Source organism: Aythya marila (genome assembly GCF_965140915.1).
Source record: "Aythya marila genome assembly, chromosome: 7".
NCBI lineage: Eukaryota > Metazoa > Chordata > Aves > Anseriformes > Anatidae > Aythya > Aythya marila.
In genome coordinates, this window is record NC_139048.1 from 32,392,208 (window position 1) to 32,532,160 (window position 139,953).

Below are 139,953 nucleotides of genomic sequence, written 5' to 3' on the forward strand. Positions count from 1 at the left end.
TTTTTTGGCTGTGGAGTTTCTTGGCCACCTATGGATGACTGTGGCCCTATTGACCTGAGTAAAATTGCGACGAGTGGCAATCTGAGCGGGGCTGAAGGCACACAGACCTGTTAGCTGGGGCAAGCAGCAGCCTGGCTGGGGTGAGGGCAGCAGTGCTGGTGTCCGTAAGGAGCCCAAAGAAGAGGCATGGGAGTCCCCTGGCCAAAAAAATAAATAGTTCTCAAGCAAAGCTGTCTTTTGACCATCTTCCTTGGCTTTTTTTGCTGGCATCTGTTGCTAGGAGATGGGAAGCACAGGCCCTTTTGAAGCATCTTCAGCTGCCCTCTACCTGGAGAGCGTCAGCTTTGTGCAAAGTCTCCCTGCTCCCTTCATCCCTTTCATCCTCCTCCTCTTACTTCTGCACACACGGGTCAGGAAGGACTCGGTGTCTCCTCCTGTGCTCGCCGTGGGGTGCTTGCTCCACTCACACCATGAACCCTCTCCCCTAACCACATTTATTTTTTATTAGCGTGGGGTTCAGCAGTGAGCCACCTGCTTGTGAATTTAACTCCTCCAGCAGATGCTTGTGTTCCTCCGCATGGATAGAGGAGCCAGGACACGGAGAAGCAGCAGCCGCCGGTGGCACGTGTAGGACTCCTGCATGTGAATAAGGACCACTCAGGGACCTCCTCAAGCATCTTCTTTTGGTTTTGGGGTGTGCAGTGGCTTCTGGGCCGTCAGCAGGTATTTCTCTGCACGGTGGGCTTTGCTGGGACAAATAAAAAAAAAAAAGAAGAGGGGGAGAACAGAGGTGGGTATGTTTGCCCCAGTTTTGGGCCCCTGCCCTAAATCATTGTGTGGCTTTAAAAAATCAAGTGAACATATGAGAAAAAAAAAAAAAAGAGAAATGTGTGCTCAGTGCTAGACACGTGCTTGGAACCTGCTCCTGCACACGCAGAGCAGGTGGTCACTTCGGGCAGCAAAATGTTTAGCGATTGCCTAGCGAGCAAGTGACATTTTCCAGCTTGCCTAAGGAGGCAAGAAAAATGCATCCGTGCCTGCACCAGCCCCGCGGGCCGGCACTGCCCTATATACATGCACAATTATTTACCCGTGCAGACGCCTGCTTCCCTACCCCAGAGCAAGGGGCTGAGCCCAGTGTGGCTGCATGCCAGGACGAAAAATAGCTGGTGTGGAGTTTCTCCCGAGAGAAGCCCTGGCTGGAGGGGTGTTTGAGGAGGGAGAGGGCTCGCTGGAGCTCTGTGGGGTCGAGCTGCTGGTTATTTGCCTTCAGAGCCAGGGATGAAGCTGAATTTTGGGGGTGCAATGAAAAATCAAAGCAGTCTGGAGCTCAAGCTGGCCGGTGACTTGCCCGGCGGGCAATCCGGGCTGGCAGCCCTCTGGTGCTCCCTCCTCCTCCTGTCCGTGCTGATTTACCAGTGCCCATATTTCATTGCTGTCGTGGCCCCCGGCTGTCACATTTGGCGACTGCTTCGCACATTCATCACGCTGCGGGTGTCCCAGCCTGATGGCTGGTGCCTTTGTCTGATTTCCAAAAAAAATCTCTCCCCCACCAAACCCCAAATGCGAGCCAGTTTGAACCTACCATCGGTGATGTCATTGCAGGAGAATTTTCTGTGGGAGGTGGAGAAGTTTTTAATCCTTTCTTGCTCTTTCCCCTTTGCAGCTTCCCCGTGGGTTTTGGTCCCAACAGGTAGGGTGTTGCAGGCACTGGGTTTCCAGGGGATGCTTTATTTTAGGGTGACAGCAGGATGGAAGCATCCCATGCTGCCGTGCAGCACGTAGCCCTGGCTGTATATATGGTAAGCGCCGTGCCACAAGCAGCAAGGACTTGCTGCTCCTGCTGCCACGCTTGGGATCACCCCGCTCACACCAAACCTCAGCAAGACAAACTGCTCTCCTCATCCCCAGGCCTCCGTTGGTGGCGTGGCCACCCTTCCGTCCCACTTAACCACCCCTGCTAACGAGGAGAATCAATCATGCTGCCGCGCCGCCCCGGGGCTGGCCATCCATCTCCGCCAGCCGTGTCCCCTCCTAGGGGCAGCTGCTCCCCAGTTCTGCCTTGGTGGCTTGGGGGACAGCCTGACCTTGGGGCCCCCCTCCCCGAGCATCTCGCAAGGGAACAGTGCAGGCTGTAGGGAAGCAGCCTTGCAATTAAAAGCTGATCCTTCGCTAGCATGAGATGCTTAGCATCAAGATGCTCTTGATATTAATAATCTTCCCTTAGCTGGGACGCTTTCCTTCTAGATCTACGTCTTTCTAGCTGGAAGGAAACCCACTGCAATATTGTCCTGAGTCCTCTGTAGCGGACACTTCTCCCTTCTGACAGCAATTGTTGGTTCAGAAAAGCCCCAGCAGCTTGGAAGTGAGGAATCACACACACACAAATAGTTGTCTTGGAGAATGCTGGCTCTTTGCTTTTTCTTTTCTTTTTTTTTTTTTTTTTTAACACCCAATTCCTGCAAATCCCCCATGGAGGTCCTTGGAAAGAACATATTTCCCCCTCTCTTCTCCTGCTAGTTTTGTCATCCTGACAAATTTTTGATGTATTGGTTGTGTTTCTAATGCTGTTGGAAGCTGGCGTGGCTTGTGTGTCTTTGAGGCAGCACCAGATGTGATTTCCACAAAGAAATGAGCGAGCGGCTGGAGATAACTGCTCCTCTGGCCCTACTGCACCCCGCTACAATTTGGTCTCGTGTGAGTAACGCCTTCCTATTTTACATCTCGACAACAGCTTTCCTTATTTATTGAAGGGCAAGGCATTCTTCGAGGGTATTTCCATTTCTCTCTGCTAGTTCTGGTAGCTGTGCTACAGCAAATGGGTCTCCAGCTGCACCTTTCCTCCTCCGTGCTGGCTGAAGGAGCCTGCCTTGCTCGCTGGGTGATCAAAATCTTCCTACAAAACACTCCCCAGGCCTGCAATGAGCCGATGGGGGATACAATATTGAAATAATGCTTTACTCAGCAGTGCTGTGATGGCAGGTGGGGACAAAATTGGGTCCCTGCTCAGTGCCTTGTAGAGTGCTGGCACCTCCTTGGGGTCAGTGGCCACCCAAACCTCCTACCAGCTGCAGACACAAGTTTTACTGCTCCTGCTTTTCTTAAGAGGTCCCATCCAGCGATTAGGCACCCCTCAGAAATAGTGAGGGGGGCGATTGCCTTGTACCCTGAGTCCTCAGGCAGTTGGCTGCATTTATAAATCCTTTTTCACTTGTATTGAAGGAAACCTGTGCTAAGTACCAGCATCTACTTTGACAGGAAATACTAGCGGCGTGACAAATCTGTTATTACTTTTGTTTAGCAGCCTTTAAAGAACATAGCAATAAGGCGAGTTTCCTCAAGCTCTGTGCATTTCGCTGCTGTACCCCCCTCTCTATGTATATTGATATATACATGAAGGCTCTTTCCTTTTTTTGACAGCTTTGCAGGCTCTTACTAAAGGGAATGTGAAATGGTCCAAATGGCTCCTGAGCTGGCTCTTTTCAAACTCTTCAATATAAGTTTCCTAGCCTCCATCACCTAGATGTGAGTAGCTCTTGTAGTGGCCATATTCTGCCACTTTTGCATAACCATTACTTGTGAGGAAATCCGTGGATTTGCCTTGGACAGGTAAAGCAGGAGTATTTACATCCCTCAGTCTGCTGTGAAGTTTTCCTTCAGTAAGACAAGTGGGAACGATGCTTCTTACTGCCCTCCCTTCTGCAGGATGTAGCTTTCTCCTCCTGCAATATGATCCACTTTTGAACCCCAAATAGGACAATATTTAACCTGTCATTCATCACATGGCCTCACGAAGTGGCAGAGCATAATTGGAAAAAGAAGAACAGTTCAGGATCGCAGCGAGTCAACGTCGCCAAACTGTAAGCTGAACGCATTACGAAGCAATGTGGGACCTGCCCGTGCTCCAGAACGCTGGTTGTGATCTTTAACTGATTCAGAATAGCTGACGGGATAAAACACGAGCCTGTCTCTATTAGTTTGCAATTAGGCACTCTGCTCATGAGCATCTGTTTTCTAGGAGAGAGCACCGCTGGCGATTTTATGGCTCGTGTTTTCCTCGAAGGGACACCGGAGCTGGGCCCAAGAGCTGGGGCTGGGAAGGGCTCCTGATATGATCGGAGAAGTGGAGCTCATGTTTGGAGGGAAAGCGAGGAAAGCCTGACTTAATTAAATTAGCAAAATGAAAGCTGAGGAAGAGGGCTGCGTGTAAATACATTGGTGGAAGATGGGGAGAGGGGAGAGCAGCAGCGAAGGAGAACTATTTATGCCTGAGGATAGTGCTGGCACAAGGACAAATGTACATAAACTAGCCCAGAATAAATTTAGCCTGGAAATTGGAAGATCGTTTCTGACAATTAGAGAGCAATCAGCCTATGGCCCAGCCTCCCCGTGGGACTAGAGGGGATAAAACCCTTCCTGCTTTTAGCGGGAGCTCGCAGGGGGGGCAGCCCTGATGGACCAGGAATGCTGTGTAGGCCAGTGCTCCTGCTCCTTCCCTTATTTTCCTTTGATTCCAGACTCAACCTTATCCTCGTGCCAGGTCTCATCGCTGCCCTCCTTCCTGCTTGTCCCTGGTGCATGTCTGGGTTGCTGGATTCACTCTCCTCCCCACTGCAGGTGACTTTTCTGCCTGGTGAGGAGCCTGCTCTGTTCTTGGCATTTTATTTTATTACTGCACACAGTTCTAGGCTTTCAGTCCTGTGATCCTGGCCCTTCTAGGAGGAAAAAAAATTAATCAGTTGTGTAAAATGGAGCTGTCTGGGATGTTTTCATAACCCCCTGGATCCAAGCGTTCTTCAGTTTTTATCTGAATCTCTTCATCAGTCCCTTTTTCCGTCTGTCCCCCTTGAATGGGGAAGGAGCCCAAAGGGGACAGACAGACAGCACCCCACAACCCAGGCGGCTCTGCCAAGCCCCATGCAGGTAAGAGCCTCCCTGGAGGGATTTCCACTGCTTTCTGCACGGCTTCAATAGGCACAAAATGGTGTTGGGAGCCCATTTCCTGCCCTTGCACAGTCTGGCCCTGAAAATAACACATCTCGCTGATGGAGGAGGACTTTTTGGGAAATCCTGCTTCCTCCTGTTTGCCTCCCTGCAAGCCACAGATGCTGAGCAGCCTCGGGAGCCCAGCGGGAGCAATTTGCAATCTGAGCTCTGGGAGATGCCCCACTTACGCAGCTCTTTCTAGGACTGGGAAATGAGAGATGCTCCGTAACACCCTAATCACGTTTTGGTGTGCCTTTGCTCACGTCTCCCTCAAACCGTTGTGAGGAGGACACAGGCAGGGAGATTGCTGAGCTCGCCTTGTCCTGGCTTGTAAGATTTATAAGGCTCGCTTGGCTATTTGTTTGTTTGGGGTGCAGCAGCACATCTTACATCTTTAAGCTGCCTTTTTACTAAAAATATGGGCAGTGGGTAGATGTGAGGAAGAAATGGGGTTTCTTTTCTTGCAGGTTGTAGCCATTGCACCAGGCTGGAGCCTTTCTTCATGTTATTACCATAATAACCAGCAAATGCACTCTGAAGCTTCCCAAAAGGCTGGAGGTCTTGCAAGGAGAAGCGTGGGACCAAATTTCGCTTGCAACCCAATCATAACACCGAATCCCAAGTGTCCATAAGGGGGGAAAAAATCTTTGTAGCATATCCTATTAGCTTTCTGGGTTATCTCAAGAAATCTCTTCAGCGAGGAAGTTGAAATACAGGGTTTTCACAGGAATTAGAGGCTTGCCTGTGTGTTTTGGGTACCTATTTCCTTCAGGGCCCTTAAAAATGCCGGCCTTCATTTGTATGCTCCGGGTGTCAGCGCTTAACTAGCCTTGGCCACACGCATGCTACACCAGATATTCAAACAATTCCTCTTGATGAAGAAGCAAGGCTTTGTGATAATGCTTCTATTTTGCAAGAGCCGTGTGCATGCAGAGGACTAGCGAGTGCATCTGGTTGAACTTTCCACTCCCTTCATTTCGTCTCCATTATATATTTAGTGAGCGTTATCAATCTTACCACGTGGGGAGGGGGGGAAGGAAGGAAGTTTTTGTGCAGCCAAAATAACCCCCCTTTGCTGTGCTGCTTCACCTCGTCTCCTAACCCAGAGCCTCGCCGCAGTGCTAGCCCCCTGAATGCCCATCTTTTCCAGAACTCTGTTCCCCTGCCCTGTCCTTCTGGCAGGTTTCCGATGAATTTTTATCAATTCCTTTTCATAAAGCCACATGGAGAAGATATCTGATCAGAATGCGTTAACAAAATCCTAAACAATACAGCTAACCAAACTCATTGAGTAAAGCAACAGTTGGCACACATCAAGGCTTTTTATTCCCTTAATGCATTCAGGTGAAGTGGAATAAATCAGCGGGGGGAGGACCGGAGACCTGGGCTTTCTCAGCAGAGCCGGAGGGCTCTGTGCAGCAGGTTCTGGTGGGTTTCCCTCTGTAGGGAAGGGTGATCGAGTGCCCAAACCTCATGGCTGGGACCGTAAGGAAGGGCTGTGGGGCTGAATGAGTGCCTTCCCCTAGCTGGGAAGAGCTGGCCCTGGAGAAGGCTGGGCTTGGGTGCTTCAAAAGAAGAGCTGGAGAAATGCAGATGCAAAAGGACCTTCCTCTACCTCAGGGGACTTCCATCGTTGAGGTGCTCAGCCTCCTGGGATAGCTTTATCTTTCTCAAAATCCTTCCTGCTGTCAGCCCAAGCAGGTCCAACCTTGCATGCTAAATCCGAGCTGGTAGCTCTGTGTCCTGGGCTCCCCCCAAATTAAGCCCCTTGTGTCGTGTCCCTGTAGGAGGACTTCAGAGCGCCGCGTATCCGCGTTTGTTCTCAGACTCTGCCTTTGGAGCTTTTTGGTCCTAAACTAGCAGAAAGCATATTGAAATTCCTGTCCCTTCTCTTTATTTATTTAGCGTTACCTCGGCTCTCCTTGATGAGGATGCCTTGGCATTAAGATTTTACCAGCTGAGCCCTGCTGTGCGGTGCAGGGGAGTGCTGCTGCTCGCAGCCCCCTGCGTGTGGCTGGAGAGCAAATCAGGAACTCTTTGGTAGCCCGCGGGCCGTGCTCGAGTCCAGCTGCTCCGCACAGCACAGCCGGTCCCTTTCTGATCCCCTCCTGCTGTCACTGCACTAACGTGCTGCCTCTGAGCTCTTTTGGGGGGGGAAATTGTTTGATGAAGTGGAAAAGCAGGCGCAACTCCTCGCTGGAGCTTGGAGCTGAGCTGTCTTCCTCCGTGCCTCTTTGGTGAGCCTTATCTCCTTGTGTAAAGGGAAGTGCCTTTAATTTGCAGCCTAATCCCTGCTGAAGCATTGAGCTCTTTCTCCTGATGGACAGCAGTGGTCTACGAGACGCCAAGAGAGCTGCTGTGCCCGTCAGCACTGCGCAAAGCCTGGGTGCCCGTGCCGCTGGGATTTGCTTGCGGGTACCATGGAGCAGCTGCTGAGGAACAGATCCACGAAGGGTTTTGCCCTGAGCTGGGGGCTGGCGTTGGCTAAACGGAGAGGGGAAAAGAGGAGGATGTGTTCAGTGGCTGTTTTGTGCTGCCCTGCACTCCGTGACCTGGGTTGCAAATATCAAGGTGCCCAATCTAGCTAGCAAAGCACGTTTGGTTCTTCCATGGGGTCCAGCAGCATCAGTAACTGCTTCAAACAGCCTTCCAAAACGAGCATGCATTAGTAGGTTTGGGGCTGGGAAAGAGGGCCCTGCTGGAGACCTCCTTGAGCTCTCTCCAGGGCAACACAGGGGTTGGAGATTCCCCACTCCCATCGGGTGGTGAATTTTTGGTGGTGACTCTTTCATCGGGGTGATACCTGGCATCCTCTTTCAGAGTCCTGTTCTGGACTTGTGAAGGATAATGCTTTATCAGGGTCAGTACCCGTGAGTCTCTGCCTTTGTTGTCTCCATTTGCTCTTTCAGCACACTTGTGTGGAGAAGCCCTTGGGTATTGATCAGCCCTCAGAAGGACGCTGCTTTGGAGAGGAGCTTGAGTCTGTCCTCCATGTGGTTTGGTACCGTGACCTTCCTGATCCCAAATAACCCTGAAAGCCCCATCAATGCCTGCGGATGCTAATTGGGGCTGTTCGTGGTGCATTCTGTAAGCAGGCATCTTCCAGATGCGCTCTCCTGAAACATCTAGGTCGGCGCAAAGCAAAACCCCATCACCAACACTGTCACTGGAGAAAAACGTATTCATTGTTATTATTATTTTAAGGAAAGATGCAATCTCACCTCATGCATAAAATTAGTTTAATGAAACAGCAGGGGCGGAAGGGATATTTGCTTTCCTCTGCTTGTTTGTGGAGTGAGTGAACAATTTTTTTTTTTGCTCCCTCTCAGGTCTTGGATGAATGATATGTCATGAAAGCTGCGTTTTTAGCTGAGGTGTGTCCGCAAAGGCAGCGGGGAGCCAAGAATTAGTTTAAAAAATTACTCTTTTTTTAGAAAAAGAAAGGATTTATGAGATTCTAAACATAGTCCTTGAGCAACCAGTAGGGCTGAGACCTGAGAACATCTTAGGGAGAACAAAAAGGAGTTGGCAGCAGGGGAGCAGACGGGTTTGTGCTCTGTCTTGTGAGCCCTCAAATTGCATTTTTTATAGGGGGGAGAGTGAGGGAGGTGCACGGCACTGGGGCTCTGGGGCTCAGACCTCAGTCTGGCACTGAGCTGAGGTTGCACCGTGCTTTTTGGGGTCATTGCTGTTGCTTTTAGGTGCAACAGTGCCTACAGGTGATGAACGTTGTGCTGGTAGCAGTGTGGAAGTGCCGTCTTGCTTGCCTGCCCCTCTAAAAACTTCTTTCACTTAGCTCTGGGGGTGTTGGGCAGGAGAGATGAGGATGAAGGTGCTGATGTCATGTCAGGGCAACCGCACGGCGGTGATGGCAGCACTCTGAGGGCTCTCGTCCCCTCCAGCAGTCCCACGTGGCTTTGTCCTCCCGCTCCTTTCCCTCGGGACTTTGGGTTGTCCTGGCTCTGGAGGAGAAAATCCCAGGGGGGCATTTTTAAAGAAAAGTGAACTTCAATGAACTTATCTCCCCCTGTGCTCGGAGGGACAGCTGGACCGAAAAACTGAGTTGGGTGCTGGCTGGTGGGCTCATGGCAGCTTTGGGCCCTGGTGTTTAGGTGAGCCCAGGCCCATCCTTTCACTGGAGAGGAGGGATGCCTCTCCTAGAGAGGGGAAGGAGGAAAAAGTGAGGTGGGAAGCGTGGGCAGGAGGCAATTAGAGGCAAGCTCATTTGAATTCCATCAGGAGATGTAAGTGAAGCTTGGCTTGTAAGCTGGGTTCTGTCACATATCTCCTGAATCCTTCCTTCCCTTGCGGTCTGGATGGGGTGTTCACACTTTTTTCCCTTCCTCTTCTCTTCCCTTTTCAGCTGCGGGAGATGGACACTTTTTGAAATGCGAGGTGAGTTGTTTTTTCAGCTCGTCAAATCCTCTCTAGTGGTGCCAGGGCTCTGAGAAACCCCAAAGAGCCTTTGAGGCTGGCTGCGCGCGGTCTCATTTCGCTGGGATGCCAACCCCCTGCACTCCCTCCTCCAGCAACCTTGCTTCGTTGTGATGGCTTCCCAGCAGCTCCTCGCCCTCGGGCTCCTGCAGCTCCCCCAGCACTGCTCCTGCTGCTCCCTGCAGTCCCCTTCCTCCCTCCAAATTATCTCGGGGATGGACGGGGACCAACACATCCTTAAAACTCTCCTCTCCACCTTCAGCAGTCTCCTTTCCGTGCCTCTACGCTCGTGATCCCCACCACCAGCCCTTCCCAGAGGGGAGCAGGGAAGCAGGCAGCATCTTTTTATAGCAGTTGGTCTCACGCAGCAGTGCCCAGGCTGCAGAAACGTGCTCTAATAAATGTCACGCTGCTGAACACCGCTGGCCTCGGTGACCAACACTTACCGTTCGCTCTGCTGCAATGACAGAGGACAAAATCTCCCTGAAGCCTTGAAGCAAGTGGAAACGCTGCTGTGAATGAGCATCCAGTGCTTTGGGCGTGGAAATAACTCTGTTGGTATACAAACAGGGATATATGTATTATTTTTTTTTAACCTGCTTTTCTTTTTTTCTCCTTCTGCCCTCACTTGGACTCATTGTAGGGAAGAGTTGCTTTGCTGCGAGTGCACATTTGTGGCTGCCGGTGCCGAGATGATGGAAGCATCGATCCAACCTGCTGCGTGACCCCGCTCAGCACGGCGCTGTGCTGTGTTGGCAGCATTGGGTTTGTCTCTAGAGCTGCTCTAAGCCAGGATCACAGGCCAGATTGAATCGCTGGAAAACCTTGTAGCTTCTTCCAGTGCTCCCGCGCTCCAGGGGGGATTCCCAGAGCAGACAGGGCCTTGTTAGTGACACGGGATCTTGAGCAGAGCAAGCCTTGTCGGGAGATTTTATCTATTTTTATAGCTAGTGCAGGTGGATTATTGTGTGATAAAAGCTGTAAACACTGAAGGAGCTGGACTGTCCCTCCCTGGCTTGTAATAATCAGCTTTTAGCTCTGACTCACCCCAAAGTCATAGGACTTGCTGTGCAACTATGGTAGAGGTCAGGCTGTGTTTGGAGGAGATAAGAGCCTATCCTTGATCCAGGCTCTCAAAGGTGAGGAGAGGGAGCTGGGCAAAGAGGAGGTGTGGTGCTGGTGCTCCCCTTGGGGGAAAAATTCAGAGTGACCCAGGCCCTTAGTACACATCAGAGAATCCACCCCATGCCATTCCCTGATTTACTGGACTCCTGCAAAGAAAGTGGGCACTGCTCTGGGGTATCAGCCACTGCCAGCTGCTGTTTTACCTGGCCATAGCACCATCTTTTTTGTCCTCTCTCCTATAAACTGGTTTTGAGCAGGAAAACGGTTCCTTTTCCAAAAAAAGTTCTGGCCAAATTGACAACAGCCACAGTGCTTCGGGTTGGTACAGCGACCTCATAACAAGCAGACCCCGTTTGAATCCTGCACCAGCTATAAACCTCAATTTGGGAAATCAATTTTGAGTTAAATTTTTTTAAAAAAGCAAATCAATTTCCTTGAGAGAAGGGCGGAAGGAAGAGTCTTTCCCTCTGTTGTGCTCCGCCAGGCAAAAGAGAGGGAGGAAGAAGACGTTTTTGGTTGCAGGGTGCCCTGTTGGCAACCTGGATCATAGAACAGGATTTTGGCCTTGATGCTACTCCCTGCCCCTTTTGGACTATGAAATCTCTTCCAGGAGCGAAAACTGCAACTTTTGGGGGTTCAGGCCTGGAGGAGAAGGTCTCTTTTAGTGATAAGCTTGCAATTTTTTGCCTTTCCGTGGGCTTAGAGGAGAGCCAGGGAGCGACGTTCTTGGCTCCTGGCTCGCCCTCAAACTGCGAAGACGCGACTTCACCAGCCACATCGAGTGAATTTATTTAGTTAAGGGAGGTGTTAATTAAGAGATCTCATTTATTGTGTCTCCGCAGACAGCTCTCCAGGGCCTTTTGAATTGTCAGCTCTGGTGACAGCGAAAGCGAGTGGTGTCACACGCTAATGGTGGTATGATTCATGTCGAGGAGCGCCGCGGCAGAGGTGGAGAAGGGAAGGAAGGAGACATGGCGGAGCTTGTCACGGGGGCTTGGGGAGTCGCCACAGCCTGCCTTGCCCTCCCCAAATCGATAAATCCTGGCAAAGATGGGGCTGAGCTGTCCACAGAAGGACCTGCCCGTGGGTTAATGCCATTGCTGGAGCTGCACGAAGTGCCGGGCTGCGCAGGGGGGAACATTTATTGCTCCTCTCCGTCCCGCCGTGCGGCGGCTCAGCAGGTCTGTGGGTAGCTGGGCACGTGCAGCCAGGGGTGTATCTGCATGGATCTCCTTAAAATCACCCGCTGCCCCCGTGAGCCGAGCTGGAAAAGGATCTCTGATTTTGTTTTTAAAATAATCAGCGCTTTCTGCTCGCTGGGAGGTTAATTCTCCTCGGTTAATCAGGACGTGTCAATCTGATAACCAAGGGTAGGCCGAACGCGCCCAACCTACGGCTTTGGATTTAAAGCCTCGTAGAAAATAACAAACGCTCCTTATCTGAGGGAATTACATGCTCCAGTACAGCTGTTCCTGGGCACCTCCTTCGGTAAAAGCTGCTCCAACACTTTTTTCCCCCTGCTTTTTTCTTCTCCTGGTCTCTGTCAGGTTGCTTTTGGAGGGAAATTGTAATTCTCTCGATGGAGAAAATAGGCCAAAAGGGGAAAAAAAAAATAGTCCGGGAGAAGTGCTAGACGCTGCGAGGAGGTGCTGCTGCCTTCTCACGTTCGGGTGTTTTGTGTTTGCAGCTACCAGGCTGTCAAACAAAGGCAGCAGTGCTTGCCTCTGGTAAATCAGACCCAGCTCTGCCGGGCTTGTCTGTGCTGTCCCCAAAGCTTGCAAACGGAGCTCTGTTGTGAGGCCAAACTTCCCGTTTCTGTACCCAAACCAGGGGAAGAGCAGAGGATGCTGTGGCCGTTCTCCAGCTGCTTTCTGAGCCGTGGAGGAGCCTCCTCCTGCAGGCTGGGCGGACAGGGCAGCATTCAGGGCACACAGAGCACACCTATAGAAAACGCACAGCAGCCAGAAGGCGATTTTAACCAGCTCCTCTTGCCAGCTAGGCATTTTCTCCAGCTCACTGATTCGGCTTTAAAACTCCACCAGCCAGCATGTGTTACCTTCTCCCTTTTTTAATTGACTTGAAGTAATTGAAACCAGGGTGAGCGCTGGCCTCGTATGGGCTCCTTTTGCTTTCATCTCGACTTTATTTCTTCGTTATTTTGAAGCACGCGGGGGATCGCTGCAGCCGCACATCTCAGACGTGTCCCTGCAGGGTTTGGGGGGAATTTTCTGCTGTAGTGAGTTGAGGGTTAGGGGGTTCGTTGCACTCAGTGTCCATCACCCAGCTGTGTGGATTCTCTGCTGTTTAGTACTGTGGTTGTGTCCTCAGGGCTGCCTTGTCCTGGCTCAGAACTGCTTGCACAGGAGAAGCAGCTTGAAGGAATGAGACCACAGGGAGAAAAAGGGGGCAGGAAGGCCTCGGATAGCCCAGGTAAGGCTCCCAACACGTCCTTGTGGCTCTCGAGTTGGGGGTGGTGACCACCCAGGGCAGCAGAGCAGCAGCCCAGGCCCTTGCACATCAGGACCCAGCACGAATGACAGGAGATTGGCAGGTTGGGAAGCGAAGGGCAGCGTGGATGTGGCCCCCAGCCCACCCGGGAAGGATTCCAGCTCCACACAGAGCAGCTGGAGCCCAGAGGACGGGGTGCTGCGGGTGGGGGCACGGGAGGGAGGCAGGATCATGGGGGATTCGCTTAAACCGCAGTGTCAGATCCTATAAATCGGAGGGCTTTTGCATATTTCCATATTTATGTATGAAAATTTCCTGAAGTGGCTCAGAGGCAATTGAAAGAAAAACAGGGCTGTCAGAGCTTGAAAAGTACCGGCAAATCTCTCCCAGACCATTTCAGACAAACGCAGGGGCTCGAGAGAGCTCCGAGCGGGCGGAGGATTGCTGCATGCAAATCCCTCGCCGGCCCCGCGGGCACTAGGGACCGTGTCCCTGGGGTGCTATCAGCACCTCGTGAGTGTGCTGGGATGGGTTTGGGGTAGATGGAACCCAGTCTTTGCAGGGCTGATGGATGCTGGTGGGAGCAGCGAGGTGTTTGCAGGGGATGGAGCAGCTAAAGAAGGCATCTTGTGCCCTGAGCTGGCTGTGTTTTGGCCCCGGCTGTGTCCTCTCCCATTTCAAGACCTCCTCCTCCACCTGAGTGTGCCCTTTCCTTTCTGATCTTCAGCTACTGGTCAAAACAAGAATTCTCCAAGCCACTGGTCTGCATCACCCTCGCTGACCTGCTGCTGCTCAGCGAGTCTCTTCCCATGGAATAACTTGAAGCAGCATTACAGAAATTCGTGTTTCATACCTGGTACAGGCCCAGAGGGGTACAGTGGCCCTCCAGGTTTGAAAGCTGGCTGCTCAGGTAACCCTGCGTATCCTTGTGGGGGTTTGGGGATGCTGTTAGGTGTTGCCTGGCTTGGGTACGTTGCTAGTGCCTTCAGGAGCTCACTGTGTTGGTCAGCCCCAAATCTCAGTGAGTGTCGTAGCTCTCAGCTCTGGCCTCTGGTTTTTATTTGCCCTAAACATCTCTAAAGAGACGCTCCTGCTTGTGTGATGCCGGGACAAGAAGGAGCCTCTCCATCCAGCCTCACTCGGGGCTTTTTCCCCCCTCTTGCTCCAGCCCCGCGTCGGATATCTGGAAGCCACCGTGGCATCTCTTCCTCTGAAGTCTCCAAATCAAAAGGAAATAATTAGCGGGGAGCTCGGATGAAAACAAACTGTCAACAAGGAGAAGGTGCTAATGTGCCTGTCATCCCCAGGGGAGGAAGGCTGGCTGCTCCATCTCCGACGGCGGCGAGGACGACCCCGCTCGCCCAGCAGCTACAGCTGTCTCCAGAGATCAGCTCTCGCCTCGTGAAGGCGCCGGCTCCTTCTGCAGCTCCCTGTCTTGTGCTTGGGAGGGAATTGCCTCCCCCAAAACCTTCTTTTTTTAAAATTTTTTTTCATTCTGCTCTGAAAAGCCTACAGCGATGGCCAGCCTGGACCTCGATGGCTGCAACTTCTCCAGCACGAGTGCTTTCAGCTCAGGTTTTATCCGCTAACACAGACACCTAAAATCGATTTGTATCCTAAAAGTGCCTATTTCTCTTCATTACGGAGAGACAGGCGTGCAGAATGAGTAGCTCAGACGTAGGTGTCTGCAGTTATTAAGTTAAGCAAGACGAATCCCGATGTCAGCATCTCCCTCGGTTTGGCTCGGGAGTCCTGCGGGGCTCCTGGTGGTGACTTTGGTGTGGGGTGACATTGGTGGCCGTGGGGATGCTCGCTGGGTGTTTGCTCTCCAAGGTGCTACACCACTTCCCGGGGGCAGGTGGGCTCTGAGACCGTGTTTCTTCCCATGTAGCTCCTTGCTACATTTTCTTTTACCATCTGATTCAAGTAGCAGGTAGGGGGTTGCCTGCCGTGAGTCTGGGAGAAGGCGGCTGGGACGAAACGTTGTCTGGCTGCGACAAAATGCACTCGAGTTACTTCATGCCCTGTTAAATCTGGGCTCGAGGAATGAGCTCTCACTCCTTGCAGGTGTTTCTTGCGTGCCCTTCCCTTGCTTTGACAAGCCACCATCACATGCAGCTGTGTCTCTAAGGGCCCTTAAGCGAGAGGCTGCTGGTTTATCTCTGATGTCGCTGTCGGCTCAGGCAGTCTGGGCTCATTTTCCTTTGTCAGGAGTGAGGATGAGACTCCGTGGAGGTCTCTGCTCTTTCCATCTCATCATCCTTCATCCCAGCTGTGGTGTTGCTAATCACGGTCCCCACGGGGCCACGTGCCCGTGTAGGAGGACACCCCAGTGCCCTTGTCCCCTGCATCCTCTGTGGTTACAGCCCCCGGTGGCTATCAGAAGTGCAGGGATTGTTGCCACCTGCCCAGGAGGGGAGCCTGGGGTTTGGGGGGAAGGAAGGACCTGGTGCTTGCAAACTTTTAAATGAATGCTTTGGTGTTGGTCGTCTTGCTGCCTGCAAGCAGAGGAGACTTTGCCTGGCCAAGGTGAGCACAAGCATGGGTGGAAGATGAGTGCCCCAGCCTCCAGCAGGACTTCTGCCCACCACTTCTCTGCAGGGCTAATAATTTGAGGGGAAAAAAGGGATGCCTGCCAGTAAATACCTAAAATACCCCATATGGGTGTGCAGTTGGGTGCTGCTGGTTTCTCCAAAGATGCAGTTTGGCTCTCGCTCTGTTGTTGGCAGCATCTCCCACCTGCTCATGGGGGTTGCTCTCGAGTTCTGCCACCTTGCCCTGGATTTCTGTGCCTGTGATTTCCTCCAGCACCCATCCCCTTTCCCTTTACCTGGCATTAGAGGGCAGTCAAAGGAAACCTTCCCTCTCCTCCCGCTCCCCGAGCTCTGCGAGCTGCCGGAGCCACCCCAGGAGCAGAGAGCTGACCCCAAAGCACGGCCCAGCCGCCAGCCTTTGCCTGCCCTCGCCCTCCTTATCTTGTTTCGGGTTGCTGGCCGTGCCTTCGCCGCTCGGAGCTGCTCTCAGGGTTTTGTTTTTGACATTTGGGAAATGGCATCTGCAGCGCTGATAAACACTGCGTGCTACTTCGCCCCCCTCGCCCTCCGTCTCCTCCTAATTGACATCTTTGAGTCTGTCTCCGTTTGACAAATCAGGCTACTTATTATAAGTGATGACATGTATAAATATTGCAGGCATTCGTTTTACATCTGGATACCCTGATAATAAAAGCTATCAGGATCTCTCCCCACCCTTGCATAGCAATTACGACCAAAGGGTTTTCTCCTCCAACACCAGAGCAGGATTTGGAGAGTGAACTGTGCCTGTGACAGCAAGATTTCCCTCTTACGGTGGGGGAGCATGGTTTTGGACAGTGAAAATGCTTTAAAAAATAAATTAAAAAACATTTTTTTGCTGTTGTTTTTTAGATGAATGCAGCAGCAGCACTGTGAAGCCATGTAGGCTGTCACATGTAGCTAAGAGGTCTCACAGGAGCCCTTTTGCTCACAAAAACCTGGATTTTTTTTTTTTTTTCTTTTTTTTCCTGGGATTTGCGTGGATTTGCATGCGAAGGTGAACACCAGGAGCAGGTGATGCAGCGGAGGAGGTCTGCAAAGCCGCAGCACCCAAAGGCTCACCCTGAGCACCCATCCCCGTGTGCCGAGGCTCGGGGTGACCCTGGTAGGTCCCATGGGTGCTGTTGGTGCTGGTGGGTGCTGTCAACATGCTCTCCATCCCCACCAGCAGCCCTGGAGCCCACAGCCCGGCCAGGCTGTGCTCCAGCATCCTCCCTGGCACGGGCTGAGGCTGTCAAACTGCAGGGTATTATTTTTAGCCTGGTTTCCCGAGGAAAAGAGGCTTACGCGATTGTACTGTCTGTCAGTGCTTTTCCTCCCACCACCCTCCTCTTAACAAGTTTTGAGCCCCTTGTCAAATGTACGGGGAGGGCTGGAGAGCTCCAAGATGTGAAGCTCCGGCACGTTTTCACGCGAATTAGCAGCAACCTCGCCGCGCCGCTACCTGGGGCGGGAGGGGAGGAGATGCTGGGGAAGGGGAGAGAGGAAAGGCTGGTGAGAGGGAGGGCACGTTGCCTCTTCCTGAAATAAGGAGAGGCAGCCCTGTGCTGCTTTGTCTTGGCAGGAGGTGAAAGGATGCTCTCCCCAGCAGCCAGCCTTCATTTGGATGCAGTGCCTGGAAAAAAGGGATGGAGAAGGAAGACGCGAGGTGAGAGGCTGCGAGTGGCCTCTCTGAAGGCATGTTCTCAGATACAGATATTAAGTGCTCATGCCTTAATTGAAGTTAATTTCTGGGAGAGGCGTTTTATTAGAGAAGACTTCTCCAGCTCAGGCGTGTCCGCGCCATCTGCTCGGAGCTGCAGAAGCGCTCGACCCGCGGAAGCGGACGCTCAGCAAAAGGAGGCACCGGGCAGCAAAGCCTCTTCCTCCTCTCTTTTAGCGGTGCTGATTGTTATTGACAGGGATTTATTTATTTTTTCCCAAAGTTTAATGATTCTGCATGCAGTGGGAGGTGCAGAGCTGTGGCTTTCCCCAGTGGGGCTACGCTGATGTCCTTGGCAGGGCTGTCGCCTCTCTCATCTGTCCAGCCACTTCTTTTCACAAAGCTTGCAGGAGTTCAAGATTTCTACCCTATGTCAAGACTGGATGAAAGCTATTAAACGGTGGCTTAGCTGAGATGGGCATGCATGCACATCCCTAGGAGCTCTTGTTCCTTAGCGAAGCGATCTTAATGAGAGACAGCTCCTGTTAATGACTGCTTACTCTTTCGGTTGGGGTGTTTGCTGGGAATGGAATTTTTATGGGAAAACTTATGTGAGACGATGATAGTAATTAGCTGTAATCAGAAACAGGGAGGGAAGGGACCTGGTGCTTTCCGATCCCATAACCCTCCCTGAGATTTTGAAAGAAGTTCATTTTCGACATTAAGATGAAACCAAGATTGGTTTATTATTATTTTTTATTATTATTAAACCATAAGACGAGTGTGAAACTCTGGGGCTGGATTGTGGCCGGGGCCTCACTGGGAATGTTGCAGGCAGAGAGGTACAAATCCCTGCTTTGAAGGGCTTGAATCTGAGCCATCTGCATCCCTGGCCAGTGCCCAACATACCACGGTATTTGTGCTTTGTGAGACTCTTTGCTTTTTTCTTTCTCTCTTTCTCTCTCTTTTTTTTCCACATTTTAAAAATTATAATTTTTTTAACTGCTGACAACTCCACGATGACTGAAAAATCTGTGGCCCGGGTAAATAAATTTGCTATTTGAAGTGGCCTTTCTTCCTCCTCCCTGCGAAATCTTGTGTTTGGCAAGTTGACACTCTCTGATTAAAAACCATTTTGTCTCAATTTCTGACAGTCCTTACTCACAGTGAGTGGGTTTTGCCCATAAACAGAGAACTTACTGGGTAGACCTGAGTAATTCTCCTTTTAGAGACAGCTTTTGCTCCTGTCTTCTCTCCTCTAGAATAACCTTCTGAATTTTGAGGCCGATTGTCATGTATTTTGATGTAAAACCTGAATCTGCCTCCCGATTTACTCAGGAGGGATCCAAATTTACTTAGAACAAGCCAAGGATTCCTAATGAAATGTTCACCTGCTTAAGGAAGGCTTTAAAAACACCCTTTATTAAGAAGAAAAAAAGAAAAAAAAGGAAAGTCCTTTTTATCACTTAATGCAGTGATGGATTTTTTTTGTGCAAATTTTAGATAAAAGGGGCAGAACTTCTAATTACATTCCGTGGGGAAGCTTAATAATGTTTACCCAAAGAATCTTGTCTTGAAAATTCACCAGGGTGAATTCTGTTTAACTTCTGCTAAAATCCCTCAGCTTCATTCCTGCTGCTCTTTCCGAAGACCTTGCGCGTAGACCTGCCTGAGGAAGGAGAAACCAGGGGATTGAGCTCCCTGTTGCGTTTGGAGAGGGCTGGCGAAGTTTGGAGCTGCTGCGTTGCGTGACCTCTCATCTTTCTTGGAGTTTTGGGTTTTCAGACAGCTATTGACATCTGTATTCTTGTGAAAAGTCTTCATAGAGCGAGTGAGAAGGAAAACCTTGCTCTTCCTTTTCCCAGGAAGGCTGACTCGGGCCCTTGCTTGTGGATTATGGGCAGTAAGTAGGCAGGATATGATCTCCCTGAGATGCTCTTCATTAGAGGGGAATAGTTCTGGAATTATTTGGAGCTGCAGATGCCTTTTTATACTTGCGTTGTGTCAGTGCCCCCCTGTCTGTTGTTGGACAGCTGAGCCACGCAGGTGGCTCTCCTCATCCCTCATCTCCAACAACTTCCCATCCAGCACGGGAAGCCGGTGCCACGGGTCATTTAAGCCTGGTTTTTGATTTCTGCACCACTGAGGGTCATCAGGTCCGGTCCTCACAGCCGTCACTTCCTTCTGAAGTCCACCTGCACTCATTATTTGGGGTTGTTTTGCCTCCTGAGCAGCGAGTTTGATGAGAGTTGGCTCCCGGTGGTTGCGGAAGCGTTGAACGCGAGCAGTCACTGAACGGCCTGCTCAGCAAAAGCCCTCCAGACTGCCTCCTTTTTTGGTATTATCTATTGTAATCTTATTTTCTTTACGCAGAGCTTTTCTTTGATTCATAATTCTTATTGTAATGTTCCCCTCCTACAGTTGAACAAATCACTCGCCCATGTGGCGCGGTATCAAATGTTTTTCTGAAGTCCAGATGGTCAAGCTCTCCCACAAAAGACAAAGATTGGCTTTTGTTTAAAAAAAGCCGTTATCTCCCGGAAAAAATATATTTACCAGGCCTGCCTGGCAGAATCCATCTGTGTGAAATCCATTCTGCACTCTATCATTATTTTTTTTAATTTATCCGTTTTCTTAATTTTTTGCCTTTGAGTTGGTTCTGAAGCCGGTGGGCTGTTAAGATCAGCCCGAGTGACCCATAACTGCCTCACCCGCATCCCCCAGCCCCCCTTGAATATTCTCCTGTAATCTTAATAATCTTAATGCCGTACCCTTGCTCCACCCTGTTAGATGAGTTTAAAATAATCTGCGGAGGGAGAAGTCTCTGGGAAGCAAGGCGGTGCTGCTGAACTGATGATTTCCACCGCAGTGAAGGTTGCAAACCAGTTACAATGACGGCTCCCCCTTCTACCTGTTCAGGGATTTACCTTTGGGGATTAAGCAGGTGAGCGTTGTGGTTTGCTCCCCTCAGCCATCGGTTTCGGGACTGTCACCGAGTTTGCAGAGGAAGATAGAGGAGACCACCAAGACGATTGAGGTCTGACACCCAGCAAGGGCACGCAGCGCCTGTCGGTGGGGAAGATTCATCCCCCCTCGCCTTCAGGGGGAAAGTTGAAAATAAAGGTGGTGCGGGTTGATGAAGCATCATTTGTGAGCGTGATCTGTGGGCTCGGGCTGAGATTTGCTGTTTGTTCTCCCCTCGCCCGGGCTGGCTTTGACCTTGAGAGTGCGCACGGATGCTCTGCGGGTGTGCTAATGGATTAACCAGGCCATAGAGGAAAATAAACCCGGGTGTTTCAAGCAAAAGGAACGAAGGAGGCTCGGTTGAGCCTCTTGGTGCGGCACAAGGAAGATGAAGCTTCCAGCCTGGATTCCCAGGCTGAGGGCGAAGAGTCAATCTAGGAGGGAATTTTCCAATTATTTTTTCTTTTTGATGGAAAATGTCAGTGTATTTGACTTTTTTTTTTTTTTTTTTTTTTTTTTTTTTTTTGACAGGCCTGTGCTCAAACCACTTCAGAGAGCTCTCAGGGCTCCTTGTAGATGCGGCGAGTTCCTGCAGCTTCAGCTCCTGCACTGCCCACGTCCAAATCTGGGCCTTTGAACGGACAGCATGGCCTTGTGCCAGAGACCTGGGGGACAGAGTTACTGCCTCCTGGTGAAGGAGAAGAGCCAGGAGACCTACTGGAGCAGTAGACCACTGTAGAGATCAGGTGGGTACAGCCAGCAAGCAGAGCAGCACGTTGAACATCAGCACATCAAACATCAGGCTTTGTTACAGGGGCTAGTCCTGTACCACAACCCCCAGGTCCCTTTCACGCCAGCGTTAGGGGATTTGGTTTCTGCATAACGCACAAATCTAGGTTTCTTTGAGAAGATGAAGACCTTTTTCCCCTATGGGGTCGCCTTCTGCAAACATCCACCCTTACAAGTACAAAATGTCCTTTCTGTTGTTCCTCTCTGATCAGGATCACCTCGAACATCCCAGAGTAAGCAGCCCTGTTACCCCCTTACTGTTGGTGTCGGAGGAAAGCTGGACCAGAAATAGTTTTCTGTGGGGAGGCTGCAGCTTTTGGAGATGATTGGAATGAAACAAATCCCCTGTGAATTAATTGAAAGGGTCAATGTCTGTAGTTAATCAGTTGAAATTGCCTATCGTTATCCAGCTGTGTCTTTCGTGTCAGCTAGAAGATGTCTGGGAGGCAGCAGCCATCAGATCTATGGGCCGAGGGAATTTGGTGTTTTTTTTTTTTTTTTCTCCCCTGTGGCAGGTGGTCCCTCAGTGGGCACATGAACCAGTCTGTTTTTGACGTGTATCTGGATTTATCGGCGATCTAGTTTTGCCTCTATTCCTCCTCGCTGTTTTCTCTCAATTAGGCGGTGGCTGGAATAACTTGTCTTAATGACACATCCTCAGCACCGATTTCGGTGGTGACAGTTATTAACGGTTTCACGATAAGAAACAGGTGTTTCAGCATGGTCCATCAGGCAGAAGAAGAACAATGCCTCCCCAATGTCATTGTTCACGATGTATTCAACGACTGCTAGCTTCTTTTATGAAGGTTTTATTCAACCTCAAAGGTAGCGCTGACTATTTAGTATGCAGGCTTTGGGCAAGCTAGTGGAGTGGAAAACCTTTTAATTTCTTTTTAATGCAAACATGGATCTTGCAAGACCTTGTCAAGCGATGGGAATAGGTATGGACTCTCGCTTACAGCTCTCAGCATCGCTCAGTGTTTGCCTGCAAAAAAAACCCTGGGTACTTCTAATGGGAGCTCTGTGGTCCAAGGGACAGGTCCGAGCACGAAGGGATTGGGCAGAGAAGGTTGTTAGGATAATGGAGGTGTTGCAACAGCTCCTGGGCTCTGCTGCTGCTGCTTCCCATGCTTTCCCCTGGTGGGGTGGGAAGGGAGCAAGGTTTGCGAGCACAAGGCTGTCAAATACCCTGGGTAGTTTTTTTGGACAAGGTGTGGTCATTGATCACTTGCCTGCGTTGTGAGGGTGCGTTTCCTGGTTGTTTTGTGTGGCCAGGACTCACACAGTGCATTTTTCTAGCCTCCTGCTCCCCTTTTGCTGCTGTTTGCACTTCTGTGATGCACACTTGTCTCTGTTCTCCATCTGATCTTGCAGCAAACGTGAGAGGCCTTGGGCTCAGCGTGTGTGCTCCGCAGAGCTCAGCTGCACCTTGAGAAGGTGAGGGGACAAAATTTGATCTCCACCACTTGCATCACGTGCTGAGATTGACTGGAGGGCAGCTGCCGCAGCCACTAATAACTGCATCCCACCGGTGTGCTGCGTAGGTCTCGCTTTCTCTGGCTCTGCTCCCAGTGCTGAGAGGTGAGGAGGAGGTAGAGAAACCACACTGGCCCTTTTCCATGTCCTGTGCAGGAGATATTCCCAGAGAGAACTGCTTGTCTGTGATGCAGTGGGGCTGGCCATCTGATAGATGCCAGAGGGGATATTGGGCATTACTTAAGGGACACATTTCTACATCCTTCATCTTGGCAGGAGGAAACCCCTCAGGGCTGGGAAGAGACAGAGCCCTCGGTGCTTGGGCATTGGGCATCTTCACTTCTTGCTCATCCTCTGGTCTGTGCTGGGGTCCGGTGCTGGCTGCAGTGTGGGGCCATGCCTGCCTGGCCTGCTGGGGCTGCTCTGTGAGCCTTCAGAGCAACCTCTCCTGCTTTTATTTTGTGCCACCAGCAGCCCTGCAACCTATTTATTTCCCCTTGGCATTGGGGTGTCACTAAGGGCAGATCAGAGCAAGGTTCACCAAAGGTGCCCCACGGGTCCCCTTGGTCTTCAGCAAGGCACCGCTCTCTCCCGCCCCAGTCTGACTGCTTGGGCTCCCTACTGAACAAGGAGGGGGGAAAAAAAAGATTAATTGGTGATAAATAATGCATTTTGTTCTCACCTAAAGGTTGTTTGATCTCTGTAGTCTTCATTCCTCTGGTGACAGGGAGCTCAGTGTTAATAGCTATTTGTCACCCGGTGCAGTGCTTAAACAGCCCGAGCAGCGCCGCGTTCAGCTCATACGTCCCTGCCACAGGCAGGGCTTCCCATTATTACTTTCTTTACATTTTTTTTTCCAATTCAGCTCTCCTGTGGTGGCTTTTCACAGCAATTTCCAGAAGTGAAACAATTAGCAAACATTAAACATCCTTTTTCTGGGAAAGCAGCAATCAGGAGGGAAGATATAGTATCCGTCTAAAGTCTCCCCGTACGTAGATACATGCACACAGAGCCCCTTCAAGGCTGAGCAGAATTGGAAGTGATAGTTACCAGTATAATATTTAAATGAGCATTAATTACCATAAACCATTCGGGTTTTAATGTCTCCTTCTGTACAGTATGTAAATCAGGGCTGGAATGGGCTTGTGAGCGTGCACGGGGCCTCTGGTGGTGTGGATAAAAGGGCTGGGTTTTAGTACTGGGATTCAGCCGCGCCATTCCCATTAACGTTAATGGGAGCTACGGGGCCAAACCCTGGCCACGGAAGGGAAGGTTTCCCTCTCATCCTCGGAGACAGCCCTGCCCCGAGGACACCTTGGGCTTGCTTTTCCCATCCCAGCATACGTGGAGAGGCTTCCCGAGGAGGAGGAGGATGCCTAGATGCCAAAATGACTCAGCTTTGGGCTCCCAGCCGGGAAGGGCACCACAAGGTGTAGGTTTCAGCTCCCCCCCTATGCACAGATAACACGGATTTACTGAAACGTTCCATTTTTCGTGGTGCCTATGGCTGGGTGGGAATTTCTATCCCTCTGGAGCTGTGGCTCCGTGCTGCTGCTCTGCTGCCAGCAGCTTGGGTTGAGGAGCTTTGCTCCCCATCCCCTTTCACTCCGGCTCTGCTGCCCCATGCTGCTGGATCTGCAAACCCGTTTGGGTTTCAGCTAACAGATGTCCCCTTTTTACATTTTATTTATTTTTTTAGCATCCAGACCATGAGAGAGGTAATTCCTGGGCTCATGGAGGTGTTTGGGACTGACGTGGCCTCGCTGGGCAGCACCAAACCCCATCCATCTCCCATCTAGGCTGCCCTGCCACCCCGAGCAGAGGGAGCAGGACTCCACGCGAAGCCGCTGGAGATGGGCAGGTCTTCAGGAACTTTGCAGCTCCTCCCCAAGCCCCTGTGTCCTTCCTCTTCGCCCCCCTCTCCCTCGGTGGGGACCTAGTTTGCCTTGCAAAGTGGTCTCATTATAAATGCATCAGCCTCTGCCGGTCTCACGCGCGCTGCCTTCATTTAGCCCTCCGAGCTCGATTACATCTGAGGATGTCTTGGGGTAATTAAGTAATATTAGAACATTTTCTTTTCTATTTTTTTCCCCTTCCCTAATGCAGCTTTCAAAGCACAAGCCTCGGTTCTCACCCACCGGAGCCCACTTCGCCGAGCCTCTGAATTCTCCCTAATGTACCTTGCCATGAATGAAGGCTAATTACATTTCTGAAAGATGTCATTAGTGTCATATTTATGCTGGGTTTCAGAGAGCTAGCACGCGGCAGGGAACGCTCCCTTAGGTGTCTCTCAGCCTTACTGTACTGCGAGGAGCGGCCGGGCTCTCTGGCCCGTACGGGGATGCTCAGCCGGCAGCGGCTGAGCTTGGTTGAGAGCATCTCTTCCCATGGATGTTTTGCATCCTTCATCTCTGGAGCTCATCACGGTTTACAAATATTAACTAATTAAGCCTCTCAGAGCTCCTGTGAGATAAGTAATTGCTACTCTAATGATTGGCGTTGTAGCCACTCTCTTCTCCAGGCGTTGGACAGCGCTTTTTACTGTAGAGTAGCGAGGCGGCAATTCTGAAGCATACAATAAGATAAATGCTACTTGTGGATGATCCGGCCATCTGACCTGCAGGTTGGGGGCTAGAAACCCAGAGCCACCATAAGAGATACCTGTAACCTTGCTTTCGAAGCCTGCTGTCCATATTCTTCCCTCGTATGTTTGCACAAACCTACCTGAGCCCTACCGGCTTCAGCAGAGGCTCCTTGGAGACTTCCCCCGAGGGAAGAGGACCCAGAGTTTATCTACTTGGGTAGCTCATTGTTTGCATCACGGATGGGACGTTGGTTCCCAAGGAAACTAAAAGATGGTGGTCACCATTTTATTTTTCTCTCCCAAAACTGTCACAGGGATGATATTCTGGTTTTACACTCCCGTTGCTCTCCTGTTCAGCCTGTTGTGAGGTGGCCAGCAGGCTCCCCCAGGAGAGTACTGCTTTCAAGGGGTATTAGGTGCTTGTAACAAGAAGTCCCATGTGGCATTTTCATCGTAATTTGTCCTTAGATCAGTTAATGTTGTACTGTGTTGCATTTTGTTGTCCTGGAGAGATGCGTTAGCTCTGTTAGCAGGGATGGAGTTTGCTGCCTCTGAAAGAGGTCAACTCTCCCAGGCAGTCCTGACTCCTGACAAGTGCCAGATTTCCCCTCTTCTCCCTCCTCCAAGGCTTTTTGGAGCACTGCTGTAAGCAGGATACCGACAGGGATGCTGCTGCTGTGGCCACAAGCTTTTTTTTTTTCTTCTTTTCTGGTTTTGTTTGATTACCTTTTTCCCCTTCAATATTTGAAAGGGAAACACCTTCAGGCTTCACCCCCTGCACTTGGGTATGGGCTCTGCAGTTTTTTTAGGTCGAGCTTGGCTCTGTAGTGCTCTCTGATTCGGGGTGTTGGGTGGGCAGCTGCTTTTGGAGGCATTACATCCGAGGCCAGGGCTGCGGAGCCGGCTTTGCCCTTGGGTACCTCTGCAGGGACAGGCCGAGAGATTGGCTTCTCTGATTCATGCGTCGGTGTGAAATTAAAGGCATTTTGGAAAAAGGCTGCTCTAGCAAAGCTGAGCTGCCCTGGGAAATGGGAGGTGGAGAAGTTAATTGTCCGAGGTGTGGGAATCCCAGGCTTTCCCACGGGCTCTGCCTTTCCAGCCCTGGCCAAGCTGCCAGCTCACCCCGCTGCAGAGGGAGATGGGCAGTAATTACCAGGCTGGGTTTAATTTTGGGGGTGAAGGCAGGGTCTGGGCTGCGAGACGGCCGCAGGGCTGGGGAGAAACTTGGGCTTTTACCAGTCAGATAGGTAGGAGAATCCTAAAAGAGTTACTTGTGTGTGGTGTGCTGTGAGATAAGCCCAGAAACCTGCCCTGAGCCAGTCCCAGGTCAGGGAACCACAGCCTCTGGTAGCTGTCGAGGGTTGAGGCCGAGGAGAAAAAGCTGCAGAAAGTTTTCTGAGTGTATGGAAATCACGTGGGGCTGCCAGGACTCTGACGACACATTCTGTAGATTAGGGAACCTAGTAATTATAGCTAATAAGTCCAAAATGTGTAATTACCCTGCAAGCACTTGGAGCTGGAAGACAGAAATGAGCGTGGTTGTTACACCCTCGTTAGGTGATCTATCACTTCCCCCTTGCCATGGACAAAATCCAGGAGGGGCAGAAGGAGCAGCTGCTCTTTTCCCCAGCCTCCATCCTTGCTGGTGCTGGAGGGAGCCAGCTTCTTTTCCTGCACCTGTTGCCTGGCCAAAACGGTCCCAAAATCCAGCTTTCTTTCCTTAAATAACACTATTCCTGGTCAGATTTCTAGATCTGTGGTGGGTGGCTCTTTAGGAGAGGTTGTGTTTGTTTTTTTTTTCCCTGCTAGTTTGTTTTCCTTCCTAATTAAAGCAGCTCTTTCATCAGTCCCTGTATTTCTTTCCACCTTCCAGTTTTCCCAAAGAGGCTTAGTAACATTTCCTGCCTCTAATCAATACACCATTTATATGCAATAACTTTGTCAGGAGAACAGGGAAGCAGCTCGCCGAGTTCCTCCTGTAATTTCAGCGTGCCGTAGCCGTCGGCTGAAGGTCAATGCAAGCCTGACTGTGACTGATTTTTACTGTCTTTGGGCAACCCATCAGCAAAATGCAAGCTTTGTAAAACCTCGGCTATGTGCGGGCTGTAACAGATAGTGCTGTGCAGCCTGCCAGGCACCCCGTGAAGCTGGCTTCCTTGGCAGCACCACGCACGGTAAGGCTTCGCCTCGTGCCTGCACTGCCCTCCTTGCTGGAAGGAGGGGACCCCATGCCTCCACGGGGTGTGATAGATGTTCTGACATGTGCTGTTTTCCCCAGTAATAGGGGTGGTGGGTGCTTTGGTAGGAAGTGAAGCCGGTTCCTGCTCAGTGAGGGTGAGGAGCAGCTCCATCAGGTGCCCCTGGGGAGCGCGAGACAATTTTGGGGAGAGGACCGTGCGCTGGAGGAGCGGGCACTTCACTTAACCTGCCTCCTCGTGCTCATCTGTCTCCTGTCACTTGTCATCCCGCTGGTATCTCTTCATCATCCCTCCAGCTGCAGCCGTGCCGGAGCAGCTCCTGCTGGGAGGAAGCTTCCATCCTCAGAAATGAAGCATCCTCCGTGCTTGTGCATACCCTAGCCCTCCTGCGGATGTTCCTTGGGATGAGTGCCTCGTGGTACGATGACATTCATCCCGTGGGCATGGCCAGCAGGGATGACCAAGGCCACTCGACGCCACTTCCACGTGTCCCGTGAAGCCTGGCTGTGGTGGGATCAGCCTGGGACACTCGGCTCTGACATGCTTAACGAGCAGGGAGGTGCAGGCTTGTGGCCATGTGGCGTCTTATTAATCACATTTAATGCGTAGGTTGCTTCAGCGTTGATCATTTTAAAATTCCCTGTCGGAAAGGTTACCTGTATAATTATAGGTATAAATCTCGGGGACGTTCTTGCCAAAACAAATGGAGCGTCTCGCGCTCAGACCAGGGATAAACCCCAAGAAGCCGTAAAAAGGGTTTGTGATGATGGAGCGCGAAATCTGCACCCACTGCAGGGCTGAGAGGAGCGAGGCACCGCCAGAGATAAATTAGGCATTCGTGCAGGTAGTTCTTGCAGTCGTCTTGAAGTTCTTGCAGTTTCCCTGGCGCGTACAGAAGTAAGAGCTGGTGATCTCTGGGCACTAAGCTGCGTCATGATGTGCTGGTGCTGGCAAAACCCAGGGTTTGAAGGGGCTCGGGTGGGGGTGAGGATAACCTGCTTGTGAAACAGGTCTGGGAAGTGCTGACAAATACCCCAGTTAGCAGCAGAAAGCTTCGGTCTCTTTAGTCACTGGCGGAGAAGTGTGAGATATATATAATATAAACAATCAGAATATATATATATAATCACAACATAACCTATCTGTATAAATTCATTTTAACATTTGAGGTGGGTTAGGTGTCTATCAGAACATTTTTAAGTTCACACGTGCCCTTAAAAACCTGGCTCTTGGGATTTGCCTCTCCCCTGCTGCAATCCCATGGGAAAACTAACCTCGTTCCCTATCCCCTCCTCACATTCCAGGTGTCTCCTGACCAGAGCAGAGCTTGGATGGAGAAATCCACCCTGCTTCATGCGTGTCGTCTCCCGAGGGCTGTGTTTGTCCACCTCCTGTCTTGCTGGAGAGGATGCCAAGGAGGTAGCTGGAAGGAGAGATGCTGATCTGAGTTTTTTGGTCTGCGCCTGTGCTCAGCACACAGGAGGGAGGATTAGTCACAGTTCACGCTGTCATAATAAATTAAGGTGTAAGGACAACAATATAATAGAAGTAAAGCACGTGCAAAAGATTCTGCATTAGTGGTAAGAAGAAATATTAGACTCGAGTGTTTTGGATTGCTAATTGCAGGATGTGTTAATTGCAAGGCAAGCAGTACAGCCCCTTATATAAGCTCCAATGCACATAGCTTGCATTATGAATAGGAAGAGGAGGACGTGGGAAGTTGTCTCGATGAAACCAAGACAAACATCTAAAAACACTTAAAACACTCATCTGAAGCCCTCCTCCTGTCTCTGTGGTATCCCTGTTAATCACAGCCCGCTGTAAAAGCACTGCCTGCGTTTTGTCTCTTAGGCTCACGTTAGTTGCTTCCAACTTTCTCATCAGCCCCATCTATAAATTCAGGCCGTTCTTAAATAAGACTGGTGCCACACAAAACCACTTCTCCCATCCTCGTGCGCTGTCTAACGATTATTCCCTTATCCCTTTATATAACTGAATCAAGCCTGACACTTAAAGCGCTCCCTTAGGGAAGTTATTGAATTTAACAGGGCTGAAACCAACAGGGTTCTAGAGAAATGCTCTGAAAACCTGGGCAAGATAATGGAAAACAATATCTTTGCTGTAAGTTGCTGAACCGCCCTATAAAACTCTATAGGAAGAATGAAATTCTTGAGGACTTTTTTTTTGCCCATAAAAGCTGATTATGAGTAAATTGGCCCCATTGCTTTTATTGTTGAGCCCCAAAACTCAGTGGATACTTTCATCCTGCTTTCTCTCTCCTCTGCAGAAGGATGTTTTGGCTCTGCTCCTTAGCAGTTTGTTCTCATTTCACTCCCAGATGGGCTGCTGTTTAATCCAGCCCCGTGGTACTGAGTTCTGCCATGACTTGCTCCTCGAATAGCTTTTCCCTGCGAGTCCCTCACCTTCCCGTGTCTCTGACAGTGTTGGATGCTTGGTTGTTTTCTTATTTTTCCCTCTTTTTATTCTGACTTTGGAAGAAAGCTTAACTTCTGCTTTCCATTTGTGCTCAGGGGAGAGATGCTGACTGGAAGAGGAGAGGCGCTCTGAAACAGAAACAGGACAACGAGCGCTGCCTGCCAGCGGTGAGGGCTTCTCCAACCTTTTCCAACCCTTCTCCAAGCTTCCCGAGCCAGAAAATAACAGCCGAGGCCCTCAGCTCCCAGGAAAAGATGTTTTTTCAGTGGACAAGGAGGATTACAGAGTGTCCGAAGCTCTGATGCTGCCAGGGATTTTGCATTACCGCGCCTGATAATTCTCCCAGGAGCCTGTGCAAATATTCTCATGAATGAAAACTACTGAGCTACTTCACTAGTATTTGCAATTCCTTTTATTCACGCCGACTTTTTCTTGCTGATGCTGCTCGTACAAAGGGCGAATAAATATTCGGAGTGCTCCTGCCTGAAACGTGCCTGCCGATGTTAGGAAATGTTCTTCTTATTTTCCCAGTGCATTCAAACAGTTTCAATTGAGGAACCTTTTAAAGAAACTCCTGCTTGTAAAGGGAAGGTGACTGAATAGGGGAGCAGAAAGAAGATCACACGATCACCTCCTCACCCAAGTGAAGAAACCTAGCAGTGACTTGGGGACACACAGATATTTATTGAGAAGCCGAAATGAGTCCATTTAATGCTCTTTGCCCAGATAGTAGATGTTTCTCCCATTGACTTGTTTGCATGAACATTTTGTTTTGTGCTCTTTAACGAGAGGAAGGAAAAAAAAAAGTTGCAGCCAAAATACTTGGTGTGATTCCACTTGCTCTGCTCTTTTCTTAAGCACGGTGGATGCAGTGCCTGTGTTTGAAGACATGCTTCAGACTGTGCCCCTTTCTCTTCAGGACATGCCTTAAAGCTGGCATTCAGCTCAGCGTGATGCGATCGGAGGTGACATCGCATTGTTCGTGGGACAGGGTAGGTAAAAAAGAAAAGAGCTGAAAAGGAACTGTGAAATTTGGAGCTGCTGAAAGCTCCCAGTGGGAGGGATGAGACTTTCTGGGAGGATGGGGGCAGCCGTGGCTCTTCTCATCGCAGGTACTAATGCATCCCTAGCCTAGCCTCAAGCTTTCTCTCCCAGTACCTTGCTCTTTGTCAGTGTACAGCAGAAGTGGCTAAAGAGACCCAGAGATTTCTCCCCAAATCCTAGCATCCCTCTGCTCAAATCCTGCTGCCCAACCCGTGTCAAGTGGGGACCATTTCTCACTGACAGCTGCAGGCAAATGGGGACAGCTGCCTAAAGCCAACTGTGCAGGATGGCCAGGGAAACATTCACCGCGTGGAAAAATCTGTGTGCTTTCTTCTGTAAGCAATAGAAAGGAAGTTGTGCTTCAGGAATTGTTTTTACATGGTTCAAAATGCACAGCAAGGCTGTCAAAGCAGCCTCACGTAAAGGCTGCAGGGCTGGGAGAGGGACCAGACAAGTTTTGTCCAGCCCAAGTGATGTTGCTAATGTTTGGGGAGAAACCCCTTGCTTTGGGGCACCCAGTGTAAAACTCCTCTCTCCTAGGTTGTGCCTTCTCCCCTGGAGAGGATGCTGAGCCCACCATTGTGATCTCCTGCACCAAGGCTGAGCGCATTGAGGACCATTCACCGCATCCCTGAGCTTGGAAAGGAGGACGTGACACCTCAGGTACAACAGGATCCCAGCCATAGTTGGCAGAGACCCCACACCATCCATAAATCTCCAGCAGAGCTCCAGCAGGAGGGCGGCAGAGATGCTGGGAGCTGTTTTTGGGGCTGAAATGCAGAATGGGGCCACGTGGCGGTGCGCAGAGCAGGGGCTGCAGCTCCTCGCACATCCTCATCGCTTCTGGGGGCCTTATCACCCAGCCTGTTTGCTGTTCCTGACCCCATAAAAATAACGAGTTGTGGCAGGTGGTGGGAGGAACAGGAGGACCAGGAGAGTGCCAATACTGAGGAGCCCATCTCGATATCTGGGGGTTATCTTCCTGGTGTGACCGCTCTGGCCGGGGCCGTGCCGTTCCCTCATTACTGCGCCGCAGAGAACTCGGGTGTCCAACCCCAACTATCAGTATTTTGTGTTTCCAAGGCAACCCCGGCTTTAACAGCCTCCGTAATGACATCATTTGGTTGAAATGAGCATGCATGGTCTTTTGATTACCACAGGAAGTATAAATTAGGTTACTTTCCCCACCCCCAGCCACTTGAAAAATAAATGCATTGGAGTGGGGGGGGGGGGCACGTTTTTAAAAAAAAAATAAAAGGAGCTCGGAAGAGGGTAAATGGAAAAATCAATTTTTACATTAATGGAGTCCTCATTCAGCATTTCTTCTCTTTATAGATTTAGATAACAGTGATATCTTAGTTTCACAGAGCAAAGAAATTAATTACTTACTAATGGTGCAATTCAGAAATTAATTTATGTTATCCATTTAAATGTGTCATTATTAATCAATTTAAGCGAAGGGACCTGTAAGCCAGCACCATCTAGGCTGACTTATGATGCTGGAAGACTCATCTTGCCCCCTCCTCGCTGGCAAACACGCTGTGCCTGCTACCTGCAAGCTGTTGCACCTCCAAGTGCTCTGGCATCCCCAAAACAAGACCTAAAGGGTTTCCGGGCTGTTATTCAAGATTTTAGAGCTCTTTTCATATTTAAGTTACTCGAATTTCTGATCTGAGGTTCGATCTTCCAGTTTTTGTTTCTTTTTTGGCTGATTTTTCTTTTGAAGTGGTGTACAGAAGGAGGATGCTGCCTTGCAGAGATGCTTCTGGCTTCCCAGTAGGTCTTGGCCATGCTGTGGGGTCTTAGCTCATCATGAACCATGGGTTCCCGGGTAGGGTTGGAAAGGGGCAGCCACGTTAGGAAGGTAATAATTAAATTGTCACAGATCTGTTTATTCATTTTACTGCTGTATTTAGAAGAAAAGAGGCAACACAGACCGCGGGACTCTTCTTTTTCGGAATAAACTTGGTCTCAGGCTGAAAAGGGGGACCCCATACCATGCAATAAATCAGGATTAAACTAAACAGTGCTGCTCAGAAGCCCTCAGCTGCTTTCTCCTTGAAACAGCCAGGATTTCAGTGTGTTGCAGCTTTTCTGTGCCCAGCTGTCTGGGCCTTTTTGTGGTAGGCAAGGGTCTGATTTATCGTTTTACGCTGTTTATGTTATTAATGCCTCTGAAAATGTTGGATCTGCCACATATTTCTTGGCGTGCTCCTCGGAGTAAATGGCAACTCTGATGGCTTTGGAAGACGATTTGCTGAAGGATACTGTATTAAAATTCTGTTTGGACATTTGGGCTGCTGGTATAAGGATGTGATAGCCATTCCCTTCCCGTAATGATATATTGTCATGTTAATTTTGATGATATCTCACTGTAAAATAGAGGGATTTGAAAGCCTGCAATTTGAGAGCCTGGAGTTGTACCTATCTGTTTGTATCTATATTTATATACAGGTTATTTCTTTTTTCTTTTTTTTTTTTTTTTTTTCCCTCTTTCAAAGTAATGCTTGCACTTAACATCTGCTGTACCGATGATGATTCTTTATTAGGTCTGGAGAAATTTAGACGTGTGCTGATGGTAAACCAGCTTTTTTCAAACTAAAAGCGTTTCAGATGAGTTTCGTGTTCTTTCTCAGTGTTTTGTTTCTCAAACCAATTACTGCCCTGCTGCCCACATCAGGCAGGTTTCAGCCTGAAAGTTCCCTTTGTTGAGCTAAAATATGGTCTCTGCTAAATGCTGAGCAGTGATGGCTGGAGATGAGTAAGCAGCAGGTTGCAGAATTAATCAAGAAATCATTTAGCACCTGCAAATAAATACTTGTAGCTGAAGTCTTTATCTTTTTCTCTGTTCCTGCTTTGTTTTGTCTGGGTCCCTGGCCTCAGAGCAGAGGTGGGAGAGAAGCAGCTGGGATTTAAGTCTTCCTCTCTTTTCTGCCCTTCTTTGACCTGTGCCCATGTGCTGCCACCTCCTCTTTAAGGGATCATCTCTGGGCCAGGACAGGACCTCTGTCCCCACAGATATTTGTTCCCTGTCTTATTTTCCCAGCTGGTTCCATGTCCCAGCTCCTCCAGGGCTTGGGCAGGGGGTGGGAGCGCTCCCCATCTGCTGCAGCAGCCCCCTGGGCAGTTGGATTTGGTGCTGGAACAGGTTTTGGAGCATCCTCGCCCTCCCTTCTGGGATCCCTTTTTGGTGATCTCTGCCGTGCACCAACCCATTTCTCCCGCAGCCGTAAGTCACGGGGTAACCTTGGCAGTGGCTTTACTCACGGGGCTCTGGGAGGTTTGATGTTGGAGTCCAGCCTTTATTCATTGCCAAGCCAAAAAAAAAAAAAAAAAAAAAAAGTTAGTATATAAAACATTCAAAAGCTTTCTTGCTTTCTCAGATGAAGAAATTGAGAAGGAAAGATAAACCCAGGCTAAAGACCTGGACTTTCAGATGCTTGCTGCTGATTATGAATTTTGTTCCTTTTGAGGATGAGAGGAGAGCAGGCTGGGCCATTAGCAGTCAGATATGTATTCATTTCCCTCCTCTTTCCTTCCATCCATGTCCAATAGCCACAGAATATTTCGGTCACATCCTTTTCTAATGCCTTAGACTTTCATGGGGCTGTGCTCTGATCTTTTTTCTTTGAATCCTGGAGCTTTACTGCGCAACGAGAATCGGTCTTGGGGCCTCGAAGGGTGCCGAGCTGCTGGTGACCGTGCCCTTAACCCCGCAGCCCAGGGATCAGAGGTGGGGGTCTGGTTATTTCCATCGCTGCCTCGTGTCCCCATGCAGGAGGACAGCTTCGTTTCTGCCCTATTGCTGCTCGCTGGGCTCTTGACAGAGCTGCGTCTCCCTAATCCTGCGCCGCGTTCCCGCTGACAGCTGCAGCGGTGCGGAGCAGAGCCCCGCGGCAGGAAGGCTTAGGGCAATTTGCTCCCGAGCTGAAGCTAATCCCTAAGGATGGTAACTGGCTTAGGAGCAGAAAATGGGGCCTTTTTGTGCCTTCCTTTACCCTTTCTTCTCTCCTAGCCTTAACAGTGGGATCCACGGGGTCTTCACACCTGCTGCCGCAGCCTTCCCCGCTCCCCAGGTGCAGTGTTTAACCTCGCGGGTGTTATCCGGGGTGATTGCCTGGGGGCATAGCTTGGAAATAAGAGCTGAGAGCCATAGGTCTGGCTGCTCAAATGTAGGAGGAGATCCTGAGTAAGGGAATAAAATGCCTCAGCCTGGAAATGGGCTGACATGTGGAAGGAGAGGCAGGGAGCAGCGCCCTGCTGTGATGGAGTCCCCTCACTCATCTTCAGGCTGGGCGAGCCTAACACGTAACAAAACTCCACAGAAGCAATAATCACAGTAAAAAAAAAGATATATTACAGTCAGAAATGTTAGGGGAAGAGGAGACTGAGGTGCATCCTGGCAGGCCATCACCTTTTCCCATTCTGTGACATATTCGGGCAACTTTGGGTCCTTGCAGGCGGTGTAGGCAGCTGAAGCCCAGTGAGCACCTCCCAGGGACAGCTCCACGGGGCTGGGAATGCAACTCTTCTTCCTCTGGGTGGGCAGCGAGGGGAACGGGGAGAGGAAGGCTGAAGGAGGAAGAAATTTGGAGGATGTTCAGCTGGAACCCAGCCCCTTCAAGTGGCAGTGATGAATGCTGCGCGCTCTGCCACCGAGCGGGCTGAGCACGTGGTGGGTGTCTCTGAAGGCTTCCTCTGAAGGCATTTATCTCGTAAAAAGGAGTTCTCTGGGGTGTTTGACAGATCTTGACTGATTTGCATCCTGCCTACCTCCCTGGTGCCTGCCTCTTGCACACCACAGTGTACGTGGGAGCTTTCCCCAGACACGGCCAGCCCCAGAGCAGCGCTGTGGTGCAGCTGGGGCCAGCTCTGGCTGACGTCCACCTCCTTGCCCAGCCTGTACCCCCCTCTGCCTCCAAAAACTATGCTTTCCCCTTATTAAGAAGCACAAAAATCGAGGGGCAGGGGCTGAGCAAGCCAGGCTGGGCAGGGAAAAGTCAGGCAAAGTGTGGCTGAAGAAGTTACCAGGCTCCTTGCCATCCCAGAAGAGACCAGGGCACGGAGCATCAGCAGCCTAGAGCTAGGAAGAAGTGCTTGTATTTACAGCAGGGGCTGATTTTGCATTTATAAACCTGACAGTTTATCCATAAGAGAGTCCCGGGATGGACTCAGATTATCCACATGAAGATGCAATAGGAGTAAAAGCTTCCTGGTATTTCTTTCCCCTGTTTTACCCAAACCTCACCTAGCTCCAAGACATCAGGCAACACCAGCGAACACAAATTTCCCTTTTACACCCTGCTTCCTTCACATGGGTTGTGTAGCCTCTGAGGGATGGGTTAGGGGCAGGAAAATGCACTGTTTGTAAAGCAGTCCTCAACTGATAAGCAATTTAGCAGCAGAGTGCCCTGCCTGGAAAGATGCTGCCGAGGAAGCACCTTAAGAAATTGAAAGGCGCACCTGGATCCACTGAAATGAAGGGACCTTGGTAGGGAGGCCTTGGCTATTGGGCTGCAATAGTTGGCCCACCTGTGAGCTGGGGCTGCAGGAGTGCACAAAAGCAGGAGCAAGCTGCTCTTGCCTGGGAGCTTTTTTGCGTCAAGTTTTCTCCTTTATTTTGGGAGCTGAACTCAGAGGAAGCTCAAGAATTTGGGACAAGCAGGTAAGAAATGTTCTGTGATTGTGGGAGCAGGTCGGAGCTAATTGATTTCTCGGAGGGCTGTGGCTCTGTTAAGAAACTCCTCATCTCCTCTTCTGTTTTGACATGAGATGCTGCATTTTTGGAGTCCTTTAGGGCTGTTTCTCTGCTCACAAACAAATGCTTTTGGGACCGGCTCAGATCTGGGGTGCTGTGTCGCAGGATGCGGATGAAACGATGTTTATCGCTGTATTCCTAGCGGGGTGAAGTGAAGCGTTGAGTATGATATGCTTACCTGAAGAGCCGAGGCTTTGAAAGTGGCACAGCTCTTGTGAAATCTCTCTTTCTAAAGGGCTGTGCAGCACGAGCAGGGCTCCGTGGCTGGGAGAGCAAGCGTTGCGCCTACTGCAGAGACCGAAATTAGCTCGGTTCAGAGCTCCCTGACTCCCTTATAACCTCTGCTGCATGGTCCCAAGATGGGGCATGTAAATAAGTTAATCCCTGTTTTTTCAGACTGTTGCTCAACCTCCTGGGCTCCCCTTTTCCCCTACATCTCCCTCCCCCTTTCCCCTATATCTGTCTCCATCCCATCCCAGTGCTGCGGGTAGGATCAGGGGGTGATCTGCAAAATACTGCCTGGCTCCAGCTTCTGTGCAAATGGCTGCAAGGACGAGGGTGACTTCTTTATTCCTCCTCGTTAGGCTCTTTTGATTTATACCCCAAAATGCATTAGTCTAGTTAAACACCTTTGGTGTAAGGGCAGAAATGTTGGCTAATGCAGCGAGCAATGCTTGACCCATTCAGGGTCTTTTGCACTCAGGGATTGAAGCAGAGAATTTTATGTCTGGTTTTCAAGATGACTGACCCTTTTATTTTTTTATTTTTCATTGGAAGTGAGCACTCTGTTGCGTTAAACAGCCCCACGTTGCAGGAAACCAAATAGCAAAGGGTCTGCTGAGATGAATGCACCTGGGTAGCTCACCACGCACGGTGGCTTCTGCTTGTCCCCTGTGGGCACCCTGCTCCAGGACCTTCCTCTCTATCTGGGTAGAAGCCTCCTCTTCCTCCCTGCTGTTGTCTTACCTGGATGGGAACGCTCTGCCTGGCTTAGCAATCTGCTCAAAACCTTGGCTGGACAGTAGGAACCAGCACGATGGGGATATATGGCCACCGCTGCCAGATGGGTTTTGGGGAAATGGCTGTGGATGCTGAGCAAGTGGCTGGAGTTCTCGTGTTCATATCTGGCAGGCGTTACGATATTTGGGTATTTCTGCCTCTCTGGGGTCCCGGGTGGGCTCCCATACCCTTTAATTGCTGGCTTTTTGACCGATGCTTGAGGTCTTTGTTGAGCTCGCTTTATCGGATCTCCCATCCCTGCCCTGATAATATGCAGGTAACAGGATAATATTTCTGAGGTCACCACAGCCCTGCTGTGAGGGGGTCTGGCCATCTCTAGCTGCAAGTTTTGTGTTTAAAAAACTACAACAACAATAACAAAAAAACACTGACCCTATTTAGTGTGGCACTGTGCTCCTGCTGCAGAGCCCAGCGCATCGTGCTGTCGGTGCCGGACCAGCAGCAGGGATACCCGTGTGATCCCAGCCGTGAGAAGCGACGTTCAGAATGAAGGATGATGAAATCTTTTCATTAAAAAATAAAACGAAATGGGACCGACTGTCGCCGTTTCTCCTCCGTTCCTCCCCGAAAGTGCTCCGTGAATTCCCCCCTGAGCAGATCTGTCAGTCTGCGGCGCGTGGGGCCGCCTGCGCCATCATTTATCTCCAGTTATTTTATTTCTCCTGGTTTCTAAGCTAATAACGAGTGATGAGGGCTCATCTCCTGCTCTGGGCACCTTCCCATTACTTAACTAACAATTAATAAAGCAGATAATGGAGTGTTTCTCCCACATAGGAATAAACACTCAGCCTGTTTAGCGGTGGCACTGCAGCATCCTCAGTCTGCTCCAAAACTGCTGCCCGTGCATGATGCACGGGCCTGAGTCTGAAGAGGCATTTCCCTCAGCTTGCAATAGGAAAACTGCTCGGTTTAGAGATTTTCAGGCTGATTCAGGTAAAATTTCCCCCCTGCTGAGCTCCAGCAACATTGTGGCCCTGCTGCCCTGGGGGTCTGCGCCCCTCAGGCGGTTCCCCGGTGGCTGTCACCCCAGGAAACCTCTGCCACCTCCAAGTCCCTCAGCATGCACTTGTCCTTTTAAATATCCTTTTTTTTTTTTTTTTCCTCCCTTCCCCTCCTCCTCCTGCCCCTGAATCTTTTGATTGTTTCACCTCAATCTGTCCTTTCAAAGCCCAGCCCCTGCAGGATGTTGCTGGTGGCGGCGCATACTTTTTTGACATCCAGAAGTGTGCTAGACCACTGAGCTGCCATTTGGAGAGATCAAATGATTCCCGGGGCTTTAAAATTATGACACTAGCCTTGAGGGCTGGAGGAAGTGGATAGTCAGGAGCTGAAAGCTGCCCCTTTGAAGTTTGGGATTTCTGGAGATGTCATCTTTTATATATATCGCCAGCCAGGTTGCTTTTCATTTCATCCCAGGGTTATTCTTGTCTGGATTCTTAGAGAGCGAGACCTCACTTCAAGGCAGAAGGGATGAGGAGAAAGATGGATGAGCCCGGCCGTTTATGCATTTCATATCCCTTTGAAATATAATAGTTCAAGTTTTGTCAGAAATCACAACACGCCAACACCTCATGCCTTTGTACGGACTGCGTCTCCCCTGGTTGGATGGAAATTGAAGCCCTGTGTCCCTGTCCTCATGCAGAAGCACCTCCAGCCCCTAACCCCGGGGCTGAGCACCACTTTTTCACCTGCGTGGCGAGAGGAAAGCTTGCTCTGAGGCTGCAGGATGGGCTGAGCTGTGCCATCAGCTGGGACCAAAGGGACAGGGACAGGACAGCCAGGATGTGCCTTCCCCCTCCTTAGAAGGAAAAGGGGGAAAAAGGTCTGCCTAGGTTCAAAAAATAAAAATCAATGCGTCCTGTGAAATCTACTGCCAAAAATAAATAAAATAAAATAAATAAATTATGGGGTGTATCTCCTGCTTCTCAAGATCCGTGTCTGGCCAAGTTCTCCTGACCAGACTTCAAGCAGTAGTCTCTGCCTGCACAGGTACTGGCTTGAAAATATGCTATGGCCAAGGAGGGCTAACTTAAACTGAATTTTTGCCCGTGGTCTGTGACCTAGATATTGTGCCCAGGGAGAGCCCGTGGGCACGGTCCTCGCTTGGTGGAGGCAGAGGTTGCAGCAGCGAGGGCTCCCCCATCCAGCAGTGTCTTGTGCCTGGGAGGAGCTGCTGGCCAAAAAAAAAATAAAAATAAGTCCCCGTGTGCACAGAGCGGTGACGGATCTGGAGTGTCTGGAGAAGATGAAATAATTTATAAGCTTGGGTTTTAATGTTCCTGTGTTGTGTTTTTTTTTTTTTTTTTTTTTTTTTTTTTTTTTTTTTTTTTTTCCTGCAGCTGCCACCTCCCCACCTTCTGTCATTGTCGTCGAAATGAATTTACAAGGGAAAGAAAATAGTTCTCGCTAATGTTCTCACACAAACGAAACATTAGCTAGAGAGACAAAAAGAAAATAATTGATTGTGAAAGCAAACCCCCTCTGAGACAGCCTGAGCATTATCAGGAGCAGCCTGGGAGGGGAAGAGGGGGGACAGGGAGAGGGGAAGGGAGGAGAACAGGCCGGCCTGGAACAACAAACGTAGCGTTTATGATAATTATCCACGTTTTAATCCCCGTTTCCAACCAAGCATTCACATCCTTTAATTAGTTCTTGATTAGAAAGAGATTATCTAATAAATTGCACGAGTACGGAGCGGGTTATCTTCGCCGTGTTCCTGCACGCGAAGTTGGGAGCGGATGGGCTTTGAGAGGGGTGAGGACACGCAAAAGCTCCCTTTGCTTTTCCCTCGTTCCCTTGGCTGCAAATATTGTCCGTCGCTGGCATTAGCGGCACGGCCAGTGAAGTAAATCCGTAATTAAGCTGAATTAGCATGTCCTCAAAAGTTTTACATGTGCGGACACAAAGGAGGCTCCTGCCTGGAGCCTTTCCAGCGCGATTTGCGGGGAGGGGAGAGCGTGGTTTATTGAAAGAGCACGCTGCTGATGTTCTGGGTGCTGGTTGTAGTGTGTGCCGAGAATATTATTTGGGGTTTGCTGCCTGGATGGGGCTTTTCTTCGTCCGCCAGCAAGCGCTGGGAGTGGCGTGCCAAAATCACCTCTCCGTTGCCCCGTGCGACACCTCGGTGATGCTTGGGTGGTGTCCTCCAGCTCCAAGTTGAGTCTGGCATTGCCAGACCAAGTTTCTCCAAACTGGGGCTCCGTAAGAAGGGAAAGGGAGGTGGAGGAAGCGGTCTTGAGGCTGGGCAGGGTCTGGCTGGGTTTCTCGGGGCGGTTGTTTCAGCCCAAAGTGACCTCGCTATCGATCGAGGCAGTCGATAGGCAGCTACTTAAGAATAAAGTTCCGTTTCCCCATTTCTTCTTCTTCTTTGCTTTAATTATCTAAGATAGATAAGCAGCTGCAGGCCAATTAGAAAACAATTACCTGCCGTAATCAATGCTGGCTTGGAAAAAGGGGGAGGGCAAAAGAGTAAATGCTGAAGAAATGCCTTAAAATGCAGTGCCCAGGTAACCCTGTCCGTGTCTGTACCCTGAGGGCTTGGGGCAGGAATGGGACACGGCAGAGTGACACCAGTGACGAGCGTGGTGGCCTCTGAAGGCTGTGTTGTGGACTTGGGATGGCACAGGAAGGGACACAGCCGTGCTCTGGTCTTGAGTAAGTCCCTCAGTTTCCCTAATAATCCGAATTTTATATGGATGGTAATGGTTCTGCACTGAGTATTGCCAATGGGGTCTTGTGGTTATAATGGGCAGCCGGATGAAAATACAAACTCGGTTCTCAGTGGCAGACAAAGGGAGCGAATCAAACGATAGGAATTAGCAGGAAAGCAGAGAAAAACAGAAAATAGTATTATGCTGCCCCAGGGGGTGCATCCGTGTCGGGAGCACCGCTGGCCTGCCACCAGCGGGGTGGGAAGGATGGGGAGAGGCAGTATGGGTGGTGGGGTGGGGAAACGCTTCTCACAGGAGCTGAATAACCAGGGCAGGGTGATGGAGCCCTGCTTTTTGTGGCAGTCGGTAAGGAAGTTAGGCTTTTTTCACAAAAAAAGGGGCTTTTCTGCCTTTTTCGCAGCCTAAATCCATCAAAACCCTCTCAGGTGTTTCTCTGATGTTGCTGTGATGGTGGCTGGAGTGTCACCATCACACGTTGAGTGCTCAAGGAGGGCAATTGGGTGAAGCAGGACGGGGTAAGCCTTGGATTAAACGGCGATGTATTTTATTCCATTAGTGCTCAATTACCAAAATCCCCGTGGCAGGAAATGTGCGCACCGGTGCCCTTTGGAAGTGTCGGTGTTTAACCCTCTGCACTGCAATTAGGGGGGGAAAAAAAAAGGTAATTTTCAACCAGATATTGGTTTTCATTAAGCCACAATGGGCATTTAGAGAGGAAGCTGTGGGCGCCTGCGAGCACACCTGATTTCACCACAAGCTGGAAAATCAAGGTGCCAGGAGCGAATGGACTGCAGACAGCCCCGCTGGGGCTCACACGGGCTCTGCTTTCCCGTTCTGCAATGAACCCGAGCAATACTTCAGGTGAGACCTGTGAGAGGGACAGCCTGGCCATGTGTCTGCTTATCTGGGGGCATCCCAGCCCCAAAAGAAACTCTGGATTTGGGCCTCAGCCTGCTGGCACAAATGGGGCGTTTACACGAGTCCTTGCAAAGCAGAACAAATGTTTTCACTCCTCTTAGCGACTCCGTTGCCTTACTCTTTTTTATCTGCACTTCTCAGCCTTCCTCTGATAAAACTGCTTTTTTTTTTTTTTTTTTTTTTTTTTTTCCCTTTGCTGCCAAAGCTTTCTTCATCACGTTTTTGCCAGCCCAGCTCCAGGTTGTGCTTGCATGGATGTTTTCTGCCCTGAACCGTGCCCGCCTCCCGTGACAGATGGCCGGCTGAAAGGGCTTGGCGTTAAATCTACTGCCCGTGTCCATGAAACGCAGCAACTGAGACAGAGCATGGGGTGACCGGTTCCTACAGATAAAACAGCCCTTGCGGTCCCACAGCCCATGTCTTGTGGGATGAAATCCTACAGAGATGCAGGAATGACCCCGGTGCCCCTTTGGTCATCCCATATCCTGCTCACATCGTGGACACTGACTGTGAGGTGCTGAGTTTATATTTGTAATATAAACAGGGACCATAAATGTTGGACTGGGAAAAATCTGACACCTCTGAGCCATGGGTGATGAGCTTGGAGAGCCCACGGGACACAGCAGAAGCTGTCCTGGGCTGGGATGTGCTCATGGGGCTGCATGCAAGGACCCCATCCTGCTTTGGAGGTGATGCTGGGGTCTATGTTCTGCCCCAAAGGGCTGCTTCAGAGCTGCTGAGGGATGGCATCCTCTTGCCTCCCGTGGTCGCCAGCGTTTCTGTTTCATCAGATGCAACAGGCAATCACCAAAGTTGGGCGAAGTGTTCACGAAACAAGTGTTCCTCCCTCGTGCGGAGCCGTCTGCGCGGCGATGGCTAACTGCAGCGTAATTATCAGGCCGCGGTGAATAATTCATAGCGAGTAATTTAATCATCTCAGCCCTTTCTGCCTAAATCAGGTAGTGACTCACGGTTTCTCTGAATTATTCTTAGAGCAGTTTAATGGCACCAATTTTACGTGAGGAGGTCAATCAGCAGCGTTTGAAGCCTGGCGGTGGCAGGTGGCTCTGTTCCTTGACCTGGCAGGGACAGGTTTTTTTGGCAGGAGCTTGAAAGAGGTGAAATAAAAACGATTCCTTCTGTCTGGACTGACTGCTCCGAGACCTGTTAGTCCTGACTGTCTTTGCTGGTGGAGCTAGGGTGCTGAAATATTCACAGCAAAAGCAAACGCTGGCACAGTGAGGTTGGGTTTTTATCGCCATGGATCCGCGCGTGGAGACCCTGGCCTCGAGGAGCTGCAGGGACGGGAGGAAGAGGAGGCTTTCTGCCCGCAGAAAGGATGCCAGCAGGAGAAGCATCATGTGCGTTTCCCTGCCAGCTCTTCTGCCTGGGGAGCTTTCTGATCTATCTCCCCAATTGGCTTTCCCCAGGAGCGTGCGCGCTGCCTTCGCCTCCCAAAACACACACGATCCGTCACAATTTGCAGCCTCCGCTTCAGCGAGGAGGGGGCAGACAAATTCATCTCTATAAACGCTTCCTTTTTTATTACAGTTAATGCGCACCTTTTGCCTTGTGTAATGGACCTTACATTTTTTGGGGGAAAAAAATAAGCTTGACATCTTCCTATTTTGTCTTTTTTTTTTTTTTTTTTCTTTTGCTGCGCGCAGCATCCCGCTCCATCTGCCTGAGCCAGGCAGAGTAATGGGGCAGGATGCGTACAGCTTTTCTTTCTCCACATCCCCCTTTGAAATTTTGGGGTGCGGTGCTCTCGGGGTGGATGCACGACCCTTTTGTTCCACAAGGGCTGCCTGCGGCCGGGCTCCCGTGGCGAGGGACCGTCTCCTTTGGCTTTGGCGTGTTGGAGTGTAAAAGAGCTGACCCTGCCGGGATCAGGCTTGACCCCAAACTGTTAAGGAAAAATGTCGAGACAGATTGGAGGCCCTGACCGCTTTGGTTTTTCCCCTCTCCTGTCCTCGAGCTGTTTGCTGCAGCTGCAGGGAAAGGTGAAGAGTGCGGTGCGGCATCCCCACCTGCTTGCTGTGCTGCTGGGTGGCTGTAGGGTGGCAGTGCATCCCAGGAGAGCATCACCCAGCTCCCTGAACTGGTGGTGCCCTGTTGGTGAGATGGGGCAAGTCCTGGCTTTGGGCTCATCCCCCTCTTCGTGTCCCCCACTGCCATCAGGGGACGGGAAGGCTGAAACCAAAGGGAGTCTGGCTTCTGTTTTCCAGGAAGCCTTGGGAATCTGTCTTTAAAAGAAGAAAAGAAATCTATTTTTTTTTTTTAAGGCAACCTGCCCTGTAGGCTTGCTACAATGCTTTTTAAACTAAGACTGTAGCTTGCACGGTGCCCACTTAAGAGCTCAGCTGGAGGGAAGATGATCCGGCTTTAGAAAAGTGCATGTGTTGGGAAAACACTAAAACGAGATTTTTTTTTTTTATTATTATATTTTGCATCATTTGATAAGGAAAAAAGCCCCCACAAAACAAGTGCTTTAGCACCTCCTGAGGTTCCTCTTACCTGTTTTGAAAGCAGCTGGGTGGGAGCTGAAGGGAGGAGGCTCTGAGCTGTGCAGGGCTGGTGTCTGAGGGGACACAAAGGGGTTAAGGTAACGTTTGTCTCTCTGTGTACAGAAACATCCCTGAGAGGGTGCTGCTCTCTGGAAATGAGTGTCTTTGTCCCCTTCTTTTGGGCCCTGGAGGAGCAGAAACCTCTGGCGAGGGGGAGTGAGGTGCCCTGGAAAATATCAGGGTGCGATGCTTGGGTGATCAGAGTATGTGGCTGGCCTCCCCCAAAGCTGCCCTCTGGGGAAATCCCATCCCTGGGTAAAAAATTGAGTTTCTAGAGGAAAAACACTGCCAGGAATTGCTTGTTTAGGAAAGCAACCTAGCACAAGGTCTGTCTGTGTGCACCAGGAAGACCAAACTCGTGTAACTTGGGCATTTTCTTTCTGTCTGAAAGAAGCAACCCCCAAACCGTTTTCCACGTTGTGGAGTAATGCACGCGTCTTTCCTTTCCTCTTCTTGACAAACAGATGTGAAATCTCATCAAAAAGTGAGAAATTTGATGTCAGCTCCATGTTCGCATGGAGGCCTGGGCAAGAACTCAAATTACCAACCCTATACGGAGGATGACAACATGGGAAAAAAAAATAAATCCTATTTTCTGCGTGTGGGGCGAAAAAAATGGGCCGCGTGCCTTCATCCGTGGTCCAGATTTGGGTTCTGTGGGAGGGGTACGAGGTGCAGGCGCTGCTTTGCTACGGGCAGAGCCTTTCCGTGCCAAAGCGCGGTGGGAAGCCGTGGGCCGTGCCTCCTCATTATCTCATGCATCCCCCCGGCTGCACTCGGGGCCTTTCACAGACCCCCATTATTTCCCATCCCCTTGGCTTGTCAAAAGCAATTTGGCCCCTCGTTACCAGCCGGACAAAACGGCTCTCGGCTCCGCCGCCCCTCTGGGGGGCCCGGGTGCTTTCCAACTTTCATCCCTCCCGCTCCGTGCGGGCTCCCGGCTCTCTGGGCAGGTCCCAGCCCCAATTAGCAGCCTTTTTTTGCAAAAGGGCCCGGAATTTTAATTAGTCGAGCAGTCAATTATCTCCATGGCCACCCTGTGCCCTCCTGGCCGCCCCACAGCTGTCCCTGTCTGCGCCCTGTGCGGGGACCAAGAGGGGACCCCCTTGTCCCAGATCCTGGTGCTGGCTGCCAGGGTTGATCTGCTGGCTCCGAGCCTCTTCTGTGAGAGGGGTAGCATCTGGTGGGTGGGTGGCAAAGCGGGATTATGGTGAAAAAGGGATGGGGGGGCCAACGTCCTGCCCTAATCCCCTTCCTTTCCTGCAGTATCAGGTGTCCCCACGTTGCGATTCAGAGTTTTATCAGGGCATCGAGTGTAAGTGTCTTAATTGTGGGAAGCACAGGGTTGTTCCCATCTAAAATGGGGAAGAAGAGAGGGTGGAAAAAAGGTTGGCAGAGAAGCAAGAGGCCACAAACTAATTTCTCGTTGGTCATTCTGTAGTAGGTGGCCGAGAGGGACATTGGCGGTCCTGCAAGGTGCTGGTACACATAGGATGCACGCTTGGCAGGGTGCTGGAAGAGCCTCCCCGCTTCCAGCCGACGTGATGTGGGGTGGATAAAATGCTCTGCAGAAACTAGGGTGACGTTTCCTACCAGGAAAAAAAAAGAAAAAAAAAGATGAAGAGGAGAAGACCTGGAGCCAGGCTAGGAGAAGACAGCTGCTCCTGGTGCCAGTCCCTCGGAGCGTGGTGAGCTGGAGATGCGAGATGACCGTGCGTGGCTGGGCGCGCTGCTGCCTTCCTGCTGCCTCCACCACCCGTAAACATCGCAGAACGAGCCCAAAACCGGCAGTTCTGTGAGTGATGCATGAGCCAGATAGAGTGACTCTGAAGGGCTGCTAACAGCGAGTTCTCAGGGCCCTAAATAACAGCCAAATTTTTTCATAAGGACACCACATCCAGCAGCTCTTGCTATTGCTGGGCTCACTTGAAAATACTGGCTGTAATGGCTGCAATTATGAGTTGATGGCCTTAAATTCACCATCAGACCTAATGCCTGTTTTTTCTGTCCATTTCTTGTTTCCATTCTGCCTTTTTGTTGGCATTCCACAGCCACAATTATTTGTCATTAGTGATTAATCTTGAAAGCATCAGCCTTTTTTTTTTTTTTTTTTTTTTTTTTTTTTGTCCCCAGGAGCTGTGTTGCTTGCTCCCTGGTTTTATTGTTCGCCACTTTCCATCACTCTTTCTCATGCCTCGCTCTAATCAGTTTTGCGCTGCTCGAAAAAGTTGTTTCTTTTTTTTTTTTCTCCTTTTTTTTTTTTTTTCCGACGGGGGAATAAGCAGTGCAGAGAACATGCCCGAGAGATGCGCTCGCAGCTGAGGCTGCCTGCAGCGACGTGATGTTTATGCCCTGCTTGCAGCCATGCCCCTTGGGAGGAGGACAGCACTGGGGCATTTTTCACAGGAGCTGGGAGGATGCTGGGTTTGCTGGGGCAGGGAGGAGGTGCGAGAGGCATCAGGTCTCTGTCTCCAAAGCAAAGCAGCAGCGTTGACTTTTCTCTGATTTGTGTGAATCCTTGGGTTAGAGGTTAAAAAAAAAATAAAATCGTCTTGGCTCTTGTTTATTTTCTTATTATTTTTAATGCTTTTCTAGCACTGGATGTGTAGGGAAAGCTGTTGTGTTTAACGTGCAAGGTTTTTTGGCTTATTGATTGTGCCCGTTTGTAAGGCAGTGATGGATGGTGAGCTGGTTGTCGAAGCAGGATGGATCCTCGGCTTCCTGAGCAGCAAAGCATTACACGGCTTAGTTTGTACCCATGGGGATGATTCTGTGCAGGAGGGTGAGGTCGTCAGTGGGGAACCCACGGTGTTAGGTTGTGTCTCATCTGACTTTGGTCATCCAGACAGTGCCTCGGTGCCTCATTATAAGGAGATGCTCCTTAGGATTGTGTCCTGCTCTGAGATCTCCATCATCTCCCTTTGCCTGCTCTGTGACTGACCCTGATGGTGTTTTATCTCCATTTCTGAAGCTTTTCCCAGCCATTGCCAGCTTTATCTTCCTTCCTCTGATCCTGAATCCAAAGGTGCAGAAATGGGAGCAATTGGGACGTCTGGGAGAAGGGTTAAGGGAACGTGAAGAAGCAGCCCCAAAACTATTGAGGGGCTGGTGAGTCTTTCAGGAAGAGAATATCCAATAAAATGAGAGAGTTACAGGAGTAGAGAACTTGTGAGATTTAGTGGCTATCCCCCAGATTCAGGCAGATGCGTGACCAACGCTATAATATTGCAGTGTCTGGGGACTGGAGCCATTAGGAACAGCATTGCTGAACCATGCCCAAACCACCCGTACGGCCTCCTCTTCTCCATTATTAAACCTAGGGAAACGGTGGTTGGGAGGAAGAGGGGAGAGAAGGGTTATTTTTGTTTAAATATTGCGGGACTAGAAAGGATCAAAAGCTGTGCCGAGTCTTCCCTGAAGCACTAAACACTCCTCGTGCCAGCCAAGTGCCCAGAGCTTGGCAAGCTTTCATCAGCTTGAGCGCTGTCCAGTAGTCAAATGCTGCTATGGAAAGCTTCCAGATGGCTGATGCCTGATCATTAGTGTTGTTTAAAAGCACGTTGAGCTCTCGGTGTTGGGTTAAAATGTGTAAGGAGCGTGGAGACGCCTTCACTTCTCGAAGCTGACTTCACGCTTCCCAAGGCGTTCGAGCTGCCTCAACCCCGTGTCTGCCTTTTGTATGGAAAGGGGTGAGGACGGTGAGATTTGGGCCATGTTGTTGGAGCTGGTGAGGTGTTTTAACTTGGTGGCAGCTGTGAGGTGGGTCTGTGTCCTCACCTGGTGGGCTCTGTGGTCACCAGAGCTTCAAGACCTTGGTTTTGTTCCCCCAACAGCAGTGCCATGTCGTGGTTTGGTTTTGCGTCTGGTGAGAAGATGGCTGGTCCAAGAAGGAAAGCAGAGGATGAAGCACGTCTGAAGGAGGCACAAAATCTCTGATTAATTTCCCTTTTTGACTCTCCTTCCCCCTGGGAGATCCCACCAAGGGTTTCCTTGCACCTCTGGGTGAGGAGCGCTGGGGACATCACAGCCTGTTTCTTTCCTTCTCTCCTCTAGCTTCTACCAAAAGAGAGCCATGGGCTGATGCCAAAATCTTCTCCCCTTGCCTTTTCTTTGCTTCATGCACTTCTAGCTCTTGGCAGCAAGATCTTGGCTTGGAGATGTCAGCCCTCAAACCAGGCACCACCTCCTGCTGCTGCCGACCAGGGGGCCTCCGTGTCCCCCCTGGGTGGTGGGATGGCAGGAGCGGGGTGGCGTGAGGTCTGGGGGCTCCTGTGGTCCTTGGAGGGATGGGGAAGGCAAGGAGGGAGCTGTTTTTGACACGGATTGTCCAACAGAGCTTAAATGATGCTTGTGTGCTCGCAGCCCTGGAATTAGCCAAATGTTGTGGTGGGACTGAAGGGAAGGAAATCAGCCAAACACCATTTTTCATCGACAACTAGCTGAGGCAGATCTGGGAGGGATTGGGAAGGCACAAAGGCGAGGTGCACCTGTAATGACAAGGCACCGAAGGCGAGTTGTGGGTTTCAGAGCAGAGCGCCTGCCCTTTCTCGCTGCGTAGCAGAAATCAAAACAAAACGGAGCTGGAAAGCCTTTTTCAGCCTCATTTTCAAAGCCATCTCCGTCCTGGAAATAGCCCTGAAATGAGCCTGGGAAGTTAAGAGCCACGCAGGGAGGCTTAGGGAGGGCCCTGCTGGTGTGCTAGGAAGGGTTTGTTTGTGTGCTCGCTGTATTATTACATATCTCGGGGAGCAGATGACATTATATTGCTTTACATTTGTGCTATTTTTGCTTCAAGGCTCTGCCGTGATTTGTGGTGGTGGGGCCAAGGGAAGATAACAAATGGGTGTCGCGAGCCTATGAAGAATGGGATTTTTCCCCATTCTGTTAGAGTATTAAATAGCTATTTGTATTACAGCCTTTTTTTTTTTTGTGGTGTGCCGAGATTCAAAAACACAACTTTATTTGCTAGTGCCACGTTGTTTAATTTAATCAGGCTGAAGTACGCCTTTTAATAAATTTGCTTTATTGCAACAAGGTCTTCTCCATGAACCCATGGCGCTCCCGGCCCCGTGCTGCAGCAGCCAGCAGGATTTACGCTGCCTGTGCCATGGTGTTGGCCTCACGGGATCGGGCTGAGGTTAATCCAGCTGAAAGGGACAGCGTGGAGATGGACTTCGGGGGGACCTGGTGAGAAAGAGTAGCCAGAGGTGGAAATGTCCTGGGGGAAGAGTGGTGAGCCGTCCTACCCACCGGCCCCTTTATACCTGCTGCTACTTGATAAAATGCGGGGAATTAATGAGGTTACAGAGCTGTGAGCCCCAAAACAGACGTGTTTTCTTCAAGATCTGCCTCCCCCTTCTTGCTAACTTCTGGTGGGTGTCCTCTGGATCCCCCGGTGGCTCCCCTGCATGGGGCAGACCTTTGGGGTGGCCTCGTGCCATCTCCCAAGCACGCTCCATCAGCCACGGCAGGAAAAGCTCTTCGTACAAATATACCCTTCCCCAAAGGGTGAGCTGTGTTTTTTCCAGGTTTGCTCGCGATCCTTTTACTAGTTTCCATGAAAACAAATTGCCGTTTTCGTAAACATAAACTGCCATCTGGCCCTCAGACGGCGGTGGGTGTTTTCAGCTCCCGTCGGCGGGATTTGCAAACTGCCGGGAAAATCCCAGCAAGGTGAAAGTGGGCAGCTCTGGCTCGGCTCCACGGGGCCCCTGCCCAAAACCCTGATGGCTGTCTGTATGGCAGGGCTTGCTGCTAGGTTTTTTGCTCAGGCAGGCTCGTCAGGAGCACTCAGACCCCGTCGTGAGCCTGGCATTTTCTGCCTCTATCTCTCGTATCGATGTCCCAGGAGCGCGGCACGAGGACAAAGCCACCTGGGAACTGGCACAGCCAGGCTGCCCATTAGCACAAACCCTTTTCCGTCATCCTAAACCGAGGAGACGCTCCCCCAGCTTCGCTTAACAGAGCCATTAGCACTCCCATTAAATATTTAGCCCGGCGTGGTGTTATCCTACCTGCGAGGAGCTGAGGGCAGCGAGCGGAGCAGATGGGACGGGGATGATTCAGAGCATGGTGTTATGTCCCAGAGCGCCAGCCAAGGAGCTGCTTAAATCAAATCAGGCTTAGGAATGGGAAGTACGTAATTAGATGCTTTAACGATCCCGGGTGCCCTGCGTGAGGTTTTTGCATGATCTCTACAGGCCAGTTTTGGAGTGACTCGGGTCTTGGATGAGTCCTCGAAGGGTTTTTGTGGTCAATCTGAGCTGGGGGAGCGGAGGGGGTGTCTCTGGGAGGATGGGTTTGTGTGCACGGCAGGGGAAACAACAGAAACAAAAAGGACAAGACCTTACTGAAGGTGAGTATCCAGGCAGGGGCCCGCCAGCTTCATGGGTGCTGGGGAATTAAGGTCGGCAGGCGTGCAGGTGCCATCAGGTCCTGTCTGCGTCCACCAGAGTTAATCCAAGGGTGGGAGTCTGAAAATGGGGGAAAACATCCATGCCCAAAGCTTCCTGGCACTGGGGAGTCTTTATGTTCTCTTTGGCTTTTGCAAATACCGTCCTGGCACTGCTGTGGTTTGGGTGAGTGCTGGTTGCAGCACTCGAGGTTGGGGCTCGACTTTTGGAGATCTTGCCCATTTTTTTGGCATTTGTGGTGAAGAAGAGACTTCTCGTTTGGTTGTCTCTTTCCATGCAGGTGGAATTTAAGGGATGGATTTGATGCACGGGCTCTTGGCAGGCTGCTGACAAAGGTCACATTACAAATGCCTCCCCAAACCAATGTCACTTCTAAAATGTCTTCTCCCTGGGTTTACATCAGCAAGCAGATTCAGCCTCTTGACGAGACATTTTCTGAGGTGAAGCCACCAGAAAAATAACAAACCCTGGCATTGCCCAGTGGCTTGGGAAAATATTGGGATGCCTAAGGGGCTCCAGCAGGAGAATTTCAAGAGGTCTTTCATCTCTGCTGAGGCTTCAGTCCCTCACCAGGGTGAAAAGTTGACTTATAGCTAAGGAAGGGAGGGTGCTGGCCGGGCACGTTTTATAGAGCTTTTTGCAGGCAGAAAATGCTTATTCATAGGGCATTCATCCGGGCTCTGGGAGATCATGTTCAAGACCTCTGCCTGATGGAAAGCTGGGGTTAATTAAACGTGCACGGGGCCAGGGAGAATCAGGCAGAGCAAACGTGAAATCCTTCGTCTTCTCGGGGAGCGCTCACAACACGCATCTGGTGTTTCGTTAGCTGGCGTGTGTTTCCCCTGCCTCTCCGTGGAATCAAATGCTAAATTAAAAGGCTTTGGAAGAGAAATCCCCAGATCTCACACCTTGCATGATTCTTGTTTTCAGGCTACTTCTAGTTCCTGGCACAGGGCACTGGCATACTCTAATAGGGGGCAATTTGGGGGATTTTGAGGTCTTTCTTGGACTCTGGACTCAGAAACCACATTTAGATGTGGCTCAGAGCCCACCAGCATTTCAAAATGGATCAGAAAGGAGAGTTTGGTGGGCAGAAGGGATGAATTCCTCTTTGTGCTTGAATTTCTTCCATCGCTCCCATGTCCCTTAAGGTGTTCCCCGTCAGCATCTGCCCTCTTACCTCAAATACAGCAACCAGCACGTGGCTCCTCTCCACCACCCCAAGCCTTGGCTGCTCGCTGTGCCCGCAGCACCCCATTAAGCCTTTAAATGCAGCCTGATTTGGTGCTTGCCAAAGAGGAGTTTCACGTGGGCACGGTCTCAAATTGCTGCAGATGAGAGAGAGGAAAAGGGGAAAGGTATCAGTACGAGTCCCTCCTCCTCAGGCATTTCCACACTTGACGCCTTTTTCCTTTACAGCTTTTTTTTGCCACATCTCTGAGACAAACCAGGAGCACTCTTCTATTTAACAACAGGGGAAATTGGAGTGATTTCAATCACTCAGCCCTACTCAGGGGCTCTGGATGACTGCAGCTCCAGCTCCCCATCCCTTCCACATTATACTCAAAAATCACCCAAGAATATCACGTTTGTAGGCTGGCAGCTGAAAGAAATCCCAGCGCTCAGAAAACATGTAAATTCTGTTAGGCTACGGGCTTGGCTAATGGTTAGCAATAAAGAAAGTTGTCTGGGGCTGTATTTTACCCTGTTTGGCAATTGTAAATGAAACGGTGTCCATCTCTTTCAACTGCTTTTGGCTGGAAACAGAGAAATAAATGTTTTCCAGGGCCTGGGCTGGAGCAGCTCCTCATCTTGGCTCTGAATGGGAAGAGGCTGCGGTTACCTGGGGAAGGATGTGATTGTGCCTGGGCAGATCTCTATATATTTATATATCTTTTTTCTTCTTATGAAGTCCATCAAACTCCCCGAAAGTGATTTAGGTAGCCCTCATCTTTTCTGGGGGCTGGTTCTTGGTGGTACCCATCTCTGTTGCAGGGTGGGTGTTGCTGGGAGGGGAAATAAGTTGCTGATGGGGAGTTGGTGCAGGGGGGATGAGGAAGAAAAAAAAAAATGAAAAAAACCAGCATCTCTTCCGTGCTCTGCTCCAGATGAAGGAGGGAAACACTCTTTTCTCTTTAGAGAAAGCCATTAAAGAGAGAGGGAAAGAGGAAGGAAAGAAAGAGAGGGGGAAGCCAGTGCAAGGCTTTGAACCTGGAGGTCTTTTAAGTCTCCCAAGCTGAGTGTGGGCTGTCAGCAGAGAAGCAAAGCAGCCGCTTTGCTGATACTGCAGGTACCAGTAAAACCTGCTGTGCTTCTACTGCATCCTGACGAAGCAGTTTCGGAGGGGAGGGAAAGCAAAACCCACCGGCTTCTGGAGCTCGCCCTGTGGTCTGCACCTGCCGCAGGCTGCGTGCTCCTCCTAGGGAGGACCCGGTGGCTTCTCGCCCACCTGGGGAGCACAGCACGTCCGTGTCCTTGTCCTGGGGAAACTGGTGGGGACTGGGAGCTGGCGGGAGCACGCAGCACCCACCGGGGACCTCGGGAGGGCAGCAGGGGTGCCCTGGGGACCAAGAGGAGGCTGGGGCTGAGGCCAGCATCTCCAAAGTGCTCTTCGGGTCTAAGGAGGCACAGGAGGCAGGGAGGAGGAGGCCCTGCAGGTCTTTTGAATATTTGCATGCCCTGAGGGTTTCTGTAGGGCCTCTCTGAGCTCAGCCCAGCAGGGTCTGTGCTGTGTGGTTTAGCATTATGCTTGCAGCCAGGAGCTGCTCTCCGAAGGCTGTACCCGTCGCTGCAATCCTGCTCATGTTACCTCCGTGGCTTCCAAAGTTACCTTCAGCACCCGCTGAGCAAACTTTCCCTTTGATGGCAATGGCAAGAAAGAGTAAAGATGGCCAAGGAAGGCTGACAACAGCGCGAATTAGCGGTCCGTGCAGCCCGGAGATGTGTGTAGTAACCTCTTTCATGTCGTATTCTCGCCCAGGGATCCCTTTGTCTTCTGCAGCAAGGAAGGATTTTTAATCTTCTTCACAAAGCCAATCTTTGCAGGAGGGGGAAACAATCAGCTTTTATGGGGCTGTTCGCTCCTTTATTTATTTGCAAATTCCCAGCAACAGTCAAACTTGAGCGAGGGATTAAAAAAAAAGAGAGAGAGTCAATCCAGGAAAGGTGAACAGGCGGGATGGGTATTTTTCTTCTTACCGTATCCCACGGAATAAGAAACGGATGTCTTACACGTATATAAATAATAGCCATCCATAACCTACCGGTATTGAGATGGAAATGAGGTAACAGTGGGAATTTTATCTCATTCCGCATGAAAAACGAGTCTCCTGTTGCAGGGAGTTTAAAGGCACGCCTTTGAAGCTGCAGCGTGCACTTCCCCGGGGCAGGGGGCAGCAGGGGCAGGGGGCACCCAGCTGAGACCCCCTTGGTCCCCCCTGTGCCTGGGGTCTCCAGCAGGTGCCAGTGAGGGGCTGGGGGTCACGGTCCTCCCGGTGATGTTTTTATCACCGTGCCCAAGGTGCAGGAGGGTCCCTCTCCATCTCCCACCCCCTGCCTTGTCCCCACAAAGCAGCACCCCTGGCCTCCAGGCACCCAAATTCTTCGCCTCTCGAGGCAGGGAGTATCAGGGGGCATTTCGTACCCACCCAATTCTCCAATTTCCTATTAAAAAGTGAGCATACAAAGGTCTCCCAGAGCATGCAAGAGTTGTTCCTCTCCGTAAATGTTTTCAGTCCTGGCATACCAATCACTCAAGGAGGCTTTGGAGATCCTATTAACAATTCCAGGGGAGGTCCTGTTAAAATGGCACTGTCAGGTTGGTTAGGACCGGCCTGTCTTCATCAGTCAAGGAGTTACTCTCGATGCTAACCACTTAAATAAAAAAATCAGCACCTCCAATTGATGGCATCTGCTGGCAAAACAGTCGTATCACGCGGTTAAACCCACAGAGTTGAGAATTAGGAAATCAGGGTCACAAAGAAAAATCATGTAACGCTGTTGGAGTTATGCTGTTCCTGAACGTCTCTGAGATTTCCACTCCTGGAAACTACATATATGTGCATGTGTGTGTGTATATATATATGTATATGGCATTTCATTCGTTTAAGCAGAGAACTAATTAGATCTCGCAGCTCAGACTGCGACCAATTATCCTGCAAACAGCATATGGGCACGGAGGAAAGGAATAGTTCCTGAAACACATGGTCTTGTATCCAAGGGTTTGTCAGCCAGCGAGCAAAAAGGAAGGTCTGTGGAAACAGCTGCCTGATCCTGCACGTGCCCCAGCCGTCCTGGCTGAGTTCATCCCATGTGTTCTTAGCCCTAAAACCTGGCCTTGTCTGCAGAGCACGGGCTCGGGAGTGGGTAGATAAATGCTCTAATCTCAGCGCATCGTAAACTTGGAGTGCATAGATCCATCACGCTGCTCCTCGGCTGTAGGAAGGGGAATAACAGCGCTGCTTTCATCCTGCTGCCTCTCTGCTTCACCTCCCCAGGCTGCTGACCCTTCTTTGGCGACGTCCTCCTCCGATGTGAGTGGTTTGCTTACCACCGAGGCTCCTGGCTTTTTTTTTTTTGTACATATATTTAAGTGCTACTGCACTAAATGGTCATTATAAAGCTATAAATAGCTCCCAACACTCCAATTAGGAAGCTGTACTTAATTGCACAAGCGAGCAGGGGGAAAAGTTGGCTGCTGCTGCTGCGGTTCCTGATGAGGAGACTCTTGAACTTGGCGAAAGGCATCCTGAGGTCGTCTGAGCACCTGGACAGCAAGCAGCGTGTGAAATGGCTTCTCCCTCGGCCAGGAGCATGAGAGGGGTGGCTGGAGCCACAGTCAGTGGTTTATTTGGCACCCGTGGGTGGGATGCTGGGTGCAAAGAGGAACCACCATGAATTTGGGGCAGCAGAGCATCCCCTGCTTGTCCCCAGAGCCTTGCAGAAACCACTGATGCTGCCGGTGCCTGCTGCAGGAGGGAAACGAAGTGGGGACCATTTTACCTCGGGGCTTTTTCAAATAGTTTGAGAGGGTTTCCGTGGATGTGGAGCCCGGTGTGAATCGCTTGGTGAAGGCCCTTCCCCTGCCTGCGCCCACAGCAGCCTTGTGGAGAGCAGAGCACAAAAACTGGAAAAAAGGAGCGCTTGGCGGTGTCCTTTTCACATTGCTCAGACAGCGGCCTTCCTCTGCGCTGCCTTTGGAGCAATTTGCATGCTATTACCCACAGTGCCTCCAGCTTTAATGCTATTACCTCTTGGCAGTCTCTCTAACCTAATGAAGAGCAGCACTGCAGTGTGCCCGGCCTCCTCTTGGCCACCCCCACCCTCCCCAGTTATTTTTGGGGGAAAAAACTGATTTGTCTGCTTTTTTTTTTTTTTTTTTTTGGTTGCTGTAGAATGGGGAATGTTCTGGAGGAAGAAAATGGGAGCATGATAAACTTTTTAGGACAGGACTGGCCACGATGCCAAGTACCACATTGCTCGCCCAGTGCCTACACCATCCCTTCCCTTTATTTTATTGCCCACCCCACAGCCCGTTCCCTTTCCCCTTTGCAGCACTTCCACCACCTACTGCTCCTGCCACCTTCCCCGATTCATTTATTGCAAAATATCATTTATTTTCTTCTGCTTCTTGTTGCTTTTACAGGGGAGTAACGCTGCAGGCTTCCAGGAGATGGTTTAAGTGTGGTCCTCTTCTAGGTCTACACTGCTCTTCGGGCTTCCTTGCTCCTCTTGCACGAGGAAATATTTGCCAAGTGATGTAATGAGATATTCTGAGTTGTGAACGTCATTTCTGGAGATGCAGACATCGTTGCAGGCTGTGAGAGCATGCCAGCCCGCTGCCTGCTCCCTGGCAAGGAGCCTGGGGCAGGGATGCTGCAGACCTGGCTTGCTAATGTGGCCTTCAGGAGGCTCCTGCCTCCACCAGGACGGAGGCTTTGGCCCCAGGGGAGGGCAGTGCTGTAGGAAAAGGACACCCTCTGGAAGGTCAGGGGGATGTGTGCTTTGGCAGGGAGGCATCGCGGCGCTCTTCCCCGTTCCCTGGCACAAGCCCAGCTTTTCATTAGCTTCTTAAAGCAAAGGGCTGGGAGGCTGAGCTCTGCCTGTCTACCCAGTGAGGTTAGCTCCCCACACGTGGCTCTTCTGGAGGGCTGGGAGGTCCCCAAGGTGGGCTTGGGTGGCACCAAGGGCTTTGTGTTGGGGCTGGTGCATGGCTTCCTCCAGCCTGGCCCATGGGGAAGGGAGAAATGTCCTCCCAGAGGGAGGATGGATGTGAGACTGGGAAGAATAGGGCTGGCAAAGCATCCGTAACATCTCTTTGGGCTTCTGGTTTTGGCCAAAAAAAGGGATCTGCTGCTTTCTCCTCTGGCTTGAATGTCCCGTGTGCTCCCGGAGGGCACCTGAAAAGCGTGTCGGGGTAGGGTTTTGGTGGCTGTACGCGCACACCCTGTCCTTTATTCTGCACCGTGCAGCTCTCTGAGGAAACAGGACGAGATCCAGGGGTAGAGCTCAGCAGGAGGAGCAGGATTTGGCTGTAAAGCTGCCCCAAAGCAGAGCCCCAGCAGCAGGCTGGGCGCGGGCTGAAGCACTGGAGAAGTAACCAGGCTCTCCTGGAAAGCTGCCCCTCCCTCCTCCTCCTCCCACTCCCCGGCTTATTAATTAACCTCTGTTAATTAAGCCACAGCTCTCGTTGCTAGAAGGTAGGAGCATGTTCAGGAGCTTAGCAGGATTAAATATTATTAGATGTTCTCGGATAATAGCAGTGGCTCCGTGTGCAGAGCTGCGGTTGGTGGCGAGCCCACAGACCGGGGGCTAGAAAGAGTCGGGGAGAAAGTTTTTATTCACTGAGTCGTGCCTGAACTGGAGGATCTGGCTCAGCAGAGAGAAAAAAATAGTAATAAAAAAGCTGCTTTTAGTAGCCAAGCTCTCCTTAGCCTCGCCTGTGCAGCCAGAGGCTGGGAGCAGCCACTCCAGCAGGGGTGGTGAAAGGTGAGATGCTACAAATCAAGCTCGGGCGCTTCGTTTGGTGGAGTTTAGCCCCAAGTAGTGAGTTTTGGGCAGTAATTTTTTTCCTTCTCGGTACCCTGCGGTGGTCCTTCCCCCCAGCTCCTGCTGGGGGTGGGATGGGGGGACAAGGCCGGGTGATCCTGGAGCAGAGAGAGAGGCAGCCGCGGAGTGTGCCGGATTATAAAGTGAGCAAACATAATATTTACATCCACTGGGCTCCCGTGTTTGACTAGAAGCTAAACAATTTAAGGCAAGATTGATTTGCGCGTCAAAGGGTAAACCGGGTCAGGGTTATGAAAAGAAGCTTTAAATACCATTCACAAAAGCAGCAGAGCAAATCCCCCCGGTGCTCTTTAAGCGCTGGAAATGTCACGCGGAGATGGCTGGGGCCGGGGCGGTGCTGCTGCGCGCAAGCAGTGCTGTGAAGTTGTCTGCTGCTGAGGTCTTCATCTGCCCTGGTCCTTGCAGTCAAGCAGGAGGTGGAGTTTGCATCGTGTCAAAAAATCCAGGCCCTTTGCAGGCTGTGGTGATTTATTCATTTATTTATTTTTTATCTTAGGAATAGGAAGCAGCAAATTCCCCGTAAAACAATAAAAAAGTCAAGGCAGATTCACAGAGGCAGTTTATTCAGGTAACAACACAGCATCCCAAAAACGTGGCGAAGAGCTTAAACAAAGCGAGCGTGAGAGAAATTCAGATGCTTCCCTGCTTCCCTCCCCCCCTCCGGTCAAACTTTTAATTGCTGGAATTCAAAGCAGCTGCGTTTTCTTGCTGGAAAACTGCTCCCTTGCATTTCTGAAGCAGCTCCCTTTCCTCTAGGAGCCTCGGGAGCAGGATGGTACCTTGGTCCCGTGGGTCGTAGGGGCTGTGCGTGAAGCAGAGGACTTCTGGAGGGGCAGAAAGGCTGTGGACACCATGTGCACGGGGTTGGGGTGACGCTGGAGAGGGGAAGGTGGGCTAATAATCACTGACTGCAAAAATAAAACAAGAAAGGGCCCTGAGTCATGCGGCGAATGGCCTCAAGCACATTTAGCCCTTTTTCCCATGAGCAGGCTGTGACTTTTCCCTCCCCAAATGAACTCTGACAAGCTCCTATCCAAACAGTAATAATAGTAGTAATAACAGTAATTATCCCAGCAGCAATATTAATCATAATTTTTTTTTTAATTTTTTTTTTTTTTAAATTCGCTGTTCACAAGAGCACGAAGCAGCCTTGCAGAGCTCGTCCGGCCACTCGATGCTCACGAGCAGGGTGCACCGGGCTCTTTGGCTGCAGGATTTGGCCACCCTGCTGCTGCTGACCCCCTTTGCACAGCACTCAGGGATGCTCAGCGGGTTTGCTACATGGGTTCTGGCTCCCACGTGCGTTATCAGGAGCGAGTTAGTTCCTCCTCGGTGTTCTCAGGTCTGGCTCTGTGCTAGAGTCATTTCTAGCCCCGGGTCCTCTTCTGCCTGGCTTGCCCTTTTCTCTCCCCAAACCTGCTCTGTGCATGGGGTACGAGGCTCATCCAGCAGAAAAGGGCAGCTGGGCGAGCAGCCTCCTGGCTTGACATTCTGCTGCTTCGGAGGGATTTTCCTTGGTTTTCCCTTTTCTTAGGGAAGAGCAAAGCGGGAGAGAGAGGCCTAGGGGACGGATGCAGGGAATTGGAGAATTCCTCTTTTGGCTGATGTTTTTTCCCCTCTGATTCAGCGCTGGCAGCCTCTCCAAAAGCAACGTGCTCGGGGGTCTGCAGCTCTGCTGGTGTTCAGCCAGGCGAGCGGATTCGGGTGGCTGCGTCTCAGCGCGCGGCTGGAGGTGATGCTCCTCCGAGGGCAGCACGTGGACGGGTCTCCGGTGACGGAGCTCAAAATGCCAAGGAAATGCCAGCGCAGAACCGAGGAGGCTGTGGTGCTGAGTTTGGGGGAGAAAAAATGCGTTCTGGGGTCTTCACAGTCCCCATCCCTGCGCCGCGCCGGCTACTTGGCGCTGCGGCAATTAATCACTTCGTAAATATCTTCTGGTTTATTACATAAGCAATAAGCACTTTGTCGGAAATTACATAAGTTATAATCCAATTAAACAATAATTACATTGTAATGGCTTTGTAACTATGGCATTAATTAACTTTTATTACCCTGTAAATTAACCACGGTATCGATACGGCGTGGAGAGCAGGCAGCTGTCTCTGGCGACGGGAGGGGAGCCCCAAAAGCTGGGGGGGGACCACCGAAGCCTGTGGTCAGCCTGGGCAAGAGGGGGTTTTGTTGGAGCTGGGGTCTTGCCCATGTGCATCCTCTTCCTCCAGGCTCTTTCCCTGGGAAAGGGAAGGGTTCTGGTGGGCAGGGGTCCCTGGGGACCGGGGTTGAAGCAGTGGGAAGGCTGCAAGTTGGGCGAGCTGCATGCCTACGCCTCGGTGCTCATCCCCACCACGGCTCGCCCGTATATCCCAGGTGCTGGAGGGGCTGGAGCCACGGCCAAGGTCCTCCCAGGTAGCCCGATACCTATCGCCCCTTTGGATGGGAGGATCCGTGCTCGGTGTTGGGAAATCTCCTTCCTACAGGGGGTTTCTTGGCTGATGGCAGCACTTCAAAGTGCCCACTGTTGACGGCGCTCGCCGCCTTCCCCAGGGGACCAGCGAGCAGGGCTGGGATGGGGCTCGATGTGAAATTAAGACGCCAGCCTCTGACCAGGAAATCAGCCCTGAGCTGATGCTCCTTGGCACACGGGTAGCGGGGGAAGCGGTTGCAGACTGAACCTCTGGGTCTCACAAACCAAACCTCCGGGTCTCGCGGGCGTTGCTCTCCGTGCTCCTGAATACACACGTCGTGAGCAGCTCTGCTGAAAGCCCAGCATTTATTGCCCAGGTTTAGCAGAGCTGTCTTTACACCAGGCATGCTCAGGATCTAGAAAACCTGTGCAGCCACTCGTGTTCTCGTATAACCGGTCCAGTGATGCAGATAGGGAAATACAACAAAATAATTATCCTTTGATCTGGCGTAATCTCTAAATCTCCTCCCCGGCTTCTGAACCCTGTTGAACTACCTCTCCGCTCCCTCCCGGTTTTGTAGCTCTCTGGCATGCTCCTGCTTTGCCACGTGGCTGCTCTGAACGCTGCCATAGCCCCGGATGTGTAAGGAGCCATTACTTGGCCATGCGTTGTCCTACTTTTGTTGCTTTATTTGTTTATTTTTTGCTTTGCACAGATGTGTTGATCTTGGAAAGAATGCAGTTTGCGTGCGTGTATTGGAGAAATGGGGCTCAGCATCCCTCTTGGCAGAGCCTTGGGGGATGACTGGTGTGTTTCTGTGGATTGGATGGCAGCAGATAAAACAATTATGGAGACCTGCCACCTTGTGGGAGCTCGGGGATGTGGCAGGACCCCCGTCCCAAGCCCCTCGCTCCACGCACGGGCTGGTTTTGGGGGCTTCTGTACGCTGGGTTTTGGAGGATGCGCCTGGGGATAGGGATGGGCACTGCTTCACCTTGGCTTGATGGGGTGTTGACCTTCTGGTCTCCTTTTGGGGCAGGTTTCAGCACCAAGTCAGAAGTTTTTATTCACTGAAAGAAGAGTTAAGACCCCCCCTCCTCTTCTTGTAAAAAATAGACGGGGAGATAGAAATTAGCTAGAAGAGGCGGTTGGAGGTGAAAGCCGGTGATGGAAGAGCCATCCATCATGTTGGCTTGGGTCTGATGGGAATTTCCATGTTCTCCAGCCCGTGTGTATGTGCTGTGACCGCTCGGCCGTGCGTTTCCTTGGGGCCCCCTCCTGCCCTCCTGGGCCAGCAGCCCCGCTCCTCCACTGCTGTCGCTTGGAGGGCGAAGGGCATCGCAGAGAAAAAACAAGACTGTGGCGGTGGCAGCTTGCTGTTTCTCTCCCCGAGCTACTGCTTCTGCAAGAGAAGTGGATGTGGTGATGTGTGGTGGTCGTTCTCCCCAATTTCCCCAGGGTTCCCCAAATTTCCCCCCTTTTCAGGGCATCCTCAGCTGCAGGGGCAGACCTCGCCATTTCGCTGGGCTGCGTCACGCGTGGCTGTGCTTTTAAGAGATGGGGAGGAAAGAGGGGTAATTAATCACCAAAGATACTTTGCTCTTTAACAACTGGAGTTTAAATTATTGATGCCCAAGCTTCGTAATGCACCAGGAAATGCGACAGATGTCATCAAAAGAGCGGAGCCTGGGTAATGCGAGACCGCGCTCCAGCCCTATTGCGCTCGTGTTGCAGTGGGAAGAGGACAGCTCTTTTGCAGCAAATTAATAATGCGTGCTGATTAGCACAAAACAGATTAGCGAGGTTCCTCTCTATGCGCTTTGTTTCGTCAATAGGAAGTTAATTAACAGTCCTCTGCCTTCTGACACCCAGCTCTAAGACAACATGTCAGCGTCGCGCAGACCTTAATCTTCGATTATGAGTTTGTTCATTTGCTTTAATTTTAGCTACTGTTGCCTACCCCATGCGAGCTGGCTGGGAGGTATGTTTTCATAGCAGACGGTCTCATTTTGATAATACCCCAAGTTTCCTTATTTCGAGGAAATATTGTATTGGTTAGAGCGTTGGGGCTCTCTCTTCTGGCATGAAATTATGACCTGGTTTAAGAAAAAAATAGAAAAAGCACCAAAAAGATATTAAAATGGTATGCAGAGTATTTGGCATGTGCTAGAGGTGGGAGAGCATGACAAGGATAGAAAATGCATTTTTCCCTATAAATTAGAATTATGGCCCTGGGGCACGGACACCCCTGGACTTGTTTCCCCTCTCCAAAAGATGCACCACTCGGTGCAGGACTCCTGCACGTAAAAGGTGCCTCTATATATATTCACTCCAACCTTGAGCTCAGGCTGCTCTTCCTTAAATCACCACGTGGTTAATTTTCCCATTTTTGCCTCTCTTTTCCCATAATTAGTGTGCTCACTCCATGAAAGCCTTGCCCTATCCCCACAAAACCTGGCTGCTCAGCGGTGAGCATCGGGGCCCTCAGGTTGGACATGCAGCGGACCTGCCCGAAATGCCCGTGCTGGGAGCCGGGACAACACCCAAATTCCTTGTCAAGTCTTGACGGGAGAGGAGTGAAAGTCCTGCTCGGGGCTCGCCCTCCCCTCGGAGCCCAGCCGTGGCACCCCGTGGCCGTCCCAGGAGAAACCGCAAGGAAAATAGCCCAAAGACGCTGCCCGAATTAAGAACAAGCCCGGAGCTCCCAGCCTTTGATCTTCATCTCCCTTCTCCTGCCCCCGCCCTGTGTAATTAAAGGGAGCAGAGAATGGGTTGCTAATTAACAGGAGGGAGGGTTCCAAAGCACAAATCAGATCTGTTTCCATATAACCTCCAAGTACCTGCTCTTTGTGCCGAATTCCCCCGTTTGGGTAGACGTGCCCAGCCCCATAGACGTCCCCCTCCCACTGGGACCATTCCTGCCTCTGCCGCTGTAGATCTGAATCCTGACATCTAGAAGGGTCAAAAAAAATTAAAAAGAACCAAACTTAACAATAAAAATAAGCAGTTGGGGTAGCAAAAGGAGAAGAGGAGAATGTGAGAGGGGATCTGAGGGGCTGCCAGCGCGCAGAGGAGCTGGGGATGAGCAGCTGGGTGCAAAGAGAGGTGGCGCAGGATGGAGATGGGGAAAAGCCTCATGAAAGCCAAGGAGAAAGGAGGACAAGACGAGCTGTCCTGCTGGCTCTGAGCTCTACCCAAATCACCCCTGGCCTCGGGGGAGACACTGCTCGCACCTATTCGTTTTGAAAAATGGGTCCTGTTCCACCTGTCGTGCCATTACAAATCGAGGAGCGACGGGAGTCAAGGGGAATGGTGACTTCCACCCAGGAGCGATGGGCGAAGAGCGGTGGCAAGGATGGGGGAACAGCCCACCTACCTGCCTCCTTTGCCGTAATTAACCCCGGTGCTAATGAAGTGCAACCAGACAGCTACCTTCATATGATGGAGAGCTTGCGAGGAGCAGCACTAGCTAATGAGGACATTACAGGCTGATCTCTCCCTTGTCCTCCTCCTATTGTTTTAATATTTGGCTAATTTCAGTGTAATGTAGATTAATTGACACCTTTCGGACTACAGATTCCTTGGACAGACAAAAAGTCTTATTATTTATTTATTTGTTTATTTATTTAATTTGGTTTCCCACCCCAAAAATAGTTTGATTTGGAGGAGAGGCGGGGAAAGGGGGAGCATCTCCTCCAAAAAAAAAACAGAAATAACACCCAGGTGGAGACTGAGCAGGAGGAAAAATGTGTTTTGTTGTTCAGTGAGCAGATTTGTCTCAACTGTTCTCTTGCTGGGCAAATGCCATTCCCTCCTTGCTCAGTGCAGTGGTGAGGTGGAGTGGAAGAGGGCTAAATATGGCAAATAACAGGAAGAAGGAGCAGGAGGGAGCATTGCTGAGCATCTAGCCTGGCAGACTGATGGAGCCCAAACCCTGCTCTTTGCGGAAATGCCTTTGCTCATTTTCCTCCTGGGGTGAATTTGGCAATTATTCCATTTCCAGGCAGCGAGCAGCCAAAACAGGCTGGGTTCAGCTGGTGAGGGCCTTACCACTTTATCCAGGACTGATGGATCAAACATTCTCTGGGCAAAGGTTCCCCTGAAAGCTCTACTTTCCACCCCAAGCACGCCATTTCTAGGTGACATTTTGCTTTAATAAGTAGGTATCTGCAACCTTGGAAGTTCTTCATATTTCTCATTACTAGTACCCTAATCATCTCCCCGAAAAAAAAAAAAAAAAAGTGAGATCCTTTTACACCTGACTAATTCTGCCGCTGTTATTCAGTGCTGCTTTCACACCACTTCCCGAGTCTGCCAAGACACCCTTGAACCTGTTTAGAAAAGGTTAGGATGCTAATTAAGAAAAGCTATTTTTTCCCCCCTAACCTGAGGGAGAAATGTAAAAAGGTGCATGAGCCGGGGTTGGATCTATTATTATTCTTGTTGTTTTTTTTTTTTCTTTTTCTTTTTTTTTCCTGCTCTGCAATGTATGTCCCGCTTTTCCCCAGGGGAGCGTGCTGCTCCTGCAGGTCCTGTGTGCCGGAGTGGATACGGGACAGGAGGTTAATTTGTAGCCCTGCGATGCACGAGCTTTCCCTTTGCACAAATATTGATCTAAGGCTGTTCGAATATCCGTCCTGACCGTGACAGCAGCAGGGTGATATTGCTGCGGGAGACGGGCAAGGACGTCGGAGGGGAGGAGAATGGGGAAAGGCAGGAGAGGTTGGGAGGAGAGCTGCGGGTGGGGAATCTACGTTCCCTGCCTCTTTTCCTTAAATATCTTCTTAAATATCTTCGTCTTGGCATCTCCCTCACCGGGCTGGGCAATATTTCAAAGAAGGGGAAAGCTCCCACTGCCTCTGCTCCTCAGCAAAGCTCTCCAGAATTCCTTCTCCGTGAACAATAATGAAAAACCTTTGTAGATTAGCTGATTAGTCAGCTCCCCTAATTAGCTAATTGCTCCGCTCTGCTTTCACTTGTGCTTTCCTGTCCTTCTCCAAACCTTGGGCTGAAGGAACGGTGCCCCTGCCTGCTGTGCCTGGGCTCCAGCGCTGCCTTACGCAGCCGTCCCCTCGCCTGTCCCTCGGAGCTGCCAGCATCCATCCCCATTAGACTCCAGTCCCTCCCTGTGCTTCGTGGGACGTCTTGCTGTTGCCTGAAATCCCGTGTTTTTTTCCCAAAGCTGCAGAAGGGATGTGCTGTCTCTTGGGCAATGGGTGAAGGCAGCTGGCTGCGGCTCTTGGGGCATGGTGATAGTCGTGGCAGGGCAGACCTGATATTTTCCAAATACAAGGTCTTGTCTCTGATAGAGGCAATCCTGTGTGACCAGAAAACTGTGTAAGTAGAGGGCAAACAGCGGTGATATTTCTCCAGAACACTTGTCCAGCAGACCAAGGGCCTCCTCACCCATAAGCGCTGTGTTTGTACATTAGAGGCTCAGCAGACACGCTTTCAGCAGAAAAAAAATCCATTTTTTGTCTTTTTAATGAACCTTTATGAGCTCTCAGCAGCCACAGATTGCCTGTTGAAGAGGCTCATGGCTTGGAGACGCTCTGGGTAAAGAGCAGGCAAGCTCATTTTGTTTGTTTTGAACCTGCGAGCTTCTTCTGGGGCTCCTAGTCCTTGCTCCAGGAGAGGTGAAAACAGCTTTTCTTGTGCTCCTCAGATCTCTGTTGTATTCCTTTCAAAGGCTGAGGAGCCCTGACCTAGTGTTCCTTGTTCCTTTGATCATGGGATTGCCAGCTTCCGAAGCTTGTATTGTCTGGATTCGTGGTAGTTGCCCTATAGCCTCCAGTTGGGGAGAGGAGGGGCAGACCTTTCTGGAGAAGTCAAGGCTGGGCTTTCTGCCTTGTTTTTTGCTGCTCCTCCCTTGCAAGTCCTTCCCTTGTTCCTCCACGGGAGCGGGAGAAACCTTAGAGAGGAGAGGAGAGGAGGATGTCTTGATCGGGGGGATGAAGGAGGGAGGCAGCAGAGGAAGGTGATGGGAAGAGAGGGGCATCAGTGAAAGCCAAATCCAAGGGATTTGCCAGAAGGGGTGATGTCCAGGAGCTGGTTAAGGAGGGAACTCAAGCCAATAAGTTGACTTTCCCCTTTTGCAGCTGCAGCAGCGTCCTGATGAAGGGCCCAGCAAGAGTCTGGGAGATGATCCCGTCTGTGGCCAGGGGCAGGAGCCCCCCTGCCCCCTGCCTTTCCCATTTACTCATAGAAATGAAGTCTGCAGTGCAAGACCCTTAAGCTGGTTAGACACTTGAGGCTCCAAAGTCCTTAAGCACATTAGCAGCTGGAGGTCCATTATTATTCATTGAATCTCTCCGGGGCCGATTGGAATCCTCCTTTTAATTGTCTGCATCCCCCTCTCTCCTTTTATCAGGCGAGAAGGAAAGAAAGAGGGCGAGAGTCGAGTTATCTCATTACCCATCCGGACCCTGGAACGGGACACGCGCCTGAATCTGCTCTTCCCCAGCAGTTCAAGGAGGGAGGGTCGCCCGTTTTCCATATTAATGGCAAAATTACAGCCCTCCCCTCCCCACACACACCTCCTGCATATCTCCCTCAGCACGCTGCGGTTAATAACTCACACTTCATTAGCATGTCTGTGCGGCCTCGCGGTGCTTCCCTTCTGCCGATGAAGAGATACTGGGGAGGCTTAGAGGGCTGGGAATTGGGGCAGGACAAGCTGAAACAGCTGCTGAGATCAATTGGGCCGGATGGGAAGCTAATGAGCTTTTGGCGCGTGGGACTTCTCAGTGCTCCCGTGCATATTTGCTGTGGCAGCCAGTGCAGAGCAAAGGCACCAGGGGCCACAGCTCCTCAAGAGCTGGGAGGGAACCAGAGAAGACCCCACCAGCAGCAGAGATGGTTGTATCATCCCACTGCCCAAGGAGCTGGACCAGGGCAGGAAGCCTTTGGTGGCCATCACAGCCCTCTGCCTGGCTGGAGCAAGGTTCGTGGGGACACCAAAGCCCATCTGAGCATGAGTTGTTGGCACAAGGAGCTGCTCCTCCTCGCACAACCCCAGTGGCCATCATCAGTGCCCTGCATTTGTAGGAGAAGCACCGAACTGGCACGTTGTGAAGCTCCAAGCCACCAGCAGGAGCAGCTTTGAAGAAGGGGGTTAAATGAAGCCCACCCTGGGAGGAGCTGGCCGTACAAGTCCTCCTGCCTGCGTAAAGAATTTTACATTGGGAAACTCGTCTCTCGAGCTCGGTTCTCCACACACTGAAACATTAATCAACTTTTGAACCATGTACCGTATGAAATATTCATCTTTCCTCCTTGTGAAAAACAAACCAGAACCCCCAGCTATCTTCAAAGCTGTCTTGTGGCGCTCCAAGCTCTGATCCTTTAGGAATTGCTGTGTCATTTCCACCTAGGTTTATTCTGTGACTGCTGGAGAGAGAGCTAAAAATCACTTCCAGAGTGACTTAGCTGGTGTGTCTGGCTTTGCGAGACAAATGCTTTTTGGCTTAGAATTTGCTGGCCAGGCCCCGGCCAGTTATATTTCCATTAAGGAGAGAAAAGGGGTTTAATGCCATTTTCAAACCTAATTTCATGGGTAGCCAATTCACGCTGTGATCCAGTGGCAGGTGATTTCTTTATTAAAACGTCTGAAACGAAGGCGGCTTAGATCAGCCATCCCTGAAAGGGGAAAGACCATCCTGCCAGCCCTTCAAAGGCCAGAAGTCTTTTTGGGAAGCACGGGAGCCGTGAGCCTCGCAGGGATGGTCCTGCCTTTCACGGAGACGTGCGAACACAGCCCCAGCATGGATCTTTCTCTGAAACTTACTCAGCTACGTGCCCTTGGATAACAGCCTTTTCCCTAACAAATAACTGCTAAAAAAAAAAAAAAGGCATAAGAAAAGGTAATAAAAGGGGAAAAGAAAAAATCCATTATAAAATGTAGCTTCCATTAGCAGACCTTAAGGCACTTTTAGAAACGTTGAGTGAATGGAGTCTTTTCCTTACCCTATCTGGGGTAAACAAATCCATCCTGTCCTTCAGCTTGATCTTGCAGTAATGTCATAATCCCACCTTTATTACATCACTGTTGTCATGGAAATAACTGTGATTTCATAAAGTCTCCATAATGACTTTACCACAAGATCCATTAGGATGGGAAGATGGATTGTGAAGGCTAGAAAAATGCTTTCTTTAAGCAAATGCATGCTGGATAATTAGCAAATGCAGCAAGGGGAAAGAATGGAAATTTGATGGAGATAAATAAATGGATCCATCCTTAACATGGGCTATTTATGAACGTTTTCCTTGATTCAGTTTCAGATGGCACAAAGGCACTATCGTAATATTCCTGGTCAAGTCTAAAAGTCCCGTACTTCAGGGCATAGCCAACACACGTTGAACAAGAAGCCAGTTCCTGCCCCAGCGAGTTATCCTCAGCCTTTCGAGGTCCCCCAGGTTTTGGAATAACTTTTGAACAACTGGAAGCTTTTAGGCTTCCACTGGTGTCCTGAGAGCCACCCAAAGTGTGGTGGGACCAGGTGCCTGGATGGTCCCAGGAGGCAGATAATGGAAGATGGCAGAGAAACCTCTTGGGCTTGCATCCCATGATCAGGTGTTGGAGGAGGAAGCCTGCCTTAACTCCCTCAGACAGTTCGGAGGAGCAATATTGAACACAATTTCTTGCTGGATATCAGGTCTGCAGCTGCCCATTTCCCTGCAAGGAACTGGAGCTGGGAGAGGAGGTGTTGGAGCACCAAAGGTTCTCACTTGAGGTCTGCTGGCCTCATGCTGAAGCACAGCTTCCCTGTGCCAGCCATGCCTGGCCTAGGAGCAGAGAGGTAGGAAGGCACTCCTGAGCTAATTGGAGTGGTCGAGGCCCAGACAGCGGCATTTCACGCATTAGCCAAATTTGAGCTAAAACTAATCTCCCAGTCAAGACAAATCTTTCCTCTGCAATCCTCTTACTGCATTTACATATGAAAATCCATGAACGCTCACTCAACGGGGCCGTGGTGGGACTTGAGGGGATTGCTCATGAAGTGGCTGGCGGTGCTGTCTGGAGAGGTGCAAGGCTCTGGCGGCATCCGTGTTCCCCAAATCCCCTTCCCCCAGGAGCTGGGCAGCTGGAGCCCAGCCCGGGTGTTTGTATCAGTCCTACCTGGTCCTCCTGGTAGGTGAGAAATATTGGCAAACGGGAGAAAGGAGCCTGGCAGGACCTGATGCAGGTACATGAGCATCAGTGAACGTTATCTTGTTAATCGGAGAGCCGTACCTAATTGTAATTGTGAGCCTTGTTACTGGCTGCTGTCAAACCTGCGATTTCGTGCTTCGGCTTTGAGGAATAACAACTTTTCGTGATTAATCATCGCTGCTGGTCACGCGCAGTCTCTTAACGATCTCCTGGGATGGCTTGCTGGAGTGGGAGGAGAAGGTTTTTAGCCACTCGTCCTGGCTGGGCTCCAGCTTTGACTGTGATGATGGGCCAGGCAAAATTCATCCCGCGCCTTCAGCCACCCGTAATGATGTTCCTCACTTCATCCTGGCAGCGACGGGGCCGGATAATGTGTGGTCTGAAACATCTGTTGCAGCTCGTAAAAACACCACGTTGCAGGGGGGATTGCTCCTCTGCCGCGGAGCCAGGGAGCCACAGGCACGGCGAAGCCATCAGCATCACTAACAGGGAGCTGAACAGCTTGGCACGGCCCAGGTGGGCACCACCGTGCCCCTTCCTGCCGAAAATACTGGAAATGTCTATAAACCAGCTCTGGAGCACGTCCTAGGTTGTCTCAAAGCAATCTGCAGGGAAGCAGGGCTGCCTCGGTGCTCACTCACCATCCCCGAACCAAGACACCGTGTCCCGGGGCACAACCCGGGGCTTCTGCATGTGTTTGGCAGCTCCCGTGGTCAAGAAAAGAGGCCAGGTGATTATTTTGGATCTGAATTTGGAACTAGGGTGCTCTCGAGGAAGTTTTCTTCTGATTTCATTTCTTCAGTTAAAAAAATATTCAGAGTTTAAAAAAAAAATAATCACCTGAAACCAAGAAACTGCATTTTGGGCAAAACGAAGTGTTTTCAGTCAAGCCGAAATGAATCTGTTGACCTCCGAAGCATTGTTTTTGGGGTGTGATTTTTCAGCTGGACCAGCGAGCCAGCAGATCTATTATTCACACTGCTCTGCTAATGAGGTCCTGTGGTCTGAAGAATACATACTGTATTGACACCTCACTCCTTTCCGTGTCTGATGCAAGCTCTGTGAAAGTCAGTGGAAAAAAAAAAAAAAAAAGCTTTTAATAGGAGCTGGGCCAAGCCTCTGATGCCGAGTTTTGTTTGGGCCTGCTTGAAGGACACGGGGATCCTTTCGGATGCATTATGAATGGAGTCCTGGTTTGATAAACAATGGCATCTTTTTGCTTCCCTGAAGTATACTCTCACACGGCTCTCGGATAACACCGATTTATTCTGTTAGGCTGTTAAGGGCTGCGAGTTCTGCCTGTTTATTACCGGGATGTTTTCATCTCAAAACACACACTGCTTTTGATGAGGTCTTCAAGGAATGCTACTTCTGCAAATGCAGCGATGTAGCATAAACACCCAAGCAGAGTGGTGTAAGACATTGCCTATCTCCTTGGCTACCCACGCCAGTCAGGAGGAGAAATCCTTCCACCATCAGAGGTGTCCCTGCACCATCAGATGCTCGTGTGGCTTTCTTTTGTGTCTGCCTCATTAGCAGTAATAAATAAACGCCCCCCAGAAAGAAGCAAAACAATCCCGTCCTGCACAGAGGAGGCTGTAGGTGGTGTGAAAAGGAGTGGGGATGGAGAGGGGAGGATGTGGACGCTGTTTGTTTCTGTGGGAAGAAGTTAGGAAGGGATGAAATTGCCTTTTTTAAAGCATCCAGCTCATTTATTTATTTATTTCTACTGAAGTATCCAGCTGCTGCCGTGGTTTTTGCTTTCAGGATAGGGATAAGTACACAGCCTCCTCCCCAAAAAGGATGGATAACCCTCGCAGCTCCTTGCCCTCTTCCTCTGCTCACCCAAAGGGCAGCGACAGTAACCCTCGTCGGTGGAAAGATTTGTGAACACACATGTGTGGCAGCCCTTCAGGATGCCAGGGCTGATTTGCCTTGATGTTGTGCTTGTTTTTGCCCTGTTCTTCGGCTTCCCGAGGACCACTTCTGCAATGCTGCATCTGCTCTGAGCAGATGCAATCAACCCCCTGTCTTGCCCCGTATGGTTACTGCAAATGGAAGGAGCGGCTCAGGGATGTTTCGAGTGCTGAGCCTGGCTTGTGCAACAAATACTCGGGGCTGGATATTGGCCCCATGGAGCTGAGCAGGTGAAACCAGCTGAGGCCCGTCCCTGTGGCACTGGATGTGCTCCAGCAGGGACGTCGGCTGCAAGAGCAGAGAGGAGCCCACTTTGTGCGTGGATCTGCTGAGCCTCCCACCACCCACTCATCAGGGATGTCTTGATTTAAGCCAGGAGAAGGACCAGGAGGGTTATTTTCCTGGCTCTGGGGCTGAACACCTCAAGAGCTTTCTTCGCAGCCAGGCTGCTCCAGCTTTGGAGGGCAATCTCTTTTCTGTTCTCATTTCAGCAGGTTGTTCAGGACCGGGTGGTGACAAACAGGTCCCTAAATAACCCTGCCTTCAGCAATGGCATTGCTGTTCCACGGAGAAGAAAAAGAAGTGGTTATAGCAGGGCTTTTTTGCAGCATGTTGCTTGCATACCCCCGCGGGAGCTGAGCTGGTTTGGAGGTCCTGAGGAGGGGAAATAAGGAGAGCAACCCCCTTGCCAACAGGTCTGAATTTGCCCCACTGCAAAACCTTTAAAGCTTCACAGATTAAAAGGTGAAAAAAACGCAGGCCTGGACTCCTAGCAAAGGCCGGGGGACGCAGAGCCCCCAGTCTGTGTGATGGGGGACTTCTCCACGAAATAAGGCTGCAGAAGGGGAAGCACGGTGTAACGGTGGAGCTGGGTTCATTTGTCAAACCCCTCTCTGCTTCTGCACTTAGGGAAGCAAAATAATAATTGGGAGCAAAGCTGAGGTTAATCTGCACTGAGAACATGATATTATTAAAAGAAGGGGCATGGGGGGGGGGAAGCATAGAGCTTTGGTGGCTCATTTTATTTTCAGCTTTATCTTTGACAGTCACTGGCACCGGAAAATAACGCTTGTCTTCATTGAATGAAGGGATGTGTAAGGAGAAGTCCTTGTCTGGGGAAGAGCTGCTGGTGGGACCTTCAACACCCCTTTCACACCAGTCTTCTCCTCGTGAGAGTTGTGGACCAAACTTCATAGGTGCCAAAGCCCCTGAAGAGGAAATGTGGTGTCAGCTAGCATCAGCAGTGTGAACTTGCCCTCTGTCCTCCTTCTGAGCCCAGTTCCGTGCCGAGACGTCCCCAAACACGTTGGGTTTCCTTCCCCGAGGAGCATGGCCAACATCATGGCCAACATCTCCCTCTTGGTGGCTCTTATGGACATCTGCCTGTTCTAGCACAGGTGTCTGCTGAACCTAATCACCCCCAAAATAATTCTGGCAAGGCTGGGATGTGGTGATGCTTGTGGTTTGGGCTGTGCTCGCACCGAGCTGACGAAGGGATTCCCAGGCACAGGTTAACGAGCCGTGATGCCACGGAACCCCCCGGCAGAATTATAGGGCCGTAACTCAGCTGCCACGATTGGGTTCTCCATACACAGGGGCACCTGTCAGGAATTTATTACTAATGTATTTTTATACCAGGCCTCATAATAAGTAAAGAAGGGCTCCAGCTGTCTCTAGTGACTTTTTAATCATCTAAGGATGCGTTCAGCTAAAAGCTCCACACCTGAGGTGACAAACACCAGGCCCGTTGGTGGGAGCCACTTTGCTTGATGTATTTATGGGAGCTGCATGGCTTATTCTGCTGCTTCTTGCATTTCTTTTTGAGGAAAAAAAAAAAAAAAAAAAAAAAAAAAGCTTTCTATTCTTTACAGCTGTAAAGAAAACCTTTCTGGAGCGCAGCAATGCCTTTCCTGAGTCAGCTGCTTGTCACTTTGCATTTAGTGCATCCCGGGTAGGTGCTCGGGTGCCACGAGCAATGATGGTGTTGGATACAGATGTTTTCTGCCTGGATGATGAGAATTCTTTGTATGTTATTTTTTTAACGTCAGTTAATTCTCTTATGAAAAGAACAGAGGCCCTGTGGTGCCCAGAGCTGGGGTAGCCTGAGTAAAGCTGCTTCATCAGACACCCAGGTCTTCCTACCCAAAAAAATGCCTTAGGAAGTCTTGGTTTGCTTTGGGCGTGTGCTGGTGTTGCTGGGGAGCAGCGTTGCTGAATTTTTTTTGGAGGCAAATTGCTGAAACGGCTCTTCTCAGTACGGATTTGAGCTGGTTTGGATTTGAGAGAGCTGTCGGCAAGCTGACAGCACAGGGAGGTCCTCTGCCGACCCCTTCTCCTGGCAACTCCAAAGTCCAGGCAAATTGTGCGTGTAGAGCCTGGCTGTAGGTTTTACCTCTCCAACAGGCATCGCAGCAGCTCCTGGGAGCTCTGAGAGCTTCCTGCTCAGCCCAGAGGCAGGTTAAGCTTGGTTTTCCTTGGGAACGTCTCTTGATACCTTTTACAGTTTAGTATTTGTCTATGGCGAAGCATCTTCCTTTCATGCTAAATGTGCGCCTATTATATGCATGGCTTATTTCCAGGTTCCTAGAGGAGGCTAGAGGCTTGCTTCATCTGTGGCAGGGAGGAATCTGTGTCTGCAGCCTCTCTCAAACCAGGAGGCTTCCAGCTTTCAGTGACTTCAATCCCAGCACCTTAAGACCTGTTTTTTTTTTCTTTTTTTTTTCCTGTGCCTCCTGGATGATGTGGCTAGAGGCGATGTGTGCAGGTTTCCCCGAGGTGTAGGCTACAGGCACGAGCAAATTCAAGGCCAGAGGAACATTTTGGAAGGGCATTGTAGGTTGTGTGTGTTTGCTTTTTGTTGGTGGTGGTGATGTTTGTTTGGCTTTCGCTAGGAAGGCATTTATCTCTGGGTTTTAGAAGCGACCTCCTGCAGTCACCCTGTGGATTCAGGAATCTTCTCCCACTGTCAGCAATTTCACTGTGTCGTAAGAGCTTAATTTCCCACTCTAGAGATTGGTTTATTAAACATGCTTGTCACCTCTGGGCATGAGCTTCGGGGGTCCTGCTGAAAGAAGACAAATGTGGAGGGAGAGGAAAATACAGAAGAACAAACCCAAACCCCAGTAGGTCCCCGATTTCCCCTATCCCCAAAACATCCTGGTTTATTTGATTTATTCTGAAGCCAGGGCACTCTGCATCTTTGCCAAGCCCGTCTGCACTCTTTGGGATGGAGGTGGGCAGCGCTGCCTTGGTCCGAGGTGCTGTCCTGCTCCTTGCAGCGTCCCTGATGGGTTTGCAGGACCGGAGCATGCTCGTGCCGCTGCGGCGGGCACACAGCAGGTGAGGCAGGCAGCACGTCGCCCTTCATCATCTTGATCAAACCTCCTGCCGGGAGCAGCACGGCCTTCAAACGCCAGGTTAAATGAAGCAGGAAGGTTGTTGTTTCAGGAAGGACCAGTGAGTAGTGCTGGGGGTCCCCGAGGAGCCGCTCAGCAGCCCCGGTGTGAGGGACCCGCTGGGAAGCACGGGGCTGGTTGCGCTCCCTCCTTGCTCATCCGAGGGCTTGGGAGATAAACGTCGGATGTGAATGACTAGACTGTGGGCAGCCAGTGGAGAAAATCAATTAAAATACCAAGCGGCTTAGAAACAGGAGCTTTAATTACTACATAGACAGGTCTTAAAAGGCAAAAGAAGGCATTGCCATTGAGCCAGACCTTGCCTACCCTTGGGGTTTTTATCCCAGTGGTCTCAGGACATCTCTGGGGCATGTTGTCTGCGTGCACGTGAAGAACAGCCAGCCAGACCTCCACTGCTCTGGACAAGAGCTTGCATCCCGTGCCATGCAGGGTGAGCCGTGGGCCTCTGTCCAGAGGTGAGCACATCCCCCTGTGTGCCTGCAGAGCGGGATGAAGGCTGCAGGAGCTGCAGGGGGCTCGGTGGGGCTCCGGTGGTGACCACGTCTCCTCCCCTGTCGCAGCACGCCAGCACCATTTGCAGTGCCGTTGCACAACCAAACCAGCATGCTAATAATACCTCGAGTGTGGAAAGCACAGAACAAAGCGTTGATGAAATCACTGCAGGCTTTCCAGAAGCCTGTCCACATCGGTGTCAGGCACAGGGTGAAAGAAGGCTTGGTGGGAGCCAGCCAGGGGATGCTCTTTCTTCTCCCACCCTGGTGGAAGAGGTTCAGGAGGCAATGATGCTCTGCAGGACGTGCTGCTGTCTGCCAAGGGAACAAACCAGGCTATTTTTAAGTTCTAATGTAACTTGGGGGGAAAGAGAAGGGAAAGATAAGCCCTGCTTTGTGCTCTGTATCAAAAGCTTGGATGCGCCGACTTCCAGCTCTACTTTCCAGGGGTTCCCAGCAAGCAATTCCAAATCTTCCTGTAAATCTCCACTCTGCTGCTGCCCCAAAAGAAGGTGGGAGGATTTGGGATTTAAGCCCCTGTTGTTCGGAGGAAAATTAAAAAAAGGGATCTGCCTGGAAAAAGTGGAGGAGGCGTCCCCTGCCCACAGGGAGGAAGAGATTTAAAAATATTCCCCGTTGACAACAAGATGAGTTATTGCAGTCCCTAAGCTGCCGGGATGGGGCCGAGCTAAAAGCCTGCGCCGTGCAGTGGGGGAGTTACTGGGGCTGTGGTGAAGCCAGACTGGGGGAGCTGGAAGGGATGAGTTCTTTTGTCTGCTAAATGCTGTGCTGTCAGCTCTTGCTGCTCTTGGGAGAGCCTTGCAGCATCTGGTGGTGCTTCCTGCGATGCTCCATGCTTTCGCTTTTCCTTTCTGAAGAAAGTTTCCAGGCTTGAGGCTGCCAAAAACGTCCCGGAGGCAACAAGCTGAGCTCACCCCAGGGCTTGGAAATGGGAAGGAGGAGCAGTGAGAACCCATTCTTTAAAGAAAATTTTAAATAAAGTGCTTTATTTTGGGGAGGGGGAAGATGTGTTGCTTCTGTAGAGCTGGTGCCACTGTGGAGCAGTGGGGGACAGGACAGGGCCCCCTCCTGGGTCTGTTATTGGGATTTTGGGGTGTGTAATGCTACAGGAGGCAGGAAGGATCCACTCGTGGCTGGGGGCTGTCTCTCTTGCATTTTGGTGCTCTCCTTTGGGGTCAAGCTGCCGTGGGATGGCTGTGGGGAACGGCCCGGGACGTGGGCGCAATGCACGAATGTCGGCTAATGGCACTTCCCCCATGCTGAAGCCAAGAGATGACATTGCAGAAACAGTCTAGGTCAAAATAAATTGCTTTCTGGCATTCTGAGATTATCTAAACCCTTCCTTTTCCCAGGATAAAAAGGAACAAAGACTCAGCTCTGCTCCGGAAAGAGCCTGGGATACCATTTCTGTGAGCCACGAGAGCTTATTAAGGGGAGAGGGTAAACAAAGAGATTTGGGGTTAATTTGCTCAGGAGGGGGAACGAGGGAAGAACAAGATGCTGTTTTTTTAAAGCCTGCCACTTCTCCTGTCAATAACAGCAGGCTGCTGGTTGGGGCTGTCGCAGGCAGCGGTGTCTTTTCAGCGTATTGACGGGCAGCCCTCGGTGGTTTCTCTAACTGCACATCGATTTCACATGGACTTGCTTCCAGCCCCCCTGATTGAAGCCGTGGTGGTGCTGCTGTGTCACCTCGAGCCCACCCTGGCCACCTCTTGAGGCTGTCCCCAGAGGTTTTATCCCCAACACAAGGAGCCCTGGGGCTTTTTCCCACCCTGAGGCTGTGCTGATGCTGCTGTTCCCCGCTCGCCCTCTTTCGCATCTGGTGCTGCTCCTGCCGTCTGCTCAGCAGCAGATGCCTCTGCACCTTCTGAGGCAGAGGATGCCGGGTGTTTTTTGGAGCTGGCAGGCTCCCAGCCCTCCCCAGACAACCTGTCCTGGGAGGATACATCTGTTTGCAGCACTTGAGCTGCTGGCAGCTGTCAGTACCACTGCTGGTGGGACCAGTCCCAGCTGCCGGTGCCGACCCCATCCTTGGCACCCAGTGCTCTTCTGTGGGGTGGCTGCTGCTTTTGGAAGGATGAAGGTGTGCCTGGGGGAAAAACAATGAGGAAACCTAGATTTAAGAAACAAAAAGCTCTATTTCTTTGCCTAAGTGACCATGTGCTTAAGCCCTTTTCACACAAGGGGTTAGGTTGGAAGGGACCTCTGGAGGTCGGCTGGTTGATGCTCCCTTCTTGCTGCACCGATGTCTCCTCTGTGTTAGGTGTGCATGGCCAAGGAAGGTCTGCTCCAGAGCTGTGTGCTGAGCCTCCACAGCTGGGGATTTTCCTCTAAAGTCCCCTAAAATCCTCATTTCCTCATTCCTCTTGCAGACAGGTATCCCTGAAGCTTCTCCAACTTTGCTCTAGCACAGAGAACTGCTCGGGAGGGCTCCAAAGCGAGAGGCACGTACAGGGAGAAAATCAAATATATATATATATATATATTTTTTTTTGAAATATTACGGGTTTCAAATGCTTGAAAGTGGGCTATAGTGGAAACTCTTCTTTTCAAAATGCATGGAGTTCCACGTTGATGCTGTCCACAGAGAGCCGTGGTGTGAGGGGAGAGTTTCGTGCTCTGAGCTTCCAGGGGATGGACAGAATAACGTGTCCCTTTTCTCCCTGAGCTCACTTTGGTGAGCTCTTCCTCCTGCTGGGGAAATAAAGATAGATCTGCAGCTGAAAGATAAATCCTAAGGCTTTTAGCGGAATTGTTTCCTGCTGGGGGCCTGGCAAGAGCAGCTCAGGGGGCTGCTGGAAACAAAACCCTGCTGGGGGACTAAATCTGGAAGGCACCTGGCTGGGCACTGAGAGCATCCCGGTCCTCACCCCGAGTAAGAGAGAGAACTGCTCTAGAAAACATTGGCGTGGGCCAAGAGCATTAAAGCAGAACTCTAAGCCAACTAACAGCCATGTAATTACAACCCCTCCCCTCCTCCTCGCTGCTGGCTTCCCCGTGTAATTTCCTTTTAATTTTTGCTTAATAGGCATGCGTGAGGGATGAGCGGCTTGGCGCGCCACTTGCCCTCGTGGTGTTGGTGGCTGGAAGCAAAGGAAACCCTGGCCGTGCTCCATCCATCCCTGGCTCCAGCAGGGTGCTGCAGCCCACCGGAGCTCTGGTGTGAAATCTTGCCCAGCCACGCTGTGCTTTCCCACTTCCAAGGTGTGTGTCAGAATGGGAGGCATTAAATTAAACTAGCACTCGGGCTCTGTTTCAGTTCCCAGGCATGCACGTCGTATCGCTGCGCTGCTCTGTGTGCTGTCTGATAACAGCAGCACCCGCTGGCTAGGCTTAGCCTGCGGGACAATATGCAAAAAAACTAAAAAAATAATAATAAAAAATAAAAATAAAAAGCAGGAGCCTGGTAAATGCAATTTCAGGTGTCTCAGCCTCTTTAGTCCCTCTGACGCCCTGGCTGCCATCCAATTAATTCTGCAGAGAGCCCCCCCCAAATTGTCTAATTGAGTTGTTTTCTCCTGGAAGTTGCAGGAAATGAGGACTGGGAGCTGCTCTAGCTGCATGCTCAGCAGCTTCACCCATGTTTTCTGATGGGCCCCACAGCTTGACTTACCTTGGAGCCGGCAGCAAGACCCAGAGCAGGGCTGTGGAGGTGCACAAGGGAACCAAGGAAAGGTGGAAGACCCTTCTGTAGACCTCCCTTTAGGGTGGACGGATGCAGGGTTGTGCAGGTGCTGTCCCCACCACATGGGGAGGCTCAATGGGTGCTCAGCTCTGTGCACAGCAGCTCCCAAGGAGAGCAGTGGAGCGCAGGGCTTGCGCACCAAGCATCTGAAGCATCCTCCCCACTGCAGCGCCCTTTGCAGAGCCTTTCCCCCAACATGCTTGCGAGGTAATTAGATAACTGCCACGAGCAGATACGTGCACTTAATAAGCATGCTAATTGGTATTGACCAACATGTGGCAGGCACTTCGTCAAGTGCCAATTAGAAGTGCCTAAGAAGTGCTCGAGAAACGAGTGGCCAGTGATTAGACCTCAGGGTGGGGATGCGCACGCTGCTGGATAACCAGGACAAGAGCCACCTGGCTCCAAAAAAAAATGCTTTTCCTACCCAAAACAGCACACGTGGACTGGGCACCGTGCCGCTGGGAGGCTGCTGCCCGCATCTGCAGGTGTTTGGCCGTGGGTGCCCAGCACCCCAAGGCTGATTCCTGCTGCACGTCTGCAGCAGCCTCCCTGGAGCGGCTCCGATGTTCTCACTGGCCTGGCTTGCTTTATTTATTGCCACCGTTAATTAATTTTTTTTGGATAGGAAGGACAAGTCCCCCGAGACCGTCTGCGTGCTGGAGACCATTACTGCATTGGTGTCTGAAAGCTTCAGCACACAAAAAGCCCTGGCTGCTGTCAGCTGGACGCAATTAATTAACCGGCCCCGCTCAGGAACTGCAGCCCTGTGTGGCTGTGTCATAGTGGCTCTGGTCCATGTGGCACCAGGACACCCAAAAAAGGGGCTCAGCTCAGAGGCATGGGGCTGCTGGGACCCCTGAGCTACACCAGGTACACCAATTCCTCCACAAAACAGGGTTAGGGTTAAGGTTATGTGTGACACCCCCATATGTGTCCTCCAGGAGTGGGGAGGTAGATCTGAGCCCAAATTCAGCCTCTGCATCCTTTTTTATCACAGCAGAGGAGAGCAACTCTTGCTTTCCCCAGTCTGTGCCACTGTTTTGGTGCACGCACTTGGTCCTGGAGTGAAAGGGCAACCCCAAGGAGCAGGGCAGTTTGGTTTTGTGTGCCACCAGGAGCCCATCGCTCAGTAGTACAGAGACATAATCTCACTCACATTGATTTTTGTGTGTGTATATATAAAATACATACACAAACATGTACCTGTAGACAGATGTGCTGCTAAAGGTGCAAAATCCTAACTCCTGGAAGGACAAACTCCCCTTTCCTCCAGGCTTCGTTTTAAGCCTGAACAAAGAAAAGAGCAAACAGGGATGCTGATGTGGTGCTGGCAGGTCTGTGACATGGGGATCCCATGCTCACACTGTGACAAAAGCAAGCCCCAGCAGTGATACAGGAGTGTGGGGCTTCAGCAGGTGGCTCCTGCGTTCCTGTGTCGAGTTCATGGTGCCAGGTGAGGGCTTCACAGCAGGACAAAGTGAAGGGGATTGGGACAAGGCAGTCTGTAACCTCTCTTATTCTCTCCCCAAGGCACTCTGGCAGGGTCCGAGGCTTCTCCCCCCAGTGATTATTAAGTCAAGCAGGCTCCCTGAGCCCACCTAGCAGGGCATCAGCCAAAAAATCCAGGCTCCAGGAGGAGCAGGAAGGGCTCCAGCCCTGTTAACCTTCAGGAGGTGAGTTGTGCCTCATCCCCACCCTGTTGCTCACAGTGCCCAGCCTCCCCAAAGCACCGTTCACTGTTATTGCTCCTTCCCTCCCTGGGATATACGGAGTGGGAAGAGAAAAACCCCAGCAAATTAGGCTGAGCAGTTTATCTGACAGGCCAGCGCTCTCCTGAATAAAGGAACAAACCGGGTTTGTCTTGTGGCCAGGGTGACACTGTGCCACAAAAGAAGAGCAGGGAGAAGTTAATTAAACTCTAAAGAAGCCATTTGTTAGAGGAGGAAAGTAAGACGTGGCTGTTCTTCAATACTGCAGGAAGGTTCATTATAGAGGGAAAACATTCTTCAGCAGTTAATAAACTATTTTCTGCGACCTAGCTTTGAGAAATGGTTAAGGGAGTGTCCATGGCTCATTTTAATGTGCAGTTTTGCAAGGTATCCATGGCCCGTTGGCTCCAACGGTTTAGAAAAGGGCTATCTCCAAAAACTGTGGAGCTTGGTGGGTGGGTAAATGAATGCAGAGCCCCTGCTGCCTCGTTTTTGCTTTGCCCAAGTGTACAACTGCCACAAGGTCTCGGTTGTGCTCCTGGCTGTGGGCTGGGAGCCCTTTTGAGGTGAGCTTTTTACCGGCTGGAGCACATCTGGAATGCTTCTTCCAGATGTGCTGGCAAGGACAGACTTGGCTTGCAGAGGGCTGACTCTTGAAAGCCTTCCTTGCCATGGGATGTGTATATATATAATTCAAAACCACAGCCAAACATGATTTGGGGTGATGCATTTTCCCATTTTTTGGGGGAGGATGCTGCCTTCAGAAAAAACTCGTGTGCTTGTTGGCACCCTGGAGCATCAAGCCGGCTGCAGCTCCCTGAGTCTGGAGAGCGGTGTGATGCTCCAGTGGGCTGGTGATTAAAATGCCTCTGCAGCTGCCGTGCTGCCCCAACATCACATTGCCCCAGTTCTCCTCTCTGACATAAATCATATTTTGGGAGATGTCACCAGCAGAGTCCCAAGGGAGCCCGTGCTGGCACCTTGCTTTCTGGTATCCTCAGAAAGGACCTGGCTGCAGGTCCGGGGAAAAAAAGAAATAACAGCCTGTGCTGGCAACGCTGAGTTAATACCAAAAAGATTAAAATACAGCCAACCTCCAAGAACGGGAAGAGGACCTTCTGATACTTAGTGACTGGGTAATAAAAGGGCGGATGAAATTCAAGGCTGCTAAATGAAAAACAATGCACAGGGGGAAAATCATTCTGACTTTGCACACGGAGCAGTGGGCTCTGAGCTGGCTGTTGCTGCTTGGGGAAGAGATCGTGGAGTTATGCTGGAAATATCTATCAAAGTGACAGCTCGTGCTCTGTGGTAGTCCAAAAAAACAAATATAATGATAGGAGTTACGGGGAGTTAAGAGAGAGTGAAATGGGGAATGCTACTCTGCTGCTTAACGAGTGTCTTAAGTAATTTGGGAGTGGGTCCTGCCTTCCCAGCCCCAAAAATGGATGGGGAGAAGCCTGGAAAATCATCCATGGGTGGCCGGGATTGACTTAAGTTAGGGATGGGCATGAAATCCCGTATATCGTGGAGCTGAAGAACTGGTGACGATCGCTCAGCTGAAGAAGCACACAGTGCTGGGAATCAGGATGAGCGAGAGAGGCTACCAAGAGGCGAGAGAAACAAAATCTTTCTTGGACGCAATATCCCTCAGCCCTGGGAGGTGACACGTCGGGCCTCGGCCCAGTCCGGCTGCCGGAAAGAATGGTCCCGGCGTCGCCCTTTGCAGCCAGCAGACAGCCTGAGATTCACTGCCACCACTTACCGAGGGATAATGAAACATTTCCGGAGACAGCAGTAAATCTCTCCTGCCACGGCGCTCACCAGCGCCTCTTCGATCTGGGAAAAAAGGTTTTTAAAACTCAGCAAAGAGGGAGTTAAGATGTCGCCGTGCCCATCGCAGCTGTTTTTGGGGTGAGCGGTGGGATGGGGCCCAAAAATGGGTGCTGGAGGTAAGACCAAGGTTTGGATGCAGACCTAGAGGGCATGGCTGTCCCCAGGGGCCATCAGATCTCCGGGCTCAAAGGGATGATGCTCATTTCTCCCATCCTTGGGGCTGCAATGAGCACGAGTCTTAAGTCTGAATAATATGGGGGATCCCAATAGTCGTGGTGAGAGAGGTCCTGGGGTTGAGAGGATGCTCAGGAGGGGAGAAGAGCTGGCTGAGAGCCTTGGGATGGCTACTCTGGGACAAAACACCCTTAGCATGTCCTGGTTGGAGGCATGGCAGAGGGCTGGTGATCATCACCGTGTTACATTGATGCCCAGCAGAGCCTGGACAATAAAATTTCAGTCCCCCAGCAGCACGAGAGGAGGGGGGGAACGCGCAGCAAGGAGCGGTGGGGGAGAAGGGGACATCAGATGGCAGCAATCAACAGAAAAGCTCAACTTAATGGGATCAGCCCTTGTTTTGTTCCTATTATCAGCACCTTGGGAGCGTGCCTTGTCTAATTAAATCCTCTGGTCTCCGAAGCACCCAGCTGAGGTCTGTGGCCCAGCAGCAACTGCTTGTGTTAGCCCTCGCAGGTCGGGGGCAGGTAGAGGAACGTGGGGTTCCCTGTGCAGCCACTTCTGGCTCGATAGCTTTCCCTAAGCCTTGTTTCAACTGGTTTGGCTCTCCTTTGGTGGAGAGGGAGGGCTCGGTGGATTTTGGAGTCTTAAGGCTGAGGACTTCTCCTCCAGATGTTGCTGTGCCATTATTTTTGTTTGCGTTGCGACGCATTTAATGCACAGTCTGCTCGAGCCGTAGAGGCTAGGAATGGTTATTTCTAGAAGAGGCCTTAATCCTGCTTTGGAAAGAGCAGCCTCTTCCACAAAGCACTCTCGTCTTCCCAAATCCTCGTGTATCCTGAACACATCCAAGCGTACCATGCAATTTTCCTACTGCTGTGCTGGAGCCAAGCCTGGGTCTCCCTGCTGCTGCGTGGCCATGAATTTGCTGGCTTGGGGGGGAAAACATTTCCTTCTGTCTCCATCCGTGGCTTGCTTGGCCTTTTGAACAAGGCAGGAAGAAAGGGAGAGCTCAATTTATGCTCTCAGTCTCACTCAGCAGTTTATATGCCTTTGGTAAAGTTGTGATTGTTATCAAGGCTATCGAAGCCTCCAGAGTCTGAAAATCAAGGTGAAAGCTTGCTTTCATGGATTATTTCCAGTCACTTTTCTTCTGGCTCTGCTAAAAATAACACAGGAATGGCTTTCTTAGAGCTTTCCTATTCCCTCCTGGCCAGAACGGAGAAGGTCAGGAGCCTGAAAGTGAAAAAAGAGCAGGGGGAAGGAGTCACGGCAAACTTCTCACGTGCACGGCTGCGGATGAAATTGCTCGCTGCTTTTGCTTTGATCTGAACCTGATTAACTTTCCCCTGCCTCCTCGCAGCTCGTTCGTGCTCCTAAGGCTCTTTGTTTTCCAGGCTTAGCACGAAGGAAATTTTTGGGCTTGTGGGGTGTCTGGAGCAGCAAACTCGCATTTTCATCCATTTTCCTTTGGAAAGCTACTTGGGAACTAATTGAGCTGGAGGCTGGGCTGACAACTCTGCATTTTAGAGCCCTGCTCCCAAACCTGAGGGCGACAGGGAAGTCACACCTTGGTGTCACAATATATCCCTGTTTGGTTTGCAGGTGAGACCTCCCGGCACTGGCCATGGCATAGGCGTGGGCCCAGCTTGCTCTGAATCCTCTGGCAATATAAAGCTCTTCAGCTGCATTTATGATGCCTGGCTTGCTAAGCTTAGACAGGCTTTATGTGAGAAAAAGCCTTTTTTTTTTTAGGTGCTACGTTGCATTTTCATTTGTTACAATAGCTTTGCCTTGCAGGAGCTCTGGGTTTTGTTAATTGCTGGCTTGGCGTCTAAATTTGACTCTGGTTTGTTGTATCTTTATTGTCTGAAGTGTTTCCACATGATCTAACACGAGATAGCTGTTCCACATGAGATAACAGTGTTATCTTGAAGTACATGCACAGCCAGGAGAGGAGAACTCTTTTAGGGCACGTGGAAATGGCAAAATAGTAGTTTCTTCCTGGAAAGAAAAAAATAAAAGGAAAAATAAGAAGCTAACCAGGAGTGGGAGGGCATTGAAGCTGAAAATACAGGTTTTTACCCTTTACAGAACTCAGTCAGCTTCAAGTCCTTGAATTGTGATGCCTTCAAACAAGGGGCTAATGGTGCTTTTTCTCAGCTGGTTCTTCCATGGGTGCAGCCCAGCCTCCTCCTCGTCTAGACAGCATATGATGGACCCAGGGCCCAGTTCAGGTGTGTGTGCCCACATCTCAGGAGCGTAAAGCAATCCAGAGATGTCAGTGGGATTGTCGTGGGCATGCATTTACCCATGGCCTCACGGTGGTTTTCAGCCTGGGCTCCATCCATCACCCCAAAGTGGTGCCTGAGCAGCTCCTATGAGCTGATGTTAACCCCCAGACCAGCTCAAGCGGTCACTGGGCTGCTTGTTATAAATAATAAAAAGAAATAATTGGGCTAATAAATAACAAAACCACGAGGAGCAAACCTCGAGTACCTCCATTTGTGCACAAGGGCCCTCTTTTGCGTGCAGAAATGGGGATCTGCCTCTCCCCAGCCCCAGAGTTTTATAGGTGTGATGGGTTTAGGAGCTTTTTTCCTTGCTCACATCTCCCTGGAGCTGTTTGCAACCTGCGTGTGCCGTAGCCAGGAGAGCTGGCAGCATTTGACCCACTCTAAATCCATTGACAAAGCTTTAAGAGAAAGGGGAAAAAAAATACGAAAACAACAAACTGATGCTTTTTGTTCCAGAAACTTTTCTGCCACCAATTAAGCCCAGAATTGAATATGACCAGCCAGGTAGAAAAATGAAATAAAGAAGGGGTTTGCTCGCTGTTGCTGCTTTCTTCTGCATTTTTCTCCTGGCGCAGGCGGGCTGCCAGCACTGATGTGTTGCTGGCTGTGTCAGCAAGGGTCAGGCACGCTTTTTTTTTTTTCCAGCTTCCTTCAGCCGCTTGGCCACAGTCACCTCCCTGTGTCACCTCTTCTCCCGTGTCCTTTGAAGGCCAGCAGCATCACCTTTTCGAAAGGAAACGTAAAGCTAACACCGTTCCCAGGCTTTGCTGGAGCAGGCAGGGGCACAGATCACCTGCACTACGCTGCACCAGCATTTGCAAGGGTGAGGCTGGAGGTACCAGCATTGCTCATGCTCTGCCAAAGCCAAAAAATCATCCCCAGTCCATTTCCTACCAGCAGGGAGTCCAACTGGCTGCAAAAGTGGCTGCTCACTCTCTGGCTTTGTGCTATAACAGCATCGTGGGCTCCTCTCCTTCCCCTCCCCAGTTTTCCAGGTGATCCACCTGGACCTACCCATGGAGCTGGAGCAGATGTGTGAATAATTTGGTGCTGTATCTTGGTGGATCTCCATTTAGGGCTCCAAATCTCAGCTCACTTCTGCTCCTCAGGCCCCCTTTCTGGTGCCTGCTGGCCCTGTTCTCCAAAGTTTTGCTCTGTGCTGGAGGAGAACACGAGGACACAAAACTCTGCTCCTGGGGAAGGGCTTCCTGGGAGTGCTGGGCTTTGTGCAAGGAGAAGAGACTGTTTTTTTCCCAGTAAATAAATCAATATTGAATGTGTCCTACCTTCCTTTTATTTTCTTGGTCCATGGCCAGGAAACAAGAGACAGATGTATTTTTTTGAGGGCAAAGCAGGCAGCAGTTAGCCATGGAAATAATATTGGCTGCTCCCTGCGTTGGAGATAACTCTCCGTGAGATGCTGGCTCAGATTCTTCCTTCCCCCCCATCCACAGGTGAGACCAACTTCAGAACTTAAATCCAATACATAAAGGCGGAGAGGGAAATGTTTAATTGTCCGGGCTCTGCTGCAGGCTGATAAGCCTGCATTGATTTTCTGTAGCGAAGTCTCCAGAGCGTACGTGTTGGTGTGTGTGCGGGACGTGCATGAATGTTCCCTGCTCCTTTGGTATTTCTGGTCTCCCGTTGCATGGTGAGAGCGTGATGCTTCCTCCAGAAAATGGCCATCTACAGGGCAATTAGGGTTTTTTCCTTGCTTGATTGTTTTTTCCTCCTTTCAGCTTGGCTTTCTACCATTTCCCTACCACATCTGGGAGGGAGGTGTCGGGGAAGGTGGCCCTTCACCAGCACGTGTCCCTCAACCTGGAGCTAGAAGGTGAGTGAGTATTTAGGAGGTTAAACAACCCTCCAGCCCAGGGATCTAATCCCTGCCTGTTTCTGCTCGTAAATACAAACATGCAATAACATACACACACACACACACAAAAAATCCCAACTGAGTTTTTATCAATAGCTTGAGCTGTTTTGCACTGGAGATCCACAGAAAAATGTTCAGCTGACTTTTTATCTATTTATTTTGAGGGCTTAGTGGAAGCAAACGCAGTAATAAGAGATGCTCCAGCAAGTTTTATAGCTCATTTCTGAAAATTACAAGCTCTGGAAATTTTGGATGTCTAGCCAGGACCTGGCTGTTTATCTCACCTGCGTCTCCAACCCCCACGAGGTGCTCCCAGTGTTAATTATAAAACGTTGGTCTGTACTCAGTGATGGAGAAACGTCCAGAGGAGCCCAAAAGGGGACAAGCAGCGCTCAGAGGGGATAAATAAATAAATAGATAAAAGAGAAAACTCCAACCTCCCTGGAGATGTAATAGGCTTAGCAGGCCTGCTTGACACATGTCGGATGAAATAAAATAAATAAATAACCGAAAACATCACCGTTGGTAAGAAGATTAGCTTGAACGTGGGGAAATTTCTCTAGGGACTGTCTGTGGCCAGAGCCAGCAGCTCCCAGGGCCTTATCAGAGCTGTGAATTCCCCCTCCCTGCCCGCAGGGGTGGCGATGGGGAGCTGGGGACACATCTGCGGGGGCACCTCGATTGTCACCGTCCCCATCCCCAGCTCGCCCGCTGGAAATAACACGATGTGACTGCCCAATTTGTGAGTGCCACCCCTCCGGGAAGAAGGCCGGTCCCTGGGCAGCAGATTATCCTCTGGTTTATTGCAGCATTGTCCCGAAACAAATCCTGTGAGTGCCTGCCTGTAATCACTTTTCCCTCCGTGCAGGCAGACCTCTCCGTGCGGACCCCGGGCTGAGCTTGAGGCAGTGGCGTGGAGCGGGGAGAAGCCCCCTCTTGGCCTTGCTGCTGGGGTTTCCACCCGCAGCACGGCTGAAAAAACAAAAGACCCGTGTGGTTTTCCTTGTTTTAAAGTGAAAAAATAGAGCTTTAAGTGTCTGAAGATGCGAGTGTAGGGGAGACAAGGGGCTGGCATGCGCTCCCCTTGTCGTACTGAGAGCAGGACGGCTGCTGCTGACATCAGGCTGGAACTGGGGTTATTTGGGGGATTTTGGTGATGTCCCCAGGGGTGCTTGTCCAGCAGCTCCTTTCCTCCCCCCCAGCCCATCTCCCTGAGTGGGCTCTACACCACAACCCTAATTTTTCCTTCCCTTTTCCCCATTTCACAGGAGCAAGCCCCACTAGGAATTGCTGCCTGGCCATCAATAACTGCTCCAACGAGGGCTGCCTGAGCTGGTGGCTGGGCTCCGTTCCTGCAGAGTGCACTTTTATTTAATAAAACGGCACTGCATACAAATGAAAAGGTGTGCTGGGCTCGCTTCTCCTACCTGATATTTATGGCTGGAAATAGGAGCGTTTATTTGGCCAACGTGTATTAAAGGGGCTGAGCAAACCTTATTTTCTTTGTTACAGACCTGGCTCGTGACTCGAAGCTCAAAGCTGCTCACCTGGGAGCTGATTTCTGGGCAGAAGTGACCTTTTTTAGGGAGAAAAGGACCTCCTCGCCTGGATGAAAGCCTCTCGCCATCATAGCCACCGTGTTCCTAAGGGGTTCAGATGAAGCTCACAGGCCACGAGGTAAGGCTGGAGATGGAAAAACCTTCTCATTTTGCTCCCTAGCTCTGGGCTGTCTGGGAAATCAGCTCAGAAGGCAGCGTGGTGGCGGGTTGTACCCATAAAACCACATGTCTTAAAAAGGTACGCATTATCTGTTTTAAAGGAATAAATGAGTAGAAAACCTCTGGGTCTTTTACGAAGCAGCCATCGGGAAGAAAGCTTTTAATCTCCTTGCTGGAAGAGAACTAGGAAATTAGCTGCTAACCAAGCGTTCCTCTCCCACTTTTTGGGAAAAAAAGGTATCTGAATGGTGTCTGAATGGTCCTGAGCTCCTGGCACCAAGGTGGGATGCTCCAGTTGGCGGGCTCTTCTCTACAGGTGGACCCTATCCCTGCGTTGAGGTGTTGGGATATGGACACGGTTGAGATCTGGGAGGTGCCCTAATGCTGCTGGCGGTGTGGTGGCAAACTGAGCTTGGCCAGGCAATTTGTTCTGAGGAAGGTTTGTGTTGGTTTTAATTAATACCAAGGAAAAAAAAAAAAAAAGAGTGAGAACATAACATCAGCTGGGACCCTGCTATGTCTGACACCTCCATCCTGACACTGCCTAGCCAGCCTGTCTGGTAAATGTATTTGATGTTTCTGTCTCTAAACATGATGGATAATTAAGGCTGGGCTCCTGCTGGGTGCTGGGTACCGCACCCGGGGGATGCGCCACGCCGGGCACGTCGTGGGATGCCCAGGGCTGCCTCAGCAGCACCCCCTGCTCGGGAAATAGGCCTCCCTTCTCCACTGATGCAATTTCTTTCTCTTTTTGGACCTGGTTATTCAGTCTTCTTCCTCAATATACCTCCTTCTGTTCCCTGACCTGTGCGTGCAGCTTGGCATCCTCCCCAGCTTCTCCTTCCCCACCTCGCGCCCTCCCCTCTGCTCCCCTCTCCCTGCCCTGCTCCCTCTCTCCTCCCTGCTCTTTGGGTCTCGCACATTTTGGAAATTCACATCCCATCTGGTCCCTGCCGATGTAGAGATATCGTATCGCAGGCAGGGCCCTCTCGGAGCCGCAGCGTTAATTAATGGTAATCCCTTAATCGCAGGGTTACGCCAAAGACCTCAGTGCCCAATTTGTCCCCTCCTGAGCAGCACCGGACCCGAAAGAGCAAAATTGCCTGCCTGACAACGGGCTGGGCACCCGAGGTTATTTTCCTTTTGATTACCTATATTTGAACAACGAGGTATTATCATATTCTATTTTTTTCTTCCTGCTGTTGGCTGCCATAATCTGGCAAAAACACCTTTGCCACAATGAAAAACAAAAAAGGAAAATGATTTCTTTCAAAATTTTTAAAGGGAATTAGTGTTTGTCAGGATGTCTCTTTTTCTACCTTTCTGCCCTTCCCCCTGGCATCAACATTTTTATTCAGAAAAGGGCTGAAAAGCGCCGTCTCACTCGGACAACTTATCTCGTTTGATCTGGAATTTTCCTGAGCACTTTCATCCAGTCGATCAAAACTGCTCAGCTCTCCACTACCTGACATAAAAATGCCTTTTTGTGTGTGTGTGTGTGAATTTTGTACACGTCAGTTCTTCAACAAGAAGTAACTGGAGAAAACATCACGATCATGTAATTCCCACAGAAAACTCCTCAGAGCACCTCGCAGCCTCCCTAAGGATGCTCGATGCTTCCTTTTGGGCTGTCCTCTCCAGGTGCTTTGGTGAAACCTCTTCCTCCAGTGCAGAAAATCACGGACTTCACCCCAAAACCCTCTCAGATAAAACCCTCTCTGCAGTACCCAGCACCAGGCAAGTGGCAAGCTGGGGCCTGCCCCTTCTCTTGCTGCCCAGCTGGGTGCAAGGAGGGACGGGCTGACAGGTGAGGCACATTGCACCCAGCTGCTGGGGGTAAAAGGGGAATTGGGGAGCAGCTCTGGGCTGATGAGGGGCTTTGGGGGAGGCTGGGGCTCTTCTGTGGTGTGTCTCTGTCCCTAGACTTGTGCTGGAGGAGCTCTGGGTCTGCTACGATTCAGGTTAGTGCTTACTAACTCCTTAAAATGTCTTTTTTTTTCCTTTCTTTACAAGAGTTAAAAGGCTCTCTGGTTTTGCTACAGTTTGCCTTTTGCACCTTTCCTTTCTTGGGGAGGCAGAGCCTGGCTTTGTGAGAGCTGTTAAACCCATATCAGCTTCTCCTTCTTCTTGAGGCTCGAATTTCCTTCTCTCCTAGTGCTTGGAGCAACCTTCTAGCTCATGATGGGGAAAATGCCAGGGAAGATGTTGGCTGAAAACATCTGGGTCTGCATGCACAACAGCAGCAATCCTTTGTATGGAAAGGGAAATAGCAGAGGGGCATGAGTGCTCCGAGACGTGCTGCTGGGTGTGTGTAGTGGTGGTGGTGTGGATAAAGCCTCAGCTGTGCTTAGCCTTGCTCCTATATTGCTTTGGATGGGTGAACCGGAAAAGGAAAGAAATGAAAAAGGAGTCGCACATGCATAAAAATTAGGGATGGAAAAGACCTGGGTCACCTACTCAATACTTTCCTGCCACAGGATGATTGTTCCTGGGCTGAGAGCTCCGCTCAGGCTTATGGCAGGGAATACATTAACCTTTAAAACAATGGCATTACAATGTTAGATATTTTCTTTAACCCAGATGCTACGGTCCTGGGAAATGCGAAGTGCAGGTTGTGCCTGAGCAACTGCTCCCCCAGGAAAGGTTTTGAGGGCTTTTTTAATTTTTATTTTTGCATGAAGGGGAGCTTGGCCTGCTGTAGTGCAGTTGCAAGCAGTATTAAAGTGGGGCACAGCTGGCCGGCTGTGCCACGTCCTGCCTTACCAGTCTGCCTTGGGAGCCCAGCTTTAGCTGCAGGAACAGCTCACGAGGGTACAAAAGAATTGCTCTTTTGCAGAGGTGCTGTTGGTTTTCCAACCCCTTGCATAGGGTGGCTAAATGGTACTCCAGAGCTGAGCTGCAGAGGTCCTGGGTAATTCCATCTCCTGCTTCTGGCTCTTTGCTGGAGGGGGAGAACAGGGAGATCTTTCTTCATCTCTTCCCATTTCAAAGCAGGACAGAAAACATCAAGGGGCTGCGTCTCGTTGAGTTTCATCAGTGCCCAGGAAAGCACTTGGATAGCAGTGATTTGCCTGTGGCTTTCAAAGGGGTGCCCTGAAATTTCCAGCAGCATTTCTGCCTGTGCTTCATAGGCAGGGAGAGGGGAACACCAAATTAGAGGAGCTCTGCCTGGTACCATCCTCGGTACAAGCAGAAGTAAATGAGATTTAAAGAAAAAAAAAGAACCCCCAAAATCCCACCCATATGTCTGGGAAAAGCCTGGTATGCTAACCCAGAGCGCTCTGTCTCACTACCTCATTTTGAAGCAGTCAGAAACCTTCCTAAAGGCACCAGGGTGGTCAGCCAGGCCTGATTTGGAAGCCACTCTTTAATTTTATTTTTTTTATCTTCCATTTGGGCTGTTGTCTGCTCCTTCTCCAAGTTGTTCAGCAAGATGCGACACAAAGGCACGGAGAGATGCATTGTTGTTATCGGTGGTTGTTGTTCCTAAGTCTCTATTGATTTTTATGAAAGAAATAATAACAACGTGCATGAGGGATCCGGCTAACAAAAGAGGTCCTGCAGTACACATCTCGAATTAAATATACAGAAGCAGGATCCAGCTGGGATATTGACGGGCAGGCACAAAGCGGCGTGAGTCAGCGCGGTGCTGGAGCGAAGGCAGGACTCTGCCTCCACACCTTGCTACCAGAACTGGTGCCCGGGATCCCAAATTGCCCCAGCACATTCCACCTTTTGGCAATAAAGAGAAAAAAAAGCCACAAGGAAGGAAAGGAAAGGGCAGATCTGGTCCTCGTGGCTGCTCTTCTCCTCCCATCGCGTTGACTTCACGGCTGATGCAGCCCACGTAGGGAAGGAGGTGAGGAACCAGCTCCAGTGTTGCAACCTCTCAACTTCATCTGCATTAAGCCAACGCCAACACAGGGCTCGATCTCCATTTTCCCCCTTCTACCCTTAATTTTGCACGCCCTCACTTGTGGATGTAGCCCACAAGCGAGACCTTTTTGCTGTGGTTCCCCTTTGGGAGCAGAAGCGACCTGACCTGACATGAAAAAGCACCGTGCTCTTCATGGGTCTGTGCCTGATGCCTCGTCCAAGAGGCCTGAGAAATACAGACAAGGCTCAGGTAATCCTGTAATGTCAGAATTTGTCTCTCCCCCGACTTTACAAGGAATTCCTGAGCATAATATTGAATCACAACCGTATCTCTGCTCTTAAATCATTTCCCCTAGCAAAACATCACCCTGTAGAGGAAGTCCTTTCAGCGAAGACAAAAATGAAAGCGTTTATCGGTTTGAAAAGATCCCTCTGTGTGCCAGAATCAGTGAGAGAGAGAGAATGGAAGTGTTAGTGCCTCCGGCGATGCCTTTGCAAGGCTGTTTGTCATCCCAGCCCGAGAAGCTGAGCACACACAAATATTAAACTAATATTTTTGGCGCTTGGTGAGTTTTGATCGGCGGTTCGCAGCGCCTGAGGCAGCGAGCAGGAATGAGATGCAGTATCCTGGAGCTTGGTATTCGTGGCTGACTCGACGCTCCTTTTATATTTATTTATAAGTATGTGTGACTCTTATTATTGCTATTTATCTCTACTGCGAGAGAGAGGGAGATGCTAATGATAGCCAGTAGCAGCACCCACCCAAGACTGCCAAGTCAGGAAGCAAAACGGCAAAATGAAGTGTTCTGGGGCCTGGAGACCCTGCCTGCACCAAATTGATGACACAGCAGGTTTGTGCTCCAACGTGAGCAGGGAGCCAGCTGAGGATGCGTAGGAATCCTCGTTTCCCAAATCTCCCTGGTTTGGGGTCAAAAATCCTCCTTACCTAGGTACGGGCTGAAAAACAGCAAAAAAGGAACCTGAGAGCTGGTTCATCTCCACAAAGTCGAGGTTGGTGCAGATGCTCCTGCACGCGTTGGGATGGAAGCCTGTCCTGAAGTCGTGCTACCTGATGTGACTTTGAGGAGCTGGGTTGGTTTATTTATTTTTTTTCTTTCTTTTTCTTTCTTTTTTTTTTTTTTTTTTCTTGTACAAATGCAGAGGGAAAATAAACACGGCTGTCAACCCGTGACCCTTCTGAGCAGCCGAGGCCACCCCTCGTGCTCCAAATAGCCGCTGTCGGATGAGATGTGCTTTGCGGGGAGCGTACAATTACGTGGGCTCTTTCAGCATCTGGGAGCGGTGTAAGCTGTTATTTTCTTGAGTGAGGAAGAGGTTGAGAGGTTCAGGAGACAACAGGCAGCTCTGCGAGGAAGCCACAGTTAACCCCGAGTTAAATTTAACTCCCTGGGAGCATCGGGAGCCTTGCGGCACACGAGGACGGGCACCCTCCTGCTTGTGGCCTCCTGCAGGGAGCTTCTTTGGCTCCAAGCTGCTTTGTACAAGGAGATTTTGGGGCAGGAAGGAGCTGAATGCTAAAGAGGAGAAAGGACGAGAGGTTCCCTTCCCAGCCGTCTGCAAGGGTGACTCACCCTTCCCAAATTCCTGGCAGTTTCTCTTGGTGACCAGCAGCTCTAGCTCGCGTTGCTGATTCATAACTGCTGGAAGCTTCTCTGCCTGGGTTCGGGGTAGGAAAATTGATGTGTTGGCTCTGATCTCACAAGAAGTTGTCGTAGAGAGGGCAAGGGGCAGCCTGAGAGAAAGGAGGGAGGGTAGCAAGAGAAGATGTAGGGAGGAAGAGGTAAGGGAAGAGGAGGCAGTACCCAAAACAGAAAATGCGTTTAGATTTCAAGTGATGGGGAAAAACACTTATCTGATCCCAAGCCAAGCAACTGAACAGCTTGATGTGGTGCATGATGCACAGCTCTGCTGCCGCTGATTTCTTGTTGCGGCAGGGATATTAGTAATAAAATCAATACCAATAGTTAGCGAGGCCTAATAACTACACAGATCAGGTCAGATTAGACTGATATCGCTTCTCCTAATAATCCACACTCGTTGCTGTCACGTGCTAGGTAGAGACAGATAGTGTCTTTAATTAAAAGCAGGGGCTCCAGCACTTCTATTCACTTCGTCATAACTGGAGATGGCCCGTCCTTACCCCAGCAATGCAATGTGTCCTGAAGGCTTTCTAAATGAGAAGAAGGACTCTGTTGTTTCCTTGGAGCTGTTTCTAAAATAATCAAATGTTGTAACTCAAAGGTCATAGCACAAGCACCGTCTTTGTCGGCGGGTGGGTTGGCTGCGTTGACCTCGGGTATTTTCAACTTGTGCGTGCTCCCCAGCCACCCAGCTGGAGGAACCAGCAGCTTGTAGTGTCCAGAAAGCTGGGTCTGTGGTGGGAGAGCAAGGAGAGGGGACCTGGCTGAGCTTTTGGGGACAAGCTGCCCCCATGGGTTAACCTTTAGGACATCCCCTGCAAGAAGACAAGGTGCCAGGGGGTGAGATGGGACCTGGGACCTTCATGGTGTCAGGCAGCAGAGCTTTGTCCTTGTCTGCCCTTGGATAAAAAGGGCTTTTTGCAGAGCTGTGCCTGGCTGCTGGGCTCAGCAGGCTGGGTTTGGCTGACTGAGGAGCACGAGCTGCTGGCCTGGGGAGGCAGCTGATGGAGCAGCACAAAGGTTTCCTGCCCCCAGAGCATCTGGAGACTGTGGCAGGGCAACTCATGCGGATGCTTCCCTTTGGATGATCATTTAAAAAAAAAAAAAAAAGAAAAAAGAAAATACAAAACACCACTGTGCCACCACCACCCATGCTCTGAAGCTGCTGGGAATTAAGCTCTGGACCATGCAAAAGCCCCCAGACTGACCTTGCAGCAACTCCTGGTGTTCAGACATCAGGTGTTGTGTCTACGCCTCGTGCTGGGGCACGACCAGAGCCCTTCAGGTGTTCGTGCCAAAAAAATACACGTGTTGGAGCCCCTGCTTGCAGATGAGCTGGGTCAGGCTGTGGTCACCACCCCCTGCCCTGGCTCGAGGTGATGGCTGTGCCCAGCAGCTCACCCCGGGGACCCGGCTGGTGGCCTCAATCAATGCGCTTCCACGAAAAACGCCAGCGTAGAGAAAACAGCATATTTAGAAGCAAAAGGCTCACCGGGTTTTATTGAATTTGTTCCAAGCCGTTCTGCGTTCAATCACCCAGAAACTGTCTCCCTGCAGGCAACGATAGCTTCTACTAACGAGTGTTTGCTGTACGAAATAGCCCGGCTTGTACTTCCCGAGGTCTGTGCTCGGCGCCTGCCCTGCGCTGGGGCTCCTGCCTCCTCTCCTCCTTGTGCCTCGGTCATGGGAACGAAACCTTATGCAAAAGGGGAAGAAAAAGGAGGAAGAGAGAAGGAGAAAGCATAAGAAAATGTACCTAATGGGTTCTGCTCTGGTCCCCAGGACGAAAAACTGCATCCTGCACTGGGGCAGCATCACCTGAGTGATTATCTGTATCTTCCTTGGGATGCAAAGGGAGGCTCTCCACCTGGATGGTCCACGGTTATCCATCCCAGCAGGCAGGGCTTCCTGCCCGTGCCCAAGCTGGGCTCTGTTTTGGGAAGCTTTGAACCCTGTGGTGGCCGGGCATTGAGTAGGCAGCGGGGATTTTTCTCTTGGCAGGAGCCAGGTCTAAATCCTTTCTCTTTGGGGAAAGGGAGCAAGAAAATGCACGTGCTGCTCCTGGGGAGGGGTGTCCGTGCTGTGCCTCTGATGCTGGAGCCAGGAAGCATCAAATTGCCTTTTTCTCCTCTGCCTAGCTCGGTGTTCCTCTCCGTGGGTCTCACTCCCCCTCGGTGCTCTTCTCGCTGGCTCACACATGCTGTTGGGTTTTGTGCACTCTTCAAAGCCTATCAGCGCTGTGTTTTCTGCATTTTTGGGGTCTAATCAGGACAAGCTTACCAGGCCTGGGCTTTATCTCACTTGCAGTGGTTAAAAACAGCTCTACGCTGATTTAGAAACATCAGGAGGCAGGAGCTGTTCCCCCCGGGCACCCTGGAGAGAGCACAGCCGGAGTTTCCCCAAAGCACATGGGAACACCACTTCCACCACAAGTTTTCTTTGGGCTGCTTTTACTGCCCGTATATAACAGATTTCCCTATGTCTCTGCTTCTCTGGAGCCATCAAATATCACGCTTCCCGCCCAGCTGCACCCTATTTGTGGAGCTAGGTTTGTATTTGTGCTTTTTTGGCGTGTTTCTCATTCGGCTTCTGTTTGATTTCTGTTTTTTCTCTGTGCTCAAGCACCCCTTTGGGCCCCAGGGACCATGTCCCCAGAGGGCTGGAGGGCAGCACCTGCCCTCCTCCCACTTGCTGGGGGTCCTCTTTGCCCTGTCTCTATCCAACCACAAGTCTGCTGGCTTCCACGTGCCTTTTTGCTGCTCCAGATGTGCCAGCCTGTGGTGAAATAGGGTGAAATCCTTTGTGAACCCCAGCAGCACATCCAGGTGCTCCCCCCTGCTAAAACGCTGGGTGAACGGGGACTGGGGTGGCTCAGAATCGACTGCTTTTCACTCGGAGCTTGGCTGGCTTTCTCGGGAGTTTGGGGAAATTTTTAATAGCGCTGACTATTGATAACCTGTCACTGGGAATTTGCTTAGCACTTCACGGCACGAGCGCTACAAACACAAGGTCCTGCTCCCTGGAGCCTTCGGGAACATCGAGAGAAAGCAAAACCTGAGAGGCAGGAGGGCTGTGGAGAGGAGTGGAGATGCCAGAGCATGGTCAACCAAAAGCATAGCTGCCAGATTAATGGCCCTTGAAGCTGGAAGCCTCTATTTATCCTCCAGACATGCATGGCACCACGTCTGCTGCAGCAAGCCTTGCTCTTCTCAGCCCGACGGTGGTGTTGTATCCAGAGGGATGGTTCTGAGGGCTTCTGTAGGCAAAACCCAGCCCCTGCACAAGGAAAAAGATAGGGAGAAACCTCCAAGTGTCAATCCCCTGCTGATGGCCTGGGAGCTCTCGTGCCTCGGCAGAGGAAGTCAAAGGGAATTTTTCCTTCTGCGTTAATGGAGGCAGGATCGGGCCATTTGTCTTTGATGAAATGCCAAGAAAAGGTTGATTGTGTTTGCAGGAGGCAAAAAGGTATAATAAATAGTGCTTCCTGCTGCCTTCGGCTCCTGCCCCGAGACAGGAGGAGAAGCGAGAGGCGGGAGAGCGGATCTGATAGCCCCGGCGTCTGTGCTCGTCCCTTCCTGCCCTGTAACTGCTGTGACTCCGGTGTCTGCCCCAGTCTCAGGACAACGCTTTGAGGTCTGGCAGCATCTCTAAGCCCCAGTCCCATAGCGTATTTTCCATGTTTTGCACCCATTATCAGCCCATCACAGTTAAACCCCATAAATCAGACTTTGAATTTTGGTTGCGAGCTCCTTGGGCCCGGAAACTGTCTTGTACCCTAGGATGTTTGCTTGTTTTTTTTTTTTTTTTTTTTTCTGTTTCTTTTTTTAGTGCCCCTGATCTGGGGGAAACAGATCTGTTTGGGAGACTTGAACAGAAGTGGCAACAGATGCACCGTGTAATAAAAACATAAAAAGCTGCGGTTGTGCTTTCAGGAGGGGGACAGAGAGGAGGAAAACCTGCAGGCATCGGAGACAAACCCAAGCAGAATTCAGGAAAGGCAATATTTAATAGCTCAGCAATCACGCTCTCCTTTCCAAGGTGTGTTACCCCTAGCCCTGAGTTAAATCTGGATTGTGTTGCATTTCATACCCATGCTTTTAGCCTACTTTCCTTACTTTCCTGTCATTAGATAGATTTGCCTTTAGAGAACTTTATTTTTCTCTCTGAGTGTCTGTGCTGGCTCAGAAGTGACTCAGGACTTGATCGATACCTCTGGTGGCTGCTGCCGCGGCCACTGATGGGAAGCTGGTGAGAATTATTCAGGTGAAAGCCCCGGAGAAACATCAGTCAGGGTAAGGTCAGGTAGTTTGCTTGTTTTAAATCTTCTTTGTTTTGGGAAATGGCAACAGTGAGAGAGTGCCAGAAAACAGATCTTGGGGAATATCAGGATGGCTTAAATGCGCAACGGAGGAAGGCAGGAATTTATGGCAAGGAAATATGTTATCAGTAAAAAAAAAAGTGCATTTCTAGTAAAATCAGGCTTTGTTTTGGCTTTTCAGAGGGGGAAAGACTGGTTTTGGGCCTTTTGAGGTTCAGATCAGGAGTGCTTCTGTACTCCCCACCAGGACTGTCCTACCCTCTGACTGTTCTGCTCCCCAGGGAGCCCCTGGGATCTCTCTGCCTGGTGGCACCCTGCAGCTTCTCCTCCTGCCTGAGTGATTTCTCCCGGGTCTGGATGGGGTTGGAAGCGATGTGAGCATCCCCTGTAAATACAGTCGTGCCTTGGGGTGGCCGGTTTGTTCTGGGAGCGCCGCTGGGTTTGCAATGTTTGGTTTCTCCACCCCGTGTGCGGATGGGGTGGAGCTTTATTTGGTGCCAATTGCTTGGATTTCCACCTCTCCTGGCAGCATTCCTGAGATGTGGGAAGGCTTGGTCCAAACCTCTCCATCCTGCTCAAGGGCCACATCTGCTTACCATTCACCCAAGGGAAAAAAGGACAACTCTTGCTGCACCCAGGATGAGTTTGGGCTGTGCAAATCAAACCCCGTTGCCAAACTTCATAGGGTAATGAGCAGAGCCCAGCGAACGACACCATGCAAACAACTTGTTAAGTGAATCTTCTCCCTGTTCAGATGGCTTGCATAAAATGAGATGGAGGAGAGGAATAGCTCTTCAACGTGCATACATCAGGCAGCATTTTCAACATTTGCCCAGAGGACGTTCATGCCTGGTAGTGCTATTTTTGTGGTGGCTCTTTGCAATGATTAATTTAAAGTGCCAGCATCAGAATCATGGGAACACACAAGAAACTCAGTTTTTCTTCTAAAATAGAAGTGAGTTTCCTTCCTGATGCTGCAGAAAAAAAAAGGAAAGGTCACCCTTAAAGGCATGTAAAACACCCCTCTGCTGCTCGTCTCATCTCATACTTTCCCTTTGGTTTCTTAATTTGGAGAGGAACCCTCTCGCTGGGAGCACACCATATGGTTGCGGCTCACCAGAACGGAGATGCCGATGTCATCCAACCTTTTGCAGCAGATGCCCTGATTTCCCCCAGCCAGGGTGCTTGATGAGAGCTTTCTGTAATGAAGCTGAGCCCTCCCTTTCTTTCCCCAAGCTCCTCGGGGGCCATCCTTCAGCATGCCTCCTGCCCCATCTTCACGTGGAGGCGATGGACCAAACTCCTTCTTGCGCTGGGTGCGTCCCATCCCTTAAAAATAACCTCAGCTCCTCTCCAACTAGTGGATACGGTGGTCTCCACTCTGTTCATTGCTTTGCCACCCATGGGGCATGCCTCGGGGCATCTTTCCTTTCACCAGCGTGGTGTTTGGGATGTGCATCCGTGGGTGGCACAGATCTCGTGCGGATAGCGAGCGGAGAGCTCGCGGTTATTTACCGGGAAAGGATAAGCCCCGGCATTTATATAAAACATATTAATAATTTCGCCCTTTCCCTCCGCGTTTACCAAATTGATTTTTGAACTGCTAGCAGTCGTATTGCAATAAATATAGTTGAAATCCATTGCACGTAATGGTTTATAAATTGTGAGTCATAATTCAGCGGGAGCCTTGGGTTTGGTTTGCTGGCTCCCGTCGGTGCATGCGCGGGTGCGTGTTTTCCTTTCTCCAGCCCCTAAGACTGCATAACTCTCCAGTGGAGTAATAAATTGGGAATAATAGAAGCTCGGCTAACTAAATTTCACTTGTCAGGTTGAAGATTTCATGTTGTGCATTAACTGCTTGCAAATAGCACGTGGCAAAAAATAAAAATAAGATAGAATAAACCCCTGGCTCTGCAGTACCAGGCTGTCTGGGTGGGAGGGGAGCCCCAATATTTTGCTCCCCATGGCAGCATCTCTTTATCCCTCTGCCAAAATGGGCCTGTGGGGCACCAGGAATAAGCTGTCCCCACCCCAAAGTTTGGTATTGGAGAAGAAGAGTGGCTTGGGTAGAAGGAGTATCCAAAAACTAAGATGCAGAAAGGCTTAGCTCAGGGTTGCTAATATGTGCAAGACACCTTCCTGGCAGCCCAGGACATGCATCCCTCCTCCATCCCTCCTTCCCCAAAAATGCAGCAGCAAAAGCTCAGAAAAATCCCCCCTGGGTAAAGAGAGGGAGCCGCAGCTCGGAGCAGCGGCCAGGCGGGAAAATCCATATCTGCTGCAGATTTATTGTCTGTCGCGTGAGATGTAGCACGGATATTTTTAAAACGTGGGCCCATTAAGCTCTCCAAACGGCTGGCTCACCTGCTATTTTAACAACGCGCTGTGACACCGGCTCCTTTATGAGTATTCCTCCTGGACTTGTTAGCTCTACGCTGTCGCATCCCATTCCGAGGGAGGAAAATGCCAGCAGGGTGACCATGCCGAAAGAGCTCGCTGGGTTTTTACGGGGGAACCGAGCCCAGAAATGCAGAGGGAGGTGGGGGAGGAATGGGTAAGTTTGGAATTACGTGTTTAGGTGTTTGTTTGTTTTTTATCAGATGCTGGATGGAGGGATGATGGGGCAGGAAGCAAGCAGGAGAAGCCTTCCCTGGGCGCGGGCAGGGCTTTGGAGCACGTCAGCGCTGGCACCCGCTGCTGGAGGAGCTGAGCCAAGGAGGGGAATGACACATCCCAGCACAAACAGCCAGGGGATGACTGCGTGGAGGCGAGGAACGGCAGTGCTTAACCCTTCGGAGACGGCACACGGCAGGGACCAGCTGTGGGCAGGTTGGGGAAGGTAGGGAGGAGAGCCAGGTACCAAAAAAAGGTGTGTCGGAGCCCAAATGCAATAATTTGGGCACCAATGCTGCCGTGGGGGGCTGATTTCCCGTGCTATTCCTATACCATGTGCCCCGGTGGTGCTGTGCAAGCACCTTCTGGCTTTCACCTTTGGGAAGGAAAAAGAAATTTTGGTCCAAATTCCTGGCAGAGCATTCTGCTCGCTCTCTGCCTCGCTCCCTTTTTATGTTACAGTCACGGTGGAGATTGGCTTGGAAAACTCACAAAAGTAGCCCAGAAGAATAAACACAACTGCCTGGCAGAGATAATCAGTTGCTAAAACATGCCTACTGCTCTGATTAGAAAGGAAATTGGGTTTAAGCTGGAATTAACCTGACGCCCCCCCTTATCCCATCCATCTATCGATCGCTCCTGGCCCTTCTGGACAAATGGGATGGGAAGAGGAAAGGAGACTCATCCTCACCTCAGGGCCCCAAAACCTCAATCCCCCTGCAAGGCAGCATGAGGTGCCCGTGCCAGCCTCCACTTGCCTGTGTCTGTCTAACTGAGGGTTCGTCTGTCATCTCGTTCACCTGCCCAGCTTGGGTCCTTTGGCTGATTTCTGCCTTTTCTTCCTCTTGTAACGGTGTTGTGGCTCTGCTCTCTGTAATTCAACACCAGGAAACCTCACCTTGTCCCTGCTGCCCTTCTCTGCTTGGTTACGAGATGGATTGGGACCACAGTCTTTGCTCAGAAGCATTTTTGGGGGTGTTTATTTCAGTTCAAGCCCAAGAGATGGCACTGCCAACGTGGGGCGTCCCAAGGAAGCCTTGTGCACTTGGAGGTTGTCTGCCCTCTCCAACCTTTGCAGACAGAGAAAATTTCACAATGGGGCAGCTGTGAGATGGGCAATCTTCAGAATTCTGTGTTTTACTTGTTACTGGGTGATTAATCTGCTGCAAATAATTGGCATCCTTGTTTTCTTTATGACCGCTGGCCGTGCTCATCGTTCACGCCTTTGGGCCTGAGCTGGGTGCCCGGAGCTGACACAAAGGTTATTTTATGGTGATTTATTCTGATTCGGAGCCCTGAGGAGGCGGAGGTTTGATCTTTATTTGTCTGGATCTTTATCTTTCCCCAGCCCTCGTGGGATTTCGGGGGTCCTGCTTGGGTGCCGGGGATGCTCGGGGTTGCTGCTGTGCACATCGCACGAGGCCAGCCGGGTTGTGCAGGTGCTGCTGGGTTGCAGGGAGATAATAATTCATGTCTCCGTTGCTGGGTCACAGCTGAAAGTAATGAATGGCTCCCAAAACTTGTGCAAGTTTCCTTTTATTAATATATCTGGGGCTCCTCCTTTGCCCGCGGGTGTCTGGGCACAATTAGGTCATGCTTTTCCAACCTAGAAAACGTGAGATTTTCTTTTTGCAAGGAGAAATGAGATTCTCTAAAAGCATCTCTTTCAGAGGGTAACTTTCTCTGCATGAGTCCAATCCTGAAGCCCGCTAGGGACCCTGGACCTCTCTCCATCACCGATCTCACCTTCCTCCTGCAAAGCTGCCCCAAAATAGGGCTGGAGGGGATGGCAGGAGCACCATGGTGCTCCCACCCACTGCTGGGCTGCATCCCCATCCCGCACGCACCCTGTAAACCAAGATTATTCTTTAAAAATAAAAAAAATAAAAAAAAAGAAAGCAACCACGTGCACAGGAGGGGAAAATAATCAAGCCGAGGGGAAGGAGGAAAAAAACAACTTGTCCTCGTCTAACATAAAAGCCCTCCTCCCCTCGAAAGAAATAAAAGCCAGAGTGAAATGAAGGTAAATGCCAGAGGTTTAAGTACCACGCTGCCGGGTGTGTTTTAAAGGTTACCTTTCAGGGGGTTGAGGAGAGGCAGAGAGGGAAGGAGCTGGAGCTCTTCCCGTGGCGAGGGCCACTCCAGCGCTTAATGGCTTTTTATATCCCCATCTGCTTTCCGTGACATTATTAAAATTGTTTATTTTTAATTTTTTTTTTCCTCCCCTGCATCTGGAGGAAGGGGTCGGGCTGGGGAGGGGAGGGCGAGCTGTTGCCGTGGCGATACCTGGTGTAAATCTGCATCGCGGATTGGGAGGAAAAAGGACGTTTTGGGGTGGGTTTTGGGGGAGCTGTGGGTGGGGGCACAGGCGGGCAGGGGTGCGATGCCACCTGGGAAAAATGGTGTTTTCCTCCCCTCCTGGGCACCCTGTCTGGGCCCTTGGGGATGTCAGATGGCCTCACGGGGACAAATTGTCACCAGGGCTGGGGAGGCTGTTGGTGCAACAGCCCTAGTGGGGTATTCAGAGGGGATGGAGAGCTCCCCCTGGGCTCTGGTACCCCGACGGATGCTGGGGAGAGGGAACTTGTTCAAACTCCTTAGCTCTCACGCCCCAACCCGGTGTTTTGTTGGCAAACAGGTATTATGGCTATTATGTCTAATAAAATAAACCTAGTCTTTACTCCAAAGCTGCTCCAGGGGCTCTGGTAACTGCTGCTTGTTTTTTTTTTTTTTTTTTTTTTTCTCTCCTATTTGATCTGAAAGCCCAGAATAAAAATACAGCAGAGACACTTGAAGAAAAGGAGCCATCGGGACAAATGGCCATGGGAAATCCTGGAAAGACACCAAAGTCCCGCAGGAGCGAGGCACCCAGGTGGGCTGAGGACAGATGCTGGCACCCCTGCTCCAAACTGGGAAGGTATTTCTGGGGGTTTTCCCAAATATTCAGGTGTGTGCAAGCAGGGTTCAGCATCCCTGCTTACGGACAGCACCGGTGCCTACTTCTGCTGTGCTCAGGGTTGTTTTTTCCCCCAGCTTGCAGCCACGGTTTTGCATGTGAGCACAGCCTGCGTCCCATCAGGAGAAGCAGGACGATTAAACCCAGCAATAATAGCACGAAGCTGGGTACTGGAAGCAAAGTGGAACAACCTAAAATGTCCAGCTTGTTTATTTTCCCCCCATCACTTATCCCAAATGACCCGAATGGATGGATTCCTCTCTGCCAAGGCCGGGCTGAGCTGAGCCCAGGCATTAAGCTGGGTGGGAAAGACCTGCCAGAGCACGGGTCAGGGACAAATGCTGAATATATTTATATATCGCTGGCAATTTCTGGAGTTCTTCCCATCCTAGACAACCTGACCTTCAGTTTGTTGAACTCCCTCCTGTGACTTGAACAGCCGCTGATGCAAAAGCAAGCTGCTCGTCCCTGGAAGCACCAAGACGTCCCCGAGGAGGTTTAGCCCCAAGTGCTTTATTTATCCCCCAACCCCGTGCTGTCCTCAGACTGGGAAGGGACTCGGAAAATCCCTCAGGTCCGTGATCCAGGTGTAATTTTTAGCCAGATTTCCTAAGGAAATGGAGCTGGTGGGGTCGTGGCTGTCAGTGTGTGAGCGCCTGGCTGCTGGCCAGTGCCCGTTTCAGCCCTTCTGACCCTGCGGCCTGGTTTGGGACAATTTGGAGAGGTTTGAGGTCTCAGAACAAGACAGATCCCACAAGATCTGTAAGCACAGCATTAGTTTAGCATCAGTAGGGAACTTGCTGGTCCCCCACACCCATTCCTGGTGACTGGTAGCTCCCCTTGGCAAACACAGCCACAAGGCTTTGTGCCATGTGTCCCTGCTCCTGGCCAGCCTTGTTTTAAGGTCTGAAGACTAAAAGGAAGTGGCCAGCACGCTCCTACACTTGCCAGCCTTACCCAGCACGAGGCTTTGGTTGCAGATGAAGACACGGAGCCCTGTTTCCGCAGGATAACAGCGGTCAGAGGCATGCCCTTGACTTCACTGCCACCTGGGCTTCTGCACACTGGAAAGAGCTGCCAGACATTTGCTCACTCATACAAAAATACTACAAGATGAGGGAAAACTGCAGCACATTGCCACCCGCTCAGAGCCTGGGGAGCACCCGCCGGAGCCCCAGGGCCACGCAGCGTCCCCAGGCTCCAGGTGGCTTCAGGCAGCAGCAAACACAACCTCACCAGGACGCCTGGTCCGAGACCCTGGCCCCACCATCCCACGCCCTTTCCAGGTCCGTGCTGGCTGCCCTGGTGCTGTTGGCAGGTATATTGCAGGAGGAAACTCGCCTTGGCCTCCGAGAGCACCGGGTGTTGCTCGCAGAGGATGCTCGGGCAGTGACACGCATTGTTAGCGAGGCCGGGCTGCATCAGGGAAAACAAGTGGAGTGACACTCAGCTGTCGGTGGTGCCTCCCCCTCGCTCGTAACTCTGTCAGCCCTTTCAGCTGGATTGTCAAAATACGTTTGTCACAGAACAATTCCTACCTTTTTTTCTTTTTTTCTCCCCCCTTTTCAGACTCTGGCTGAACTCATCCGTTTGGAACAAAACCCAATATTCATTTCCTCTCTGGGCAGTTTATTTTATTATTGGCTCACCTGCTCCCAAGCTTGAAAAGCTATAAGACTAGCTGGGTCTTCAAAATTAAATTCTGTTGGGTTTTTGGTGTGTTTTTTTTTTTTTCTTTTTTTCTTTTTTTTTTTTTCCCCCCCTAGTCTCACATATTCCATGGCTGCAGGTTACTGGCAGGGATTTGGAGATGTACTTGGCAAAGACGCTTTCTGTCTGGGTTGGGGATGAGCAAAACAGGAAGCCTGTTTCTCTCTGAACCAGCATCTTTCCAAGGGCTGGGGCTGTTTTGGAGCAGGACGGGCCTTAGCTCTGCTTTGGGTGATGGTGGGGTGGAGCTGGGGGCACTCAAATCACCCCAGCACCCAGAGTGAGTGCACCCAGCACCTCTCATGCTCGGCGCACCCTCCCTGGCTGCATAGGGCTGGTAGCAGTGGAGCAAGGAGAATTTGCTGGTGGGAAACCTTCTTCTGGCCAGTCCACATGTGCCACCCCAGTTTCCCTGCCTCCAACACCACAGCTGGCTCGCATTTAAGGGCTCAGGAGCTCTCCATTAGCTGCTTTGGGGTTAAACTCCCCACCTCTCCACCTGTAGGTGATGCCATCTTCCTTCTACAGCCAGACACATGAGGCCCAAAGGCAGGAAAAAAACCCTAAATCACAGCTTTCACTTTCAGGGCCCCGTTCCCTGCCTCCTTTGCCTGCACCCTCGGGTTTTGTGCGTGGCTTTTCCGTGGGAACCCTGCCCGAGATGCTCGCTCCCTGCAGACGCCGGCGGCGGTGCGGGAGCCAGGAGCTGACCTCACCATTTCTCAGCAGGAAACCAGTCGCCAGCAACTGCTGTTCCCACTGACCTCATGCCGTGGGAGACCTGTCCCGTCTCACCTGGAAATGCCAGCAGCCAGACAAAAGCTGCTTTTACCCAGAGAGCTATTTCCAGCCTGGATGCGCATCACACTGGGGAGCTTATTCCTTCATCCCATGGTGTGGCTGCGTGGGCTCCCCGGGACGGGAGCACCCCGAGCATCCCCAGCACCACGGGATGCATCCAGACCCGCCTGCCTGCCACGTGTTGGAACAAGAAAAGCAATCATGGCTGAAAATGAGAGGAAGGGGAGGTGTGAAGGAAAGGCTGGTGGGTGCCAGACAGGCTCCCCCTGCAGTGTCCCCCTCTCCAACCCCGCACAGGGCAGTGGGAGAAGCAGACGGGGCTTTTTATTCATTTTGGGGCAAGAGGAGGCGATTTCCTCCCTGTGAGCACCTGGAGGGCGCAGCTGATGAGCAGGGCTCTTCCAGCTGTGCAAAGCTCAGGAGGGTTTTTTTTATCCGGGGCTGCTCCATTAACGCAAACAGACAGCGACGCTGGCTGCTGACACCGGGGTTAATTAAATCCATCTCTCCATCAATTCTTATTCAACTATTATCGATGGTCATTAGATCAGCGACAAAGTGACAAGCAAACAGTAATAGACTCATCTTAACCCTTGTGGTGCTGGAGGAGGGCAGGGGAATGAGGAGTGGGGTGGCTGCTGGTAGTAGTTGATGGTTACAGGGCTGCTCGCCCCTCTCTGGGATGTGCTGCTGGTTTTTTGGTGGGGTTCGGGCTTCTTTCTTTGGGCAGCTCTTTACGTTGGCTGCTAACACCTGCAGGAGCCACAAGGTGCTTGAGAGCAGCTGAAGAGATGCTTGCAAGGTAGAGGAACCACTCATTTCTTGGGGAAAAGCATGCAGGAAACAAAGGGGCAGAGAAACTAAGGCAGGACACCCCAAGGCATGGTGCCGGAGAGGGACAGGCTGGGTGCTCTGGATCCGGCCTCGCTCTGTGTTTTGAACTGTGTGCGTCCCTCACTGCTTGCAAAATAATTGCCACCCTCGTTTGGGGAGGGAAATAATTACTTCCTTCGTGACATGAAGTCAATTTTGGTCCTGAACCGGAGGGACAGACTGACAGAGGGAATTTCAGAGCGAGCGAAAACAAGGCTGGCATTTGGAGGCTGCAATTAAAGACACTGGGGGGGTTCTTTCCCTTCTGCTTTTGCACATCAGATCAGAGAACTTGTAAGATGGGCTGGCTGCTCCTCTTCAGGCAAAGGCCTGCCTTAACTTTTCTACTTTTCTGCCCAAATATTCAAAGATGCCCAAAAGTTCAAAGATTTTTTCCCTCCTTTGCCACAGGAACAAGGTCATCGAACAGGGTCCCTCGGAGAGCTCCACAACAGGAGCACGGCCATGACATAAAAAATGCTCCCAGGAGCAGGGATCCTGCACCAGGGACACGAAAACCCAAATAAATCATCAGGAGGTGCCTTTGGAAGGGTTTCTTTGCCCCAGGACAGCCCCGGCTAAGCGTCAGCGGGTCCCCCCTGAGGGCTGCGCATGTCCCCGGAGCAAGGGGGAGGCCGAGATCCAGCCCGGCTAATTGATGCTGAATTTTGTGTATATATATATTTAAAAAAAAAAAAAAAAAGGAAAGCGAAGCGGGCGGTTCTGTAAACATATCTATTTTTCACAATCCGCACCAAACTGATTGAAGCCGGTGTCAGGGGTGATATATGGTAGCAAATTGATGAAACATTGATGCCGGGGGATGAATATTTCAGGAGGAGCTGTATACATCGTCCGGCGCTCTTCTTAAATCTTTAACCAGCGCTGGGTAACCTTGAGAGGGGTGTTTGTAAGTTTATTTGTGGCGAGGCGCCACAAATAAAGAGCAAGGGTGAAGGGACCTGAATTTGGCTTTTTGCTTTGCTTGTTTGGGGTGCTTGTTTGGTGCCAGGCATCTCCCCCGTGCCCAGAGCAGGCACCAAGCAGGGGACCAGCACTTCTTGGTGACATTCAGAAGGTGCCCTGGGCTCTCTGCATTCACATCTCTGAAACCTGCTTGTTTAGTTTGGAAATGAGCAGCACTTGAGGGTTTTTTTTAGTAAAACCTCTAAGAAAAAGTTTTATTTTTTTTTTGCGTGGAAGCAGCATCACTGGGAGGATGCGGTTTGGAGGGGGTTATTTGTTTTATTTCCAGGGTGGGGAGAGAGAGGAAAGGTTGTGCTGTGTTTTTTTTTTTTTTTTGCTTGTTTTGAGGAACTGTTTTGACTTTTTCTGAACAAAACCCGTGTTATTGTAGCACAGGGAGCGCCTTCCCGTGCGCAGGACCTCCTGCTGCGCCGGCTCCGTGCCTCCTGCCCAGGACAGCACACACCACGCACGGGGAAGCCTCTCCTACCACCGACACCATCTCGCAGCACTTCCCAGCCTTTGGGTGCTTTTCTTCCTCCCCTTCCACGCTGAAAGCTGCAGATCGAGCCCCCGAGGCACTCACGTAGCGCCGAGAAGTCCCTGCTCTGCGTCTTTTGGTAAGGCGCGTTTGCTGTTTTACAGTGCTCAAACACCATCTGCTGTTTTGTGCAGTGGCACTTTCACACCTAGGGGGGGCATTTTTAAGTTTAAATCACTCCTTAAAGAAGAAATTTACAGGACTGGGGGCAGCTGGGGAAATCCCACAGCGGATGCTGAAAGGACCACAGCCAGGACCTGAGGTGCCCATCCTCGTCCTGTGGGCACTGAATTTCTCATCCTCCCACCGGGCAGAGCATCTCCCACCCCTGCTCCCTGGCAGCCCCAGGGACTATGGGCAACCGAGGTCCTTCCACAGCACTTAACACAAAGCCCTGTTTAATGGGGCTGAAAAAAAACCCAAGCCCTGATGGATCACGGGCAGCATCGCGCCGCCGAGGCCACTTGTGCTGGTGACAACGCGGCGGTGCCGCCGCTGTGACATGTGTAATTTGTGGAGGAGCGTGGCAGAGCAAAGCGACAGCAAACACAGTGAAGAAAGTTCAGCCGTGACTTGTAGTGCTTAAACAAATACGATTGAAATAATTGGTGGCTGCTCTCCTGTTTCTAGTCCGGGAGCAACACTGGGATGTAATGGCTGCAGCAGCACGGCCCCGCGTGGGCGCAGCATTCATTTGGTGCCTCGTTTCCAGATATCGCCTTGTTTGGTCTAGAAACTTTAATTTTTGTGGGGCCAGGGGTGCCACTGTCCCAATTACAAGAAGGTTGGGGAGTGGGTGCTGCAAGCAGCGTGTGGGTGCCCTGTCCCCAGGGTCCCCCCTGTCACCCCAGGTGTCCGCACTCGGACACGCTCCTTGCACAGAGCATCTCCACGGATCATCTTCTGCCAAGCAAAGCAACCGATGGTCCATTCATTTATTTATTTTGATGTCTCTTGGCTTCTTTTTTCTCTCCCTTTTTTCCATTTTCTCCTTTTTTTTTTTTTTTTTTTTTTTTTTTTTTTTTTTTTTTTTGCTGTTCTAGCTTCTTGCTGGCAACAGCAGGCGCTGTATTTTGACGAGTTAATAAACATCTCCCCCGGGAGTTAGGGAGCTCCGGCGTGCTCCGCCTCACCACGCCGTACGTCTGCCGGGCAGAGTTTGCAGAGCACTGAGAGGCTTTTCTGCCCCCTAATCCAAAAACTCAGCCTCTCACCTCTCGGCCTTCCCCACCTGCTGGAGGTCTGCCTGGCCTCCGTGGTGCTGGGGATGCTCCTGTGTCATCACAACCTGCTTATCAGCCTTCCAGACCGAAAAAACAAGACTTCTTTATCATTTCAGAGAGCAGCAGCGATGCAGCCCTTGGGACAGAGGGCCACAGCCCCCAAACCTGCCATTTTTGGGGTGCCCCTTGCTGTTGAGTGCACCTAGAGCCAGCCACTGCCTTTTGGGAAGAAATGCCATTTGGGATGTGAAGATGGCGAGCAGTCCGGGGAGCCAAACTGCAGGTTTGAACTTGTAGAACATTACTGCTCGTGAATTATGGATAGTGATTGCACCTCCTGGACGATAAATTATTGAGCTGACATGCTGGATGGAGACCACACGCTGGTGCCCTGCAGACGGGGGGGGATGTTTGGCTCCCCCTGCTCCTCCTGAAGCTGCGGGAGCCCACCCGGTACCACCAAGTCCCCCACTAGGGCAGCCACGGGTGACAACCCCAGCTGACAGGGGAAATTTTGGCTCAGCCCTCAGTGCAGACCCATTGCATGTGGAGCTCCTGGCTCGCTGGGGCTGCTCGCACCTCTGCAATGCACGGAGCTGGGTGTCCCCCTGTCCACGCTGGTGCCCGCTGTGCCCCTCTCTGCCCATCCTGGGCATGTCTGAGGTCCAGCAACCTCCTTCTTGCCCTCAAGAGCATTTGGGAACGGTTTATTCCCATCCCTGGACGTGCTTGAGGCCGGGCTGGATGGGGTTTTGGACAACCTGACCTAGCGGGAGGGGGTTGGAATTAGGGGACCTTTAGGGTCCCTTCCAAAAAACCCCTCTCTGTGGTTATCTAGGTGATGATGGTGTATATTTCCCTCGCAGGCATCCAGCATCCCTGGCTGGGGATGGCAGGCTGGCCTGATGTCTGCCCCAGGCCTAGGGCTCCCTGGGGTGACCCCTCCATCACGTTTAACGCCCCGTGACAGCCCCGTGCCCCTCCAGGGTGCCTAAATGCTTTCTGGGGCCCGTTCAGGCTGGAGGTCTCCATAGCACCCCGTGGCAACGAGGTCCCTAATTCGATCACGGGCGGTGCGGGCGAAGCGCTGCCTTTTGTTTGTCCTTAAATCCGCGGCCCGCTAACGAGATTTGGGCACTCCTCGTTCCTGCGACGGGAGAAATGGGGAATTATCACCGCCTCTGCACCTGCTCCACGGTGCTGATGCTGTTACACGGGCCCGCTGCTCCTGAGACCCGAGCAGCTCGTCGCACCCCAGGACCTGCTGGGAGCGCTGGGGCTGGGGCTGAGGATTTCGAGGCAAAGCAGGGGCAGCAGGCAAACACCTGGGAGGGAAAACAGCCCTCGTGCCTTAATGATAAGTTTGCCTGGCCGTATTTTTTCCTACGGTTGCGAAAGAGCGGTCGGCTACCCATTAATTTGCGTCGCTTTAATTCATATTTTGAATACCAGACGATGACTTCAACGCCACCGAGTTTAACCCCGTGTGCGTCCCGGCCCCCGCCAGGCGAGCCAGATTCGGGGCTTTTATGGTGATAGCAGCTGGCAAAGGAGATTTTGGTGTCACTCCCCAGCCTTTTCCAGCACGTTGCCTGGCTCTGAATATAGGGGATGGAGGGCTGCGGGGCAGGGGATGCACCGCCGGGTGCCACCCTATGGGTGCCACCCCCCTAGGGTGCCAGCCTCCATCCTGGAGGGTGCCGGTGCCAAACCCCAGCCCTGGCCGCTGTAATTCCTCCCTGCCAGGGTCCCTTCTCCCCCCAGCCCCTAAACCTTGCGGCTGCCGGCAGTGAAACCCGCTCAGCAGCTCCCTCCCTCCCTCCCTCTCCCCGCGCAGCGCGGTTCCTGCTGCCCCCCTGCGCCTCGCACCCTCCTTGCAGCCCCCCCTGGTTCCGCCGCAGGGAAGGGCTCACATCCCCCAAATCCTCGCCCGGAGAAGTTTGCAAACCCATAAACTCGGGTTTGGCAAGAGGGGGGGCTCCCAGGTACCGAGGAGGGACTCGCAGGGCACCTCCCCTGTGCGTTTTTTTTTTAATTTTATATATATTTTTGGAGCGGTCGGGGTGCTGGGGGTGGCCACTTCGCGGGTCCCTTCCACCTGAATTCTTCTACCCTGCCTCCTCGTGGGTCTAGGAGCTGGGGGGGGGGCAAAAAAATAAAAAATAAATAAAAAATCAGGGCCCCGTGCAGCAAAATCTCTACTCAAAAATTAAAAAAAAAAAAAAATTTGGAGTGGGTTTCAGCACCCTTGGAGAGGGAAGGGGGGGCTGAGGCTGGGAGCAGCTCATCGCAGGCTGCTGGGGGGGGCAAAGAGGGGGTGGTGGGGGGGTGGTGGGGGGGTGGTGGCGGGGTTAAGCCCCTCCCGTGGCCCTCCCCCTCCCGCCCCCTCCCGCCCCCTGCCCGCCCCTCCCGGCTCCGGGCAGCCCGGCAGAGCGGCGAGGCGGGCGCGCAGGGCGGCTGTGCGCTGGGCGCTGCGCTCCGCCATGCAGCCCCCGGGACCCCCCCGCCGCATCTTCATCATCCTCCTCCTCCTCCTCTTCCTCCTGCACCGCCGCTGGGCGCTGGCCGCCGCAGGTAAGTTGTTTTTTTTAGGCTATTTTTTGGGGTGAGGGGAAGTTTTTTGGGGAGGGCGCATCCCCTTGGTGGAGCGCGGAGGGCTGCGCCTGCCCCCCCCCTCCTTTTTTGGGGTGAAAAGGATGAGAAACGGGGGGCACCGAGCATCCCTTCCTCGGACCCCCCCTTGCACCCCAGGGCTGGGGAGCCCCGGGAAGGGCTCGGGGCTGCTCCTCTGTCGTCCCCCCCCCCCCCCCCCCCCCCCCCCCCCTTGCCTCTCGGTTTTCTGCTTTTGGTTTTACTGCGCCGTTTTATTTCTTTACTTTTTTCTTTCTTTTTTTTTTTCCCTTGCCGTCTGGGAAGAGCAAAACAAACCCATCCCTGTTTATAACACCGTGGGCTGTAATTTCCCAGCGGGTCAAATAAGTAATTACTCGGGCTGGATATTTTCATTTTTATATTTTTTTATTTTTTTTTTATCTGCGTTCTTCTAAAAACCCAGCTCTGGGTGGCCGGGCAGCTCGGCGATCTTTTTTTTTTCTTATTTATTTATTTATTTATTTTCCGCTATGGCTCTTCAAAGTTTCCTGTGCGGCGCCGAATCTTGTGATTGAGATGCTCTTAAAATCCTGCCCTTCCGTCGTAATCCCTGCCACGGACGAGAAAATAAACAGAAGCACGGCCCTCCCGCTGCCCGCTCACGTTGGGGCTCCCACCATCATCCAGTTCAGCCTCGTGCTGTAAAAATATATCGGAATTATTTACGCCCCCCCCTTTTCCCCACAAACGACACCTCAGACACCGCTCCGTCCTGCGGCAGCGGGTTTCTCCTCCGTGTCCAGATGCAGAAAGTCATCCCCTGGTGCTCGGATGTGGCACCCCGAAAAGTTAGAGGCTGGGGAGGCTGTAGCCATACGTGCGGGACCCTCCTGCCCTGGGCACGGTCGTAATCCTGGGGGAAACTTACAGGGAGAGCATCCCGCTGGCTCCTGGCTGCTCGCTGAAAGCGTCCCCTGCCAAGCTGCTTTTCTAGGAAAATGAGCCCAGCCTTCCTTTCTGAAGCCTAATTAAGGCGACGAGGAATTTTGGGGAGGGAGTTTAATCAGATTATTATTTATTATTTTTTTTTTTTTTTCTTTGTCCGCCCCCGCCGTGCAAAGATCCTACCCGGTTCTGCCTCTGGCATCTCCGGGGGCCTGGACGTGGCGGTGCAGGGCAATCCTCTCCCTTGCGGACAGGCCGAGGGGTTGGGGGGGCTCGGTGGCTGCTGGGGGCACGGGGGGGACATCAGCACCCCCCTGCCTGGCTCCTTGCTCTTGGCTTTTGCATGCCTGTGAGATGAGAGGGAGGGAAGGAGGAAGGAAAAACGAGTTGAGCCTGACCAGGGGGATGCGGGGAGCTTCCCGGCGTGCCCGTACGGGATCGCAGAAAGTTGGCTCTCCTTTCCCTTCAGCTGCTCTGTGCCTGCTGCAGAGCCTGGGTTAAAACACCCAGGACAACGGGGGTGCTGTGGGGTGCAGTAGGGATGTCTGCATGGTGGGCAGACCGCCCTCCTGCCCCTCTTCTGTCCCAAATATCTGGGGAGATTGGGGTCTGCTTGGGATCTCCTTGGGGTTCCAACACCTGGGGAGACGGGGAGCGGGGGATTGGTGACAGTGCTGGTCCTGTGACCACAGAATCGTCCCCACGGGTGGCAGGGGAGCAGCCTGGGACCTGTTGCTCTCCATCCTGATGTCCCAGGAGCTGGAGGACAGCCGTGTCCTTGAGCTCCTGCAGGTCCTGCGGGTGCCCGGTGCCGGCAGGAAGCGCAGGGCGGCGAGGTGCGGGCGGAAGGGCTCGATGGAGTCTGGAGGAGTTCATTACAGCAGGCATCAGGGCCATAAAGCCCCAGGTCCCTGCTGGGCCTTATTCACTTGTATTCCCCGGGATTTAGCAATGCTAATAAGAGGGGAAGTGTTCCCCTGTGCTGTGCTCCCACCCGCGTCTCGCTTTCCTCGCCCTTTTGGACAGAGGTGGCTGCTCCTGCTGGTGCCACCGGCTGCCCCGTGGCCTTTCGAGGCCCGTCGCCTCTGCTTTTTGGTGTGCCTCGCCGTGCCGAGCTGTAATTTGCTGTAATCGCTCGTATTGTGCAAGCCAGCCCTGCTTGTGAGTCAGCGCTCGGGGTGGGCCCTTGCACTAGGGGTGCTGGGGATGTGGGGCTGGTGCCGTGAAAATCCTGTCCCTGCTGGTACGAAGGGACCTCGAGAGATGCTGTGTGGGATGCTTCACCCCAAACCCAGAGCCCTTTCCCCTTGTGGCACTGCAGCAGGGGTGAATGGAGCCCTTTGGGGTGATGTGGCTCCTCGGATCCAGCTGGAAAAAACAAATCCTGACCCGCTGAGGGCTCGCATTAATGCACAGCTTTGGGGAAGAAAACCCCAAAAATCCACCTCGCTGTCCCCAGGCTTGTATGGCACTTGGCATTTTACAACTGAGGCTGTTTCGGAGCTGGGCTTGGCTTCTACTCGTGTGCTGGAGCCCCAGCCCGGGGGGCGATGCTGTCCCCGAGGGTTTTGTCCAAATTTTGGTCCTGTGCAGGGAGCCGGGGCCGTGGTAGGAGGCGAGTGAAGCATCCCGGCCGCGCCAGGATTATTTTTGAAGCCTCCTGGTTTTTCGGAGCCCTGACTCACGGCACAGGAATGCGCTGGGCTGGCAGCCCCGGACCTGCTCCTTGGGAGCGCGGCGGGGAAGCGCGAGCAGCCCTCTCCTCCTCCGAAACCGCCGGGCTGGGAGCAGCCGCGGCTTTGCTGAGCTTGGGCTTTTCGGGGGATTTTTGTCTCTGCTCTTTGTTTTGAGCTTAAAAAGGAAAAGAAAAAAAAAATCTGGGGAGTTGGGAGCGGGAGGTTGGCAAGGCACCATCGGGGTGCCCTTGGAGGGGAGGGAAGGGCAGCGTGAACCCCGACATCGACCACGAGTTGGGCTGGGAAAGGCAGCGTGAAGCACTGCTTGGGAAGCAGGGATTATTTAGCACGGGGCTTGCTCTGGCGTGTCCTGCACGCTGGCTTTCATCTCCTGCGAGTCCCTCCCCACTCTGAGGGACCCCCCTGCTCCGGGCTGGGTCTTCTCCAAGACCCTCTGGGTTTTGGGGTGCTGTTGCCTTGCCGCGGGGAGGAGGAATTAGCAGCTCCCCAAGCCTGCTGGGGAGGCTCGGAGGGGTGTGATGGAGAGCTGCACATTAGGGCTGCCTCCTCCAGCAGCCCCAAACAGAGCCCAAAATCTCGGGACCAGGATTTGTGTGGATTGGAATATTGATGGGGAGGCGGAGCAGGGCTCGCCCCAGCTGGATGGGGCTGGGATAATCCCCCTGGGATTTGAGAAGCAAATGTTTGGAGCCACTTTGCTTCCTTGTAGCTTGGAGAGGTGCTTTAGCTTCTGTTATGGAGCAAGAAAAAGGGATTGCCCCCATTTTCTGCCCCAGCATGGCTGGGAAGAAGGGGCTAGGTTGCCTGCCCTGCCTCCAAGCACGGGCTGTCCCCAGGCGTTACCAAACCCTCACCCAACCGGACACAAAGCTGGGTCCTGGCACCTCTCCTGCTTGCTGGTGGTCCTGCTGGTATGGCTCTGTGTGGGTCCCTCAGGTCACCTCACCTCCCCTTCTTGCCAAGCCTGAAGCCGAGCAATTGTTTTCCTTTGAAAGAGCGTGGAAAATCTCATTTTGGGGTATTAAATGTGTGTGGAGCGAGCTGCAGCAGTTTGGAGGAGAGGTGAGGACCTCTGGGTGTGGATGAGCTTCGTGGTCCTTTGGGAGCGATGCTGTGGGCAGCATCCTTGAGCTTTATGTTTGTTTGTTTTTTTTTATGGGTTTATGTTGTTTGAAAGAGTAAAAATCCCCTTTTGGATAGCTGGAGAAATGTAGTTGGCGTTGATGTTACTGAAGACAGGTGGAGGACCACTTGGGGATGCTTTTGCTCGCCGGAGGGGTGGATCCAGCACCCCTCGATGTAGCTGCGCCTGAGTAGGATTTGCTTTGCTAAAATGAGGACCAGAGGGGGTTCTGAGCGGGCAGGGATGGCTCGTGGAAGTCACGGCGCTGCTTCCCATCGAGCATCCCTCCCCATTAAAGTTTTATGGGGACTGACACGGTGACTTGTTAAACGATGCGAGGGAGATCAGCGAGCTCTTCTCCACCCTGCTGGCACCTGGGGAGGCGTCTGCGGCGCATTTCTCCTCCCTGGAAGCTGCCAGCCTGGAAATTATCCCCAGTGACCCCCTTGTCGCTGCCTGGCAGCCTGCAAATGCTCGTCCTGCAACCCGGGTGGGAGGAGGAGGAGATGTTGTAGGACAAGAACCGGGCTTCCCAGCCGGGCGGCTGGCGGGGGTGGATGTGGGCGGCGATGAAAGGGGTTGCGATGCCTCGGGTGGCGTGGGAGCTTTCCTTGGGCAGGAGCTTAGGGAGCCCAGGGGCTCCTCGGGACGGATTTAAAACAGGAGGAGGGACACACCTGGGGTGCATTGGGGTGGTGCTGTCTGCTCCTGGCCTCAGCGCAGAGGTTTGGGGTTGGGTCATCGCCGGTGCCGTGTCTGCACCCCACAGCAGACGAAGCCCTCCGAGTGCCTCTCCCCCATCCCACGTGCTTTATGCCAAAGAGTGACTTCTGCAGGCGTGTTCAAAGGGTGTAGGGCCTTCCCCTGCCCTCCCCGTCGGTGAGGGGCAGGATGTATTTTCGTGGTCACTCGGGAGCAAAATGGATCCAACCCAACGCCGCGCAGAAGCCACAAGCCCCTGTGGAGACTTCGCCGTCGCCCTTCTGTGTGCTGCCACCCCGTGCTTGTGCTGGAATGGTATTTGGAAGGTTTCTCCTTTTGGAACAAAGCAAGGAAAGCTTGAAAACCCTGCATTTTGCTGCGTGCCACCAGAAAACGTGGTGGTGTGGAGGGATGGCTGAGCACCAGAGGCTGTGAAACTCCCCGTTTTTTTCCACGTGTGCCTGTGCTGGGTGAATTTCTGCTGGTGAACGGACAGTCTGCGCTCTGCTGGGGAGAAGCAAGAAAGGCTTTTTTGTGTAGGCTTTGAATGCTAAAAGTACCGTGTTGTGATAGCCTCGGGATGCCAGCTTTGGGTTGAAGGCGTTTTTTAATCCCTTCCCTGGGTGTTGGGTGCTCCAGCTACCGTGTTGTAACCTGCAGAGAGCGACTTCAAAAATAACCGGGGCAGCGGCCGCAACGGGTCTGTGTAAAACGAGGTACGGAGGCACATATTTCAGGCCCTAAAATTTATACAACAACATAAAAACCTTGGCTCTGCCCAGAGCTGGAAAAGCGAGCTCCAAAAGCTGGCGATAGGGCTGGGTCGGTTTGCTCTGAGCAGTGACTAACAGGAGCCGAAGTTTTTAAAACAAACACTGGGATAAACTGGTTATGCAAAGCGGGGCGAAATGGGCAGGTTCCTTTGGAGTTTGCAGCAAAAACACCGAGGCTGGGGCGTGCTGGGGCCGGTCCTGCCGGGGCTGGAAAATCCCACGCGCCGGCTCCACAGCCGGGGTCCCGGCCGATCCGCACGGATGCGGGGCGCCAAGCGGTCGGGGACACAGCGTGCTGAGCTGTCAGCCCGGCTCTGTAATACCCTCTAAGTGAAATCCATCGGTGCTTGGCTCTGAGAAAGCGTCAGGCTTCCTGATCCTGTGCTGCAGGGGGAAAAAAAATTATATATATAGAAAAGGAGCAGCCTTTGGGCACGCGGCGATGCGCCCATCCAACGGGATCACTGCTCTTCCTGGCTTTCCCCTGCTCATACGAGGGGACAGGGCTCAAGGTCTGCATCTGGGTGGCTTTTTGGTGGCTTGGAGCCTCTCCTTGCCCCGCACACCCTCTCTGCCTTCCCCCTTCTCTCCCCAAAGGACACATCTTTGCCTGTCCACCTCTTTGGGCGCACGGCGCATCCCTCGTGGCCACACGAGGCAGGCACAGCGCGGGGCTCTCGCCGCAGCCTCTCCATCTTCAGAGAGGTATGCCTGCGATTTCCTCCCCGCGAGAGGAAGGGCTCGTTGCTTCCAGAGGGGGAAGGCTGCGGAAAGTAGAGGGGAGAGAATGCAAACCACATGTTTTCTGCCAGGCTCGAGTTGCAGGGCTGCAAACGGCAGGGGAACAAAAGGAGCCGGAGCCGCGCAGCTCGGTGGCCTTCCGCGGCCCGGTGGGATGCAGCGAGGCTGGAGGGAGAATTAAAAGAGTCAGAAGCTGCTCAGAGAGGAGCTGGGTCCCTGCCGGGGCTCTGCGGTGTCACTGCTGGCCCCTGTGTTCAGGGCTGGTCCCAAATCCTGAAGATCCCATAAATGAGTGGTGCCAATGATGGGAAGAAGCTTCTCCAAGTTGTCCTGGGCTCGTGGCTTCTGTGCGTTGATGAGAAGGCAAGAGAGGAAGGTTCAGGGTCCAGCTGCCTCCTCTCCATCTCTGGGATGTCTTGCCACCTTCTGGGGGCACAGCTGGGAGCTGCTGTGAAATCCTACAGGGAAAAAACCTCATTCCACCTCCTTCCAGGTCCCTCCTCTCCATATCTGCCCTGCCGAAGGAGCAGTGCAGGTTTGAGAGTTCTCTTCAGGCTTTGAAACAATTTCCCCATCCCCTTCTCTCCTCCACCAAAGAAAACTTCCCGTGACCTCATCCTCCCTTCCCTGAAGACAGTGAAGGTTTGTCTTGAAGGGAGCTTCAGTCTCAGGGGAGAAATTGCAACCCCAAATCCTCAGATGTGCTAAAAATATCAAGGTTTTGACCTGAATGTGGTAATTTCTACCATGCCTCTGTGCCAGAATGATGTTTCTCAGAGCCTCTGCGAGAGGGCTGGTGCTCCTTGGCAGACTGGCCCCAAAAAGGGGGAGAAGGAGCTGGAAATCCCCTCAAAATGCGCGCAGGGAGAGTGCTGGAAAAGCAAACTTGGTGTTGTTTTTGTGTCCGAACGGCCTCGTTCCAGCTGCGTAAGGGGTGGGCACGTGTAGAGATTCGCTTTTCCCTCCGCAGGGTGGAAAAAGTGATGCGCAGGCACTCGGAGAGTTGTTGGAGCTCGGTGGAGGTGCTTTGAGGAAGGATGTGAGACCCGGGGGGGGCAGCAGCCGAGCTGTTAGCTGGGAGGGATCTTCCCTTCCAAAACCTAGAGGCACGGAGACAATATCCGATCCCCCGAGCGGCTCGCCGGAGCTGTTTGCAACCTGTCAGCTTGGAAACCATCTGCTCCAGCCCGTGGGGACCCCGCTCCCCATGGGGTGAGGGAGGAGATGGAGGCGAGGCGCTGCCGATGCTGCAGCCCTCCCCAAAGGGACCCCGGGGCACCGCGGCCCGAGAGGAGCTGCCGTGCCCGAGAAAGTATTTATTTTTCTGTCTGGGTTATTTTCTGTTTGTTGGCTTTGGGGGGGAGGTTTCTGTTTTTAGCCTGGCTTCCTAAAAGAATCCAGATTGGGAGGGAAGAGCTGTCAGGGTGCTGGGAGGCATTAGCGCGGGGTGCTGGGAGGGGGGCTTTTGGGGAAGCAAAGCGTGTTTTCCTCCAGAATCGGGGTGCTTGTTCCGGATAAAGTGCACGCAGAGGGATGGCATTGCTTCCGAATTAAAAAAAAAAAATAATCTCCATAAAATCTGTTTTGAAGCTGCCCCTTGTGATGTTTCGTGGCTGAGGTCACTGCTGGCTGCGGGACGTTTTGGTCTCTGTCTCTGTGTCGGTGAGCTCACGTTACTAAGTTTTGCAGGGAAGGAGGGGAAAACCTCAATAATTTTGGACTGAACAGTAAACCAAAGCTATGAAGAAGCATTGGCGAAGAGAAAATGTGCGGGTTTGTTAGCGAGTCCTGGTCTGGAGCTGCTCTGCTCCCCGTTTTGGGGGGGAATTGTGTTCACACACGGGCGAAGTGGAGCAAGAAATGCAGAGCATTCGCCAAAAGGACATCGGTGAGAGCTGCTCCTCTCGTCAGAAAGAGGCATTAGGCATTATTTTCGGGGCAGTTTAAATTTCCTGAGTGCCTATTTAGAAAGCAAGGTGGTCAGCTCGCCGTACTGCAGGCTTTTGGAAGGGAGATCAGGTCCGAGGCAAGCAGGCTGCCTCCGGGAGCGAGCGAGACTGCGAGCAGGGCTTTAATTTCGCCGCGGTGGCACTGCTTGGAAGCTGCCCTTGCCACATGAAAGCAGCCCTGCGGTGCCCTGGTTGCTGCCGAAAGCAGCACAGGAGCCAGCGGAGGGATGATTACAGAGCAGCCCTTTCTTCCCGTGGCTACAAAAGAAGAAACAACAGGGACCTGGATGTGGTTGGATGTGACGCGATGCCCTTTTGGGGCTCCAACCGCACGCCGCACGGGGAGGCGGTGGCTTTGGGGACGGAGTGGTGACCCTTGCACTCGTGCAAAGAAATGTTGGGTGGGTTTTTTTTGGTTTTTTTTGAAGGAGGGATGAACCAGACCTGCAGGGTGTAGCAGCGTCCATCTGGAGGTATCCCCTGGTGGCAGCGACGCCCAGCCCCAGCCCTGCCCCGTCTCCGTTCTCTGCCCCCTCTGTGCCTTCTCCACCTTTTTTTTCCCTCCCCTGCTAACCCAGCGTGCAGTTAGGAATACCCTTCATGCGCTCAAGACTTATGGTTCAGCCTGGACGTGCTATCAGCCCGCTGCCTGATAAGTTTGCTGCCTCGAAGCCCTGGGGAAGCGCCTGCTCAGGGTCGCTGCAGTAGATTTACCTGCGGCTTCCCGGTGTGATTTTACTTACCCCTTAACCGAAAGGAATTACTTTTCATCGCTGCGAAGAAAAATGCATGTCCCAGAGCCAGTGCTGTCCGTAAAATCTCGCGCCGTCTCTCCCCGTTGCCATGAATTTGTAAGTCGCTGGCTGGGTTTGCAGCTAGGAAAAGAGTGAAGCTGGTGATCGGGGTGAGCTCAGAGCGAGCGGGGAGGGTGGCAGGGGAAGGAAGGAAGGTCTGGCTTGCTGATAGCCTGGGCTTGGCCACAGAGGTGGCTGGGAGTGATGGATGGGGGATGCGGAGCCACCGTCTCCCTGCGGGCTGGTCCCCGTCCTTTTTTGGGGTGCTGGGGGTCTCCACCACGGGTCACCACGCTGGCTGTGGCACTCCTGGAGCAGCCTTTACCCAAAATCGTAGCACAGGAGGGCAAACGCCTGCATGGTGCTGCCATCCTCGTGCCCTTACCGGGAGGGGGATGCAGGGCACCCGGCAGCTGTTGAGGCAGGAGGAGGCTCCGGGTGGCTTTGGACGCCGAGGAGCAGCCTCGTGTTCATCAATCAAAGTGCCTGCAGCTCCCCTTTCAAGCTGCAATAACCAGAGCTGAGAGTCAATCCATATCTATTTAAAGCACTTGGAGAAATAAAGATGCTAAATAAAAGCACGGCGGCCCTCTGCTCCCTTCCTGTGGCCAGGAGGGCTTCGGGGACCAGCACCGGCAGCATCCCCGTCCCGTGGGCACCTGCAGGAGGGTGGCAGCGCCGGGGGGACGCTCTGAAGGACACTTTCTTAGCATGTGCTTGCATTTTTGCCTTGGTGAGGGGGTGACGAGCCGGCTCTGCAAGCCCTCTGCCATGCTAATGGGGGCTGCAGGCTGGCTCCACCTCGGGTGGTTTCTCCCTTCCCAAAGACAAGCCAGGGAACACTTGTGGAAGGGCGAAATTAAAAAGCCCGGGGCGGTTTATTTTGAGGACAGCGTGTTTGCTTTCACGTCGTGCTGGAGGGAATTGCTCTGCTACTGTCAGCAAATAAATAAAATAAGAGCTTTGTTTTAAATGAGGCTTTCTTCTGCTGGTTAATTAGGCGAGCTGGTACCTGCAGTTGCGCTGCCACGGCACCGACTGCATCGTGCGTGTCGGAGGCATATGGCTGGTGTCGGCAGCTCCCAAACTTCATCAGCCCCTTATTAGTGATTTTAAATATCCCTTTAATGGTGTACAACTCCTGTGGGGGTTCGGTGGCACTGGCAGAGGGTTTTTGAGCTGGCTGTATGTGAGCACAGCTGGGCTGCCTGTGGATGCACGTACCTATGGCACGGGGTGCTGAGCGTGCTTGTGCCATGTGGTGCTTTCTTGTGAGCGTGGGGCAAGGCTGGTGAGCAATATTTGCTTACAGGAACAACCCCTCGTGGCTTTTTCGGGGTGTTGGAGCATCACGCCCTGGTCGTGGAGGGCAGGGGCAGAGCTGAGAGCATTGGGATTTAGCGGTCGCTCGTCTCCTGGTGCTGCTCCAGGTCTTGCTTTTGGTGCCTCACGTCTGCACCCGGAGCTCTCCTCGTGCCCACGTGGGGCTTGCGCCGGCTTGCACCGCTGCCTCCGCCGCCTCTGCCCTGGCGGGCGTGGGGGAAAACCCCTTTTGGGGTTGTTTTCTGCCTGTTTTTTCGGGTCTCCCCTTCCCGAGAGGGTGCAGCGAGTGGGGTCTGCAGGTGCCACTAGGCTGGGACGTGGAAGAGCGCTGGCACCGGGATGGCCACCGTGGGCTGAGCGGGGCTTCCCGCAGAATTGGGGCACAGCAGGCAGGAACCCGATGCCTTGGCTTGTCTTTTTCCTCCTCTCCTTCCCTCCCTGCTCCAAATTCCTGCCCGGCCTGCTGGGAGCACACAGCAGCCTGCGGGCAGCTCCGGCGCACGTCCCCGGGGCTGGGCAGAGGGGAGGATTTGGGGGGGCTCATAATTTTTCCCCCCTTCCATCCTGCCATAAAGGCTGCTCTGACCTCAGGGGGTCCCCAAGCCATTTGAGATCTTTGAGTATTTCGGGCTGCTCGTGGCACGGGCGCCTTGGCTCGATGGGAAAGCCAAGCAGGGCCATTTTCCCCAGATAATTACAGGGCCTTTGCGCAAGGCCGGGTGACGGGGAGCTTCCTCCGCCTGCAGCCACGCTGGGGCTGGGAACTGGGCTCCGTGCAACCCGCCGGTCACCCACCCCATCCCTTCCTCCCTCCTCTGGTCCCTGCACGTGTGCTTGTGCACCCAGCAGACAAGGCAGGGGGGGTCTTCTTGCCTCCCCCCTTTCTCCCGAAGCTGTTGCAGGGGCTGCCCCCATCCCGCATTCCTGGAGATAAGGATCCTGTCTGGCGCCGGGGTTTCAAATGCGCTCCCTGATTATCAGCAGGCGCCGGGCTAGAGCCCCAGGCAGCAGATAAAGAGGGGAGGGAAGAGGAGAGGAGGCTCCCTGCATCCCTGCCCCGCTGCTCCTGCACCCCAGGATGCCACTCACTGCCCCCAGCGCGCTGAGAAAATTGTTAGCCCTGCTTGAAAGTCTTTTTTTTTATATATATATAAATATATATATTTTTATTAGTATTTTCTCTCTCTTGCCGACTGGCTGTACCAGACCTTCCGGCTCTCGCAGCCCAGCCGCGAATGGGAGTGGGGAAGGTGAAGCTGTAATGAGAGGCAGCTGTGGGGCACGGCCCCACGCCCGGGGCTGCGGCACAAACCCTTGCTCTGTGTGCTGCCTTTGGCATCCCACCCCCGGCCAGGGCAGGGAAAGGAGGGTTTTCACTCGCCTCTTAGCTGAGGGCCCTCGCTGCCCTGGCTCATGGGGCTTAAAAAAGCAGAGAGCACCCAGGATGGCACCTTGGTGTGCCCTGGGCGTTTTGGTGTGCCCGTGCCCCACCAGTTTTTGGCGATGCATTTTGGAAGCCCTTGACCCACTGGCCGAGCCAGCAGCCAGACAAAATACAGAAAAAAAAACAACAAAACAACCAACCTCTTATCACCACCGTGTCCTGGCTGTGGCACCTCCGGGTGCCGTTAAAACCAGGGCTGTCTCCTCCACCAAGGAATCTGGAGGTGAAGGAGGGCGCTTATCTTGCTGGGGGGCAAGCTGCTGGCTGGAACGCGTCCCAAAGGCATTTTTCTGCAGCCCCAATGCTGAGTTCTGGGGACTTTTGCCCTCTTTCCCCCACCAAGCTTATAAATAAGAGCTCAGCCCCCCTGCTCCTGCCTTTACTCTCGGTGTTCCCAGCCTGGCTCTGCTGGGAAGTGCCTCCATCCCCTGGTCATCGAGCAGAGGAACGTGGTCCCTGCCCCAAAGCCAGCTTCTGACCACCTTTTTCCATGTAAATACCCCAAACTGAGTGGGGTCTCGCCTTCACCGGGATGCTCCCCAGCACGTGGGGCCTCTTGTTTTTCCCCTGTGATTTCCCTGAAGCTTCCTGCATGAATTTTTGATGCTTTTCCTTGGGGGGTGGGGGGTGAGCATTAGAAAGAAATGACCACTGTGGGGAAAAAAAAAATAAAAAAATAAAAAAAGAAGAGGTGTTTTTAGTGAGGAGAGAGAAAGAAGGAGGGGGGAAGAGGCTGAAATGTGATCGCTTTTTATGGCTTCCTGGAACTGCCTGGCTGGGGGCAGGTCGGGAGCAGATAGCCCCACGACGCTCTGCCTGCTTGCATCTTTCCCTTTCAGGTCGTAAATATAAAACCACGACTTGAAAAACAAAAAGCTCGTGAAGCTGTCAGCGGGCTCCCCCCGTGGAAGGTCATAAACGGGGCTCGGAGCAGCAGCTTTTTGCTCTCGTCCCAGCTGGGGGCCAGGCACCAGGACCCCCATGGCGCTGGGGGTCCCCTATCTGCGGCAGGGTGGGCGCAGGATCGGGGCATCAGGGCTTGGTGCTGCGCCACTTGGCTTCTCTCATCGAGCTTTGATGCCTCTGGTAGGTTGGTAAAAGCCATCCCCAGCTCTCAGCACCTTCAGGATCAATCCCTCGTGCTCAGACCTGGCACGTGTTGGGTTTTTTTTTTGGTTCCACCATGTGCTGGGAATGAAACTGCTCCCGCATTAACATCTAATTAGCGGCAGCCAAAAAAAAAAAAAACTGTGCCTGAAATAAGAGCAGAAAGAAAAGGGTGAGAAATTAAAGATGCAAAAGACCTGTTAGATCATCTGGCCCTTCCTCTGGGATTGTTTCTGCCCTGTTTTTGTCCAGTCTTGCTCAAAAGTCTCCAGGGCCATTACCGCTTCCCTCGGAGGTGCTTCCATTGTGCATTGAGGGACCAGGCGAAACCTTTAAAAATGTAAAAAGCTTCATACAATGGAGGTAGGAGAAACAGATTGAGTCATTGTATTGTTCTTTGTAATCAGCTTTGCCTTTCATTAATTTCCTCCCGCCCTGCTCCCTAAAGCCTGATTGAGGCTGGCACTCTCAAAGAGAAGCCGCACGTGTGCCCAGCTCCGAGGCGCTGGGGCTGACCGTGCAGCAATGCTGGGGGGAATTAATTGACTTTTCTAATTATTTACCCTTGAAACGGAGCCGTGGTGTCGCTCGTGTAGCTGCTGGTCCTATATGGCAGTGTGCGTGTCTGGGATGGGGAACGGGGCGGTGGGTGCTGGGTGCTGCGCAGCCGCTTTTGTGGTGTTGGTGCTGCCTGGTTGCGGAGCTGTTTGGTGTTTGGGGTGGGAAAGGGAAAGGAGAAAATAAAATAGCTCCAGCTTGGGGGTCCTGCGATGCTCAGAGCCCTGCCCAAGGGCATCCTTTGATGCTCAGGGTGTCCTCCAGTGCTCAAAGCCCTGTACCAGGGTGTCCCGCAGTGTTTGGTTTATCCTTTAAGTCTTGGTGATATTGTGATATTTTGGGTGTCCTGTGATGTTCAGGGTGTCCTGCAATGCTCAGAGTCCTGCACCAAGGCATCTTGCAATGCTCTCGACATCTGCAATGCCCAAAACCCCGCACCAGGGCATCCTGAAATGCCCAAAACCCCGCACCAGGGCATCCTGAAATGCCCAAAACCCTGCACCAGGGCATCCTGAAATGCCCAAAACCCAGCACCAGGGCACCATGCAAAGCTTGGGGCATCCTAAAATGCCCCAAACCCTGCACCAGGGCATCCTGAAATGCCCAAAACCCTGCACCAGGGCATTCTCCAAATCGCTCCCCAGGCGAGAGGAGCGGGGTGACGGGCCCAGCTTTCCCCCAGGGGCTCCCTTTCGGGGCAGGGGATGGCATTTGGGGTACCAGGGCTCCCTCAGAAGCGTGTGAGCAGGTAGACGGAGCCGTGCCGGGGCTCAGCCTGCGGGGCAGCCAGGCCCAGATGTTTCCCAGATGTTGCTCACTTCCTGGCTGGCTCCTCGGCGTTGGGCTTTTTATGTACTTGTTTGTTTTGGACTACAAACAAAATAAAAAGGGTTTTTATAACCCCGTTCCCAGGAGGCCGCGAGTTCAGGATGTAATCTGAAATCTATTCACTATTGTCTCGCTGCGTCTCCCTGCCCTCGGTGCCGTCCCCGGGCACGCACCGCTTTTGTTAAAACGCCTTTTTTCCCACATGACGTCTTTTCTCGATGGGCCGCCGGGCATTTTCCTTCGTGACCCCCCCTCCAGGGCTCAGGGGAGCTGTGGGAATATCCCTGGCTGGCTCGGGATGGAGGCAGGAGGAGGAAATCCCATGGTTTTTTGGTCCCGTTCCACTCCTCGTTGTGCGTTTTTCTGAGGATGGGAAACTCATCGCACTGGTGGTGCTCATCCCAGTGCCCCTTCGTGTGTTTGGGGAGGGATGGAGACTGAAAAAAAAGCTTGAAATGTACGGATTCAAGGTGTTTGGATCAGGTGAATGCAAGGGTTAAAAGAAAACAACAAAAAATGGGGTTAGGGATGGCGTTATGTAAGGGAATGCTGTCGGCTCGTGGTTAGGCGGTGGGACAGAAATTTTAAAAATCCCTAAAAAAAATCCTGTCGGTTCTGGGAAGTCGCCACCACTTCCACGGGCAGAAATAGTTGAGGATGAGCAGCTGAAGCCGTCCTCTCCTGGAAAGAAACTGGGGCAGAACCGGGTCCCCCTGGGGCTGGGGCATCCTCGGGAAAGGCAGCCTGGCGAAAACCCGCAGCGAGGTGTGCTCGCGGCTGGCAGCCTCCCCCTGACGTGCGTGCTTGGCTCTCGCTGCTCTCTTCTCACTTCCATTTTTATTTTTTCTCCCCCCCCCTGCACCCACCTGCGGGGTTAAGGCCCCTTTTCCTCTTTCCTTTCCCTCGCTCTTAATTGCCTGTTAAATAATTTAAATATTTAGGACCAAAGGGCTTCAATTATCCATTAATTTACATTAGTAATTTCTCTATCAGGCTGGATGGACGCGCTGGTAGCCTGATGGGCCCCCCGGGATGGGCAGGAGCCCTGCTGCAGTGCATTTTCCTGGAACAGGGGCCGCTCCTCCTCGCTTTTAAGGGCACAGGATGGAGCCCACAGCACCTGCAGGGCCCCATAGGTCCCAGGTTTTATAAGCTGGATATTCGCTCGCAGTGGGTTTGTGGACCCGCTGCTCCCGTAGCACTGCCTGCTATTTTATTTGATTTTTTTTTTTTGATTTATGGCTGCTGACAGCAAATCCCAGCCCGGTGGCATCGGGGGGGGGCGTGCTGGGGAACATGCTGCCCCCAGCTTTAAAGCAATTAGTGCAAATCACTCGTGGGAATGAAGGCACCGAGGGAACCAGGGCACAAGAGGATGGGACCCTTGGCACAGGAGGGGGACCCTTGGCACAAGAGAACAGGACCCATAGCACAAGAGGACGAGGCTGGGAGGCTTTTTTCCCCTTTCCATCAATTTTTTTTTGCTCCTTGGCATACATCAGCCTTCAGACCCTGTCTCCCTGAGGACTTTTTTGGGTCACCTTTGGAGGAGGCTGGTGGCGGAGGCTGCAGGAGCCCGGAGCCCCGGTTGCAACTTGGGGCAGGACAAAGGGAGGAAAGAGGAATTCAGCATGGGAGAAGAAAAGGTGGAAGGATTGCCAGGGCTGGCTTTGTGCGGCCAGCCTCCGTGGACAAATTGGGGAAGAAACAGTCAAAAGGTGGAAATTGATGGCGGTGAGAAAGGAAGGAGCAGGCTCCAGGGTCCTGTTGGCTTTAAGCACCCCCCTGCTTGGTTCCCAAACATCGTCAGGGTTTTTTGCTCTACTTTGTAAAGCCTTGGTGCGAAATAACTGGAGGTAACCTCCAGGAGGAGCAGAGCTGGAGGCTGGGAGCTGCTCCCCTACCTGCGCCTTGCTGCAGGGATTCAAGTGCAGCAGCCAGGGGATGGGGAAGCCTCGGCCCTGAGCGAGCCCTGCCGAGGGCTTTCTTCTGGACCAGGGGCAGGGCTGGCATGGAGGGGGAGAGCAGAGTCTTAATATTTCATATTCTGCATCAGGGATTATTTCTTTTTATTTTTTTTTCCCCTCCAATCTCTTTCTATCCCTGCTCTCTCCCTCCACCCATTTTTCCTTCTGTTTGTCCCAGCAAAACGAGAAGGGAAGAAAAGGGCAGAGAAAGGACAAAAGCAGAATATTTCCATCCTCCGTTAATGCTTTTTTTTTTTTTTTTTCTTGATCAGGGCAACAAATCTGAAAGATTAAGGGCAACTTTAAAGGCCATTTAATAAAGGGGTCTTAACCAGCTGCTCTTTGACATTGCTCCCCTATTTGAATTTCTAGTTAATTTGGGGCATTGAATGTGCTGGTTTTCTCCTTTTATTTTGCAGTAGGTTTTGCGTTTTTCAACCAACAGCCTCACGCCAAGGGAGCAGCCTTCAAGGAGGCTTTGGCTTCCCGGGGCTTTTGGGGAGCTGCTGGGGAGGAGAGGGCGGGTGCCAAAAAAAAAAAAAAGGCACAACCAAGCAAAGTGAGCTCCTTCTTCTCCCTTTGCACCGCTCCTCCAGCTGCCGAAACTCCTTGCTGTGCCTTGCTGGGCTGCTGCCATCCCTTCCCAGCTGGGAATTGGGATGCTCCAAGGGCAAAGCCCTGTGCCCTGTGCGTTCCCATGCTGGCCCCAGGAGGGTTTATATGGAGCTGGGGTGTCCCGTGGTGAATAACCAGGCTGGCAGCAGAGCATCCTTCTCCTCCTGGAGGAACACCTCCTGTCCTGGGTAGTTTCACAGTGCTGATTTTTTAAATAGCTTTGTTGTTTTTGTGGTTTTTTTTTCTCTGTTTTTTAGTGTTGTTTTTTTTTTGTTTTTTTTTTTTTGCATGCCCTAAGCAAACGCGTTTGCCTCCGCATTTGCATGTCGAGAAACCCCATTGCAAAACGCCCGCCTCCGAATTGCCAGGCTCCAGTTGGAGCGCCGGGGAATTTACATTTTTAAATATGGATGTAATTTGTGTGAACAGGAAATCGCTTCCTGCCTGCGGCCCGGCTTCTCTGGGAGCTGGCATTTGGAAGCAGCCTGGAGAGGGGAGAGGGGACCTGTTGCGTGCGCGCCCACCGCGGTCCTGCCGAGGAGAGCTTTCATCCTCCCCTTGATTCACCACCTCTCCGATTGATAATTCGTAATTCTCTGGACTTTCTGGCATCAGCTGGGGCAACAAGTCCCTCTTCATTCCCCGTTTTCCTTTCCCCTCTCTCTTTCCTTGCTGGAATTGTTATTCTTTGCACAACGGGCAGGCAGCACATGCCGTAGATGTGAATAACCAGCGTACGGCCACCTTATCTGCTGCTGGCTCTTTTCCTTCTCCGAGCCAGAGCAAACAAATAAAGCCCGTATAATTATGATATCCATTAAAAATAACGTGGTGGCTGGGTAAACAGAGCAGCCTGCACGAGGGGAGCGCGGCAATGGCATTAAAACAGCACAAAGCCAAGTGGCTGGGCCCTGGTGAGAGCCGGCGTAGATGAAATTTGGTGATAGTTTTCCAACATGACCCTGAAGGAAATGTGTGAAGTAGCACAAAAGACTCAAGCACGATAGGGTGTAACGGGGATTTGCTACGTAATTCCTCCTTTTTTCCTTCTCCTTGGGTATTTTTGGGGAGGCGCGAGGCATGGCAGGGAGCTGTCTCCTCTGAGCTCGCAGCGAGGGATGTTTTGGGCACAGCCCCATTATCGGCATCTGGGGATGGAGGTTTGGGGATTCCCGTGCCTCGGGACCCTTGCAGCAGGGCTGTGTTTGGGTCCGGATGCTGCAGCAGCATGGGGATGCTCTCATGGGATTTCCCCTGAAGGGGACCCTTTGCCAGAGCATGACCCATGAATTTTGAAAAAAAAAAAAAAAAAAAAAAAAAAAAGAAGTGATGATTTTTGGTTTTGGTTCGGTAAGGCTGTTGCATGCAAAGCAGGCCTGGTGCTGCCTGGCTCCTCTGTCCCACCCTTTTTCAGCCCAGACTTTGCTTTCTCTGCCTTTTCCCTCCCCTCCCTGCCTCCACATCCAGCCCTGTTTAATAAAGGTGCACAGCGCGGGTGTCCGTCTGCAGGCTTTTAATTTCGCTGGGAGAGGAATCTGCTTATTTTCTCCAAGGGTGTAATTAGGGCTGGCTGGGAGCACCCCCTCATTACTGCGCCCTCTGTAATTACAACATTTGCCTGCTGCGGGGAGCCGGCCGGTCTGGGGAGCTGCACCGAAACGCTGGGGGCAGAGCTGTCCCATGTCCTGTGTCCCCTGGCTGAAATAGAGGAGGGGAGGTGACAGGATGAAGCTGCCAAGCCCTGCTGCTCCGTGCCGGGTGTGTTGCCCCTGCTGGGTCCCCAGGGCTTGGATCTGCTGGTTTTGGGGGCAGCAAATGTCAGCCAAAAGGTCCTGAACTGAGCACCCTGCTCATGGGTTGGGTGCAATCAAGTCTTGGGATTTCACAGGTCTGGGAGGCGTGTTGGACTCCACAGGGATGTGGAAAAGAGGTTGGATACCCATGTTCCTCGTTTTTTCCCTTCCCAAACCCTCCTTACCCACATCCCCCCCTCGTGCGCCCCCAGCCTTGTATCCCACTGGGGTCCCCCGCTCCGATTTGGGCTCCGTCATGCAGTGGAGAGGTTAACGAGGTTAACGCGGGCTGCTGAGCTAACGAGCTCAGAGCTTTGCATCAGCACCTTGCAGGCGAGGGCTGGGAGGTCCTCGTGGGACGTGGTGGCAGCCCCGCTGCGCCCTCCCCGCCTCGCTTGCCTCCGCTCGCTGCGGTTTGCGTCAGCCCCTGGTGATGCCGGAGGGTTTTTGGCGTTGCCCTCGGGACAATGTGGTGAGTGGGATGTTCAGGGGGAGAGGGTGCTTCTTGGAGCTCAGCCGCTTTTTGCTGAGCCCAGAATTGTCCCAGGAGGGCTTTCTGCAATGGGAAGCCCTTGGGAATGGGCACTGCCCACCAGGTAGCCAGCCCGTGGCTCTGCATCTACCACCATCACCCCTCGAAACCTTTTGCTCTTCCTTCATTTAAGCCTCGGGACACCCCCATGAGCTGGGCACCCCTGTTTAGCTGGAGAAACACAACAAAAACCCAGGCTCCCAGCTCCGTGCTTAATCTTTGTGTGGTGTCCACACATGGGGAGGGACGCCAGGCCCCGGCGATGGGCACCGGGCTTTGCCACCGCTAATGCTCCTGTAATCTCCCAAATATTTGCAGGGATAACAACTGCAGGAGAGAGGATTTTAACGCTGTCCTGCGGAGGTTCTCCCAGCTCGGGGGAATTGCTTTCCGGCCTCTCCATCCCTCGTGCCATGCGTTTGGGGTGGCGGGAGGGGGTTGGTGCTGGCTCGGTGCCTCACCGTGTGAGGTGCCGCCGCGGTCGGCGATCTTCTCGCATCGAGGGCGCAGGCTGCCAACATCTGCACCTAACTCCCCCGGGAGCAGATGCTGCGGATCATCCGGCTCAAGCCCGCGGGATTAAAAAGTGTGATGAGGGAACGGGGAAGAGGAGGCTGGAGAGAAGTCCGTGCTTGTTCTCCCCTCCTCCCTTTTCCAGCTCGCCGCTCCTCCTCCGCTTGGCATCAGGGCTTAGTCCCTTCTCCTCCTCCTCCTCAAATCCCTCGGTGCTCCTGGGTGTGACCTGAGCGATGCAGAGCCCTGATACCCAGGCTGTCCCTGAGCATCCTACAGCAGCGTTTGCATCCCAGGATTTCTCAGGATGCGACAGGTGTCAAACAACTCGGGGAATCGCGAGCGCAGCACTTAGGGGCCGGCATGGCTTTGTCTCACTCCTCACCTCCCTGGCTATCCCCAGGGACACAGGGAGTCCTTGTGGGTGTCCATCGAGCCCTTACAAGCCCTTTAGGGCCCCTTTTCACAGCGGGGTCAGGGAGGCACGAGGACCCTTTTTACAGAAGCCTCACGACTTTTTATTGCCCCCCAGAAAGCCTCTGGATTGCCCAATGTGGCAGAAAATGCCAAGCGGCGCCCGGGGGTGCGTGTCACATCCTGTGGGCTTTTCTTCTCCTCACCCTGGCTTTTCTCTCCTTTCTCTGTGATTTTTCTCCCCTTTCTGGGCTGTTTTCACCCTGTTTTTTTTTGCCGAGAGGAGGTTTGCAGCAGTGGGTGCAGGATTTAGCAGAAAATCCTCCCTGTGATGAAGGTGCCGGTGGGTACCGCTTCCTGGAACCGCTTCAAGACGCCGTCCCTTTGGGAAATACCGTGTGGCTTGGGGAAAAAAGCACCCCTTTTTCACCACTAAAGCTCATATCGCCTCAAGTGCCTGTGTCCTCATCCTCTGAGTGCGCATGGTTCACGATTGTTTGCTGCAAAGCAGGTCCTGATGTGCTGTGTAACCTTTAGGAAACGGGTATGGTGCTCAAGTGGCGGCTCGAGCATGCCATGTAGCCGAGCCATGGGTCCTGAGCTATATAGGATGTTGGGATGGTGATAATCTGGGAATTCCGCCCCAAAACAGGGAGGTGGGAGACAAGCGGCCACCTCCTGTGGAGCGAAGGGGAGGCGGTAGGTGGGAACCCCCAAAAACCCAGGCAGGAGCACTGGGGGCTGCCGGGGGAGCCACCCTGGCACCGCAGTGGTGATTTTTGGAGGATGCTCTGTACACATCCCCAGCCACCAAGCCCTGGATCCGGCTCTGCAGGAGCGCAGCGTGACTGGGGAGAGGTTTTCACACAAGCCCTTGAGTTGAGTTTTGTTGGCTGCCTCTCGTGCCAGCCCTGTGGATTATCTCCTGCCTGCCCCCTGTGCCAGGAAATTTAGGTTTATGGCACCAGAACGGTTTACAAGGGAAAAAAAAAAGTGCAAAGACGGCTTGGCAGATGCAAAATTGAGTTGTAAATGGGGGAAAAAGAGGTGGTGGTTGCTGCTCTGATACAGTGCCTCCTCGATGCCCTGTGTCCCGTGCAAGTGGTGGGGTGCCGAGAAAATCACAGCCCGGCGAGCGAAATTGGGGAGGGAATGGCCGGAGAGGTGGGGAAGAGCCAGGGAGACAGGAATTAGCCCCGAGTTTAATTCATTGTTTCCAAAAGAGCAGTTAATGGATTATGACGAATGTCCTACTGCTCTCCCGTAGCGCTGCGTTAAATGGAAATGGAAAGTCAATTTTCCTAAATGGATTTTAAACGACTGACCTCGCGTGGGTTTGTTATTTTTTTTCCCCTCGCTCGCTGTTTTTTTTGCTGGGGAGGCAGCTTGGGCACCTCGGTTCCTTGGCACGTGCGGCTTCCTCCTCCTCCTCCTCCTCCTGCTGCCATCTCAGGCGGTTTCCTTCCCAGTCTCTCCGAGCCCCCTTGCCAAAGGGTGACGGAGGGAGTGGGCTCTTTTCTGCCGCGCCAGCTCTTGGAGGTGTTTCTGCAGGCTGCTGATGTTTGCTGCAGTGCCTGGCGCTGGCAAGCAGAGCTGCAGGAGAGGAGAGCAGGCTCCTTAATTCTTGGGGGTGTGAGGATCAGCCCCGCTGGGCAACCTACAAGCTTGCCTGGTGCCTGCAAGCAGCAGGTTAAGCAGTAACACCCCAATGTGTGTGCGCCCCTCTGCGTCCGTGTGGTTTTTATCAGGTTTTTATCAGGCTGCTGATGTTTGGGGTCAGCAGGGCACCCAAGCAAGATGCTCCCCACCTAGCAGAGATCTGCTTTCCCCTGGGGAAAAGCTCTGAGCATCCTCGGGGAGGTGCTGGGCTGGGCTGGGCCTGACTCCTCCATGCACTTGCCCCGCAGGGCTGGAGTACAGCGACGTGCTGCCCGACTCCTTCCCCTCGGCCCCGGCGGAGACGCTGCCCCACTTCTTGCTGGAGCCGCAGGATGCCTACATCGTGAAGAACAAGCCTGTGGAGCTCGTCTGCAGGGCCAACCCCGCCACCCAGATCTACTTCAAGTGCAACGGGGAGTGGGTCAACCAGAACGACCACGTCACCAAAGAGGACCTGGATGAGGTCACGGGTGAGCGCAAGCACCCCGCCACCCCTCCTGCCTGCTGCCCCCTCTTTTTCCAGCTTTTCCTGCCCTTTTCTTTCCTCTCGGGGCTCTCTGACCGGTGGGGCTGTGGGCCAGGAGCTGGGTAGGGGTTTGGGATCCATCCTGGGGCTGGAGGATGCCTCCTGCTCCTCCTCCTCCCATCCCCAGGGTCTCTCACCCCGAATGGCACCGCTCTTTTATGGGACTGTAACAGGCTGACTTGCTGTCCTTTGTCCTTACCCCAGAGACTTTCCCAATCTCCTTCCTCCTTCCCAGGTTTCTTTTTTCCACTGCACCTCCACGCCGGGGATTATTCTCCTCCAGCAGACCTCTTTGCCATTGGTTTTAGCATTCCCAGGGGGCTGCAGCCCCACAAAGTCACTTTAACACGTTTCCCACCTCCTTGGTCCACGCACAACTTTTTTCTCTTATCATCTGTGAGCCTTAAGAGAGGAGCTGGGCAGCAGCACGAGGATGATGGGGCTTATTAGGGCACGAGGGAAGCCTCTGCCTTGCAGCAGTACCTCTGGTGTTGGATGGTGAAGCACTGCTGGAGGGCAAAGCCGGTGCCTGGTGGTGACGGAGCCGCTCTCCGAGGGGCCGTTTATTTATAACATCTTCAAGGCAAAGCAGCAGGGGCTTAGGGGAAGAGCACTGAGGAGTAAAACATGCTGGAGAAACCAGCTTCAAGGGAACACGTGGGCAGTTTGGGGAGGAAAACACGTGTTCTTCGTCCAGCTTTCAAAGCTGCTGTTGCTGCTACCGGTGAAAAACCTGACAGCAACTTCAGTGCGGAGGTGATGCCGTGCGTGGAAAACACACGCAGGCTCGGGCACATGTGCCCAGCAGCCACCCTGAGGAAAGGAGCTGGAACCAGAGCAGTTTGCTGCTCTGAAAATCTGCATTTGCAGCATCTGCTGTCAGGAGGGAGAGCTGCTGACGAGCATGATGAGCACGGTTAGGTGTCCGCACCTTTTCGGCATCCTTGGTTAAAACCTTGGAAAAAGGGACCCTTAAAAAAAAAAAAAAAAAAAAAAAGGAATAACTTTTAAGATGATGTGTCTTGAACGAAGCACGCTCTGTAGGGCTCTGACTGCATCCGAAGCATTTCACGCGGAAGAAAGCAAAAATAGGCCAAGTCAGAGAGGATAACTCAGCTGGATGAGTAGGGACCGTTTGGAAAAGCAGCCGTGTTTGGATGCGTGTAAGCCATTTAAGTAGTGATTCATAAGCTCATCCTACAATTTTTGGGGTATGGCATCTTCACGTGCAGTGCTTACAGAGGCAGCAGAGCCCTGGCTGGATCCCTCTCTGCTTTTCCTGACCCTCTTGGCCGAGCCTTTCAGGCGAGACGAGAGGTTTTGGAGCATCTCTTTGGAGGTCTGGGTCTTTCTGAGAGCCCCGATTCTTCCAAGAGCACTTGGCCTGATACCTTTTTTTTTTTATCCTCTTAATAGTGGCAAAATAAGTGATATTTCCTCGGTGCACGTCTGTCAGGGAGGTGGCAGGGAGACAGTAATTGCTCCTCACAGCAAGCTAAGGAAATCACAGCCAGGGAGCGTGCGGCCACATCACGAGGGGTCGGCGCTTCACGGAAACCTCACCCTCCTCAGACGCCTTTCCAGAGCCCTGGGGAGCGCGTCCTGGGTGCCTCGGTCTCACCTCTGTCCCTCTGTCCCCTGGCAGGGCTGCTGGTGCGGGAGGTGCAGATCGAGGTGTCCCGGCAGCAGGTGGAGGAGCTCTTCGGCCTGGAGGACTACTGGTGCCAGTGCGTGGCCTGGAGCTCGGCGGGCACCACCAAGAGCCGCAGGGCCTACGTCCGCATCGCGTGTAAGTGCCCGCTGGGCATCGTCCCCACGGCCTGGTGAGAGGCTGTGGTGCCAGCTGGGTTAATGCTGCTTCCCCCAGCTCCTCCTGGTGCTTTCTCACGGGCAATAACCCGGCGCTTAGCACCTCGCGCCGTTTCCCTGAATCAGCGGCTCCGCGTCCCCGGAGTCCCCGCTGTCATCCGTCACTTCTCGAAGCCGCTGTCTGTGGGTGTCAGCCTGATGAAGGGCGAGTTAATCAGCCTGTTACCTGCCTCAATTGGCTCTCGGGGCAAATGAGACGGCAGAGCTATAGGGGAACGGGCAGGTTTCCCGAGTGGTAAACAGATTTCGCTGTTAGAGGGCTAATAACCCAGCGTGTTATCCAAAACGGGGGTGGCTGGTGAATCAGCTACGTTGCTGACGTCCCTGGAGGATTTAGTCTCAACAAGAAAAATGTTACCCAGCACGGGGCTGGCCACCAAAGGAAACCCTTTTGTCCCCGAGCTGGCCCCAGCTGAGCGTAGCTCAGATGAGATGAAGCAGTTTAAGACGCCTCCTGTATCTCCAGCATCCTGTAACAGGAGCTCCTTGAGTGTGGCACTCTCTGCCAAGCCATAAATCGGCCTCTTTCCCTAATGCTGCCCATGCAGTTCCTGCTAACAAGCTTGTCAGCTTCACGCCCTCCCAGTTCCTTCGTACCTGGTCATTTGGATCAAAGCCTTTTGTGTGGCACTGCCTAACATCCCGGTGCCACGTCCCGCTGGAAATATGATGAGTTAAATCCCTTAAAATGAGGCTTGCATCATGGGCTGGACGCACAGCGCGGCCTGTGTTTAGGGTGTGCTCACAGCAGGTGTGGGCAAGGCGTGGGATCACCGTGCTGGTGTCCCCTGGAAGGTGCAGGGGTGGGCAGCTCCCGAATTCGTGGTGCCCTGCACTGGCAGAAAGCCCATTTTTTGGGTGCTGGAGCGGAGGATTGCAGCACCACCTAGTGATGCAGGGGGGCTCCTGCTCCTCCCACAGCCCTGAAACCTGGGAAATTGCTTTGGTGCATGCATGGGAGCCCTGCGGTTGTGCAAATCTCACTGCCCCGCTCCAAAAAAAGTGCCCCAAAATGCACTTTGGGCAGCTGGCAATTTGGCCCCATCCTTCCAGGCTGCGTTTTGATGCAGAGAAATTTTCCTGTGTGTGCGCACCGATGCTCTCCTCCCTCTGAGGTTTTTGTGGGTGCCCTGTTTCTGCCATGTGCTGGTAATCGCTGGGTTTCCCTATCTCCTCCAGACCTACGGAAGAATTTCGACCAGGAGCCGCTGGGCAAGGAGGTGCCACTGGAGCACGAGGTGCTGCTGCAGTGCCGGCCCCCCGAGGGGGTGCCGCAGGCGGAGGTGAGCGCACAGCCTGGAGAAAAAAAAAAACATAAGGGAAGCCCCAAAAATGGAGAGATGTGGGGAGAGACGAGCCAGGTCCTTGCAGATGGATTGCAGCTGTGCTTTGAGACTGCCAGCTCTCGTTATTCAGCGGGGTTGTTTATTTGGGGTGGTGGGTCTGTTGTTCTGGCTTTGAACAGCGCACATAACCTCAGCACCCATTCTGCCCACCTCTCCCTCACCCCCCGGTGTGCTGGAAACCCATCAGAGGCCAGCTCTCCCGGAGAGGAGGAGCTGCCCAGTGGCTTCTCTGAGAAGCCACAGCCTTAGCCAACGCAGCAACGAAGATGAGGAGGTCTTTGGGACTGCTCCAGGGGGGGTTTGCTCTCCCCATCAGGCCCCCCAGTCTGCTGTTTGTCCTTGCTCGTGCCCACGCGGTGATGTTATCAGCTCACACCCACCCCAAACAGCCTCATTAAGCACAGCCCAGGAACTAATGGGCAGCCCTGCAGTTGAGTGCTGCACCCCGCATTGCCACCCATCGATGGAGCAACTCGCCCGGGGTCAGCCAGCCGTGGAAAGTCCGTGGAAGTGGCCGTGCAACACGAGCAAAGAGCTGCTGGGCTTGGCATGCTCTTCATGCCCACGCAGACCTCTTGTGCCCCGTTGGCACCAAGAGATTTCAGCGAGCATTGAAGCAGCTGGGTCGTGGCTTAATTTGGGGCCCTTTGCAGACCATCCTGGTGGGGGAGGCACGTGGGATGGGCATTTCCACTACACCTACGATGTGCTTTTCCTGGCCAAGTTCCTGCTCAGCTTAATCACCGTCCTCCCACACGTCCTCCCCCCATCCCATCCTTTCCTCTTGCCAGGTGGAGTGGCTGAGGAACGAGGACGTCATCGATCCCACCCAGGACACCAACTTCCTCATCACCATCGATCACAATCTCATCATCAAGCAGGCCCGCCTCTTGGACACTGCCAATTACACCTGCATGGCCAAGAACATCGTGGCCAAGCGCCGGAGCACCACGGCCGCCGTCATCGTCTACGGTACCCACCCTCGCCATCGGGAAGGGGCCGTGTTTGCGACCCGGGGTGGGGGCGAACCATTCTTTTAGCTCTGTCTGCACCTTCCCTGCTGGGCTCTGTCGGCGTGGTCGCTGTGGTTTTGGGTGTTGACGTGTCCCTCTCCTCCTGCAGTGAACGGGGGCTGGTCCACCTGGTCCGAGTGGTCTCCGTGCAACAACCGCTGCGGCCGGGGCTGGCAGAAGCGCACGCGGACGTGCACCAACCCCGCACCGCTCAACGGCGGCTCCTTCTGCGACGGGCAGCCCTTCCAGAAAATAACCTGCACCACCCTCTGCCCAGGTAAGGGGCACTTCAGAAACCCGAGGTCCTACCCCCGGCTTCCACGGTCCCCCCGTGCTCCCGCTCCCCAAGGAGAGGGGTTCAGGAGCGGGCACCTTTCCTCTGCTGGAGACGCTCGTTCCCCATCCTGGGGGGGCCGTACCGAAGCGTCCCCAGCCCGGTGTCTGTGTTTGGTGGCCCGCAGTGGACGGCGCGTGGACGGAGTGGAGCAAGTGGTCGGCCTGCAGCACTGAGTGCACCCACTGGCGCAGCCGCGAGTGCGCTGCCCCGGCCCCCCGCAACGGCGGCAAGGACTGCAGCGGCGTGCTGCTCGACTCCAAAAACTGCACCGACGGGCTCTGCCTGCACAGTGAGTGCGTGGGGAGGCTGAGGGGACAGGGGACAGTGGCCCCGAGGGGATGGTGGCCCCGAGAGGATGGTGGCCCTGCTCCTCTTGCTTCTGTGGTCTCCCCGGTGCGCAGGAAGGAGACATCAGTTTTGGTTGCAGCAAGGCTGTTGGCCT

The 139,953-nt window shown here is 52.1% G+C and overlaps 1 protein-coding gene and 1 long non-coding RNA gene across 3 annotated transcripts in view; both read left to right on the forward strand.

Annotated features, from left to right (window-relative positions):
- The first annotated feature begins 30,294 nt into the window (after positions 1-30,294).
- LOC309880426 lies at positions 30,295-88,698 on the forward strand. Its single transcript, XR_014317970.1, has 4 exons — positions 30,295-30,647; positions 31,240-31,362; positions 86,959-87,053; positions 88,608-88,698. It is a non-coding gene; the product is annotated as an uncharacterized lncRNA (long non-coding RNA).
- A 24,111-nt stretch (positions 88,699-112,809) lies between these two features.
- The window catches only part of UNC5B (unc-5 netrin receptor B), a 35,330-nt gene continuing 8,186 nt past the window's right edge, over positions 112,810-139,953 (forward strand). For both annotated transcript variants that reach the window (XM_082765464.1, XM_082765465.1), the window contains exons 1-7: positions 112,810-112,925; positions 134,669-134,890; positions 136,592-136,735; positions 137,995-138,098; positions 138,953-139,133; positions 139,284-139,451; positions 139,636-139,800. In XM_082765464.1, the coding sequence (XP_082621590.1) occupies positions 112,835-112,925; positions 134,669-134,890; positions 136,592-136,735; positions 137,995-138,098; positions 138,953-139,133; positions 139,284-139,451; positions 139,636-139,800 (1,075 nt within the window). In that variant the 5' untranslated portion in view covers positions 112,810-112,834. The remainder of the gene's footprint in view (positions 112,926-134,668; positions 134,891-136,591; positions 136,736-137,994; positions 138,099-138,952; positions 139,134-139,283; positions 139,452-139,635; positions 139,801-139,953) is intronic.